Here is a 126,414-nt window from a genome sequence, read left to right as displayed (position 1 = left end):
TCTGCCCTCCCTTTTCAGGACTCCAGCCTGCAGAGATCTGTGAGGCACAGGAATTTGTGGTGGCGTGTTTCCCATCTCCCAAGAAAGAGGAAGTGGTACTTGAGGCTCCTCTCAATGGGCAAGGGAACAATGGAAGGACACTTTCTCTGGGGCTGTCCCTCTGGCTCTTGCTGCTTCAGGCCACTGACCTCTTCTAGGCTTCAGGGACCTGGGGCTATATCATGCCTCAGCCTGGAAAACATTTCATGTAGAAAGCAGGGACCCAGCAGGACAGTTTCACAGGCAAGAATTGCTAGAGACTCCACTGTCCCTTGGCTCCTTCCTCCACCCTGCTCAGTTTGGGCCACAGACACCATCAGAGAAGAGAGTAACACCCTACACCCTTGTCCCAGCAAATTTTGCCCCTGGTGCATTCAAGTTCAATCATGACCAAAGTCTGGTTGAGTACAGGTGCAGGGGACACAGCTGGCCATAGCAGAGCCTGGGCCTCAGTTTGCAGAGGGGTGAGAAGTGGCCCTGCATCACTCCACTTCCATCTGTCCCCTCTGTTCCAAGAGCCCACATTTCTGTGTTAGCCAGTCAGAATCAGCAGAACTATCTGGGGACAGTAGGCTTGCTTAGCTTCCCTAGGAGAGGTTAACTGACTCTATACATATTCAATCCTTTATTCTTTCATTTGTGCATCTATCCATCCAGCCATCCAGCCATTCATCCACCCATCTATTCTTTCTTTTACTCAGAAGACACTGAAATACTCCAGCAGGAAAGGCCCTACAGTAAAGATAGAGGTTCATTTTTTGACCTATTCAAAAATACTTAGGAATTGCCATCTGTGTAGCAGGGACAGTTCTAGATGGATCAAATCAAGTTCTGGCTCTCAGAGAGCTAGTGGGGGAAGTGAAACATTTATACAAACGTTGATAATGCAATGAGGGACCGTGCCAGGAGTGGGGGATGAGGGAAGGAGTGGGGAGCACAGGCAAAGTAGGGACTCATGAGAGCAGATGGCTTCCAGCTGGGGAGAGGGTGGTCAGAGAAAGCCCGGGTGAAGCACTTGGGCTGAACCCGAGGAGCCATCTGGGCTGCACCTCTTGTGCCAATCACCTTCCCTCCCGAATTCAAGAAAGATAAGCAGGGCTTTTATTCAAAAGTAAACATGCAGCATTCCCAGCCCACAAAGTCATGACAGACTGAGAACCACAGATGTATCTGAGGAAAAGCATGATGAGAATTATGCCTCTGGGGACTGTGCCGGGTTTTTCACAGGCCATTTTCAAGTAAAAATTGTATCCGTATCTTTAAAGCTGAACTTTTCAGTGCCTGCGGGAAAATGGTAATGGGGGAATGTTAAGTGGCCCCAGCTGGAGTACAGGGAACCAGGACAGTGTAGGGGGCACGGCTGTCCCCTCTGCCTCCCACCAGAGTTGATAAGTTCCATTAACGATACTTGGTTCTTCAGGGCGGGGAAGATTGCCAGTCTACCCCTTGACATTTGCTGAGCCATGTGACTTGCTTTGGCTAGTGAAGTCGGAGGGTCAACATGTCCATTCCTCGCAGAAACAAGTGTGTAGTTTGCCATATTCTGCTTTTCCTGCCTCACCAGGAATGCATTTAAGGGGAAGTGTGAAGATGGACCCGTGGTCGGCCCAAAGCCCTGGGGCACTCTGAGGTCCCTGACCAGTCTACACTGGACAGGTGGCATGAACAAGGTGGTAGCCCTGGCCACGTTAATGCTAAGCCACTGATGGTCATGGACTGTTTATCCCGTAGCCTAACCTAGACTATCATGACCAAAATACCTGGTAAGTTCTTTTAAGATTTTAGTCCACCGAGTGGATGTAAAGGAGAAAAAGTCCAGGATACTGACTTCCTGCCTTCTTTTTTTTTTTTTTAAGATTTTATTTATTTATTCATGAAAGACAGAGAGAGAGAGAGAGAGAGAGAGAGAGAGATTGGCAGAGACACAGGCAGAGGGAGATGTAGGCCCTATGCAGGGAGCCCGATGTGGGACTTGATCCCAGGACTCCAGGATTATGCCCTGGGCCGAAGGCAGGCGCTAAACCGCTGAGCCACCCAGGGATCCCAACTTCCTGCCTTCTTAATGACCAAGGTCACCTGAAGCTGAAGGCATGAGAGATTTGCACAAAGTCCTTCATAGCGTGAGCCACATTCTGCAGCGTCTCAGAGCATCACCGTTGGCCCTTCAACATCGCTTTTAAGGCTGGAAAACTTGTCACTAATGGAGTCAAACACTGATGGGACTTCCCTTTTCTCTGCAATGATATAGATATTGGGGATTGACCGAGCAGGTGTCTGCCTAGAGCTAAACAGAAGGCATACGGGTTGGACAGAGAAAAACTGCAATTCCCAGAATCCCTCGCAACCAGATTCAGGATGTGATTTTAGGTCCTGCTAACCAGATATACTCAGGGGAGAGTTTGCTAAAGTGAACCATGCCATAGGCAGACCCAGCAGCTCACACCACATCTTTCTAGCGTCGTAGCTTCCTTTCTATGCTCAAGAAGCTACAAGTCTTGTGAGGTCAGATGAAGCAGTGGCCTGCACCAGTAAACAGCATGGCCAATGGCCATGTGTCACCCTGTGTTTTATACCTAACCACGGTGCCTGAGTGCTGCTGTGATGTGCAGAGGGGACCCAGGCCACAGCAGGGGAGGACTCCTGGCATGTGCGTGTGTGTTTGTGTGTGTGTGTGTGTGTATGTGTGTGCTGGGAGGATGCTCTGAAATGGGTCTTGCTGGATCAGTGAGGAAGAGAGGGTATGGCAGGGATCTCCAGAGGGAATTATGGCTGGGGAACTTTCAAAATAATAATCCTTTTCTAAGCATCCAGAGTGTGCACACTTAGAACACATGAGACTATAGAATAAGGAAACATTAAAAACACCAGTTCTATCAGGGCACCTGGGTGGCTCAATGGTTGAGTGTGTCTGCCTTTGGCTCAAGTCGTGACCCCAGGGTCCTGGGATGGAGTCCAATAACAGGATCCCCGCAGGGAACCTGCTTCTCCCTCTGCCTATGTCTCTGCCTCTCTGTGTGTATCTCTCATGAATAAATAAATAAAACCTTTTAAGAAAGAAACAGCAGTTCTATCTCCTGACTCAGAGTTTTACAAGGGGCAGTTCCACACTGAAATCTGATGCTGGAACCATGGCCTGAGGCTAGGAGTCAGCATGTAGCTGACCAGGGATGCACACAGCCTGAATTTTGGCTCAGGACAAGCCATGTGGCCTCTGGGCCTCCATTTACTTTGCTCCTAAGTGGGGGTCATCTCAATGTTTTGGAGATATTGTGAGGGTGCTAACAGAGGGGAAAGTTCACCCAGAACATAAAACTGTACATGTGAGTTCTGTTGATGTAGCTAGAAGAGGCTTGGTTCTGGGAAGAGGTGAGAATTCCATCTACAGGAAGGAAAGTCCTGGAAAGGCACAAAGGAAGGAGAGTGTGGAGGATCCAGGAAGAACCAGCGTGCTTGGACACCCCAGCCCAGGGTCCAAAGACAATCTGTGGACACCTGCACAGCCCTGAATCCCTGCCTGGCCTCCCAACCACCATGAGCTCATGCTGACAGTGGGCTCTGAACCCTCAAGAAGCACCCATGGGGGTGGGCTTGGGGGGAGGGTGGCGACTTGACAACCTGGCTTCAATGCAGACCACCCAAGACTTTCATAGGTAATAGCAGATCCTCAGACATCCTGAACACATGACCCAAATGGCAAATGTTTCTCTTCATCCACAAAGTTTCAGAATCACATTGTTGTATAAAGTGAAGGCTCCAGCCAGTGTCTTGTCATAGCATCTCTCACTCCCTGTTTGAGTAGCAAAAGTCAGCTCAGTGTAGAGAGAAGACCCTCACTGCACCCCAATCCTATCTTGCGGTGGGACTGGGACTGGTTCACCTTTGAGAGAATCTCAAATATATTGGCACAATGACACTGGTGAAATCGGGTCTCCTTTTTCCTAGGCCACTGCCTCTTTCATCCCTGTTCTTCCTGCTTTCCTCCTCACTTTCATCCCAGGAGGTCAGAGGATCTCCTTTCCCCTGACCAGGCCTTCTGTCCCCCATAGGCCAGCGATGCACACATGCACACAAGCATACAGGCATGTGCACGCACACGTGCACACACATATCATTCTTGTCACTCGTGTGTCCCACCCCACGGAGCTGGAGTCTCCCTATGCTGATCTGAGGAACCAACAGTTTGCTTGTGCAATCATGGGATCAGATATCACTGCTGCGACTCTGGTCACAGGTACGTCACAGCTAAGAATGAAGCAGAAGTCCAGTGGGAGAGGGTCCTGGCAACCCGACAGATAAGAAGGTGGGAGGTTCAGGGTCAGGCAGGTGTTTTGTTGGGACAGGCCACCATGCCTGCACCTGCTCATATGCCTTCCCCTCTGGATCTTAGCGGCTTCCTAAATTCCTGTACAGCTTTCTCAGCAGGACAAAGTAATTCCCCTCATTCCAGAAAATCCTACTCCTCAGGAACATGCCAAGGAATGAAAAGCTAGATTTCACTGCAGGAAAGTCCTTGTGGGTGCTCCTTGGCCTGAGCGGAGTCACTGTCCAGGCCTTAGAACAGATGTAGCTTGTCCTTTCGATACCCCGGCATGGCCAGTGGCCGCAGGAAGTGAGGCCGGAGATAACAGGAGCCCTGAACCCCCAGCCACACTTCCTGGAACTTCTTGAGATAAAGAGAAAACAAGCCTCTGAACGGCAGCACTTGACCAGATGGCACTCGTCAGCCCCAGGGACCGAATTTCGGTGCGCAATTCAGGCCCAGTAGTCTGCAAAGAGGTAGCCCACTAGGTGCACCCCACATTTCAACCAGGCTCCCTTGGCTGGATGATGACAAACCTTCTCAAGGCAGTATTTTCCAAGACCCAATGCAAATACCTTCCCCAAGCAAATGTGACACCTCTACCTCCACCATCAACCCTCCACCCACAGATCCCTAGGGCTTGGGGATCTCCATCTGCCTGCTGCCACCTTACAGCTTTCGTTATTTGCATTCTAGCTTAATTCCACCATCCTGACCGTTGGCTCCTTAAGGGCACCCGATCATGGAGCGGGCTTAATGCCACTCGTGGACACAGCCGTGGCCTGGCTGCACCACCGCCAAAAGTGCCTTGAGTGTTTATTGCCTCGCTGCAGGCAGTACGGCCAGCTGGCAGCCCTCAAGCTCAAGCTGACTCTGGAAATCGCCCTCTGCTGCAGGAATCTGCCTTGGCCAGTGCCACACCCTCGTCCCAAGGCAGCTGCGTCCTCCAGTGGTCCTTGAGGAAACAGAGGGCCTGGTCCCCTTGTCCCAACCTGGGACAGCTCCGATGGGCCATCCCGGCTTCAGAACTCCTCGGCCTTAGCTGAGCCCTCCTGACTACGTGGAGCCCGACCACCCCCTCCGCCCACTCTGCCTCCTTCCCTTCCCCTTCAGAGCATCGAACCCAAGAACACTGTCTAGCCTGCCTCCTGCACGCCAAACTCCCGGGCACCCAACCTTCTGCAGAGGGCCTGGCAAAGAGGGGCTCGATGTGTACCGGTTGGCATGATCAAACAGCCGACAGCTCCATGATAAACCCGATCAGAGGACGGCCTCCTGGACACTGGGGAGTCGACCATACAAGGAGCAGCAGTGGCCCTGCCAGGGAAAAAGTGCCGTGTGGCACCAGACCCTACTTGGCAGGCCACTTGGAATAGTGTGCGAAGCTGGAGTCACGGAACCATGGGAAAAGCTGAAAATGTTTCCAGAGTTACACCTCAGGCAGCTCCAGCCAGAAGGTTGTTTAATAGTGAAGGATAAGAAGGACCACAAGACCCTCATTCTGTGCAGAATGAGACTATTTTGCAAATCATTCTCAATCTATAATTTCTGCTATTCTTGCCAAAAGAAAATCCCTTGCATTCTGGAACATGCTCGGAGAGAGACAGAGATCAAGAGTCGAGGGAGAGAGCGTTCTTTCCTGGGCTGCAGCTCCAGCCAGGGCTTCTCAAGAAGGAAGCACTAGAGGGGCGCCTGGGTGGCTCAGTGGGTTAAGTGTCCAATTCTTGATTTCTGCTCAGGTCATGATCTCAGGGTCGTGAGATCGAGCCCTGCATTGGGCTCTGCGCCGGGCATGGAGTCTGATTGGGATTCTCTCTCTTCCTCTCCCTCTGCCTCTCCCCTTTCCCTCTCTAAAAAAAGAAAGAAGTAAGCATTAGAGGGAAGGATGCTTTCTGAGGAATGAAACTGTTAAAGACCTGTCCTTAAGCAGCAGGCCATACAATTGCACATAGAGACCCAAATGTCTCCTCATTTGGTATAAAAGCCCTAGTGATGAGTTGGGGATTTTTTTTCTTTAACTGCAGATTTGTAGGCTGTAAAGATCAGTGGATGACAAAGAACTGGTACAACAAAAGAAGATCTGATGGGAATCAGAACACCCTTAGCTTCTTTCCACATCCAGTGGCCATGGATTGGTGGCAGCTCTGGGGACACCAGTGGGAAGACCTGAGTCCCAGTGTGGCTTCCAGAACCACTAGCAATGTCTTCGCTGACACAGATCGGCGGATCTGCGGCACATTCGTCCTAGACTAAAGTGCCTCCAGGTCCTCAGTGAAGAGGAATCATATTTAATACCAGAGCCATACTGTATATTATATGTGGTTTGTTATATAAATAATTGTATGTTATGCATAGTTAATTAAGTATAATAAATGATGCAGATCTTATTCCATGTCCTCAATTTATCATCTTTGAAAAGTGTGGGGACAAATAATCCTCTACAGACACTATCAAACAAATAGAAGCCTAGACACCATGAATCCCGACTGATCGTTATGATAAAAGCCCTGTGGGCCAGAGTGGGCAAAATGGGGGCATAGCACCCCCATGGATATGGCTTCATAGATGTGTCCCTGAGAACGGATGGCCAGATTATAGAAGCGCAGGTCTATAAATGGGCCCTGGGAAACCCTCATGTCCACCCAACTTCAGGCACCTACCAGTGGAGTTCTATCTCCCTGGCCCCCCACATGTCCAGACAGATTTCTTCTAGATTTGGTATCTTCCCATACTCACTATCTAGTTATTATAATATTTTGCCTTATAAACATGCACATAGAACCACATCGGAAAAGAAAAGAAAGTAGGGTCAACACACACAAGTCAAAACCCAGAGTATATAACACTGAGAGGGAACCCAAATGTAAACTGTGGGCTTTGCATGATAATGATGCATCAGCTGGGCTCCTGCACAGTAACAATGGACCCCTGCTGTGTGGGGTGCTGACAGTGGGGAGCCTGTATGACCCTGTGGCGATGGGCGGTATATGGGAACACTCAGCACTTCTGCTCCGTTTTGCTGTGAACCTAAAACTCTTCTGAAAATAAAGTTTATTAACTTAAAAAAAAAAAAAAAGGGAAAAAGCAATCAAGCCCTCCATGTACATGTGGAGCTCAACATCTATACCCAGTGATGATGGAAGCACCGTGGGCATGAGCTCCAGCAACAGCCGGTTGGGTTCCCTGGCTCTTCTTTCCCATCTCACTTAGGCAACACAAAATCCATGATTGGTGGGTATTGTGAGGGATGGAGTTTTGAGTTGGAGGAATTTGGGTCTAGAAAAGAAAGATTTAAATAGATACTCATGTACTTAATTATGTACAATGTCCTCATCTTTATAAGAGCAGCTCATCTGGGTCACATGGGGCTCCCCTTGTCCCCAGATCCCTTTCTTGGCACCCCACTTCAGTTCTTAGAGGACCTGCTTTCTACTGTGGCTACCCTTTGAGATCAACTTGTCCCATCACTTCCCTTTGTTGTTGGTTTCATTTGATCTAGATATGGAAAAAAAATAACCCAATATATGACTTATTGTTGAAAGAAAAGGAGATAAGTTGCAAGAAGGGAAAGAATTTTTTTTTCTTTACAGCTCAGGAAACGCGACTCTCTAGATAAGTTTGAAAAAAAAAACCCTCTAAATTTCTTCTAATGCAAAAATAAAATTTCTTTTGAAAACCAAATTCATGTGTCTCAAACCACAGTCTTTTTTTTTTTTTAATAAAAAAAGCAGATTTGGGATGGGAGAGTTGATCAGTTTCAGTCTGCTCCCTTTCTCTGTGAACATTAAATAAGCATGAAGAGTAAGATAATCCTTCTCATGCCCTTCCTCTGGCTCTTCCCACTGCCCCCAAGGGTTTCTTTTCAAAGTTATTTCAGTTATTGTAGTTTCTGGCCCTAATCCAACATTTTTTTGCAAAGTATGTAGTGGGAGCACTGCAGTGTCTACAGAGCTTTAGCATCCGTGTGTGTGTGTGTGTGAGAGAGAGAGAGAGAGAGAGAGTCTATGCATTTATGTGAGTCCCTTGTGTGTGTGTGAGTTTGTGTGAGTCTCTATGTGTGTCTTGTATGTGTGTGAGAGAGAGTTTGTGTGCATCTGTGTGTGCCTTGTATGTGTGTATATTTGTGTGTGTGTGAAAGAGAGTGTGTGCATCTTTGTGCCATGTGTATGTATGTATGTGAAAGTCTATGCATTTATGTGAGTGCCTTGTGTGTGTGTGTGTGAAAGAGTTTGTGTGCATCTGTGAGTGTGTCTTGTGTGTGTGTGAGAGAGAGAAAGAGAGCCTGTATGCATCCGTATATGTGCCTTGTATATTGTGTATTTGTGTGTGTGAGAGTCTATGTGCATCCATGTGTGTGCTGTGTGTGTGTGAGTATGTGTGTGTTTTGTTAACTGTTTTGATCCTGCTTCTCTAGTGGTGAAACAGTTTTGGAGAGTTCTCGGGAACAACTTTGCAAAACACCGTATCAGAGCCTTCCTATCCTGTTTCCATTAAGCAATTCCAGCCTTGGAAAGACAACATTGAAAAGTGCCTCCAGCTGAGCAATCTGAAGATTCAGAACAATGTTTACATGTGATTAAACAGTCACCTCTCAAGGCCACCAAGCCCATCAGCAGTGCCTCCGCAGCATATCATCTGGGCAGGTAATTGAACCCGCCTTTGAACCACCTCTGTAAACTACAGATAATTAAACCCACTGTCCCAGGGTTGTCATGAGAATAAAACTGGGCCATGTCTGCAATGGAGCCAGCACAGAGAAAGTACTTGATAAATAGCAATCGCCTTCCCCCGCCCCCCAAAAGTGTCTCTGGAGCAAAGGCATGGCCCTAGACCCTGTCCTCCCCCACGCTGCCTGCCAACGTGCTTCCACAGAAAGTGGCCAGCAGATGAGCCCACTCTGGCTATCTCCACTTTTCCTTCTTCTCAGCCCCGGTTGATGACAAGTCCACTGTGACTCTCCCTTCCCTGAACCCATAAAGTCAGCATCTCATCACAAAAGACTGAGCTGCTTGTTAAGGGTCTCAAGTGCCTTTGCTTGGTCTGCCAAACAGACTGTAAGGTACCAGAAGATAGGCTTGGGTTTCCTATTCCTGTGGTTTTCTCCCAAACTGCCTGCACTACCCAGGGTGATCTGCTGGACAAATTGGCACAAGCCCAGTGAATGGAGTCCCTGGAGGGCCACAGTCAGAGAAGAATCTAGCCTGGTGTGGCTGTGTGAGTCACACGGCAGTGTGGGGAGCCTGAGGTTTGGGCCACTAGGGGAGAGATCGCCAGCTGTCCCATACCCAAAGCTTGTGCCTCATCCGTCCTTTGAAATTGAGGCAGACAAATGGTGACAAGGACAAATCTTGGAAGGTGAGCATGTGCCTGATGCCAGCCATTCCCCTGGAGACTCCCCTATGCCCACCAGACACCCAGAGACCTACATAATCTCAACCTCTATAACTATCACTCATTTTCAGACCAGCTGCACCCTAAAGCCTTCTATTTTACTTTCCTGAAGCTCTTGGTGTTGTTGGGGCACTATTACCCTGCATGAGGGAGGTAGACTCATCCAAGCCATGTGTAAATGCTGATTCTAGGAAGTCAGGACCCCAAGCTGGAAGCCCAAATCCACCAAGTATTAGCCTTGAACAAATATCAGTGCTCTTCATCTGTAAAATAGAGGTAATAATCTTTCTATTGCCAGAACTTTTATAAGAATTAAGTTATTAGTGATCGCTAACATTTGTTAATACCTACTGTGTACAGGCTAGGCTGCTTACATGCATTTAATCTGGATCCCAGAACAACCCTGTAACGTGAGCACTGTTATGACAAGTGAGACACTTAAAGAGTAAGTTTCCGATGCGACATCAGAGTTACTTGGCCAAGGTTGACATCCATTAAGTGGCAGGGCTAGGAGAAGCAACAAGAAGTCTTTTCAAGAGTTTTTATCCCTATGTGTATACTTTGTCTTCCCACCTGTAATGGGAGACTTTTCAAGGGTACAAAATATACCTTCTACCTCTTTTATATCCAGCCATATAGTTTTTAAAAACACACAAAAAATGCTTAATAGACGATTGAAGGAGGGGATTTTTGGGGGGTGGAGGGTTGTATTTTTTTTAAGGAGCAAAGGGCACAAACTCTCCAGAGAAATAAGAAGACTTGGAATATAGAAAATTAGAGATTATTTACATACAGCTCCACTACAGACAAGAAGAATAGACTAATTATTCTTCAAAGTCCTTTCTAGACTTGTAACACTGGTACTAAAAATAGGTTGACCAGTCAAGCTGTTGACCTTGTTCATGTCTGCAATTTCTTGTGACCTATCTACTCATTAGTTTCTGAACATCATCACTCACTAGAGGGCCATGCTCTGCCCCTGAATTCCAATGGAAAAATGAATGAGCCCATGATGAGTGAAAAGGCCTTTATCAGCTACGAGAATCACTTTCCCCATGAACAGAGCTCTCAGGATTCGACTAGCTGGTTCTCACCTGTCCCGATCAGGGTCCTGACTACATTGTGAGAGCCTGGCAACTGGGGACTTGTTTACCTTCCAGGGAGAATGGGGAGAGGGTTACAAAGGCAGATGAAGAGAGAGCCTTCTTAGGCCACCGTAAGGAGGACAATTCATCTCCCAAGCCAATGATAGGATATTTCCAAACACTCTCAGAATTCTTGCCAGAGATATATCCAGATTTCCTTCTCTATGCTTTTGGGTGGAAGTATTCCATTCCCAGGTTGGATGATAAGGCCTCCTCCTCCTTACTTCATGTAGCAGCTGAACTTCAAAAGTTGTGCGCTCAAGCCAAGCAGGGCCAACTCTCATGAAAACCTGCTAAAGTAAAAACCTCTCGGCCTGCCCGAAGGATTGACCTGAGACAGAGAAGCAGCAGCTTCAAAGCTGGAAGGAGAAAATGGGATCCCAACACCCAGTGGTTATCAAGAATGAGGGCTGGGGAAGTTTGATAGGGAAGATCCAGGAGTTGTCTGGAAGGTAAAGGGACATCGTGAGATGGACTCCATGTGGATGAAGTCTAGTGATCCATAGATGAAAGACAGTGGAATAGGAGCTCAAGGGTAAGTGGAATTGTTTAATGAAGAGGAGTCATGGGCCTGTTCACAGGCCAGGAAGGAGTCAGTAGAGGGAAAGATCTTTAGGGTGACCTACCATCTCAGTTTGCCCAGAACTGAGGAGTTAACGAGGATGTGGCGCTTTCAGTGCTAAAACAAGGAAGATCCCAGGTAAAGCTGAACAAATTGATCAGGATCCTGGAAGAGGTAGAAAGGCTGACTTGAAAAGAAGAATGAATTCTCTCTGTAGACCAATTTTTAGGCCACCGAGAAGTATCTTGATGCACAAAGAACACCTGGATTTATGAATTATGGAAACACATTCTCAGCTGTTCAGTGAGTTTGGTGCAAGCCTAACATCTCGGTCTCCATGCTAGTCCTCATTTCATGCTCTTGCTTAGCTCCCACCATTATCTAGAGCCTTCTGGTCACTTGACCTTCCAGCTCTCTGCTCTCCAACTCAGAGTCAAGATTTCACTGTTAAATCCTCAGCTCCTTAAAAAAAAAAAAAAAAAAAAAAAAAATCCTCAGCTCCTGACAAATACAGATCCTAAGAGCCAAGGCCCCAGGCCAGGCCTCTCCTAAATGCTGCGTGGGTGGGAAGCACTCAGGCCTGCAGCATGTGCTCGGGCTTGCTCGAATATTCCCCAGGTTTCTTCCCCTCCCACTTGGCCACATCTCTATGGAACCCACAACCACAGATTCCCCCTTTGACACTGCATCATACCCAGCCTCCCCCATCCTAGGCCCACTTGTTTCAATAGCAGCTTCACAGGAGCTTAGGCCCACAATTCTTCTTTAGTGTGTCTTCTCTTAGAGTTTAGGAACTCCAAAGCCAACAAAGCTCTCCCCCTTCCATCTGGCAGGAGTTAGAAGCAAACAGGTTTCTTGAAAAGATGGAGCCAGAAGATCGGGGAATAGCTGTGGCTCTGCTGCTATTAGTCACGTGACTGGGCAAGTAATTCAAGGTCTGTAAGCCTCCATTCCCACATCTGTAAAATGGGTATATAATGCCCTCCCAGGGTCTGCCTCAGTGAATTAAAGGGATAAATAAAATTCTTAGACACTTTATAAAGAATTATAAATTCTGGGATGCCTGAGTGGCTCAGTGGTTGAGTACCTGCCTTTGATTCAAGACCTGATCCCGGGGTCCTGGGATCAAGTCCCACATCGAGCTCCCTATGGGGAGCTTGCTTTTCCCTCTGCCTATGTCTCTGCCTCTCTGTCTCTCATGAATAAATAAAATCTTAAAGAAAAAAGAATTGTATATTCTTAGACATGCCATAAATAAGCTAGCAGCACAGAAGGTAATAGTGAAAAAGGCATACTGGAAAGCCAGCAATAAATATTTGTTGAATGGATGAATAAATGATTGGATCAATATGGAATAGCTAAGGTCAGTCAGACCTGTGGAAAACCTACAAACCTGTCAATGCTGGCCAAGGTATAAAAACAAGGGTGAGTAGTCCCAAGTTCATAAAGGTGGAAATTTCAAGTACATCAGAGATGTGAAAACCTACAAACCAGTCAATGCTGGCCAAGGTATAAAAACAAGAGTGAGTAGTCCCAAGTTCATAAAGGTGGAAATTTCAAGTACATCAGAGATGTGAAAACAGACAAGGTGGCAGGACACCAGGTACGAAGCACTGGCCACGAAGGAGACCTCACAGTGGCAGGCCCTGCACTGGCTGTGAGAAACCTCCTGGATAGGAGGCCAAGCACAGGGAAAGCTGCCTGCTAAACCATCCTAGAATCCCATAACAAGGCTGTTGGAGCCAGAAGCGGTTCAGACTCGAATGTAGGCGAGTAAAGCAGACAGTTACAAGACAATAGGCACACTGCCTAATAATGTGACCTGGAAAATGTATGCCCTTTATTTTTTTTTATTTTTATTTTTTTAGAGGTATGTATGCCCTTTAAAAGGGAGACATTTAAAAGTCAGTTAAAAACAAAACCTTTGCCAGCCAAACAATTATGGATGAAGAAATCGACTAAGAGAGTAGAGCCTGCCGGTTTATAACAGCCCTACTACTGGGATGTAGATCTTCTGACCATAAGCAACACATTGTCCAGACAATGGGGGGGGGGGAGGGGGTGTGGAGGGTCTATGAAGAAGGCAGGTGGATGGACATAAGGCCCAGTAGGTAATGAGACACAGAGAGAGACCAACTGGATGAGTTTGCTGGGGGTAACTGGGTGACCAAAACAACAGAAATTCTATCCTCAGAGTCCTAGAGCTACAAGTCCAAGATCCAGGGAGAATTGTTTATTCTAAGACCTTTCTCCTTGGCTTACCTTCTCCATGTATCTCCATGGGGTCTTTCCTCTATGTCTCTCCATCCTGATCGCTTCTTTTTTTTTTTTAAAAGATTTTATTTATTTATTCATAGAGTCAGAGAGGAGAGAGGCAGAGACACAGGCAGAGGGAGAAGCAGGCATCATACAGAGAGCCTGATGTGGGACTCAATCCAGGGTCTCCAGGATCATGCCCTGGGCTGCAGGCGGCGCTAAACCGCTGCGCCACCGTGGCTGCCCCTGATTGCTTCTTTTTATCAGAACAGCAGTCACATTGAATTAGGACTAATGATCTCATTTATCCTTAATTGCCTCCTCAAAACCATTTCTCCAAATACAGTCCTATTCTGAGGTACTGGGGGTTACACTTCAATATGTGAATTTTGGAAGGGACCCAGTTCTGCCCATAACACCAGCCCTCAGTAAAAACCAATGATCCTTCAAAATTTTAATGAGATGTGTTCTCTTTGGTGCTATGTATACTAAAAATAATCAAAAGACCTTATGGGTACAGAACAAGGTTGCCTAGGCATAGGATATCACAACAAAACCCAGATAATCAGCATCCCCATGTCCCTCACGCCTTAATTCTTTCATTCAAAAACTACTTTTGGGGATGCCTGGGTTGCTCAACAGTTGGGCATCTGCCTTCTGCTCAGGGCATGATCTCAGTGTCCCAGGATCAAATCCCACATCAGGCTCCCTGCATGGAGCCTGTTTTTCCCTCTGCCTGTGTCTCTACCTCTCTCTCTCTCTCTCTGTCTCTGTGTGTGTGTGTGTGTGTGTGTCTCATGAATAAATAAATAAAAATCTTTTTTAAAAATTACTTTTAGGGGTTGAAGCTGCTATATTCCAGGTGCTGTGAACACAGTGGTGTCCTGCCAGATGCTGTGAACACAGTGGTGTCCTGGCCACCATGGCTGACCTGGCCCAGGCCTTCAGGTATTTCAGAGTCTACTGAAAACTTTGCTCTTCTCATTCCAAGCTTTCCTACTTATGTGACTTACACCAGATTACTTAACCTCGGTGAACCTCAGTTTTTACATCTGTGAGGTGGGGGAGCAATTAGAGAAGGTAACATGACATGTGTAAAGGGTCTGTCGCAGTATGTGGAACTCATGTGTCCTCAATAAATGTAAGCCGTCTCCCCTAAGTCATATTATCTTGGATTCCTCATAAATTAATACATACTAAGGAATTAAACTGTTCAAATTTGAAATGGAACATCCTTATTTTGCCTGAATTTGACACATCCCATTCCAGAGGCAAGACAAAAACAGGACCATAACTTATTAGTGGAGACAATGAACATGTTATCAACAGAAATGCACATTCCGAGATAATGCAGGCCTTGCTTCCCAGGGTCCAGCTTATCCCTCCCTTGTCTACAGCGGTGGGTTGAGGAAGGACTGGCGCCATCTTGAACCATAAATCATTTCCAAACAGTTCCTGGAGGGCACAGACCCCCAGAGCAGCACCTTCCACGCAGCTAAAGAATTTCCTGCCAAAACGGATAAGAATTTCCTGTTTTGCTTTTCATTATTACTTTAAATAATCATAGAGTCTCGGATGATCATGAGCAGCAGGGGTTGGGAGGGTGTGTCAACATCTTTTCTAGATTAGCTCAGGATGATTGCTTGAGAAGCAGCAAGTTGAGATCTGGACAAAATGCACAAAATGATGAGTCAGGAATGAGACAGGACATCTGATACCTGGGCTTCCCCTTTGTTTGGCACTGAATTTCGCTCATGCCTTTGACCATGACTCTAGACCAGGCAGGAGTATCCTCCCTGTCACTCTGCCCAATTCTTACTTTAGAGTTCAAGAGGGAGCCCCCGTAAGCCCTTGGGGTTACTCCTGTTCCCTCTCAGGAAAGCCCTGGGTACCCTTCGGGCCATCTGCACATCCACCACAGGCTGGATGGCCAGAGGATCCTCTCTGGGGGTTCTGGGGATACTGGCTTGAAATTTCAACCCAGGAGGAGGGCTTCAGCCCACTAGCACACTAGACAACCATCTAGGGCTCTCTCTCTCTCCATGTGTTCCCTTGCTTTCTGCCTTCTCGGGAGAAGAGAACAGAGATCCCCTGGTTTATCTCTAGAACTGAGCACACCTCCCCACCTCCCTCACCTAGACGTGCTCCCCATCCTGACTTCCTCCTTTCTGCAGATGCCACCTTTCTTCCATTTGTATGACTCAAAACCTCCCGCTTATCTTTATTCCTCCCTCTACACCATCGACTGTCACCCCCTTATCACCTCCAGCCCCACGGATAGCAGTGGCCTCCTACCTGGTATCCACCCCCTGCCCTGCCTGGGGCTGCTAGTGTCATCCCCACACTGCTTCATAAGTTCACAGACCTGCTCAGAACCTCCAGGGCCTAGCAAATAAGGCACACACCCCTCCTCCTGGCATTCCAAGCCCTGAGTGATCCTAGGTAAATCCCTCCTGCCCACAGGCCTCAGTTTCTCCTCTTCTAGAATGACAATATAGAGCAAAAATCCCTCTGAGGCTTTCTTGCTCTATGTTGCTCTGTGTGCCTGACCTTCCGCACAGGGTTCATTATGGTGACCCCCACAGAGGAGGCACTTAGGATGTGCTGATGATCCACGGTGGCGTCAGGCGTATCCTAGCTTTCCCATAGGAATGACCAACACTGCTTTCTTCAGGTGGGGCAAAGGCCAGGCAGATGTGCTGACCCATTCTCGAATCTCTCTTCCCATCTCCTAGGTCCTCATACAGTTGCCCACAGGTAGGAGTTCATGTTTGAGTCTCCTCTACCAGACCCTGCCTTTACCTGCCCCTTCATTGAACTAACACTCACAAGACTTTAACTGATGCCACAGAAGTATTGGGCTCTTGGCAATAGGTGTCCTACAATGAGAGGCGTGGCCTTGCTTTGTCCTGGGTGTGCTTCTTTTGTTTTTTTCTGATCACACCCCAATTCTTGAGTATTCTAAGAGCTTTTAGCCTTTTTTCACGTGGTCATTGAGTTTCTGTCTAGGACTAGCACTTAATTCCTTTCTTTTGTCTTTTGTTCTTTCTCTAGGCTGCCTCTGCATGAAAAGAACTAGATTTTTATTTTTTTAAGACTGTATTCATTTATTTGAGAGAGAGAGAGAGAGTGAGCAAGCATGGCAGGGAGGGGGGTGGTGGTGGCAGGGGGAGAGGGAGAAGTAGACACCCAGATAATCAGGCACCCAATGTGCATCTCAATCCCAGGACCCCAGGATTATGACCAAAGCTGAAGGCAGATACTTAACCGACTGAGCCAAGCATCCCAGGAACCAATTCTTTAGAAGTTAAGACACTTATCAAGGTTCTAAAATGTGGCAGACTCGCTCTTACTCTTGGACACAGTGGCAGAAGTTGAGGCTACCCCTCAGCCATTAGCCACATGCCTAGCACTTCTTAAGGGGTACTCAACCCTTGAGCAGGAAGGATCTCAGGGTATATGGGTGACCTCTTCTTATTGGGGCAGAGAGGACAGGCCATGACCTGGTGCAGTGTCTGTCAGGGCAAACATTTTGCCACAGACACCAGTTTGCAAGGACACTGGTAGCTGTGGGCTTGCCCTTTCCACTGTGGGCCAGCTCTGTGGAGGACATGAGAGCGACAGCAGAGGAGCAGCCAGAGGAAGGGGTCCCTGCAGCCTCCACAGCCTCTGTTGAGCCTCCCCGTCACCTAACCCTGTACAAGTAACCACCACATCACAAATGGAAAGGACCCCAGAAGGTCTAGTTCAACCTGTCCGTGAGAAACATGGTCCCGATCACATATCCATGTCTATGTTCTAATAGCCACCTTAGCAAAAAGAAGCAGGCAGGTGAAATTCATTACACCCAAACTACTGTCATCTCAACAGGTAATCAATAAAATTATTATTAATGAAATAGTTTACATTCTTTCTAGGGGCGATCTTCAAAATCCAGTGTGTATTTTAGATTTGCAGCACATCGCAGTTTAGAAGAGTCACATTTGGGGTGCTACCTTGTGATTAGTAGCCTCTGGATTGAGAACACAGGTCCTAGTCAAGCCCCTCATTACTACAGATGAGGAGACTTAGGCCCCAAGATGAGAAGTGAATTCCATCCAGATCCCAGCTTCAGAGGCAGGGCTAAAGCCTAGGTGCTACGTAACATTCTTTTGAGTTTGTACCACTAAAAAACAAACCAAACCAGAACAAACCAAAAATGCTACTCAGCAAGTAAATAAGATGTTGGTTTATACAAATCCCAGACAAAAGGCTAAGGGTACATTAGCAGGGTTACAAGAAAGAGCCACGTGACTTTCAAGTTCAAGCAAGCTGCATGCTGAGGGAATTCCTCACCGCCCTCTGCATGAGGTAGTTATTTGTGCTCCAGCAAAGGCCAAACAAAGGCAGCCACCCTGCAAAACAGACCGATGCTCCTTCCAGGAGAAATAAGGCCTGCAAGTGCTGCCATTCATCCAGCTGGCAGTGCTCACACTAGTGGCCACTAGGTCCACTGGCTTTGCTTCTGACCTGCAGCAAGATATTGAACGCAGTATAGAGGGTCAAGAGAGAAGACTGTAGATTCTGGAATCAAGCTGAGCCAGGTTCCAATCCCCGAGAACCTCTCTGAGTGTCTGCTCTTTCTCCTGTAAAACAGGAAAGGTGCCGATGCTGCTACCTTCCCTTGATGCCTGCTGGACACATCGGATGGCCTGGCCCTGCCAGAACCCACTAGTACGTCCTTGGCATACAATCAGGCCTCCATAAAATTTGGCTTTCCTTCCCTGATTTTCTGGAGGCTGGCTTCTCACAGCAAATCAATGCCATTCTCCAAACTGTTTGGGGGAAATGGGCCCACGGACTGCAGGGCCACTCTTGGCCAGGACTGCTCAGGTGGCTCTGGAATGCTGGAGCTATCTCAGCATGTTTGCGAGTGTCTCTGGAATAGGTCCCCCAGCTGGATCATGACCTGAATGGAGCACAGCCTTCCTCCAGTCCTGGTGACCCTCGTGGCAACATTGCTGCCTGGGATCAGAGAGCAAACCAAGTCAGAATGTCACAGCGTCTTGTCTCATTACACTGTCGGGGCTAGTCTCAGAGGGAGCAAACCCAGGAATGAGCGCTGGGAACAACAATTTTGGAGGGGAGCACCTCAGTGGGAGGATAAATTTAGTGCCCTGCTTGAATATGAGAGTGTCCCTCTCTCCCTGTGGTATTTTTAATTCTAACATCAATAAAAATAGAATTTCCTGTTGATCTGATGAGAAATTCCTGTTTTCCCAGGAAGCAGGGCACCCTATCCTGGGGAACATGGGCAGTGGGGGTTACCAACCACTTCCGACATGGATGATTAAAGAAAGGAGGGGCCGGGTGGGCCTCAGTTCACATTTATTTATTTTTAAAGTGTAAAGACAACTCATACCAAGGAGAATCACAGGGTGTGATTAATCGTTTCCTACATATATCGAGGACCTTGGCTGGCTTTGGAAGGCCTCCTTCTGCTGATTCCCTGGAGCCAGGATATTTTTAGTTACCAGATGTCATTTGGTCCAGGCCTCTCAGGCAGAGCTGTTGGACCTCACACATGGAATGTGGCACAGAAGGGCAGCACCTCCCAGGGGTTGTGCAGGTGCCAGGCCACAACCTTCACCCCAAATCCCTGGTCACCCCAACTTGAACTCTGCTTTGAGGGTAACCCCAGAGCCTTTGGTGCCAGGGCCCCAGGTATGCTTGCTTCTGCACAAAAAGTGCAAAGAGTTTGTCTCTGGTGGACGTTTGTGGTTCTGGGGCCTCCCAGTGCCCACTTCCTCTTCCTTCTGTTAACTGCTCCCTTGTTTGCATTTGGTGAGCCACCTCCACCTCCCACACCAGTGTGCAGGCCTGATGGAGCTGCCAGTCAGGGAGTCTTGTCCTCCCCTAGTCTGGTGACCCATCATCCAGACCTTCTCCTAGGATCAGGAACCTTGACTGGAGCCACCCAAGGCAGAAAAATGACCATTGCTTCTTTGTCCCAGCAGTCCATCCCCTTCCCTGGCACCCCAGCCCTTATGTGGTCCCTGACTTTGGAGGCTGATTATTGATTTCTCTAATTCTGTGGGCTACCCAGTAGCCTTCTGAAGATTTTCATTTTCTAATACTTGCAGATAACGTCCTGTGACTCACACAAGAGCATACTAAGAGTGACTCAAGAGTCAGCTTGCTTGTCTTCTAACAGGGAAACAACAGTCACTGCACAAATGTGTGATCCTTGACTGCTTGAGTAGCTCCCGCAGGAGACAGGCCCCGCAGCCTTTTAACAGCATTGCGATAAGGCCAGCAGGGGTGACAGCACATTTGAGAAAGGAGGAGGTTGAGCTTCGGAGACCTACTCAACTACTACCCAACCTGGGAATGGCAGAGCCATCCTAAAACACCGCCCTGCCTTCTGACTCCACCCTAGGGTGCTCTCCACCAGAGCACACTGTCTCTCCCAGGCCTCTTGAGCTGAATTGGAGCCGTTTCCCTAGGATGGAGCTATCTAACATTTAGCTTCTTCTGCCTAGTGGTGCCTGTGTCCTGGTTCACCGGTGATTGAAACTGGTACCTGACCTCTGAAATACATTTCCCAAAGTCTGACTTGTCACAGCCTCCAAGCAAAGTATGCTTAAAGACACAGCAGCAGAGTCATCTTCAGAATATCATCAGGATGGTACACCTAGGTTTCTACTGACTATTCACAATGGTCAAATTGTGGAACGGCCTAAATGTCCATTAACAGATGGATGCGTAAACAAATGTGGTCCATCCACACATAAAAGGAATGAAAGACTGATGCATGCGACAATGTGGATGAAACTCAAAGCCATGCTGAGGGAAAGATGCCAAATATCAAAGGTCACATATCATTCCACTTACCTACAATATTTCAGAGAAAGGGTACTCCATAAAGATGGAAGACAGCTGGTTACCAGGTACGGGAGGGAGGAGGAAATGGGGAGAAATTGCTTAGTGGGTACAGGGTCTTATTTGGGAGCAATGAGAAAGTTTGGAATTTGATAAAGGTAGTGATTCCATAACATTATGAATATTCTAAGAGCCACTGAATTGTTCATTCCAAGATGGTCAATCTTATGTGAACTTCACCACAATAAATCCCATAAAAAACTTAAGTTGATAAAATAATAATAAAACTCATTTGAACAAAATTACAAAAATATCAGCAGGACCCATCCCTTCCCTTTTATTCCTGTTCGTCTCCATGTCTACTTTCCCTTCCTTGCTGAAACATTCACACTCACCTGCCATCACAGAGTACCCTTTACCCCATTTTTAATCACCATGTTGGTTCTCTCAACAATGCCCAGGCACCCAGTAGCTGCAGATGAAGGCTCAGTCTGGTGTTCAAAATCCCCCAGTCTCTGCATCTAAACTGCCAAGCATCCCGTCTGCTTTAGGCAGGCTGCTCTCCCTGCTGTCACTGGTCCCTGAGGCCCTTGGGCTCCTCCAGACCAGCCCCCACAGGAGAAAGGATCCTCATGGACCTTTCTTCCTCCATACAGGTGGAATGAGGGCAGTACTACCGAACCACTGATGCCGTACCACTAAGAGTTTCATTCAACCATAGCCCTCTTTGTACTAGCTCTACCCGATGTCAATATTGGGGTGCAGACACATCCCCTCAGAACTGAGACAGTCTTCCTGAGCCCCCTGCTTCTGTGTGGTGGGCTCTGGTGTCAACTCTGCTCTGGCAACTATTTCTTCCCCTTTCCTTCTGCATTAGATCTGGTGCAGCCTTCTCTCCCCCTGCATTTTGACCATGAACCTCTACTCTCCTTTGTTTTTACATTTCCTTTGACCTCTCCCCTAGTTGATAGGTACGATTTATATGGTTTGGGTATTTTTATGACTTACTGAAACTGGACAATGACACTGGAGTCAAGATATGAGGGCAATCGCCACCTATTGGGAACTTTCTCATGGGGTGGTGCTGTGCGTTAACAGGCCAAGAGGTCCTAAGAAGATAAAATGAGATCTCCTGAGAACAAACATCTCTGACTTGAGGGCAAAGTTCCATGGACCGGCAGGCTTTCAAAGGCCACTGCTGGACAGAGGATGCGGTGTGACTACAGTGATTGGAGGGGCTGCACAGGAGAGAGTTGTCAAATGCTGCAGTGGGGGTAGGGGGACATTTGTTTGAGGTCTTGACTGAACGGCTTGGTTGGTTGCTTGGGTACTCCTGGTTTATATGCCTTTATCAAACATAGGCAATCATGGAGCAAATGAGAGCTAAGATTCTGAGAGCCAAATTGCAGGGAAGAGCCACCAAAAGAAGAAGGGGTGTTCTGGTAACACTTTACATACAGTATTTTATCTAATATTTATAGTATTTGTAGCTGGAGAGAGATAGAACCCGCTCCACATTAGAGGGGAGGAAACAAAGACTGAGAACGTTTAGCCAAATTGCTGAAGCCACATAGCGGCTACCTGTGGAGTGTCGACTTGAGTTCCAAAGCCCCTGCTTTCCCTTCCACTCCTCTCCTTTCCTACCCCTTCCTTGGGCTTTTCTCTCTAAGAATTAACTTACCCTTAATTAGCTCCCACACCTTGGAGCCCCTTTTCCTGAAGTCCTACAGTACATACTATCTCTGTTATTCACTTAAGCATTGATCTCTTCATCTTTTAATATATTCTGATCTACTTTAACCTTCTAACGTACTACTCCCTGTTTCAAGAGCACGTATTTTTTAACCTCAGTGAAAGCATAGATTCCTTGAGAGGACACAACTGGTCTGCTCTCCTTTCCCCAGGCCTCCCTAGCAGGATGCTGAACAAACAAGAAGCAACCATGACACCCTGGGATCTGGGAACTGAAATGGTCTTAAAAGATAATTCCTCATCTAGGACCATCTCCCTACAGAAGCTCTCTAATGATCACAAGAGCAAAGAAGCAAGAAATATATTGTTTCATCTGACTTCGTGACTTCTCGTGCTTTCTGTTCTTAAATATCAATCTCTAATTCCTTCTAGGAGAAAAGAGTTATTTCCATTCCTTTCAGGATTTTGGCTCTCAGAGTTCCAGAGCTGACAGTCACTGCTATTGAAAGTCAGAGGACATACTGACTCTGCACTTATAAGTAATCCAGGTTCACAATCCCTTATCCTAAACCCTGGGAACCAGGTGTGTTTCAGGATTCAGAGTGTTTCAGACTTTAGATGGGCAATGTGACGCGTGTACAATGCATCATGTAACAGCCCCAGCGGCTCCACAGCAATACCTCATTAGCGTTTCTAAATATAGCTATGCATCACTTCAGGAGAGGCTTCGCTTCCAAATGAGTTTTGACACCACATATACAATTTTCAGAGCTTTTCTGACTTCAGAATCAGATAACAGACCACGGACCTGTTATAGATAGTAATTACTGAGTGCTTATACTATGTCAGCTCCGCTAACTGCCTACTGCAAGGTACCTCATATAATCCAGCAATAGTGCCATAAGGCAGGTTCTTGTTTTACTTCCATTTCACAGATGAGGAAACTGAGGCTTTAAGAACTTACCTAAAGATCATACAGAGAATGGGCATTGGAGCAGGACTTCATGTGTAGCTTTGGCATCATCCCCCTTCTGTGGGTGGACCCCTCTAGGGCCATCTACAACGGTGGACCTAGAAAAGACAAGTGACTCTCATGGGACCTGTGGGCTATAGACCTGGGCAGGTTTCACCTAAGGGCATAGAGATGTAGAGCCTCAAGTCTTATAAGCAAGAAATGAGACAATATCAGCCACTTTCTTGAATTAATTGAATGACAGGTTCAGGGACAAACCTTCACCTTAACAATGAATGAGACACACATGACACAGGCATCATCTGTCCTGGAGGGTCTGCATAGTACAGTGATTAGGGCAGGAGATCGGAGGTCAGACCATAGGGATCAAATCCTGTAAGTAGGTGGGGGATACTGGCCACACTAGGTTCCTTACACAACTTCACTTCTCTCTTCCAGAAACTAAGGTTTCATGATGTTTCTTCACAAGACTGTTTTGAAGATTCCAGGAAACGATGCATATAAATACAGCGCCCAACATGAAGCAGGCCCTCGATATTAGCTTCAAATAAAAGTATGTGAGGGACACTTGGGTGGCTCAGCAGTTGAGCATCTGCCTTCGGGTCAGAGCATGATCCCAGGGTCCTGGGATCAAGTCCCATAGAAGGCTCCCCATGGGAGCCTGCTTCTCCCACTGCCTTCGTCTCTGTCTCCCTGTGTCTCTCATGAATAAATAAATAAAATCTTTTAAGGACAGCCCAGGTGGCCCAGCAGTTTAGCGCTGCCTTCGGCCCAGGGGATGATCCTGGAGACCTGGGATTGAGTCCCATGTCGGGCTCCCTGCATGAAGCCTGCTTCTCCCTCTGCCTGTGTCTCTACCCCCCGCCCCTTTGTGTATCTCTCATGAATAAATAAATAAAATCTTTAAAAAAATAAATAATAAATAATAAATAAAAAAATAAAAGCATGTGAGAGAAGGAAATGGGAGAGTACATTGAGAAAACCAGAGAGGAAGGGAATCGGTTGTCCAATTGTGTTCAGGTGTCCAGTCTTTATCCTCTAGATGCTAAAATCACCCCATTGTGCAGTTCTTTACTGCTCGATCATAGCAGACTGACGATTTGAGGGCCAAGAGCAATACCCTCACAGCTGAAGGAAGGCAAGCGTGTCCAGGATGGTACGGGGGAGATGATATGGCTGCATCTCGCTGACTTGGGTGGAAGATGGGGTGGAGGGGTGGCTCAGGCTGGAGTCTGACAGCCCCAGAGCCATGACAAGGCCTCATGTGTGATCCCCTAGTCTCTGAACTCAGATGCAAATGGATGGGTCATGACTTCTATAGTTCATTCTACACAAACATCCTGCAAAATATTTTAGTTGCCCATGATTTTCCTCCCATATATCCCTGAGAATATCTGAAATAATAGCCAGTCCTTACAGATAAGTGTTTGCCCGTCCCCCACAATACACATATGTGTGTTTGGCCATCTGGGCCAAGAAGAAAAAAATTATAACTATGTGTGGTGGCAGATGTTAAATAGACATATTGTGGTGATCATTTCTCTCTCTCTGTATATGTATGTGTGTCTATATTTAGAGAGAATCATCACGTTGTGCGCCTGAAACTAACATAATGTTCTAGGTCAACTATATCTCAATTAAAATATTTAAAAATAAAGTTACACTAGGGGTGCCTGAGTGACTCAGTCAGTTAAGCATCCAACTCTTGGTTTTGGCTCAGGTCATGATCTCAAGGTCATGATATGGAGCCCCATGTCAGGCTCCGAGGTTGGTGCAGAGTCTGCTTGAGATTCTCTCTCTCCCTCTGCCTCTCCCCTTCCCCACAACCTGTCTCTGTTTCTCTTTAAAATAAATGAATAAAATCTTCAAAAAAATAAAGTTAAACTAGCATGATAAAAAGAAAGAAAGCAAGGCCTTGGACTTAATCAAGAAAAAGAAAATAATCTCAGTTTAGGAAAAAAAAACCCACAGGTGGAATAAATAAGGCCCTGCCCTCTAGCTTGAACGCAGATGAAATTATCCAACTGCACACATGCACATGCACACACATGGGGTGTGACTGGCCCCCGAGGCCATCTGGGATGGCCATAATTTGCCTGAGAGGCTGCAAAAACAGGACCATCCTCCTTCACTGGGGTTTTCCAGAGCCAACACTGGAGCTTCCTCAGAGCTGGGGCTGAATTCCATACGATGCTCCAGGAGACTGCGGCTGGAGAGCCTTCCTTTGCACCGTCAGCCCAGCCAGGTGCAAGCAGCTGCTGAAATGCACTGGAGAATATAAAGTCTCACAGAGACAGGGTATCTGACCCTTCACCACTGAGAGGCACCGTTCACTCTTGGGTCCCTGGCAAAGGACAGCGTCTGGCAAACAATAGGTGCATGATAAATATTTGTTGAGTGGATAAATGAAAAGGACACACACACGTTGGACATCACAATGCTGGCTCAGTGTCCCCTGGGGGGCTGGCTCACTGCACCCACCCATTCTGGCTGCCGGCTCCTCCTGGCAGGTGCTGGAGCTCCTCTAAGCACCGTGCCTGCTGCCTGAAGCAAGAAAGAAAGGGAGCAGAAGCCCAAGGAGTCGGCCCTGACTGGCTGGTCTCACATTACTGTCAGCAGTGGCCTGTCAACCGTTTATTTAAAGCTCACAATGTCTGCTCTTGTTGCACAGACAGACCTGCCATTAGGAGCTTTCCAGACCAAACCTCGGCTACTCTGGAGAACAGTAATTAAATCAGCAGACCACGATGTCTGCTTTCTGTTCTTTTCACACCTGTCTGCCAACAGCTGGCTTACTGGGTACAAGGAAGATCTTGGCAGGGCCCAGACTGGTAAGCGCCCTACAAAAATATCCAAAGGCCTGAGGCTGGTGGGGAGGGAGGTGGTGGTCAGTTTGTGCTGGGCCAGCGTCTGCGACCAAGAGCAACTGGCTGGCATTTCCTGGGGGACTTGCCACATGGCCTGGGGGAGCTGTAGCTGGGGCGGGGATGAAAGAAGCTCACATACAGAGTCAGCAATAGACCATTGGGAGCAGCCAGGAATAATCGCCCACTTCCTGAGGATCTGTTGGGTGCTCCCATGCACCAGAGGCCATGCTGGCATCTCCGTCTTTTAGGTTGCTCCTTAAGTGGCCCAGAGTTGAGCTGTTTCCCCAGGCAGAGGAAAGCACAGCCTGCTACCAAGAGGTGTTCTGGAAATGCCTGGCAGACAGGGCAGGGGAAGAGGTGGGTGATGGCTCAGCTCCAAAGCCAGCCCATGACAGACTCTGCAGCCAGCTTCTCCCCCTTTCTTGCAGCAGCTGGGGAACCCCTGGACAGTGTATCCTGGGTTTAGAGCACCAGGAGTGGAAAGGAGAAGCCTCCAGGCTGCCAGGGGCTCATCTGAATGGAGGTCAGCATGTCACTTTCCTCTCTAAGGATCCCTGGGGCCTTCTCTAAATACACACAGCCTGGAATTTCTGCTCTGCTGATTGTCCAAAAATAAGAAAAATACCCAGAGAGCCCCCACTGAGCCCTGCCCCACTCCAGGTCACAGAAACACAAGATGATTGAAAATACCCAGAGCCCTTAAAGGGGCACCTTCCTCAGCAGAGCCTGGCACATGGTGGGAGGTGGGGTGGGGAGGGCCCAAAGGCTGAGCCGTCCCAAGGAGAGGAAGTGAGGTCCCTGCTGGCCATCTCCAGCTGGGACCTCTGCTCTGAGGGGCTTTGGGGAGGAGAGCCATACACAGAACCGTCCCTGAGGTCTGGAAGGCCCTAGAAGAAATGATATAAGAGGTCTGTTGATTCCTACTTAAAAAGAAACCCAACTAAGGTCTGTGTATTTCCCTCGTAGCTGAAAAGTTCAAGAAAAGAAAAAAACAGAAAAGCCTGTGTTAGCACCAAGTGGGGAAGTTGGTGCATTTTATTCCCCGATGCCTCCTGCACAACTCTAATTGCTAGGACCTTCCTTGTCTTTTCAGTGTGAGGACAGGCTTGGGTCTATGTTGGGGGTGCAGGGGGCCTGGGGGGGAATGGGGGTAGGGGTAGAGCCGGCTCTGGAGAGGCTGGGGTGAAGGAAAGTTTCTCCCCTGGGGAGCAGGCTGTGGTCCAAGCCCACACCCCACAGTTGGAATGTGTGTGTATATGGGGGGGTCAAAATCTACACCCCACCACTAGGGTATGTATCTGGGGGAGGGGGTCCAAGTCTACACTCTACTGCTGATGTGTGTGAATGCATAAGAATGTAAGAGAAAGTGTGTGTGTGTGTGTGTGTGTGTGTGTGTGTGTGTGTGTGTGTGAAGGGGGAGACAGGGAGAGAGAGAATATGAATGTGACAATAGAGGGGGCATGGGGGCTCCATAGACACCAGGAAGGCAACCATGGACTCAGCAGTGGGGTCACCAGGGAGGGTGCTAGCACAGCACTGAAACGCCCCATTAGAGGTGCACCCCCAACCCTTCTGGGGGGCAAGCTTGAGCCAGTCAGCCCACTCCTCCGCACACCCCCACCTTGGCCATGTCTATAAAACAGCTTCTCTGGGAACCACCGCCTCCTCCCTGAGCTGTGGAGATCAAGTGAGCTCTTCAATATTATATTTAGAAGTGCATTTGAAACTGCAAGGGGCTATGCAAAACTGGGAGAATGTCATTCAGCAAATGGCTGATGCACTGTGCTCCCTAACGGTACTCCTGCTGGACGCTCACATCCCTGTGTTGGATAAAATGGACATCTGGGGGCACCTGGGTGTCTCAGTCAATTAGCATCTGACTCTTGATTTCAGCTCAGGTCATGATCTCAGGAACCTGAGGTTGAGCACCGCCTCACACTCCATTCTCAGCAGAAAGTCCGCTTGAGACTCTCCCTCTCCCTCTGCCCCTCCCCCTCCTTGCACACACACTGGCTTTCTCACACACACACTCTCTCTCTCTCAAAATAAATAAATAAAATATTTAAATGCAATACCATTCCTCCCGGCAAAAAACAATGGACATCTGTTTGGCCACCTTAAATGCACCCACCATCCCCCTCCTCTGGTTCACTTGAGACTCACAGAAGATAATAAATGAACATATGAGTGCTGAGAACATTGAGCTGTTGACTGCAGGCCTGAGGCACCCTGTGTGGGACGGGCTGTGCTGGAGCCACAAGAGAAGACCAGTTTCTATCCTTTCTCTACCACTTACCACTCATTGTCCTTGGGCAGACCACTTAACTTTTCCTCTGTTAAACAGGAATGGTGACCTACGGCTTTGTTCTCCTTACAGAGATTTTCCCTTTTGTGTGTGTGTGAGGGCCAAGGAAAACATGTATTTGGAAGCATTTTGAGGTGGGTACATTGAGGCTAAGAGACTTACAAAGTTCTTATCTCTTAAAAGTGGAGAAGTCAGGTTGGATTGAACTTGGGGTCATGACTCCCAAGTTCAGCCCCTTTCCATGCCATGCCAGCTAGTATTTAGGAATAAAAACAACAGTAATGCAGATTATGAACAGTGATCACCATTGCTCTCGAAAATATCTCAGGCCACCTGGCACTTCCGTGCTCCATAGAGATGTCCCCCTGGGCTAAAGGGGCACGGCTTGATCAGGACAGCAAAGTCTCTATCTCAGACCCCATTCACCACTCACCCCCTCTACCAAACACCCATGGACAGTATACAACCTGCCCAACTCCACATGGGCAGCCTTGATTGTTATCAGCTTAAGTTTTAAGCTCCTTTTCTACAGCAGGACATTGAACATTTGGTTGTTTTCCAGGCTTTCCCCACACACAGAGCAGTGAAATCAGTGGGCTAGAAGGTAGATTTTTGCCTGGAAAGAAAGGTACCAACCTGCCAGCCAGACAGACATGGCCAGTGCCCTCCACCTTTCCTGAGAGAACAAGGAAGGGGTGTGGCCTAGAAGCAAAAGGAAGAAAGACTAGAAGGAGAGGAAGACCAATGTAGTCAGGATTTAAATCAGGTACATCCTCAACCCACAGAGGAAGAGAGGGCATTGTCAAACTTCCCTCTAAAGAGAGGACATAGAGAGGAGTCTTTTAAATTTTTTTAAGATTTTATTTATTTGAGAGTGAGTGAGCAAGTGAGAGAGAGGGAGCATGCACACAAGCCGGGGGGAGGGGCAGAGGGAGAGGGAGAAGCAGACTCCCCACTGAGCAGGGAGTCCCACGTGGGGCTTGATCTCCAAACTCTGGGATCATGACCTGAGCCAAAGGCAGATGCTTAAACAACTGAGCCACCCAGGTGCCCCGCGAGAAGGGAGTCTTGAATGTTCCCAGGGTTTCTAAAGAACCTCTCCATCCCTGTTGCAAGCTTTCCCCCAAAACCAGGAGGTCTGGCCAGCCCAGAATCCCATATCCTCAAGGGAAGAAGAGTTGAGCCTTCTCTGGTGAAAGTGAGGGAAGCCCAGTTACCTCCCTTGCCCTTCTCTCCATTTATCACACCCCTTTGTTCAAGGCGTGGACCAATGACAAAGCTCTTTTTTGTGCATTTTGCCTTGGGGGAGATATGACCCAAATCCTGGGGTTCATGGGGCTCCATCCAGTCTGAGCAGCTGGTGGAAGAACTCAACAGGGAGCAAAAGTCTTGTAGTACCTGCTAGGTGGAGGCAATCAGCCAAGACCCCACTCTCTGTGTGTTTCGAGGCCAAATGAGTTTCCAGGTCAGAGTCAATGTGTTACCTGATAAGAACACAGAGCTTTGAACCAGCTAACCTAGATTCAAGTTCCTGCTCAGCTCCTCACCCACCCAGTTGGTGACTCAAGTGAGTTAGCTAATCTCTCTGAGCCTACTTCCTTATCTGGAAAATAGAATGAATGGGCACATCATGGAATCACTGTCAATTAAAGTATGAAAGACTACAGTGGGGCAGGATAGCAGGAAAGTGAAGAACAGGATATTTTGACTTAGCCCTGCATTTGGGTCCTGGGTCCATAGTTCACTAGCACTGGGACCTTGGACAGGTAGGGACACACATATATATATATATATATTTAATATAGACTCTATTTCTTAGAGCGGTCTTAGGTTCACAGCAAAGTTGAGTGGAAATTTCAGCATTCCATTTACCATAACCCTCCTGCCCCTGAACAGCCTCCCCCATCAGAACAGCACATTTGTTATAATCAATGAACCTACATGGACACATCATCACCCAGAGCCCATAGTTTACATCTGAGTTCACTCTTGGTGTTGTACATTCTATGGGTCTTAATAAATGAATCACTGCCCTAAAAATTCTCTGTGCTCCAATTCATCCAACCCTCCCCTGAAGCCCTGGCAACCATTGAACTTTTATTTTCTCCATTGTTTTGCCTTTTCTACAAAATTATATAGTTGGAATCATATGATATGCAGCCTTACCAGATTGGCTTTTTTCACTTAGTAATGTGTATTTAAGATTTCACCATGTCTTTTCATGACTTGATAACTCATTTCTTGTTAGCACTGAATAATATTCCACTGTTTAGATATACCATAGTTTATTTATCCTTCCACCTACTGAAGGACATCTTGGTTGCTTCCAAGTTTTGGCAATTATGAATAAAGCTGCTATAAACATCCATGTGCAAGTTTTTGTGTGGACAGAAGTTTTCAACTCGTTTGAGTAAATATTGAAGAGCACCATTGCTGGATCATATGGTTACTCTCACTTCTCTGAGCTTCATTTTTTTCACTGGTAAAGTGGAGAGAACATAGTCCTACAGGGTATTACAAGGTTTAATGTGAGCTAATGCACGAGAAGCTTTCACCACAGTGCCCAGCACGTAGGCCGCACTCAACACATGGCTGTCCTGTTCAAGTACTGACGGTAATGCTAACATGAAAGACGTGAGTCCAAGTGCTGATGGAAGGAGATGACATTCATGTGTCATAGTCATAGGTCATCTGTCCATAGTCCAAAAAGATACAGGGCAACAGGAAACACTGACAGGCCATCAGAATGCCACTGCCTCCATCAAGGGTAAATATGGTGGCCCTGAGTGCTGTAGGCCAGAGCAGCCTAAGCTGGGAAGGAAGGTGGAGACAAACCCATGTCACTGTCCACAGGGAAGCAGTCTCAGGTTCAGTAAGTCAGGGCCCCGGGGGGATCACAGAGTCTTAGACACCTGCTGACCTCCAGCAGGTCTTCCTTGGCTTCCCAAGCCTGCACCCAGGCAGCCTCCCCATCCCCTCCTTCCACTTGACCCATCTGAAGCTAAGCCCTGCCCATCACTAGAGGCTCAGAGGTGACAAAAACAGGGCTTTTTTTTTTTTTTTTTTTTGTCTTTTAACCTACTTCCTGTGTACTCACTTCATTGTTCCCAGAATTACCAAGTCACCAGGAAGCTTTGCTAGCTCAGGCTTTTTCTTGTTGTTTTTCTCTTTGCTTCTCTGGAGACAAGACCCACTTGGGGTCTAGACTCATACATAAAGTGTGAGCCAGTGGTAGTTCTTTGGAACCCACTTCTTTGGGATGTCTTTGGAGATATCGAGTGAGCACATGGGGCTGAATGACAAAATCAGTCCCGCTGTGCAGTGTGTGGTTTCAGAGGGTCATGCATTCTTTTCCGCAGAGGGGACTAGAACCCTATTCCCTGGGTCTCCAGAGCTGGGCAGTGCTAGCTGGAAATAATGATTGTGTTTTATTGTTTATATGTCACTCTTCCTTCTCCAGGCTGCCATGGAACCATTAAATGGTCTGAGTCAGAATTAGGCCTGAGCCTTCCAGGAAGCTTTGCTTACTCAGCCCCTGCCCGCAGCAACTTACTTCACCTTTTGTCCAGCAGGGTCATCAGGTCATTCGTGCACCCTTCTGGCCTGCCCCTGTACCTCTTCTCATCAACAAACATTAAGGAGAAGCGAGAGCTGCTCTGCCCTTGTTCTTGAAGCAAGCCCTTTTGCTTAGGAAGCAAAGCCAATGTGGTGTTTCTGCCAATGACGCTTACAAAGCAGGTGAGTGGAGGAGGCTTCTGGCTGAGAGCCTGGGGTAGGTACTGCTCTAGCAATGTCAGCTGAGTGTCCTCAGGCTTGTCACCTCTAATATGAGGGTGTTTTACTTGATGAACTCTTTGATCTTTTCTAGATCCTATTTTAAATACTTTTCCAAGTACCTCAGCACTATCCAATAGAAGTTTCTACAATGGTGGGAAAGCTCACTAAAGCTTTGCTGTCTGATAGTGGCAGCCAGTGGCCCCACGTGGCCACTGGGCATGTGAAATGTGCCTAGGGCAGGCAAGCCACATTATTTCATTTATTTTAATGAATTAAACTTTATTATTAAAAACTATTAAAATTATTATTGTTATAATTATTTTAATTAATTTAAATGTAAGCAGCCACATAGCTTTCTAAGCTACCATATTAGAAAACACAGATCTAGGAAGCCAGATTCTATCTTTAAAACCATGGGTTGGGTCAAATTCTGCCTGAAAATTATACCACAAATCCACTCAGTTCTCTCATTTCCATTTTCTACCTTAAGCCGAACCACTAACATTGCTTTCTCCTTGGTTTCTTTTCTCCCACTTTCACCCCCTATAATACTTTTGCCCCAGCCCAGAGCTAACTTCTTAAGACATAAAGAATAGGTAAATAAAATATTTTTTTTAAAAAAAAGACATAAAATTGGCCAAGGTATTCCTCTTCTCAAAAACCTCAACATCCCCACTGCAGTAAACCTGAAAATCCACCTGAGGCCTGCAGGTGCTCGTACTCTGAATGCCACTCCCTTCTGGCCTCACCTGCTCTTCATTCTACCTAACACTTTAGGTTCCTGGAAGCTGCCAAACCCTTATTGAGCTCAGGTGCTTTGCATAAACTTTCCCTTGGTTATAGAGCTGTGCTGTTCAATACAATGGCCACTGGATACACGTGGCTCTCTGCTTATCTTTACTTAAGTTAATAAAAATTAAATAAAATCAGAAATTCAGTTCCTTGGTCACACTAGACACTTTTAAAGTGCTCCATAGTCACAGGTGGCTTGAGGCTACATGTTGGATTGCACAAATATGAAATATTTCCATGCTCATAGAAAGTTCCTTTGGATAGTGCAGTTCTGGAACATTCTTCCCCACACTCCAGCTAGACTAATTCCTACCCATCTTTCCAAGTCTCAGCTCAAATATCACATTCTCACAGAGGCCTTTTCTAGTCCTTCAGTCTAAATGAAGAACTCCTGCTGTCTTTCTTATAAAGCTTGCAATTTTCCTTTCTCATTCTTACAACGAAAAAGAATGCAAAGTCACAATTATGCACATGGTTGCCTATTGTGTGTATTTTCTATCAAAGTCTCAGAAAAGGACACCAGGGTGGCTCAGCGGCTGAGTGTCTGCCTTCAGCTCAGGGCATGATTCCGGGTCCAGGGATCAAGTCCCACATCGAGCTCCCTGTGAGGAGCCTGCTTCTTCCTCTGCCTGTGTCTCTGTCTCTCTGTCTCTCTGTCTCTCTCTCTCTCTCATGAATAAATAAATACAATCTTTTTTTAAAAAAGTCTCAGAAAATGTCCTTTTTGTTTATCAGTCAGTCCCCTACCCTTATCTTAGCTCTTCACACTTAGTAGAAGCTCATTCATGCTGGGTGAATGAATGAAATACTGAATAAATGCTGGATAGAGTGGTTGCCTATCATTTACTTGCCTGACAAAGCACTAAGTAAGGAGAAAAAGGTCAGGAACTATAAGAACCTGGGATGAAATCCTGACTCCATATGTATTTTGGCCAATTGGTTAACCTTTCCAAGCACCGTCTCCCCACTGGTAAAAGGGTATGCTAGTGCCCAGCTCACAGCACAGTAGTGAACAGTGAATGAGGTAGGTAACTGATGCCATGTATTTCCTTTCCTCTACTACTTCCTCTATGTCTTTCCAGCCTTTTCCATGGTCCTCTCCCCCTCTCACTGCCTCTCTGGCCTTGACTTCTAAGTCTCTTGTCCCTCAGCCCCACCCTTACCAGGAGGCCTTTAATTCTCTCCAAGCTGCCACCACTCATTGATCACAACATTCCTCCCACAGAGGGAGCCTACTTTGTTTGGGTCCTTCCTCACTGCCTTCCCCACCTTTGGCTATATGAACCACCCAGAATTCTTGAAAGCACCCACCCATCCTGGAGACGCTCTCAGAATATCAGGTGCATAGAGCACCTGGCCCACAGTGATACCACAATCTTTTCTGGGGCATTTGCAATAAATTCCTATTTTTGGACCACCTACATCAGCATCCCTTTTTAATTTTAAACAAATTAAACAAGTATTTGTTTAAAATGAAGATTCATAGGTCCCAATCCTGACTCATCTGCTCTCTGCAAGGGAGGCCCTGGAAGCTGCATTTTCATTAACTATCTCAGGCAACTCTATTGCCCAAGGCCAAGGCTTGGCAGTGTAGAATATTTAGTCCCCTGGAGTGCTGGGAGGGTTCTTCTACATCACTCAAATGTCCTCCCTTTAATCTGTATAAAATTTCATTTTACATCAGAAGATTACTTAGCAAATACCTACCTGGTAAAGTTATTACTGAATTACTAGTATTTGGGACTTGTTAACTCATGTTAAAATTTACTAAGGTTTACAGTGGATCCCAACTCACTGTTCTCCCAAGGAAGAAGGCAGCCATGCAGTATGAGGTCATCCTGTGGACCGCGTGAGGCACAGGCCCAAAAAACTCACCACAAGTCCCTAGTGAGTCTAGAATGACTTGCTGCAACCAGAGGACTATCTTGAGCTGGTCATGATTTTAAATTACTGCTCTTCTTGGTCTTTGATAATAACTTACGGTTAGCTCCTCTTTGTTGATTAACTTATTATGGGTTGCATGGGGAGCCCTCTAATTTGTAGGGGTGCAGATTGATATCGACGCAAGCATGGCCTACACATACATTCTCAGGAGCTAGACTTTAAAACATGCAACCTGCTGTTCAAATATAAGTAATCTTAAAGCTAAAGCAGATGTGTATTTATATAATCTCTCCAAAATTTACTTTAGATTAATATTTTATTGTTGTAACCAGGTTCATTTTGCACGCAGCAGTATAAAGGGTAGGGCTGGCTGGCTGCAGGCAGAGTCACATGACCAGCACTCTGCTGCACACAGCTACATGGCTCCTTTTTATCTGCTTTGCACCCCAGGCCACCTCCTCTTGTCAGAACCGCCAGGTCCCTGGGCCTCTCCCTCACCCCCCTGCAGTCTACCTTCCCCAGTACCCACCCCCAGAAAAGTACAGCGTGGCAATCCTAGGTGGGAGTTTCTCTGGCTCTCAGAAATAGCAGTTAGAAGCACCCCCAGGCCCTATCTTCTTTCCCCTCTTCATGGGGGGGGGGGCCCTTGACTTCTTCCCCACCCTGCAGAGGAATTACAGAGCACCACAGCAGCCTGATATCCCTGGAAAAGTTTCAGGAATGACTCCCACATGTTGACCCTCTGTCCTTTGTCAGACACCACGCTGGGCTGTTATATACAGGTTCTGAAACCCTTACCACAGCAGCAGCCTGCAAGGCAGGGCTATGTCTCCTTCATGCAGATGAGGGCTGAGGGTCAGAGCCCACTAAACTGAGCTTCTCACCCGAGATCCCCTGGCTCAGATCCTGAGGAGATCAGCCCCTGACAGCGCCCCCGCCCGCCCCGCCCCATGCCTTCCTTCCTGTTTCTACTCTACCTTATCTCATTTATGTTAACCTGCACAAAAATAGCAAGATCCTGCTGGTTTGCAAATGTCAAACACTTAAATTTTTTGTTAAATACTGAGGCTCATTTATATATAGTGAATGCATAGCTGATTTGCAACACTCTCTGAGTTTTGATAGATGCATAACGCATACCCCATTTAACATACAGAATGTCTCCTCACCCCAGAAGGATCCCTGTGCTCTCTCCCAGTCAATCCCTACTCCCCCACCCAGAGGAACTCATTTAGTTTTCAGATCTTCCATTTTGTTCAGGCAGCTGGAAACAAGGGAAGAGAAAACAGAGTAGCAGGAGCTGGACAAAGCCAGGGAAGCACAAATATTGTCACCGTCCTAGCTACAGCCCGCAGCAATGGTATGTCCATCCACCTTCAGCCTAGTGAAACAACATACTTCTGCTGTGTACTTTCCTTTCCTTCCAAAGGAAACAACTGCCAAGAGACATCCTGGGAAGCTCAGGCACGTCTCCCTTGGTCTTCTGCTCACCAGGGCTCAGGGCCAGCCACACCCTTGGGGCTCTTCCATGGTCCTCCCTAGCCCTCAGCTGCTGCCCTGAGGCCCCTCCTCATGCCACAGCTCCAGGGTCCCCAGCAGAGCCCTCTCCGGTGTAGCTGGAGCAAGTTAACAACAAACAGCACTCCTGGGGACAGGCGAGAGGCAGGGATGAAGAAACTGCCGATGCACCCTAACAGCTGGGACTGCACCCAGGCCCCCCTCTGCATTCCTGCTGAGGGTCTGATGACATCCTGTTCAGCATGTCTGTACAAACAAGCCTTGTGTTCATCTCAGAGTTGTTTATGTTAATAGAACAACTTGGGACCCAGCCAAATGTCAACATCGGGGACTCGTTAAATAAACCACGGTGCCACCCATACAATAGAAAACCACCTAGCCATTCAAGATGACATCGAGGGAGACTATGAACAGACCTGGAAAGCTGGGTGCATATATTGCTAACTTTTAAAGGCATCTCACAAAGCAACATAGCATTAACAGTTCTTTTTGAGTGCTCTGGTGACTGGTGCTTATCACATTCTCTTCTGATTTGCCCGCACTTTGTGCAATGGATAGGTAATAATACATAAAAGTTACTTACTGAAGGTGCCTGGCTTTTATGCTGTTAAATCGCGAGGACCAAAGCATATGCAGGAAGCCTAGAAATGCCTAGACAGCAATTTCAGCCGCAGGGCTGAGGGGATGGCCCTGCACTCCCCATGCCCTTGGGGCAGGAGCCTGTGGCTGCCGGGCTCTCATTCAGAAGATCTTACTCTTGCACACACAAATCTCATCATTTGGAAGAAACTGGCCTGTTTACGCCCAAGGAAAGCCAGCTATTCTCACTGCTCCTCGCACGTGAGCTCCTGCCTCCACGGTTTGTCCTTGCCATTCCCTGGGCCTGAGGAGCCCTCTGGCATGGCCCCAACGTAGGTAAACTCTACCCATCGGTGCTAGGTGGGTAACGGCTCTCCCCAGATATCCACCCCCTAACCCCTGGACCCTGTAAGTACGTGACCTCTAGCTTGGCAAAAGGGAGTCTGCAGATGCAGTGCAGGTTACAGACCTGGAAATCGAGAGACTAGACTGGATGCTCCAGGTGGACTCAATATAATCACAGGTGCCCTTAAAAGCAGAGAACTTGCTCCAGCTGGGGTCAGAAGAGATGTGGCAAAGGAAGTCAGAAAAATCCAAAGCATCAGAGGGACTCACCTCCTACTGCTGGATGAGGCCACACATAAAGCATAAAGGGGAGTGTGGTGGCCTCTAGGAGGAAAGACAGGCCCCCTTCTGATGGCCAGCAGGGAAAAGGGACCTCGGTCCTGTCACCATAAGGAACGAAACAATTCGAACAAGCTTGGAGGCAGATTCATCTCCAGAGCTTCTAGAAAGAAATGCAGCCCTGCCAACACCCTGATTTTGACCTTGTGAAACCAAGCAAAGGATCTAGTAGAGCCACGCTGTACTCACACCCCAGGCCTATAGAACTGTGGGACACTAACTCCCAGCAGCTTTCAAATAGGCAATACGGTATTACTGACTCTAGTCCCATGCTACCTTGCAAGGTGTCATTTTAATGTATGAAACTTGTGGTAATTTGTTAGGGCCACATTGGAAAGCTAACACACCATCCTTCAGCACCAGTACAAATGCCACCTTCTCTGATTTCTCCATCCGAGCATTCTGCTCCTAAGTTTCTTCAGCCTTGACTATGGTCCACCTGTATCAGGGGTATTTTTCTCCTGCCAGACTGTGTGCTATGCAGGGCAGTATCTGAGGCCTCCTCACCTTTATTTTCCTTCCAGGGCAGAGCACATTCCTCATATGTAGTCAGTGTTAAGTTTTTGCCGGAAGGATGTCTCATGACCTATATGGGTGGTTACTGTTTAGTAAAATGAGTTGCTATGGCAATGGGCCCTAGAAATATTTGCAAATATACAAGGAGTAGCTGATTGATGATGGCAAGTGACAGCATTAAGAAAAACCAGAATGTGCAGAAGTAGGCTATGCTAATTTTTGGATGCTTGGAATCTGAGCGCTCTGGCAGTTGGCTCTAAGATGCAAATCTGTACACAAAATAAACAGGATTGAAAGTTAGGATCAAAAATGTTTCAGTATATAACCTCTTAAAACATTCGACTTCTGGCAACTTGAGGCTTTAATTAAATGAATGTTCTTCTTCTGCTTCATATGGATACAAATGTTGTAAAAAAAAAAAATGTAAAATAATGTAACACCCAGCTGAGCTCAAAGGAAAGAAAGGGAAACCCCCACTTTCCAGAAAAGAAGAGGGCACTCAAAGTCAGGATGTCAAGAACAAGAGCTCCCAGAAGAGCTCTCATCCCCCCTGATGCAACTACTACCAGTGAGGGAGCCTCTGTTACCCTTGGTCTCTGAGTGACTGAGTAGAGTAGACCCCCACCAACATCCTTTGATGCCAGCATAGGAATGAAAAAGTGAGTGAATCTCCAACATCATGTATTAAAAGTTTCTCCATACCTACACAATGGAATACCTTGAAATAAAATATCTTAACAGCAGAAAGGAATCCAGGGAGACAGAAGATACCCTACCTGCAAGGGAATGGCTGTTGGGCTGTCACCAGAAAGCGATGGTCCTAGGACTGGGAGAAACAGCCGCCACCTACACTTCGATACCCAGAGGAGCCATCACTGGAGGAAGAAGGTAAAATAAATATGTTTTGAAAAAAGACTAAGTTGACCATTCACAAACTCTGAGTGGAATACTGCTAATAGGTGTGTTTCTGAAAGAAGGACATTGAACCCAGAAGGAAGAAGTGGGTTATAAAGGCAGGGAAGAGAAAAACAAAGGTAAACATATGAGCATTACTAAATGCTTAACTGCACAAGAATCACACTGCTAATGACTCACACGAGTGTTAAAACCAGGTGAAATGTTGGTGCTCAGTGATAGAAGTATGGTGGAAGAGAAAGATCGGAATGAATGCATTCCAAGGTTCTTCCACTGTGGTGACAGCACGTAAATATTAAATAAATGCAGGCTTTGCTAAATACAGTGGGCAGGTGAAAAATGTACCAATTACCTTTAAAAGAGTAGAAATAAAATGCAGAACTGCCAAACTAGCAGAGAGAACAGGGAAGGAAGGGAAGAAAATGCTTGAAGCCAATGGAAGACAGTGAGAAAAAAAGAACATGGTCACGAGAGAAACACCAAATGGTGTTGTTTGTAATCATGAAAGCTTGGAAATAGCATGAACATCCCTCAGCAGAGGGATGAAAAAATACATTTTGACAAGTACATTTAAGAAAACATAATGTAACCCATAAATGACTGAACCAGATCAAATGGGCCAAGATGGTTCCATACCCAAAGGGTAATGTTGAGGGGCAACTGGGTGGCTCAGTGAGCTAAGCCAGCCAACTCTCGAGTTCAGCTCAGGCCATAATCTCAGGGTCCTGAGATCGAGCCCCGTGTGGGGTTCTGCAGTGGGTGCAGAGTCTGCTTGGGACTCTCTCTCTCTCTGTCTTGCTCTGCCCCTCCTCCCAACCACATGTGCATGCACACATGCACTCTCTCTCTCTGGAAAAAGTGGGGGAAGGTCTTTGATTTTTCTCTGTATTACTTATGTTTGATATGCACTATAATTAATTTTTTTATTTAAGAAAGAAATTCCTTAAAAATAGACCATAGGAAAGGAAACAAATTCACAGTGTATCTGGTAATAAAATACAACACTTGAAACTCAACTAATAGATCAGACATTGCCTTTCTGGAGTTTCTTGGATGGAAACTCGAGCTGAGGGACTCCTGGGTGGCTCAGCGGCTGAGCATCTGCCTTTGGTTCAGGGCGTGATCCCAGTTCAGGGATCAAGTCCTACATCGGGCTCCCCGTGAGGAGTCTGCTTCTCCCTCTGTCTGTGTCTCTGCCTCTCTCTGTGTGTCTCATGAATAAATAAATAAAATCTTTGAAAAAAAAAAAAAAGAAACTCGAGCTGGGAAAGGTTATCCCCATATGATATCACGGACATAGTTTTTTTCAAAGGAAACTTTTTATTGAAGAAAAATATACATATATAAAAGTGTACAAATCATAATGAACAGTTCGATGAGTTCTCAAAAAGCGGCAGGCCCTTGTAATCAGCACCCAGATTAAGAATTAGCACATTACCAGGCAGCCCAGAAAGACCTCCTCCCTCTCCTCCAGGTACTATGCCTCTCCAGAGATAACTACTACTGCAACCCCAAACCCCGTAGGTTAGTTTTGCCTAGTTTTGAACTTACATACATGGGATCCTACACACAAAAAGTGTGTACTCACTTTGTGCCTGGCCTCTTTCATTCCGTGTTGTGTGTGTGAGATGCATGGTTACTGAAGCATGGAGCTACAGCTTACTCACTCTGGCCTGTGCCCAGGTTCCATTGCTTGAATATGCCACAATTAATTTACATCCCTATTAGTGATCTACCTCTGGGGTTTTTCAGTTTGGGTCTTAACAAGCAGTGCTGCTGTGATGAATCTTGGACTTTTCTTTGGGTGCATATGCACACACACTTCTCTTGGGTATGTGCTCAGCAATCGCTGGGCCAGAGAGTATAAGCATGCCTTCCGCTTTAGCAAAGACTCCCAAATAGTTCTCCAAAGTGTTTTACCAATTTACTTCCCTAACATTATATGAGAGTTCCAGTTACTCTGCATCTTATTTATACTTGAGTTTTTAGTGTTTTAAATGTGAGCTATTCTGGTGGCTTATGGGTATGAATTTTAAAACGCGCTCATGCATGAGTACATACATTGCTCGTGGATATATGTATATATATATATACAGTAAAAATATAAAAACATGAATGGGGAGAGTAGACACAAACCTTAGGACACAGATTACCTCAAGGCAGAGAGGAAAGCCGGAGGGTGGGAGATACACTGGAGGGTTTCAACTCTACTTATAACATTAATATTTAAACATGGGAAACAAATGTGGGCAAGCAAACATTTTTAGAATTGGGTGGGAAGTATATATTTGTCTTTGATTTTTCTCTGTATTACTTATGTTTGATATGCACTATAATTAATTTTTTTATTTAAGAAAGAAATTCCTTAAAAATAGACCATAGGAAAGGAAACAAATTCACAGTGTATCTGGTAATAAAATACAACACTTGAAACTCAACTAATAGATCAGACATTGCCTTTCTGGATACATATGTATAGGTTATATGATATAGATATAAATATGATAGACATATATGATACAGATATCTATATTTTGCAGGGTGGGCAATCCCTCACAGAGTGGATACCTCCATTTAGAAATAAGAACTTCTTGGTATGTTCTTGCACTAGGAGGTTTCTGTTCACCATGCCTCCATTCCATTCGTTCCATTTCACACACTTGCTACACAGAACTGAAGCTATAATGTAGAGAGTCAACAAGGTCAGTAGAAAGAACAAGTTGGGCTTTAATTTCACCACTGCCACGTCCAGAGTCCTCAGTCACCTCTCCGATATACAGATGGTTGGATAGACCAGGGTTTCTCATCTCTAGCAATGTTGACTTATGGGGCTAAATAATTCTTTGCTTCAGGGGGCTGCCCTGTACCTTGCAGGATGTTAGTGGCATCCTTGGACTCTACCCACCAGGTGCCAGGAGTCACCACCCCTTCCCTAGCTGTGACAAACAAAGAGGTCCCCAGACATTGCCAAATGTCCCCTTGAGGGACAAACCACTCCCACGTGAGGACCAGGTCCTTTGGAGTTGTCCCTTCTGGCTCTCAGATGTTTTTGCTTTAGGTATACCATCAGAGCAATGCATGCCACTTTCTCAGAGCCCAGGTAAATGTTAACATATAAGGAATCAACAATGGCAAGGCACACAGCCTCCCACACACAGTCACTTTTGTGTGGCATTCATTTGCTATCTTGGGAAAAGAGGAGAATACAATGGAACAGTAGAGGAAACTGATGATGCTTTGACCAGAGGACATTCTTATGCTAATGGGGCAAGTGGCCCTGGATAATGATTGAGACTCAAGGTACAGTTAAGATCAACCAAGCAACTGTTATGGTTTGGGTCTTTGAGTGGTCTTCTTGAAACCTGCCCCCCTCCAATGGCCTGACTGGGGAGAACTCCCACCCCACTCCCAGCCCACTCCCGCCCCCACCCACATAATACAATCTGTCTCCCTTTCTCTCTCTCTCCCTTGCTCTCTCTGTTTGGCAGGGAGGGTATATAGCTTGCTATATTCAAAGAAGTCCTCTCTCTCCAATTTCTCAAACTCCATTTCAACCCTTTATTTTCTTGAGGTAGATGATGAGCTAAAGGTGGCAGTTTCCAGCCACACCCTCTACAAATCTCGCATAGATGACTTAGCATCTCACTATGGAATGAGGGGATGTGTTCCACTTACTGTTTTGTTCCAATTGGTGGGGCTTAAGAAAGAATCCCATTTTATGAGCCTGCTCCAGAAGCTGAGTCATATGCCCCCTTGCCACAGTGTTTGCCTTGGGCCCGGAGACCTCCATATCTCCTTCTCAACCAGTATAACTAAATGTCTATCAGAGACCCCAGCAACCTGACTCAATTGTATAAGAGCAGGCCCATGTGGCCAGCAGAGGTCTGATTTAGAGTCTGCACCAGGAGTTGGGCACCCCTGTCTTAAGCCTGTCCATCTCACTGAAGGGCTATGGGACCCTGAACAAGTCAGTGACCCTCTCTGGGCTTAGGTTTCTCAGCTCTCAAACAAAGAGCTTGAGCTCGATGGTCCCCATGCTCTAGAATGCTGAGTTGGTCTGGGGGAATGTGCAAGGCCAGGGCTGGGCCAGTGCAAGGGCAAAGCCAGACATTTCTACTCCCATCCGTGGGCTGCTTTGTTCGGGTGACAAGATTGTCCCAAGATTTGTCTCCTGCCTTAGGGACATGAACTCCTGCAGTTCAGGATAAAGATGAAACAAAAGGGCAGGCCCCTGGGCCTAGGGGGCCCCAGGGTGATGTCAAGCCTCAGCCAAGGAAGCTACAGGTTCCAAATAGCCTTATCCCAGGATCTAAAATAGGCAGCAAATGGCTTCCAAGCTCTCCCTCAACTAAAGATAAAAATATCATGGGCTCAGGGATGTTCCCAGTCATAAATCAATAAGCAAGGACTATTTCTGTCCTCATTCTTTGCCTTGGGTTTCTCCTACGCCCTCCATCCATCCTGCCCTCCCCATCCTGGCCTTGCAGTCACCTCAGCTCTGGAGTAGGGTGATGTTCCTCAGCTGCCTTCAGACAACATTTGAGCAGCTTGGCCACGCCAACACTAGAACCCAACACCGCCTACAGGTGAATAGCTAAGCATCCAGGGTGCCTCCCACAACCTCTGGAAGCCTGCTTAGCCTGAGCCCACTTTGTCAGGCTGATCAGCTCCTGGTCTACACCAGGCTTCCTGGCTGCGAGGCCTGGGTGGTTCTCGGGGAGTAAACACCCCCAGCTGACAAAGTCCTCTGTGAGCTACAGGTAGGGCTTCTCCTTCATGGAGCTAAGAGATTAAATCTATACCTCATAGGGCCACTGGGAGGATTAAATGAGACCCTGTAGGTAAAGAACTCCGTGTGGCACCTGGCAAGTTACAGACACTCAGAAAAGAAGACTTGCCTTCCCTCTCCCCCCCACTAGCCATTGATCAAGAGCTCAGGCTGCCATGGCTGATCCACACCCACATCATCTGAGGGTTCTTTCTAGATTTTGTCATTCTGAAACCCTAAGTCAGCTTTAAGTCCAGCTTGTGAAAATACTCTGTCTACACTGAGATCCTCAGTCAGCTCCCTGGTAACTAACCCCGGATGGATGCAGTGCTCTGGGCCGGCTGGGTTTGGTCTCATGTCCAGTCTTCCACCGCCCTCTGCAGGTTGCAGTGGGATACTGCAGGCAGGGTTGGCCGCATCGGTCTGCCGGGCTCAGAAGACCAAGCACCCTCCCAATCAGACACTCCAGTTTACAGGGCAGGGCAAGGCCAGGTGCCTGAGAGAAGGAGACCTCAGCACCACACAGTGGTTTATGGCTCACAAAGCACTTGCTTGTTGGATTTTCATAACCATTCTGCATTTTCTCTGTTCCTAAGCTCAGAAGAGAATTCACGGTCATTCAGCCCTTGCAGGCTTGCGGATGACAGTGGACAGATCTCAGTCTTAGGCTATTGTCCTAATGTCCTAGAACATTCCAGAAAGTCAGTGAAATGGACGTGCAAGGATCTCCATGTAAATATCAGTTCAATTTCTAATGTCCTTTACTCTTAATGTGCTGTAAAACAGCTGGCGTATCTAGAATACTGTAAGGAAGGGAATTTTGTAAGAAAGTGGGGGGGGGGGGCTGGTGGCTCAGTTGGTTAAGCATCAACTCTTGATTTGGGCTCAGGTCATGATCTCAAGGTTGTGAGATCAAGCCCCATTTAGGGCTCTGTGCTGGGTGTGGAGACTGCTTACCATCTTTCTCCCTCTCCCTCTGTCCCTCCCCCACCAAAAGAGTGCGTGTGTGTGTGTGTGTGTGTGTGTGTGTGTGTTTGGTGTATGTGTTCTCTAGAAATGAAGGCTGGCTAAGACATGGCAGATATTAGCATTGGGGGGGGATTATGATGATTAATAAGCATTTCTCATAGGCCAACAAGCTGACCATTTAATTTATTAGTGGCATCAAGCACCAGGCTCAAGTGCATAGCTTCCACCATTCTCCTTCCACGGTCAGAACCACGGCCCCATCTGGCAGAAAGCTGGGTGTTTGAAGCAGTGAAGGCACATGACTGACACATCACCCACCCCACACCACACAGCGATGAAGTCACCGGTTGGAGCAGCTAGAGGGATGTTTGCTCCTCTCCTGTTCTCTTTACCAACCTCAGGAACTTGGGAGAATCTAAGCAGGATTCACTAAGCCCAGATATCACATCACAGTAAGGGAGCCAAGTCTCTGATAGCTGCAGATCCCTTATATAACTGGAGTTTTCAGGTCATATATTTATAGACTTTTAGAGCTGGAGAAGGCCTTAGAGATTATTCCAGTCCAATCCTTTCATCCTGCAGTAAAATAAAGCACAGAAAAGAGAAGTGACAGACCAAGGTCATGCAGATAGAGACACAGCTGAGATGAGAACCCAGGCTCCTTGACTATGATTCCTCTGGCTCATCTTGATTTTTGTAGCATGATTTCTAAATGGAAATTATTGTGGCTTCAAATGAAGATTTTTCAACCTGATTTTTTTTTTAATGTACAAAGGGGAAGAGAAAGAAACCGAGCACGTTGTAGGTGCTCAATAATTGGGTTGGTTGGCTTTTGATGATGTGGAATAATTTACTTTCTGCCACTTAACATGATCAGATTCAATTAACCTTGAATTTGTTTCATTGTTTATTTTCCTCAATGACCCAGTGGTGGGTAGAGGTCTGAATCTCACCCCACTGTCCCGCTGCAAATTTGAGTATGGATTTGAGGTTATATTATGACATTCATTGGTTTGAAGGAAAGGCTTTCTGAAAAAGGCACACGGATTTAGAATTTAAGCTTCCGGAGGTTTGTGGGCATCCTCTTTGAACCTGAGGTTCTACAGCCTGTCCTGTGAGTTGGGACATAGCACAAGAACTTCTTAAACCTATTTCAAAAACATGATTAAAACAGACATAAAAAGATTCTAATTGCCTATTAGCCACATGGGCCTGACAGTTCTGAAATTCCTTATCGTTAAGTTTGCAAATCATATTTGTGATCAAAATCTTCCAACGCATTCAGTATTCTTCCAAACACCAATCTGATGAATCAAGCATCATCATCCCACAACTTGTATAGACTCATGCTCTGCAGGGTGGGTTCCATGCTCCATGGAAGCTCCGATGTAGCATAAGAAGACTCTGCTGGGGGCTTTCTCTTCAGACCCTCACCGACCAGGGCTTACAGTTTTCTGGTATGCCAGTGACACACTAGGAAGGAACAGCAAAAACTCAATGCCAGGGTCTTCCCGCAGCACAGGACATGTTGCCCCCTCTGATGCACATGCCACCTCCCACCAACTGCCAACCACCATTCCAAGATCAAACGCTCCTCTGTAGTCTCGGCTGTTGGGAGCTCCCCCCAGGGCAGGACCCTTTAATTTCATAGTCATTCATTTATTTTTGATCAGCACTTTCCATGTGGTAGACACTCTAGTGGGCTCTGAAGATACAGGGATGGTACTCAGTCCTTAAAAGCATGATTGGTTCATAGAATCAGCTACTTACGCAAACCAACTGCAGGGATTTTAAATCACTGGTGTGTTGTAACAGAGCAAAAGGGCTTGGATGAGAATCTGTGCTTTAGGTCTGGAGACCAAGAAGGTCTCTTTAAATCAGTGAGTTCTGCATTGGACCATTTGCAAGGAGCTAATCTGCAACCTGTGTAAGTTTATGGGGAGCCATGTAGCACCTCACCTCCCAGGGAATGGAGTTTGGGGAACTGTCAGCATTGTGGCCATGTTGGAAGGTTCTGGGCTGTGGGAAAGCTGCTGCAGATCTCGAGCATCCTCACTGCCTGGAAGCTCCACGCATAGTCTGGCGGTTCTTACCCCATAGCTAAAGCTATTGGCAGATGAGGGTAGCTAACTTAGGGACCCATCGGCCTCCCTCAACCTCAGTGCTGAGGCCTGGGATGGCAGATATGCCTGCTCTAGAGGTTCTCCTGTACCCTCCCTGTACATGGGTCCATGAGTACCCATTTCACCTCTAAACCCAAACCCCCAAAGGCCTATCAAATCTCCTATCAAATACCTAAGAGGAGATCCAACTTGGGTTATCAGGAAGAACCCAGTTCTTCTAACTCAACAGAGGCTGCTGCTATTGCAAAGACAGCGGGAGAGTCTATGTGCGCAGTGCCCAGTTCAGCTCAACTCAGAGGCAACAGTGGAGGAAACTGTCCTTCCATGGTCTTCTTTTGCCAGGCATTGTCCACTACAAGCATCTTATAGGGACTTCCCACAATGATACCAAGGACCACGGAATCCCTGCTACATTCTGCTACGTACACTGAGGTAGTAACCAGTTATCCTATAATACGATCATCTGGTTTCCTGAAAGACTTCCAAGTCTTCATGGGACCCACGTGTGCCAGTAGCAGCACGGCACATAGCAATCACAGAACAAATGTGGTTCATCTAATTGATTAATTAACTCTCTTTCGGTTTCTGTCTCCATAGAACTCACACTGTGACTTTCACAAAGACCAGTCTCAAACCTGCCAGTGATGGACACTAAAGATAAAATTCTTGGGGGCTTCTATCCATCATCCTCATCTTCATGGAAAACAATGAAATCTGGGATAATAGCTATGCACCAAAGAGCCAGCTTCCCTCTAAGAAGACCCAGCTATAAGCTGCAGCTTGAAGGGGATTTCTTGCTGTTTTCTAGCAAGTTGGAGGGAGTGCCTCAATGGCAGGAGGAAGGCAGCATGGACCCAAGGCTACACAGTGGAGAGAGCCTGGTATTTCCCTGCCCTCTCTGCCATGCTCAGACCTCTGCCCCGGCCTCCCCCAGATGGAGAGGGTGCTCGAGGGGCCTCATACCAGTGTGGTGAACTCGTCCACGCAGGCATTGCGGATCTTTTCTGGGGTTGCAGGACTGTCTAGCCGGAAAAGCTTCGTTTTACAATCTGAGTTCCTAGCACGAGCTGCACGGATGGCGTCCTTGATGGCAAAGAAGACAGAGGCTGCCAGGAAGAGGGGCGGCTCCCCAACGGCCTGTGTGGACAGAGCACAGGACAGGGAATCAGGCAAAAGGACCCCAGCCCCCACACCTGCAGGGCTGGTGCTGCTGGGAACCCCAGCTGCCACCAGTGGGCTGTACCCAGTAAGGCTGGGAGGGTGCTCAAAGTTCTTCAGGGACTGAGAACATTAACCTACTAAATGGTCGAACCTCATTGGCATATTTCTTTTAACTCTCACTCCGTGATTTTCTGTGATGACACCATGCAAATAAAATGCACCATTACCAGCTGTATTAAATAATTATATTTAATGGACAAAAATGTCTGACATGAATTTTGACCCTTTCCTCACAGTTACAAGGCTAGAGGAGTCATCTTGCTGCCACTCTGACAACAACATTTACGGGTACCATAATAATATTTACAAGCACCATAATTACACTTACAGCATCGTCTAGAATATAGGCATCATGACAAGCAGGAATTAAACATTTTCCAGCAGAGGTGGTTTTGTCCCCCAAAGCACAGATCAGAAACTGCCTGTATCAAAATCACTAGGGACACTTGTTTAAAAAAAATGTGTATTTTATTCCAGACCTACTGGATCCAAATTTCTAGGGATGGGCCCCCCAGAACTGCATTTTTATCATGAGTCCGCGGTGATCCTGAGGCACGCTAAAGCGTGAGAGTTGATGGCAGGGATCACAGAGTGTCTAGACCCAACCACAGTAAAGTAAACCATGAGATGAGTAAATGGGTCTGTTTCACTGGTCACAAGTGGTCGCCTGTCTTCCTTCTTAGATCTAGGACTGTATCAGTCAGCTTACTTGATATTCACCATTTTTTCATACTTGTTGGGGACAGCGAGGAAATAGAGGACGGCTATAATGCTTCAGGCATACAGATCAAGTTTAAGGTCAGGTATCAGCCTCTGAAGAAAGCAAAGGGTTTACCCCGAGATATTGTCTCATCTGCCATGAATGGGGGCTATTCTCGTGGGAACTCAAGGAGGAGGGTGTATCCACGGGATCATCTTTAGGATCAAGCATCAAGATGCCCACCTGAGACCCCGATGTAAGTCAGGATTGGATTAAGGAATTCCTCTGAGTGCCCCCAAGGGGATAGCTTTGACCACACACAGGTGGTGTCATCCCAGTTTTCTTGTTCTCAGGTGGGGACTGCCTACCCCTCTGCCATCCTCACCAAAACCAGTGTCAAGCAAGCCCTACTTGTCCTTCCCCCTGCAGACCCACGGTGGGTGGCTGGAGCCACTCCTTAGCACCTGGAGCCTCCCACAGTGCAGACCAGGCGGCAGCACAGACTAGGGCAGCGGTACCTTGGACGCATAGATGGCCTTCTTGTTGGGGCAGTCGCGGAGCAGGGACACTCTGAACTCAGTGGGGATGTTGCCAAACGCAGGGATCTTATAGGTGCTGGGTCCACGGGTCTGCAGGCTCCCCTCTGGGGAGTAGTGCAGCTCCTCCAGGGTGAAGAGGCCGAGGCCCTGCACAAATGCTCCTTCCACCTGTGGGGCAGACAGAGACCATGGTCACTCTGCTTTCCCCCCTCTCCAAGGACAGACACTGCTTCCCACATCGGGCACCAGGCCTCACCTGGTGTGGACCTGGAAAGAAGCTGAAAACAGCCCTCCCCAGCCTACCTGGCTCCTGCCCAGCCTGGGATCATCTATCTGGGCCTTCACCAGGCATTGGTATAGGCAGAGCAAAGGCATTAACACTGAAGGTTAGATTTAGAACTCGTCAGCAATTCCAGAAGGGTCACACCATGGTAGGCATAATTTTTCATTAAAAGCTGCTGCAGGGCAGCCCAGGTGGCTCAGAGGTTTAGTGCTGTCTTTGGCCCAGGGTGTGATCCGGGAGACCCAGGGTCGAGTCCCACATCGGGCTCCCTGCATGGAGCCCGCTTTTCCCTCTGCCTGTCTGTCTGTCTGTCTGTCTCTCTCTCTCTCTCTCTCATAAATAAATAAAATCTAAAAAAAAAAAAAAAAAAAGTAGCTGCAGCAGGTGGAGATGTTCGCTCCATGTTGCCACTAGAGAAACGGCAGCTCCGAGCTGAGAAGCAGGCTCCCAGGCTAACGGTGGCTGAGTGTCCCTCGGGGGCCCACGCACCTCCTGTGTGCTAACTGGGACCACGCACTCGCAAGCAGCCGCATGAGACAGGAGGGGTTTCTTGGATAGCAGATTCAGGTTTTTAGAACTCCCAGCCCTGCCTGCCCCCTGGGAGTAGGAGCGCCCCCCACACAGGGCACCTGCCACGCTCCACCGGCCCACGCTCCACTGCCATTTCCCCAGCCTCCCTGCTCACCATGGACCCCGGGTGCCCCACTGCCCAACAAGTGTGTTCTCAGGACCAGGTGCCATCATCTCTGTCTGAGGCACCGGCGCAGTGCTTGTCTCTAGGCGGCGCTCCTCCAATGGTTGTTCAGGGAATTGGTAAGGCACACAGTGACTAAGGACTACGTTCTGCATACTCACTAATTGTCCATTTTTGAGAAATACACCTGCTGTTTTCTACCAGAGCTCAGTACTTCAGTTCTTGGTGCCCACCTCTGTCTCCTGTTCCACCAATCCTACCCAACACTCCCATATTTTCCAAAAGTGATTTTCTTCAAGCCACCCCTGTGTTCCTCTTGCTTGAACCCATGTCTTTTGCCCTAGTGACCCCCAGCGTTCCATGCTTGACAACTTTTACTTCCTAGAGGACAAAATGCGTCCTGGTGGAAGAAGAAGGAGGAGGAAGAAAGTCCTTTAGACGCAGATGCCACTGCCTACACACCAATCCCAAACTCAATCTCCATTCCACAGGGTGCCCCTTCTCAATCTGTATGCGCTTTTGGGTGTGTGGGGGTGTGTGTACACCCAGTGTCTTCACCATTCATCAGCTTGTTCTCTGAGGTCATGAGTGTCCTTTCCAGAATCTACGTTAATGTGTCTTCTGCCTTGAGAGTTGGGGATGCTCCCCTCTATCTAACTCCTGCTGAGGGAGACTCACATGGTACCATGTTGTTCAGACCTGCTTTAAGATGACATTGGACAAAATGCATTGGCTGGTGACCCTGGGAAAGAAAGGGACATACTTGTGGCCAAGTCCATCACTACCCTAGTCACCCATGAGCCTTACCTGTCCAATATCAATGGCAGGGTTCAGACTGGAACCAACATCCATGACAATGTCGGTACGGAGGTTCTACAGTAGGTGGGGAAAATAAAAAGCAGTGTGAGAAGAAAGGAATGTGTGGGATGATAGATGGGTGTCGGTGACCCTTATATTATTGTGTCAATGCAAATAGTACTTTCAGAAGCAGAGTGCCCCAGGCATGCTCCAGCAGGGTGTTGAAAGCCCTGCCAGCTGGCACTGGCATCATCAATGCTGAGGCGTGAGGTTGGGGCAGCTAGGCAGGGGATGGCAGAGGCTAGGCCTTCCTGATTATCAGAGGTCACTTCGCACACATCCACGGATGATTGGGAAGGTTGGTTCCCAGGTCCCTGGACTCTGAGCCTGTGTCTGGGTAGATCGTGTAAGAAAGGAGGTAACAAGGTATGTTCCAAGGGCTGATTCCAGCCTGAGCCCCGTTTTTGTAGGACCTATGTGCTAATAATGGTGTTTGCATTTTGAAATGACTGACAAAAATAAAAGGAATGTGGTGACACATGAAAATTATATGAAATTTACAGTCAGTGTGCACAAACCACATCGTAGGGAAACACAGCCGTGCCCATTTATTTGCATACGTCTGTGGCTGTTTTCCTGCTACAGTGATAGGGGCAGAGTAGTTGAGACAGAGTCTTTGGGGCCCTGAAAGCCTCAAATATTTGCTTACTGGTCCTTTATAGGAAGTTTTCCAGCTATGATGTCAGACATTATTTTCCCAGCCAGAAAGTGTCTCTATCGGTTCTTGGCGTTTGCAATTCACTTGTGTCTCCTCTTTCCCCTAACTTGGTACGAAGGCTTCACAAACTTCTTACTTTGTGATCCCCGGTTAAGCAATCGATCTCCACTTCAGAGCAAGCCACCCCATAGGAGAAGTAGTGGAAGGGATTCCCCGAGTTAGTCTCAAAGCTGTAGCCAAGGTTGGGTGTCCTGGGGGAGAGAAAAGAAAACACAGCGGATGTATTAAGATGAGCACCCTCCCCATTCCCAATCTCTCCCTCTCTCTCTCTCTCTCTCTCTGTCTCTCTCACGTGTGCACATGCAGCTTGACCCACAAAATCCTAAGACTCCAAGGGGTTTATTTTTTTCATTCAGCTGTTCTTTATAAAGTCCAGGTGTTTTTAATATTTTGAACCTGTTAATGAAATCCAGGTGTTCTAGAGCATTCTGCTTCACGTCTGCTCAATTTTGCCCATGGACCTTATGTGCGTCATTCTATGCAGCCGAGCGGTATATAGTATCAGTGTGCTGGCCTTGACATGGTAAAAACAGGGGACACGTTTGCCCAAGCTCACAAAGGACACAAAGGACACATTCCAAAGGATCTGCGGAACTAGAATTCAGGGTCTCAGAACCAGAGATCCTGCCCATGTTGCCTCCTGGGCTGCTCACCTTTCTCCAGGTGAGAGCTGAGGTCAGCATCCCATGCCAGCCTGGGTACATCTCTAACCACTGGCCTACATTACTCCTTGGCTAGTGGCCCCTTCCCAGTCTCAAGAAATGATCTGACAAAAGTGTTATCGATAACTGCTCTCTTATACTTTGTTCTTCTTCAATCCTGAGTTTCTTCTACAATTCCAACTTCACATGAGTCATACGTGTGTGTGTGTGTGTGCATATTCTAGCACCTGGAACTTGTAGTCCTCCACACCTATGTTTTTCTATGCATGACACAGAAATAATGTGAGCTGATGGGATCAGAATCTGCATAAACACAAAACCAGCACAGAGCTGAGGGAAAAGTCTCCTTCCAGGAGAACCCGCCACCTTCTTGGATCTCTGATTTTACCATCTTCGCTTGGGTGTTCTTTTATATTACCCAGTTTTATCAACTCTGAAAGTGAAACAAGAACATCTGAGAAAATCTGTACTTGTGTGTGTTGGTGCAGGTTGAGTATCACATAATCCGGGAAGCATTGGCAAAACATTATTTGGCCTAAAATACATATTGAACTATTTCTCCAAACCCACTGATCTGTGAAAGAAAGGATCCTAGGTGAACTTCCCAGAGAAAGCTAGAACATTATGGGTGATCGTAAATATAATCACGTTCTTTTTACAGCCTCTGAATCACATGGGCAAGGTCCCTAGCTCTTCACGCTGCTACTGAATTTCTAAGCAGCAGAAGGGACATGCTCTTTTCCAAATCTCACTTTAAGCAACCCTGAATTCTGCATTTTGTAACAAGACCACGTGCTCTAAATCCTCCTGTCCTCCTTTCAAGGGAAAGCCTCCATGAAGAAATCCAGTGCATAGTACAGAGTAACACACATGGTAACTGCACACCAGACACCCCTGGTTCTAGGAGAACCCCAAGGGAGGGGTGGCTGGTGATGGTCCCACTATGTTATTAATGAGGAAATAGGCCCAGAGAGAATCCCTGATTTCTCCCAAGTAGAATAGTACACTTCAAGACCAGAACTAGAACACAGGCCTTCTGATATGGTGGCTCACGTTTTTGCTTCCTTGGCACACAGACGGCGATGCTGGGTATTTTAGGGCATCTTTAAAGTGAAATTAGCAGAAGTCCATTGAAGAGATAAGAGTTTTGATGGAACTTCTCTCTCCTGACCAAAGGCTGAGAGCATTCGGTGCTGAGAGGACTTCAGAGGTTAGGATGACAACACATGGTGAGGTGGTGAGACCAGCTCTGTACTTACCTGTAAAACCCAGTCGCAGACAAGCTCACTGTGTTCTCGTAGGCGTCTATGACCTGAAGAGAGGAGACAGACAACAGGAAGGGCTTAGCATGGTTTCCAGAATCCCTGATGCAGCACTAAGATTTCATGAATTCACCTTCCTCATCCGGAAGCTGACTGTTTGTACCAGTGGCTCGGCTCCCACTTCCACAGCTTGCCTCACACGATCATTGCATGAGATGACCGCACTGTACTCTCACCTGGGCTAGGTCCCCACACTGGAAGCCTGGGCCCTCGGGCAGCCTCTTAACTGGTCTTCACCCTTCTATTAGCCTCCCCACCCCACCGGGGAGCCCAGCCCACCACAAAGAGCGTCCTAACGTGCCATACTGCCCACATCACTCCCCTACTCTAGAGCTTTTGATGACTCCCCATTGTCTCCAGAGCACATGCCTGACATTCAGGATCCCAGTGTTCTCTCCAGCTTCATGCTGCACACAATCATGGCCACGCCAGCCAAACTCAGCTGTCAACTCCATCCCAGCCCTTCCCTGTCCCCACACCTCTACACTGTCATTCATGCAGTTCCTCCACTGTATCTGCCCAAATCCTTTTCTACCCTCAACCATCAGCTCAAGCTTGCCTCTCTGTGTCCCCATGCTGAAATATAAACTACCAAAATCAACCTAGATTCGTGTGGTATTCACATGTGCAGTATCTGCGAGCGTGGGAAGGAAAGGTCAGTCACACGAGGCACAGTAAGTGAGGAGGTCTGAGAGAACTGGCTTATTTTCTTTAAGTCTATTGAGGGAAACTTGTACTCTCCAACTGGGTCACGTGTGGGCTCACTCTGTATGTTACCACTGTGCCCACATTTCCTACCCTAACTCTGGGAGATGGTAAAACTAGACTGCCACAGAGATATCTGCTTGTTCAAAGAGATGCAGCCTCCCGCCAGAGAGAGACAACCTTGTGGTTTCCCTACAAGGGTTCCTGACACACCGGCCTCCAAACCAGAAACCAGAGAACTGGAATCATTGTTACGAGTGCTTGCCTGTCACTTCTAAAACCACAGGAATGATACAAACTCTGGGTAATGTCTTTCTCTCCACTTCTTCATGGATGGAGCCTCAATGGACCCAGACTCCAGAGCTAGAAGAGGAGGTGCTATTAGGGGCAGCCTTCTGACAGCAGGAGGTTTGAAGAAAACCAGGCTCATCAAGATTGAGGACAAGTGGAGTGAGGAACCAGGCCAGAGGCAGCTCACCTTTTGAAGCTCAGGAACACCAATTCCCCATTTCCCACAAGGCTGTTAAGATCCTGTATCAAAATTTTCTCTCAAGGGTCTTCCCTCAACTATGAAAACCACAGAGAAGGTAGCCCAGCAAGGTAGAGAATTTCCTTGGCCTGTGACAAGACCCCCCAGACCCTACAGACCCCCCACAGCTTCTCTGCCTATGTGACTAGATCATGACCCTATTCCTGCTGCAGCAGGGACAGAGAGCCTGCCTTCAAGGTCTCTCATTTCCAAAAGCAACTTGGATCACCTCAGACTTACCCAATCTTCCCAGGAGCCACTAGGATTCTTTTTCTTGAAGGGCTCCAGTCTTTTCAGGATGGTCTGACAAGCTTCCTAAAAACACATCCACCACATAGTGGACATATTAGTCTTCTGCATTTCTTGGCCCAGGTGAAACCCCAAGGGCCTTGGCAAAGCTACCTCCAAGTAATGCTGTGCCCAAGGTGCCACTCATATAGCCTTGCCACCCTCTCTGGAATGATGGAGAGCCAGGGTGGAAGCCACAGGACCCTGCCAAAGGAACCAGCGTTGGCCCTTGCTGGGAGAGCACCCAATTCTCTGAAATATTTGAGTGATCCCAAAGGAGGTGACTTTTCCCACCAAACTCCTTTGTTAATTACATCCCCCCACTTCAAAAGAGAAGCAGGTCTGACCTGGCCACCTCCCAAGTCGAATTCCAACCTCAGTCCATAGTCTTGTGACCAGTTCTAACACTGAGGAGGATGTCTTTCCAGAATGCCTCTTGTAACCCTCCAAATTTCCTCCCCCTCCTACACTCATCCTTCTTGGCTTCGATGGAAGCCGTTATGGCTCTTAGGCCTCTCTTTCAGCTTGGTGTCAGGAGGAACAGCATTCTCCTGGGTAAGAGAGCCAAAGGCATGGTCACAGTCAAAGAGCCTACAAGGACCCTTCCAGCTCCTGTCCCAGAAGGCCATCTGGGCCCAAAGCCCTGGGCTGGCCGTCAGCTCTGCTGGCTGCCCAGTCTCCTTACATAGACAGCCTGTCCATTGATGTCAGCGCTGACGGAGGCGGCCGTGGGAGAGGTGTTGGGCACAGTGTTCGTGCTTGTCTCACTGATGTAAATCTTAGAGGTAGGGATTTTCAGAGCTCTGCTGGCCACCTGGGAAAAGAGACAACATCACCCTCTCAGGGAGGGGTTAGCATGGGACTTGGCTGCCTTCTACCCCCAGGACAGATTCAGGGCTACTGTTAAAGGCAACAAAATAATTTTATGAACTATAATCCTTTTGAGACTGCGATGTTCACCTGTCTCAATCTGAAGCAGAACTTCATGGAGTGATTTTGTCAGATAAAACAAAAATTCATAAACCTAATGGTGACTAACAGTACTTTTTAAAGGTAACTTTGGCTTTTCGGCCAGTCCGTGAGCCAAGCAGGGACTCTAATCCAGTTCCAGTACCTTAGCTCCACTGAGTGGGGAAAGCTGACTACCTTTACAGACACAACATACCCACTTATACACTGTTGGGGAAGGTCATCAGAAGTGACCACCAGCTGACCCATGAGCTGGACTTGGGGATCAGAGGCTCACCACTTCCCTGTCCTTGAAATGTGGGTTCTGCTTGCTTTTCCTGCTCCCAAAGGCTGCTCCAAGGACACGGCCTCCAAGGATGATGATGTAGGGTTGAGAACACCTGCACAGTACCTTGACTAAACCCAATTAAGGCCTCTCTCAGGATGCCTGGGTGGTGCAGCGGTTTGGCGCCTGCCTTTGGCCCAGGGCGCAATCCTGGAGACCGGGGATCGAATCCCACATCGGGCTCCCGGTGCATGGAGCCTGCTTCTCCCTCTGCCTGTGTCTCTGCCTCTCTCTCTCTCTGTGTGACTATCATAAATAAATAAAAATTTTTTAAAAAGGCCTCTATGTATGCTTTTAAGACTCAGTGGGCAAGGGCAGGGATCCATCCATCTTGTCAGCACTCAAGGCAAGCCTCTTATGTAAGTTCCATTTGCTTATTAAAACTGTGACCTACGGGACACCTGCATGGCTCAGCAGTTGAATATCTGTCTTTGGCTCAGGTCATGATCCCAGGGTTCTGGGATTGAATCCTGCATCAGGCTCCCTCTGCCTGTGTCTCTGCCTCTCTGTCCCTCATGAGTAAATAAATAAAATCTTAAAAAAAAAAATGTGGTCCACCAACCCAGGCTTCTTTTTTCTGTCTCCCCACTGCCCTCTGAGTACAGAGGCCAGTTTCAGATCATACCTGGGAAGCTCCCCAGGAGCTTGCAAACCAACACAATCACAGAGCCCTAGAATGTTGGTAACGGAAGTGACCTCAGTGGCCACCCAGCCAACGCCTTTGCACAGATTAGGAAATAGACACCAAGAGGAAAGAAGACTTGCCAAAGGCCACATGTAAATGGGCAGCAGAGCCAGGACCAGAGCTAAGGCCAGCTTCTGCTTTTGCTTCTTCTCTGTGCTCCTGCTCGGTTTCTCACATCATCCCTGACCCAGACGCCTCGGTCCCAGAGAGGGCTCCCAGCCTCCAGGTTGCTCACCTGGACCATCTTGGTGTGTAGGCCTTGGCCCATCTCAGTGCCCCCATGGGTCAGCAGCACAGAGCCATCTGTGTACACATGAATCAGGGCTCCTGCCTAAGGGAAGAGAAGGATACATAAAATTCAGTAAATCCTAACTCATCTTGAAGCTTGGGACCAACAGTGCCAGGGCCCAGGAGAAAGAGAACCAGCAGCAGTGTTCTGGATAGAAATCTTACACTACAACTGAAGCAGTGTAAATCTCGTGATGTAATGATGTAGCCCCTCAACAGCTGGAGAAATTTTTCCTATTTCTCTTGGTGTGCCTCTCATCCTCAGAGGGAAGGAGGTCAAATGTCTTTGTGTCCACTCTACGGATGAAGCAATAGGATCAGAAAGGCAGAGTAGCATCTGTAGCCCTATAACCCAGAAGGGTAAGAAGTAGAGGTTGATCTGAGACCTCTGAGTCCCATGCTGCCCTTATTAACCTGTGCCATTCTGGACAAACAGGGATATGCAAGTTCAACTTCATTTAAACAGCAGAGAGCCCCTCCATGCAGCTCTGCTACCAGTGACAGTGGCCCTTCCCTTGCAATGCTGCACACAGAGGGGAAATGGGGCCCCAGCCCAGTGGAGAGGGCAAAATTACACAAGGCATTTACCTGATTCAGAAAAGAAAGAGTGAAGCTTATTCCAAACTTGGTAGGAATTATACACAATCCTCTCTTCTTCCAATAATTCTCCCTGGAGAAAAAAGGAAGATTCTCATAGAACCTTCTCCATCACGTTTGTGTCAGCCCACACATAGTTTCAGACAACATCTTTGCAAAATTGGAACAAGGCATCCTCGGAGCTGCCCACACAGTACTTATCATACCTCACGTTGGGTAAGCCAAATGAGAAAGGTGGGATTTGGGTTCTGAGTCCTTCTGCACAGTTGAAGCAGGGCCCACTCCTGGACTTGAAAGTATCATCACTTCCCCCAGTGTGGAGTTTAGATGGGGTCAGGGTTCCCTGGTGATCTTGGACTCTAACTGTCCCAGGGACAAACTGTGGCTCAGTGATGATCATGGTAACACCTTCTCTGCGCTTTCTATTTGGTTTCCTGGGTAACTCAGTGAGGAAACAGAGCGAGTGTAACTATCCTCACTTTGAAGCTGAGGCCCAAGTTGATGGAGTGATGGCAAGATCACATTTAGAGACTCATGTTAGAGGCAGGTGTATACCTGTGGGGCTCTGAGTCCTGGACCCATGTGCCCCTAAGGTGGATGGATGTGTAAACACAAACCATACTGATGAGCTGTGATGCTGAAGGCAGGCTGTAAGCCCATCTGCCCCCAGGCTCAACACCATTTCAGTATCTTAAAGAGACGCTTACGAAAGGGGGAAAAAACTCAGCATCTTCATGAGCTACCCGTTAAATTATTAGCCTGGTATTCTGAGTTCAGCAAAGAGGCTATAGAATAGGAGACCCGAGAGAGCACCAGGACATCGTACTCCTCCCCTCCCGGTGCTTACTCATTGAACTTGTCAACCTCACTCTTCCGGGCGTGATACTGAGAGCTTGCTAGGCATTCCTCCCAGCACCTGGACAAGGTGAACCCCTCAAGCTTCTGGTTGAAGTGTGTCAGGTCCCCTTCCTTATACAGGTTTTTCCTCCGCACCTTTGCAAGGAGAGAAACACTCAAGACTTGCTGGTGACAAGGACAAGGGGGCACAGCCCCAAGTTTAGCTTCCGACCCCCTCAACAGCACCTGCCTCTCCTCTGCCCCCATGGGAGATGTCCAAGACACAAAGCCACGATCCCCTCAAGATAGGTTAACCCACTCTGACCCGCGCCACCAGACTCCCGGCTTACTTCCTCTGCAGGCAGCCCACAGGTCATCGCGACTTCACTCATCCAATACTCAGCAATGAGCATCCCCTGGGGCCCCCCAAAGCCCCGGAAGGCCGTGTTGGAGGGCAGGTTGGTCTTGCAGAGCCTCCCAGTGCCCCGGATATTGGGTATTTTATAGCAGTTGTCCATGTGGAATAGGGCTCGTTCCATTATCTGGAGCAGAAGAAATCAAAATGGGAGACAAAACTGGGCAGATTTCATTGGCGACAAAGGGATTTCAAGGGCTGTACCCTCTGTGTCTTTCCCAGCCTTGTTGGCTCCTCGGGCCCATGTTACTTCTTCCCAGGTGCTGCAGCACAGGACTCCTTACTGGGCTCTCCACCTCTGTCTCTCCACCCTCCAACCTATGCCTCAAACAAAAATATAAGGTCATTTCAGGCCAACCACTTGCTTAAAGATGGCACTTAACTCTCTTTGGAGTAAAGTCCATATATCTTTCAGCATGGAATTCAAGACTCCTTATGACCTTCCCCCCGTATGTTTCTTTATCCTCTTTTTTGACTATATGTTCCTCTTACCTGATATGCCCCTCCTCAGCTTACCCACCTACTAACTATCATCCTCATTCAGCTCCTCCCTGGGGAAACCCTTGCCTCTTAAAAAAATAATAATAATAGGTGATTTTATGGATTAATTTTAAAGTACTTTGTATTCTCAGAGTTTTATAGTAAACAGTTTCAAGAGTCAAATACTTCTGCAAGGGTGTGTTATGCAAAATAGCAGCTCCCACTTTCCTTCCTTCTACTCCACTTAGAGTTCCCATAGCTCATTCTTTATCAGTGCTTTATGTTAACTTTCATATCTCTAAATAAGGTCTTACACTGAAACTTCTCGATGTTTTTAGTTATAGACTCTTATATTGTTACAAAAAAGGGGATTTCATTCCCACCTAACCCCCTTTTCCCCAAAACACATCAACTTCCTGTCCCCCATCCTCCCTGTATAATTATATTTTAATCTGATCAGCAGTCAGTTTGATATCATCCTGTAAACATACTGACAGCTAAACCACATAGTTATACTTGATTGCTTCTCTTTTTTTTTAAGATTTTATTTATTTATTTATTTATTTATTTATTTATTTATTTATTTGAGACAGAGCATGAGCAGGGGGGAGAGGCAGAGGGAGAGGGAGAAGCAGACTCTTCTCTGAGCAGGGAGCCCAATGTGGGGGTTGATCCCAGGACCCTGGGATCATGACTTGAGCTGAAGACAGATGTTTAACTGATTGAGCCACCCAGGCACCCCAACTTCTCTCTTTCTTGATAATATCCCCCCACCACCACACTGGAGCTGATAATTATCTTTACTTTTTCATTTTCTTAGTTTTCTATGCAATTATTACTAAGTCAACTTAAGTTTTCCCTAGTGCTAGAAATCTGCTCTCAATATGTTTGAACACTTTAGACTTCCAGCAGCCTCATCTTTTGAAGAAATTGTTTCTACAGCCTTCTGGACTACTCCAATTTCAACTGGCAGTTCAGCTGTCACTTGGGGATCTTCCCCTCACATTATCCCAGATTCTCTTTGCCTCTCTACATTGAATCTCCCCTTCCTGAAACCCATGTCTTCCCATTTCCTACTCTCATTTTATTGGAGTACATCCTCGAATATCTTCTCAACAAAAAAGAAAAGAGTAGATAGAAAGAATATTTTTGAGACTTGCATGCCCGAAAAGCTTTTCTTGAACTCTCATCCTTGATTAATAATTCAGCTGTATATAGGATTCTAGGTTGGAAATAGGTTTTCCAGTTTCCCTCAGCAAAATCCCTGAAGGCATTTTACTGGCACATCCTAGCTCTCCAGTATTGACAAATCTAATCAATGTCTCTCCAGTTCTTGGAAATAGTTCTGTTTTTCTCCTTCCTGAATATTGTAAAATCTTCTTTATCCCCACATTTCTCAAGTTTGTGGTGATGTAACTTAGCATAGATCTATTTTCTTTGTTGTGCTAGTTATTGGATGGGCTCTTTTAATCTCGAAATGTATGCCCATCCGTTTGGGGGGATTTCCTGAGTCATTTCTTGATAGTTTCCTCCTCTCTCTTGTTTCTATTCTTTCTCTCTGAAACCTTGAGTATTTGGATCTCCTGGACAAGTCCTTGAATTTTGTTGTATTTTCTCTACTATTTTTCTATATTTTTTTTCTTTACTTGGGGAGATTTGCTCAAGTTTCTTCCAACTTTCCTGCTTTCAGAGTTTTAATTCACCAGAGTTCATTGTTATTCTCCTACTGTTCCATTTTTATGGCATCCTCTTCCTTCTTGAAGGTATAATAACTCATCTCTCTGATGAGATCAGTGGCAGCTTTTATTTGTTTGTTTGCTTTTGGGTTTGGTTTACTTCACTGTGTAGTCTCTCTCTCCCACAGGTTGCTTTTTGTCTTTGATTATTTCAGTCTTAGCCTAGATGCTTTTAGTATGTCTCAATTAATTCCATTTTCGCTTTCCCTTAGCACTCTATCAAATTGTACTTCTATTTCATTTTGTCTTTTATTATCTGTCTCCCCCCACCACACCATGAACTTCCTGAGGGCAGAAACAATGCCATATATTCTTTATGTTGCCATCCAAGGCACTCAGTAAATGGTTGCTGCATTGAATTTAAAAGCTTCTAAGATCTTTGGGGACAAGCACTGCGTCTTTTTCAACCTGATTTTTCCTACAACACCAAGAGGCATGTGTTGCAAATGCTGAGAATGCTAAATGTGTTTCTGTTTTTGAGAGATCTAAAGTGTGAAGTTTTCTTTCTTTCTTTTTTATTTAAATACTATAAGTTGACCAATTGAATTTGAAGTGTGAAGTTTTCTAATTGAGCCAGTTAACCCTTAGCAAAGAGGAGTGGCTGGCTTGGTGGGGGGAGGAGAGGAGGTGAGGATATGATTCATAGGAACTTCTGTTTTCCCTGAAATGTTTGACTTATTTTTACAGGAAGAATCTATGTGTGTGTAACTAGTATGGTTATAGAATTTAGATTTTAAAAAATTATAGAAAGCAGTACCACAAAGGTAACTGTTAATTCTTAAAATTAACAAAAATTCATGTCTACATAAGACTCATAGGAGAATGTTCACAGTAGCATTATCCATAAAAGCTGAACACTGAAAACAACTCAGATTTCCATTAGATTTCCATCAAGTGGTGAATGGAAAACAAAATATAGTCTATCCATATGATGAAATATTCTCAAAAGAAAAGAATGAAGGACTAATGCATACCATAACATGGATGAACCTAAAAACATTATTCTGAGGAAAAAATGCCAGACACAAAAGATTACATAGTATATGAGTCTATTTATATGAATCAACTATAAGAGAAGATCTATAAACACAGAAAATAGACTAGTGGGTGTCTGGGCCTGGAGAGGGTACGTAAGAACAGGAGTTGCTATAAGAGATCTCTTTAGGATGATGGAAATGTTTGAAAAATAGATCATGATAATAGTTGCAAGACTCTAAATTTACTAAAAATGATTAAATTATATACTTCAAATGGGTGAATTTCATGGTGTGTAAACTATGCTTCAATGAAACTGTTAACTAAAAAAAGAAGAAATTCAATTCCTTACTTAGGATTCAAACATCACAAAAATGTGTTATATAGGAAATGACAGTGAGTGTGCCCCTTTGTCCTACCCAATCACTGTTTGGTGTATGTTCTTTTGGAATTTTCATATATATATATATATATATATATATTTCATGTATATATATACACACACACATATATATACACACATATATACATATGTATATATTACAGAGGTATATGTTAATTTTACATACACATACATGCACTGTCACCATAGTATGCATAAAGTTTTATAACTAATTTGCTTGCCTGACAAAGTATCTTGAAAAAGCAGGAAGAGTTTCCAATCAAGAAAGTAATTTGATTATCTTTGTGCTTTAGAAGTAAGCCAAGAGTGGAGAACCTAAAAGTGAGGACCAATAGGGAGGCTACCACAATGGTAACAGGCAAGAACAGAGGGTGGCCTGCGCCAGGCTGGCCTCCCAGTTACTCCACCTGCCCCTGGGAGGCAGAGACACACCCTACTTACACTCTGGGAGAGATCCAGGGTATTCCCAGCATTGCTGTAGTGCTCCACCTCCAGAGCCACCACCTTCCCAGTCTTCATGAAGCCAACCTGATGAGAAGGGGAGGGGTTTCTCAACAGTGCCCTTCCTCTGGTAACCCTTAGTCATCCCTGCCCACTTGTGCTACTTGGAGGAAGCAGAAAGAACCAGACATCACACCATGAAAACAAGGTCATTGGGGCTTAACAGGTGAAGCAGAGAGGAGCTAACATCTCTCCAGTGATGTTCCATGGCTCCTCAATCCTGGACACACCTTCTCCCCACACTCCTCCTTCCCTCCTGGTTTCTGGTTCTGTGAGAGGGAGTGAGGAAGCAGAGAGGGGAGGGCAGGCAGAGAAACTGAGAAAGATACTGGAGACCCTCACAGCTTTGGGCCGGCAGACAAGTTACACCCACACAAGCATGAATGTGCTTTCACATTTTTCACATCCCTGACCCTATGCAGCCATCAGAACAAACCTTTAAAGGCCAGGCCATCCCATAAGTGAGGAACTGGGACTCAGAAGACCTAGTTACTTTCTGTGGGCACTCAAGAATTTCAGAATAAGGAAAATATGATCCCTTTGGGAGAGTTCAATCATGAAACAAAATCAGACCAGGTCAAAGGGGAGATGTTAAAGGCCAGCCCATGGAGAGATGGGCTCCCAGACTGGGATCTAGCAGGTTATACTGTGTTTAGAGGGACAGGGACCCAAAAAGGGACCATCCCACGGAGGAACCGGCAGTGAACAGCCATCCGTGGTCTGGCGGAGCAGGTACCCACACTACAGGCCCTGGGTAGCTTTATTTCTCATTGAAAATCACTAAGCAGGGATCCCTGGGTGGCGCAGCGGTTTGGCGCCTGCCTTTAGCCCAGGGCGCGATCCGGGAGACCCTGGATCGAATCCCACGTCGGGCTCCCGCTGCATGGAGCCTGCTTCTTCCTCTGCCTGTGTCTCTGCCTCTCTCTCTCTCTGTGTGACTATCATAAATTAATTAATTAATTAATTTAAAAAAGAAAAGAAAAGAAAATCACTAAGCACTAAGCGGTCATTCTGATTTTTATATCAGGCAGTGAATACATTCACATTAGGCCATTCTGTATTTACCAGGGCAAATTCTGGATTTACCAGGGCTGCTGAAAAGTCACACATCTCTCACAGTTGGATAAAGACCAAGGAGGGACCAGAGCAAATTCTCAAAAGGCATAAATGCCACACTGGGACATCCTTTGGGAGGTGGCCGGCCAGCATCACCCCTCTATGTTGCTGTTGGCTGATTTGAATTTTTCTCGTTACTATTTCTTCCTTGAACTTCTACGGGTAGTCACAAAAAATGTTGAGAGTACATCCCAGGATCCTTAGATCTTCATCCCCAGCTTTCTTGATGAGATGGCACTGTCCCTCCCATCCCCAACATAGTTCCCAACATCTAGAACCTTGTATTTGGCTAAGAAGGGATGTCTGCCACCAGTTATCAGCATGTCCTCATCACGATCCAGCATGCAGCGCACAGGGCGGCCAGTCCTGAGGGAGGCATCAGAGGGTTAGAACACTGGGAGCCTCTGCAACAGCCCAGTCCTGTCAGTCTCAGGGATGAAAACAGCACTGGAGCCTTCTCTTTCCACCTGGCACTGGAGCGGGTCTGCTCCACCTCTAGCTGTCTAGGAACCGTGCTGGGCAAGCCAGGGACTATAAGGCTATGAGATGCGTCCTTGCCCTTGGGGCCCTCACAGCCAGATAAGGGAGACAAGACATGGATCCATGCATGGAACACAAAGAAACAGGTGGTGTTACCCTCAACCCAATGGTCAAGAGTTCTAAAAACAGAAGGCTGTGAAAATGCAAAGCAGGGGGAATCTACTTCTAGAAGGGGGAAATCTGGAAAGTCTTCCTAGTAGCAGCAGCCTTATTCTCCTTCCCCGGAGCTGGCAGGGAGGACTCACTTGTATGCAGCCAGGGCTACTACCGTGGATACCAGGGTGCTCCGGGTCTCTTTCCCTCCAAAGCCTCCTCCCATTCTCTTCACTCGGACCAAAATCCGGTTTATTGGAACCCCCAACATGTTTGCCACGAAGGTCTGTGGACAAAAGAAAAATCACTTGCCCTGAATGCATCACTGGGACTTACTTCAGGCCTGAGCTGTCCCGCCGGACATCTATGAACCTAATTACTGCTGTGGATATTGAGATTGTCCTTGATTTCAGAAGTGCCTCCACCACCTCCCCAGGCAGCCCTTGAGCTGAGGGTTCTGGGAGCCAGCACTCATTAGTCACTGCAGACTGAATTCACTTGTCTTTAACCAGTGAGGGGAGTGGCTGGCCACAGCATACTCTCAGAGCCAAAGTTCATTCCATCTAGCCAGGAACTGTTGAGTTGTGAGGGGAGGATCAGTCACCCAAAACGCTGCCCACCACTGTCGCATTATCAGAAGTACAGAAACAGGAAATATTTGAGCCGCCACAAATAAAGTAGTGGTCTCTGTGGCTACCACTTAAGCCCATACCCTTGTTTTACAGAGGAGGAGCCAGAGATTCGATATGACTTGACCAAGACCATATATCACTGGAATGATAAAAGCCAACACTTACCAGGCCCAATGCAAGTAGTAACACCTAATCAGTACACCCTACCAGGCCCATCTTGCAGATGAGGAAAACCAAGGAAGGCAAGGTAATAACTCAGTGACACCAGCTTGTTGGTTGACAGGGTCTGGTTCCAGGTCCACAACCCTCAAATCCCCTCCTCCCCAGTCCAGATCACCCTCTTCCCATAACCCACACTGCCACACGTGCTCTGCCAGATACTCCCCAAGTGCCCTCCCCCAGCCCTGGAGCTGACCCACGGGACACCTACCTGGGTCTTCATGGTGTTCTGTGTAGATGCAAAGAGCTCCAACTCCCCTTCCTCACCTTTCGGGACGGCGATGGTGCAGTGAGTCTCCAGGTAGAAGTGCTCTTGCCCACCTATGTACACTTCACCTGGGGAGGCAATAAGACACCCACATTGATCCCAAGTTTGCTTAAAGAGAGCACACGCACCGTGTACCAGGACCATGTAGGAAATAATTCCAAAAGGGGTCTAGTTGGCAGTCCTGCACCACATGGGAGCTGTGGGCCTAACTCCACAGTTTGGAGGTAGGGGGAGGAAGAGTGGTGGGAGAGAGTCCTGGCTGCAGATGGGTGAGGACAGCCTACAGGCCTACAGGGGGCGGCCAGGATCTGTGGCCACTACCTTCTCTGATAGTCTTCCAAATTCTACATACTACCAGCTCCTGAGAATCGCTTAGGTCTATCTAGCCTAGAGGCAGGGGGGCAGAGATGAAAATGGCAGATGGTCTTTCCCTGCCGTCTACTGTTTTGTTACAAACATCAGAAGGACTCTTCCAGTAAATATTCACTCCCCTGCTCCAAGACCCAAGGTCCAGCCCTTGAATTTAATTTGTAACCCAGGGCCAGTCCATATCTGGGACTGCACGGTGCTGGCTATACCTGAAACAACGTTGTCTGCTTCTGAAAACCCCTTCGTGAGTTCTCCCTTCTCGATCTTCAGCTCAGACCCATAAAAGGAATTGTTTTTTATAGCATCCTGAGGACCAGAAAGAAGCTTCAGTGACTGGACATTCAGAGGAGAAGGAAGGTTGTTTCCAAACCGGGAAGAGAAACTGCTGGAACTCCCTCTCTCTTCTCACACAGATATCTCTACTAATGCCTTACAGACTTAAAGTAAGCTTGTGTGTGACCCCAGGGATTGTATTCCTCCACTTCCTCAGAGATAGGTGGACAGCCTTGGATCTTGAGGAAAAGTAGAGTCCCTCAAGGAACCAATGGGAGCTGGCACTGGGAAGGAGGAACCTAGTTTGGCTACTAATGAACAGACTCTGATATCATGATGGGGACATACAGTTTCAGAAGACCACCCAAACCTGGGGCTGGAAGAGATGTAAAATTTCATCTATTCATGGAATCCTCCCTAAAGGATCCCAGTAAAGGTGCCTCCAGGGACGGGTGGCTCACCCCTCTTCATGCAGCTCTTTCTCAGTTACCTCAATTGTAATAATGGCTGGAAGTTCTTCATAGGTGATTTTCACCCCCTGAGCAGCTCTCTGTGCATGTTCTGGAGTGTCAGTGACCACAGCACCAATGATGTGCCCAATACAAGTCACCTGGGAACAGACCCAGACAGTTAATGAACATAACATTCTCCTCACAAAACAAATTATTTTTGGATTGTTCAAAAGGCAAAGGAAGTCCAGGCCCCCAGAGTTTTCTTAAGGTACATTTCAGGAATGCCCTGGGGTCTTTTCATGTCTTTGTCCTACTATTTAGGATTATGTGCTTCTTCATGTGTTTAGAATCCGTGGAACTGGAATAGGACTTGGAGATTACTAGTATCAGAATGGCAAACTCACTTCATCTCAGAGACCAATTCTGCTGATTCACTACTGGCAGATTGTGGAGAAGTCGCCCAGGGTGGAATGTGGTGATTGACATGTTAGCCATGTCTGCTGTGAGCAACAGAATGAGAGGCATGGCAGCATGAAGTCTATCTATTGATTTAGATCAACTCCAACACCCTTGTTCTTCAGGTGAAGAGATGTAGACCCAGAAGTAAGATCACAATCTTGCCTTGATGTATTGCTAGACCACAACTAAATCTTAGCCCCCACTTCCAGTTTCATTTCCTTCTACCACTCCCTTTTGCCTTCTGTCTCCAGATTTACACCAAAAGATTCTCGAAGGCAGCAATCATGTCTTATACTCCATCTAGATGCCTAGGAGCAGTAGTTCTCAAAGCCTGGTTCTTAGTCTTGATGACCCATACACCAGTTTTTTGTTGGATTTATAGAATAGAGATTGTCATTATCTCATTACTTAATGATTCAGGTCCTTCACAGGTCATTTTCTTCCAACATCCCCCAAAACATAAACAAAAAAAAAATTGTCCAATTCATCACGTTGGAATACAAGGTTTCGGGCAGCCCGGGTGGCTCAGCAGTTTAGCGCCACCTTCAGCCCAGGGAGTGATCCTGGAGACCCAGGATGGAGTCCCACATCCGGCTCCCTGCATGGAAGCCTGTTTCTCCCTCTGCCTGTGTCTATTCCTCTGTGTGTGTGTGTGTGTGTGTGTGTGTGTGTGTGTGTGTGTGTGTCTCATGAATAAATAAATAAAATCTTCAAAAAATAATTTTAAAAAAGGAATACAAGGTTTCTGAAAAGAAAACTCCACACAGTCTCTGATGGTTATCTCTTGAGGATGCTGTCAAGTTGTTGACTTAATTGAGTAGTGCTATGGCGATTACACCTGCTAGAGCAGCAGTCTTAGAGGCTCTTGAAGTTTTTAAAAGCAATTTGTTCTTCTGTCAAATGGAGTTCTTGTATCTCCATGGTTATAGCTTTGGATTCTCTCCTTCACTTGTACATTAATAATAAAGTGAATCTGCCCTTCAGCAACCCTAGTCTTCTCCAATTTGCATTTGATTTGTATTGGAAATGTAAAATGACTGCCTGAGGACTATCCTATAAGTGTATGGATTTTTGTAGCCACAATCTTGAGTGTTTGGAAAGTTTTGTGTGTGTATGCAGGAGACTTCCATATATGGTTGAAATCGATAGATGAACTTTTGTATAAGTGAATTATCAATACACATAGTGATGATATTGTGATTTCTATTCTAGTTACTTTGTTTGCCATATTTTTATTTTCTTTAAAAAGGATCTTGATATTATACCCTTAAGAACCTAATTGGTAGTTCAAAAACAATCACCTGTCTTGTTTTAATGCCACTCTGGCCAGGCATCATCCTACTATGTGCAATTAGCAACCGTCAGTTAAATAGACAAGTAAACACTAAGTGAAAGTTTAAAGTGCCACCAGACAGACTTTGTCCCTTTACAGATTGTCCTTCACCCTGGCCAATCAGATGATGGCCACAGTATGTGCAAATGTGGAATCCTTTCAAGATCAGGATTTAGACGCATGAGCACAAATTACAACTTGACTGCTCATTCCACTAACTTCATATCTTAAAAAAGCCAAGACGTACCTCATCCTCTGCAAAGATTGTTTCATCCTTAAAAATTCCAGTTTTATTACTCCCAGGAACATCATTAAAAGAGAGAAAGCAAACGAACCCTGGCACCTTCTCAGCTTCTGAAGTATCTATGGACCTGCAAGAATGAGCACAGTGAGGGGTCCAGGCAGGAAACCAAAGCAGAAGACCCATCACCCCACTGGATACCTGTCCTCAGTTGAATTCCTCCCTTCTCCACCTTCTATTCTATTCTATCTTATCCCATATCCTATATTCTATCCTATTCTATCCTGTTCTGCAAACGCTAGTTAAATGCTTACCCTGTGAAGGTCACCATGCTGAGTGCTGCAGGGAGGATGGAAGATGAACAGGACAGCTCCCCCCCCCCACACACACACACGGAGCCTCTACTAGGGAACCAAATCAGAGTGAGTAGCATTTACTCTTGAAAGCTTCTGCTCACCACTGATCAAATGACCCTGAACATCGTCACACAGCCAAATTCTTCTCCCCACATTTGTGGGGCTATCCCAGGGCAGCAGGGCACCCTGGCCATCAGCAGGCCTGAGAGGAAGAACACCTGGAGCCTGTGTCACTGTACTTCTAACTGGCCCAGGCCCCCATGGGGAAATTAGCACAGAGGCACCTCAGAGAATAGTATAGAAACTACTCTGCACACCAATCAACTTCCAAACAGGCAATCCGCATCAGAGCTCCAGAGAGTCATTGTCATTGTTCTCAGTTTACATTTGGGAAACTCAGCTAGAGAAAATTGAGTGGCTTTTCCAAAGTCACCTAGCCAGAGAGCAGCATAGCTGGGGTTAGGCCCGAAGTGAGGTTAGCAAAAGCCCAAGCCAGGTGCACTTCTGCTGTATCTCATTCCCTTCCAAGTGCATGCAGCCAGAAAAGCCCGGATCATTGCATTTACTACAAAGCCCCATACCCATCCTCCTACATCCATTCATACATCCCTCAGATGGAGCAAAGTTTTCTGAATGTAGACAATGGGTATCATGGTCAGCGTGCTCAGTATGGGCTCAAGACAAGGACAAAGACAAATGAATCTACCCTATAGCTGGTAACTGTATTCTCTTAAACTTTTTTCCCCCACAGAACTGTAAGAGTTTACTTATCTGTTAGGTTTTGTCTGTGTCCATGTTACCATTCCCAGAGCCTGTATCCAGGTGGCTAAGAGCAGCAGAGGAAACACCAATGAAGAGGAGACTGGATTCCCTAATGCATGCAGCCCAAGGGAGAGTTTCTCTGCTCAGCAGGCCATGTGTCTAACGCCCACCAGCAAATCACATTCAGCCTCTGGCCTCAACATCCAGAGTCAGTACAGCCCAGTGCTAATGCTGCCTGGCTTCAAACCCCAGCTTTGCTGCAAACTCTGGCTTTGCCAACTCTGTGACCTGGTGCAAGTAACTGACCATGCTTCTGCCTATTTCCTCATCTGGAACATGGAAATAATAGGACCTGCCTATAGGGTTGCTGAGAGGAGTAAATGTGCCAATATATGTAAAATGCTTTAAACCAGGCTGCTGCAGCAAATATTAAGTGCCATATGAATGTTGATTATTATTATTATTATTATTATTATTATTATTATTATTGAGGTGGCAATTCTTGTCATTTGGTTTCTCCAAGTTCAACAAACAAGTATGAGCCACTCTTCTCTCCTAGGTCCTTTGTGGACTCTATCACTGATCCTTATGCAAACATCCTATTATGAACGAGGAAACTGAGAGCTTACATATGCAGGCCAAGGTCCCAGTTGCAAAGCACAGAGGCAGGGACACAATCCCAGGTCCATCAGACTCTCCTCCCCTTAGTACTGACTCAAGTTCTCCTGAAATTTTGCACCAAAGTTTAGCCCAATTATCAAAGTGCAGATCTAACCAACTCCTGTTGAAAGCTCCTCCCTGCTTTTCAGACCAAGCATAATCTCCTGGTTCAGCACTCCAAGGTTTTCCTTATCTGGCCCCTATCAATACCTCCAACGTCACCCCCTCACCATCCCAGGAATCACTGAGCCCCTAACATCCCGGGGTCCTCTCCCATGTGATTTTAAGACAAGTCCTCGTGTTCCTCTATAGACCAGAAGGCCCCAGAGGAGCCTCCCAGAGCCCTCCTTCCTGAGTATATTTACGACACTCACTTGATCTTGGCATGGGCCCGGGTGCTGGTGACCAGTCGGAGGGATAGCTCGTTCTCGTAGCGAGGGATGTCGTCACAGTACACAGCCTCCCCGGAGGCCTGCATGGCCGCAGCCAGGTGGGGCAGGGGCCGGCCCACCATGTCCTCTTCAGACTGACCCTCAGGCACCTCCTGAAACAATGTGGTCACCAGTCAAGCTGAGCTGCAGAGGACACTGTTTCCCTACAGGCCCAAGGAAAATGCAAGAGCTTCAGGCCGAAGCAAACCTGAGGAAGGATGGGGGGGGGGGGGGGGGTGCCAGGAGGGACACAGGGCAAAGTTACAGAAAGGCAGATAAGAAGTCATTGAGAAGGGTGCCATAGTATCATTATACAGAGGAACAAAAAATAAATTACTAAAGAGGAACCTCTATGTCCATTCACTGGGGGTTGAGTAAAAACATTATGCTCTATGCGTACAATGCAATAGCACACAACTGTTAAGACATTCTTTTAGAAGAATTTTAATGAGAAGGAAAGAATACTCGTGTTAAATATAGAAACAGGACATAAAACATTGTGTGTGTCTATGAGCATTTGAATTCTGTATGGAAAACATACATTTTATAAACGTAGTATATACATGTCCATATATGCTTAGGAAAAACTGGAAAGAAATAAAGAAGAATATAATGATTTTTCTCTTGGAGGTGGGATCTTTTTGTTTTCTTCTTCATGTCTTTCTGTACTTTCCAAATGTTCTAAAAAGTATTTTTTTTTTTATGATAGTCACACAGAGAGAGAGAGAGAGAGGCAGAGACACAGGCAGAGGGAGAAGCAGGCTCCATGCACCGGGAGCCCGACGTGGGATTCGATCCCGGGTCTCCAGGGTCGCGCCCTGGGCCAAAGGCAGGCGCTAAACCGCTGTGCCACCCAGGGATCCCCCTAAAAAGTATTTATAATAAAATTATGTTTAAGAGTTGTTCCAAGTAATAATAATAATGGCCAATATTGTATTGAATGCTTAATATATGCCAGGAGCTATCTAGCTATGTACTTGTACGAACACATTTAGTCCTCAGAGCCATCCTATGAAACAGGTGCCATCATTATGCACACTGGCAGATGGGCATAATTAACTTGTCCAAAAGGCACAGAGAGGAAGTGACCTGTCCAAGGTTATAGTTATGACACAGCAGAGCTTGGATTCCAATCCTGGCGGTCAGACCCCAGAGTTCATACTTGGGACCACCATACTCTAGCCAGGGGCCACAGATCGTGGCCTGTGGGTCAAACGTGGCCCAATGGCTGCTTTTATAAATAAAGTTTTATTGGTACACACATTCACTTATGTATTGTCTCTAGCTGTTTTCATGCTACCATGACATTGTTGAGGAGTTGCAACAGAGACTGTATGGCCTACAAAACCCAAAATGTTTATGGGAGAAGCTGAGCCTTGACCTAGTGCTTCCCAAAAAGTTGCCATTGATAGAAAGTTGTTGTTTTGTTTGTTTTGTTTTGTTTACATGGTCAAGAGAACTCCTGGCTTTTCACATAAGCCCCACAGAGGCACCAGAAAAGACAAAATGGAAAAATTTTTTTTTTTCTTTTTCTTTAAGGAGCAGACGAAGATGAGAGTAATCCCAAGAGAGAAATTTGAGTAAAGAAGAGAGAAAATAGCTTCGTTGACATTAATACGATTCCCATTTTCTTCACTGGATATTTATGCAGAGCACTAAGGAGCTTTGAGCACCTATACAGAACTCAAGTTGGTCACTCACCAAAAGGTCAGCATCATCTGATATGACCTACAGGGGCCGGTGATATTAGCCATACATTCTGTATACTCACTTGGAAGAGCTGGACGTTGGCTGGAGGGTCTTTCTGAAAGAGTAAGGTGGCACTGGCATAGGTGGGGTCCAGCTTCCCACACTTCTGTGGAGGCAAGAGAACCGTGGTGATCGTGACTATTTCTACCACTGATCCCACCCTTGATTGTCCCCAAAGGGTAGAAGTTACAACTATTCCCCTCATCTCCTCATTTTACATTCCTTTGAGTTCTGGCTGGCTCTATCTTAACATCAGCATGCAGGCTTGGGAGCTCAGTAGTTAATAACAGCCTCGGCAACTCCCCCAACCCTGCAGCCTGCATGGTGAATGGTTTGTACTTCCTCCAACACACCAAATGGTTTCCCTCCCTCCTGCATTTATGCACACTGCTCTTTCTCCCCCAGCCTTGCTGGAAAAGTCTTCTTCCTCCTCATTTCTGTGGGAAATATGGTATGGGAAACATGCACAATATAATCTCAACAGAATGAAGGGGGACATAAAACACAGCATAAACACAGCATGACCTCGAATCTGTTTAGAATGTGATATGTTCCAGATCAAAAGCTAGGAGGATGACAGGTTTGTAGATAGGTGGATGCAAGGACAGACAGAGATAGAGAAAACAGAATGACAGACAGATGGACAGATAAATGTAGGGAAAAGGTCAGAGAAATAAGAAAAAATAGTAGCAGTAGTTTTCTGGGGGATCTGAGAGAAGAGTAAATTTAATTTCAAAAAAGTTAATTTAAAAAGTTTTTAATTTCTCCATTCAAAAATGTTTCATTTTTTTATTTTCAATTTTAATTTTTATCACATTTCTGTGTTTTTTAAGTTTTCCACAGTAAGTTTATTGCTTTTGTAACCAGAAGAAAATAAGTATTATGAATGTTTTTCAAAGAGGGATTTCAGTCAGCTGTCCCCACATCTGTGGAGCCTTCCCTCCTTTGCGCTACGCATATCATCTTCTCAGTTGTCACTCTAGCCTGGCCTTTATTGACCAGGTTCCCTGCCACACAAGCTTCCCCTTAGTGCCTGGCGCAGTGTTATGTATAAAAGGTACAAAATAAACACTTGGCGAACCAATGTGGGGAGGTGGATTCCCGCTCAGCCGTACCCCCTCCAGAACGTGCACCCTCACAGTGACCACTGGGCTCCCGGCTGTAGCAGCCCCACCTCCCAATGTCGTTTCACATTCTACCTTCCCTTCTCATTCCACATTCCCATTCTAACTACAAAACCACAGTTGCCTCAGCCAGCCTCTGGAAGGGTCATCTGGTCTACCCATGCCCTTGTGCAGATTTTTCCAGCCAAGAGTTCAAGACAGTTGTGACCTTTTCGAGTTCTTAGGTGAAATAATGACTGCCAGGACCAGAATCTATGTCACTGATGCCCAGCCCAGTGCTCTGCCTCATAGCCACCCTGTTGGCTCCCATTTCCATTTGGCTCCCTGGGCCATGAGTCCTTGGTCCTCTCTCTTCTCTACCCTCAGACGTCGGAAGGGAGGAGCAAATTGATCACCTGGTCCACAGGTGAGTCCTCCTCACTCAGACTGGTTCCTTAAATCCCCAAACAAGAGTCCTGCACAGAGTCTGTATCTTGCCACCATCCCCACCCCTATACTCACATCTTCTAAGTTCCCTCTCTCCAATTTCTGAAGCACTGTCAGGTAGAATTTGAAGAAGAAGCTGAGGGTGAGGGTCCGCCGAAAGTCCACCATGCCGCCAGGGGCATCGGGGGACAGCTTCAGCTCCTCTGCTAGGCCTGCACACACGTTCTGCAGCAGATCCTCATTCCAGAAACTGCCAGAGAACAAGTGAGAGAGTGTCCCTATCTGGACCTCAGAATCATTTGCATGGGCTGCTATGTACAAGGTGACAGTTGTCTGAACCTTGGTTCCAGATTTGGCTCAGATTCTTAGAGTTTTGTAATTTTGGGCCAGTTACTTGCCTGAGCCTCAAGCATCCTCATTTTTAAAAAGAGATTCAATAATTTTTTTAAAATACCACCAAAATAATAGTAAAATCTATTGAGTCCTTATCATATATACTAGGCAAAATCCTAAGTGCTTTATATGAAACATTACTTTTCATTTCAATTTAAAAGTGTACCAGGGAAAATTTTTAGACACATTTTACCTATGAGAAAACTGAGGCATGAGAAGGTTAAGTAACTTGACTCATATAACCCAGCAGGTAAGTGTTGGAGCCAGGAATTGGAACCAAGGAGCCAAACTCCAAAGGTAAGCTTTATTTATCCGTATGGTCATGGTAAGGATTACAGAGGATAGTGCCAGTGAAGTGCGTGGTAAAACTGTTGCCCTATCCTAACAGTAGTAATAGTAGCCATAGTAGCCATAGTAGCCATGTAGCACTAGTAGTGGCAGGAGCAGCAACAGCAATAGTAGTAGAGGTAATACTAGCAGGGGCAGGAATGGTAGTAGTGGTAGTAGTAGAAGCAACAGTAATAGTAGTAGCAAATGCAGAAATAAGAGAAGTAGTAGAACAAGGAGAAGTAGCAGTAGTAATAGCAACAGCACCAGTAATATTGTGTTTCATTTCATGGTAGAAGTAGTGGCAGCAGCAGTGATACTATTAGTTTAGCAATAGTAATAGCAATAGTGGCAACCGTAGTAATAGCAATAGTAATGGCATTAACAGTAGCAGCAACAGTAATGCTATTAGTAGTAATATTAGGAGTAGCAGCAGTAAAAGTAGTAGCAGTAATAATAGTATTAGTAGTACAAGAGACTGCAGTAATAGCACCAATAGTGATAGTAGGGTTAGCCACAGTGGTAATATTAGAGTAGTGATGGTAGTAGGAAAAGCAGGAGCGATGGCATCAGGAATGGTAGGAAGAGTACTGGCAGTAACAATAGGAGCAGCGCTAGCTGTACTAATTGTAGTGGAAGCAGCAGCACTAATAGGAATAGTAACCGTAGTTATGGCTGTTGTAGTAGCGGTAACAGCAGTAGTGATAGTAGCAACAGTAGTAGTAATGGTAATGCCAGTGCAGCAACAGCGATGCTATTAGTAGTAACCATGCTACTAGGAGCAGTAGTAAATGGAGCAGGGGTGGTAACAGTGGTCACAGCAGTAGGCATCGCCAGTAGTAGCAGCAACAGTAGGACAACTAGGAGTCATAGCAGCTGTGGTGGTTTTATTTTGCTGGTGGCTCTTACTTTTCCACCTGCTTCCGTGTGGTCTTGAGAGCTGAGATGGTTCTGTCATCCATTCCGCCATAGCAAAGGGCCAGCTCCTTTACCTGTGTGGTTCCTGGGTGGAACAGGACTCTCATGCCACTGGTCACCTTGGCTATGTCATCTTCCCTCCGAGAGGCCTGCTTGAATGCTGAGAAAAACTCACCCTAAAAAATAATCAAGGGGTTCTTGTTTCCCATCTTGTTTGGCAAGGACTGCAGATGGCAACGCTGCAGCATTGGGGACACAAGGAGGGATAAAGGGACAAGGCCATCGCAAACCCGGAAGGGGCCGGAGTGAGGAATCAAAGATCCAAGCAGAACCAAGACATTCTCAGGAGGAGTTCCACATAACATTCCCAGAAGCTGGGAAGGGTTGGGATTTCTCCCTGGTAGTCAGGAAAATTGAAAGTCTGGGACAAAGGAGAATGGGGTGCTCTCAACCAACAGGTAGGAAGAGGAAAGACGTTTTCTCAAAGGCTCCTCAGAGACCCCCAGGCTCCCCATCTTCCCATCCCAATGCCCAGCCTCTGAACCACACAGCATCTGAGCCTCCCAGCCTCTGTGGGGCTGTGCCAAAACCTCCACTTTTGGCACAGCCCCAAAGCGGCCTGACTGCCTCTCACGCAGATACAACGAGATGCCAGAGGGTGTCTGAAGCACACCTTCAGCTGGCCACCTGCGCACATGCTCTCTCTAACTTGTCCCTCCCACTGGCCTATTGGCTACAGTTAGGAACCTTGCTTCCTGAAAGACTGAGTCACCCTAAGAAACAATAGCTATGTTGGTGCTTTGCACATCCATTCCCCCTGGGGTTAAGCCAGGCCCTCTCAATAGGAGGGGAGCATGAGTTGCTTTCCAGGTGAGAACCATCTGATAGCAAGCCCATTCTGTGCCAAGTTCTGCTCGAGGTCTGAACTCACCACAAATTCTAATTAACATCAAAGGCAGAAGTTTAAGGGAAAATTTAATGGAGAAAGCATAATGAGGCCCATTGTGGAAGTCTAGCATGGGCACAGGCTTCTGTTCCAAGAAGCCACAGAGACTTCTCTCAACCATAAAGCTAGTCTAGATCCCTGATATCAAACACTGTCCTGGGACAGTGAGCCCAGAGTTTGAACTTGGTTCTGGAACAGAGGTTCCAGCTGCTCACCTCCAGGACCGTGCCAGTCCACGGTGACATTTCTGCTGGGGTACCGTGAAATGTCAGTGTCAGATTGGCAGCTGTTCTTTTTCAAGAAATGCTTCCTAATTCTGGGTATAAAAATCTCCTTTCTTTTATGAAATGTTTTTGTGAATGTCTCTATCTGGCAAAATAAAAACTGGACGGTGCTGTCTGTTTTCTCATCCTTCCCCAACTCATAATTAAATAAAAGAAAAAGATACTGATCCGTGAAATACAAAAACTCTGGGAATCACTGCTCAAAATGGTCTATGAGTACAAGCTAGGAAGTCATGAAGAAACCACCTTGGGGACAAAATGGCCTTACTTTCATTAGCATTCTCATTAAGGAGGCCAAAATTAGCAAGGGCAAACATGCCTTGTAACACTCACTCGAGCACTAGCTAGGGTGAGACCCATAACACTCTCTATTCAGGCTGGTTTCACGGCCTTGCACAGATCACTTTTCTATGAGGCCCATTACAGAATGTGTGGCTGCCGAGGGAGGAGAGAATCACACAGATGAAGACACCACAGTCCCCAAGGAACAACAGCAAGGCAGCCAGAAGTGCCCAGACCTGCCTCAACAGGGCAGAAAAACTGCCCATGAAGCAGAAATTCAACTAAGCCAACCCAGAGCAAGGTCAGTAAATAAACACCTCATCAGCATGAGAGGGCCTGAATCAGCTTCTTCACTCAGCAGTCAAACCCCTGTCTCCTCTGACCTGGGGCAGGAATGCTCCACGGCTGGACGTGTTTCTGAAATCGTGTTCTAGCTGCCAGCTGGAGCTCCCCACTGGCTCCTAGACATCTCCTGGGAATCTGATGAATTCTCGATTTCGATCTCCACAATAACCTCCACAGTGGGTCACATTGTGCCCATTTTATAGAAGAGGAAATTGAGGTTCAGAAAGTGGAACCGACATGCCCAAGATCACATGTCTAGCTGTCGGTTTCACAGTCCAAGCCATGCCCTATGTCCCCTACCCTGAAACTCCTCACTGTTCAAAGAGAAATATGGTTGGTTAAAGGCAATGTTCAGAGACAACGTTAAAGTTGAGAGATGCTTTAAAGGTTGGTCCCCAGGGCAGACTCTGGTCTCTTCATCTGGCACCTAGCCCCGGTAAGAGTGATTCGGGATACAACTGAACATCTCACCTCCCTGCTGTAGGGGATCTCGATGGAAAGCAGGATCTCCTCCGGAGCTAGTAGGGTCTTCCTGTAGCCAGGGAAGAAGGTGTGGTCCATCCGAACTGTTCTCTTGATGCCTTACAAAGCCAGATGCAGAGAGGCCAGTGTGAGAAAGCAGAGAACAATCTACCAGTGAATTCCCCACCCTGGTCTCTGGTGCCCACAAACAGAGGGAGTTGCTGGCACATTGGGGCCAAGGTCTTCTATCCAAAATCCTTACTCAGTGGTGTGCTGGTACATGTTTAATAACTGATTATGTGTGGGCAGGGGGAAGCCCTGAGTTGTGGTATTTGCTAGCTTCTACAGTATCAACATTCTTACTATAGCCGATTTCAAGCTACCAAGTGACATCAGTGAACATGAAGTTGGAAAGGTAGCAAAGAGTTGACACAGCAGGCCTACCATCTCCTGAAAAGCCTGCTTATCAGTTGGCTGTGGGCTGTCCTCTGAGAATGTGGATTTCAGCAGAGTTCCCACCATTCCCCAGTAGGAATGACTCACTGTGTCTAAACTGTTCATATAAACAGCAGGGTTTATGCTGAACACTTGCCTTCCTTTTGAATTTCTGGGCTTTTGGCTCGTGCCAGGCAGAGCTATGTGACCACCCCCAATAAAAGCCCTAAGTGCTCAGTCTCTAAAGAGTTTCCCTGGAAGACTGTACTTCACATGCCTGATTATGATGTAACTTGTTTTTGAGGGAATTAAGGGTGTCCTGTGTGACTCCATCGGAAAAAGGCTCTGGAAGCTTATGCCTGGCTTCCTCCAGCCTATGCCCTATGTCCCTCTTCACTTGGCTGATTTTGCTTTGTATCCTCCCACTTATGAGTCATAGCCATGAGTACAATGATATGTTGAGTCCTCTGAGTCCTCCCTGACCTCCCATGAGTCATCAAACCTGGAGGTGGTCTCGGGGACCCTCAGACAAGGAAGATGCACAGCAGCATACTGTGATATAGCATTTCCACTCTACAGCTATAATGGATGGGAATAACCTTAAGAGCATGGACAATAGTAAAATAGACTAAAATAATAGACAAAGTGATGAATTTTTACTATTTATTACCTTTCTTTTTAATGTCATTTATTCTACTGTAATTTTATATAATTCAATTGTTAATTATGGCCATGTTTAACAAACACTCAGACTCCCTAAAAATCCAGGCTGTGGCGAGCCTGTGCATTCCATCTCTAGCACACCAGTGGGTAAGGCATCTGCACAACAGAGGCTGTTGTGAATTCTTTTTTGTTTGTTTGTTTGTTTGTTTGTTTGTTTGTTTATTCATGAGAGACACAGAGAGAGAGGCAGAGACCCAGGCAGAGAGAGAAGCAGGCTCCAGACAGGGAGCCTGACGTGGGACTCGATCCTGGGACCCAGGATCACATCCTGGGCCGAAGGCAGGAGCTTAACTGCTAAGCCACTTAGGCATCCCCTGTTGTGAATTCTTAATAAAGACATGGCCCAACTCTCCTGGCCTCCAACCTGGGTATATCTCCCTTGCAGTTTCCAGGGATCCAAACCTTAGGACAGCCAGGTTATTGAACTTTGGGCTCTGTCTCTCTGGAAAGTGACCTATCTTATGATACTTCCCCACACAGTCCTCCTTCTCGACTTCTGCATGATGTAGCTCTCACCTCTGGACACGATGGTCAGCTTGGCCTCACTGGCCATGAACACAGGATTGAGGTCAGAGATGGGGCTGGCGTTGATGATGTTCCCTCCAATGGACTAGAACAAACAGAAAGTGTGTGAGAGCCCAGCCCACCCAGGAAAACCTTGCTCTCACAGCTGGCTCCTGACCATGGGCATGTGGGTGACATCTGCTGAAGGCACAAGACTAGCACCACTCAGGCATCTACGACAATGTTTGAGACCCAAACACTTAGGATTGGATTTCAGGTCTGAAATGTACCAGTTGATGACCTGGGTCAGCTCCTTTAATTTGTTCAATTTCGCCCCAACTTTTCCTGAAAGAGTTGAGGTGGTTTTTTCCGCGATGCACGCAAGTGTTTCCTGAAAGTAGATTCCAGCCAAGCTGGGGAACTCAGTGGAGCTTTCTGAGCTTCTGCCTCCTCGTCCACAATAAGAGGTGACAGGGGCTTAGGCTAGGGTGAAGGAATGGGATTGGGCTTTTAGCTTTGGGTTTTGTTCTTATGGAAAACAACAACAAAATAGAAGAGAAGGGGTGGCTTTCCCCTCAACGCCATCAGCTGCCTTGAGCCTCCAATGGCCCCCGGTGTGAGAACATCCTTAGCAAACAGGGAGCCTGGGAACTAGTCTGAAGTTTGGTTGTGAACGGTCAATGGCTGGACCCCTCTTTCCTCTCGGACAGGGGCAGTCTCCCTCTGGTTCTCCTCTCAACCCTGAAAGGCAGTCCCCCCTCCCAATTTGGCTTCTCCCTAACTAAAATCTCATCCACTTGCTGATAGCCAGCCAGAGTGACCCACAGGCCACCTTCATCAGAAGCACCTTCGGGGCTCCAGCCCAGCCCTACGGAGTCAGAATCTCTGAGAGTGGGGCCCAAGAATCAGCATTTTCACAAGCACCCCAGGCAGTTCTAAGCACCAAAGTTCAAGGCCCGCTGGGTCTTTGTCAGAGACCAGACCAGCCCCCACCGCACCCCCACCTTGTGACAAAGGCCTCATATCTTGAGCTTTGGGGACCCCTGAACAGGGACTCACCGCCACAGACTTGACCTGCTTCCCAGCAAACCAGCGCAACTGCTCCAGGACACCTTTGAACACCTCTGTTTTGTAGGCATGAAGTTTGTTAACGGCATCGTGCAGTGTCTTTTCCACAGTGCTCAAGGGGCAAGCAGCTCCAAAGGAGATACCTGGAAACACAAGCTCAGAGTAACAGTGGATCTCTTCCCAGCTCAGAAGACACTTCATACACAGCTCCCAGGACACTCTACTGGTCTCTGTGTGAGGCTGAACCAGATTTCACGTCTTTACACGGATGAGGAAATGAAGGCCCAGAGAGTTAAATGACTTGCCCAATGCCACAAGGCTAATTATAAGAGCCAAGACTCAACCACAGGTCTCTTGATGCTACAACCAGAATGCATTTCTCTCTAAACCAGTGGTTCTCAACTCAATAAAATCAGATATCTGAGGGTGAAGTCGTAGCTTTTTTTAAGAAGCACCCAAGACCTCTGAGCACTGACCCCTGCCCCATGAGTGATTCTAATGTGTAGCCAGGACTGAGAATGACTATTGAAAATCCCACAGCCCCCTTGCCCACTGGCACCCTACCATGGATGCTCAGGGGAGGAAGGCAATGAAGGGTGCCCCTTCTCTCCATACAGGGTGACTCCAGAAGAAGCAGGGAGCAGTGAGAGTCAAAGGAGTGGCTTTCCTGGCACCTCCTATGCCCCCATGTGACACATTCCTGGCATCCCAGCCCCTCCCTCCCTGGGCTCAGGGCAAACTTCTCCTTACCCTCCAGTCCGTGCTCCACTGCATTCAGCTCAGGGATCCAGGCTGGGCAGACAATCATAGGAAACAGCCTGTTCTTGAACTTCATCTCAATGCCTCAAGAGAAACGAGAAACCTGAAGTCAGAGGCTCCTACCAAAACAGGCCTCAGCACTCTTCCCACCACTCACACAGGATGTAGGACATATTCGCAATGGCATCATGCTCTGTGAGGGTCTCGGCATTGGCAGGTGCAGGAGACAAGATGCGGGGGTTCAGTACGGTTTGCACACTATTGGCCTGAAAACTGTGTCTTCCTCTGCCTCCTGAGAAAAAACCCTATGGGAATTCAAATGAGATAAACTTTTTTTTTTTTTTGCTCACAAAAGCTTCATTTTCTTCATCTAGCTTCCTAACTCTGTGTTTGTGCTCTGACACCTTTACTACGATTTCTGCGCTTCAATAAGCAAAGCACACTTGATTGTGTCAAAAACACACTCAGTGCACGTGGAATCACATTAGGCTCCACTAATGTGTTTTTTTTCGTTTCAAATGAGATGAACCTGAATTAACATGTGTGTGTGGGGAGGGGGCAGGCGTGGAGGGGATCACATATGAAGGCACAGCATACTAAAATATGTCAGGAACCCATCTAAATACTTTACATATTTTAACTTATTCTAGCCTTACAATAGCCTTGTGAGATACTGTGACTTTCCATTGATAGATGAAGAAGCTAAGGCTTAGGAAGATTAGGCTCTTGCCCAAATTACACAGTTAAGAATAGGCATGTTTCAGTTCATGAGCAATTCTTAGAGTCGGAGTATAATAGTAATAAAACAGGAAAGTCCAACACTCAGACAAAAAGGAAAATTGTCTAAGGAAGAAATCATCAAACTTGCCTCCTTGGTCCCCAACATCTGCCTGAGGCCTTCAAGAGCGTGGCTTGCGGGACCACACATCTGTACCTGATTTCTATTCTGAGCCAGTCAAGTTAGAAAGCTCTGCGAACAGACTCACCTCTGTTCCTCAGACCCGGTTAGCTCTGCACCCTCCGAACCCTTCCCACAGAGCTCCAGATGGGAAGGTTCAAAAAGAAAAGTCTGTGCCTCCTCTCCACCCTCTTGTGTGCTGACTAGAGTCTCTGATGGGTGGTCCAGGTTTTTAGGAGTCTGGCCTGTTTGAATATTGGCTCCCAGGACAAAGAATGCAGGTAGAAGGCATATGGGGCCCATCCTGACAAGTCTCTCTACGTCTAGCTTCCCCCAACCCCCTGCCCTGGCTGTCAGTGCTTATCCTGTTGAGTGTACTTGTATAAGGAAGAAGGGGTGAGGCAGATGCAGTGGTCTCAAGGAATTATTTCTAACTTGAAGCTTATACATTTGTTGTGGATTCCCTTGTATTAGAATCTGATTGGGTCCAGGATGTTAGGCAACCCCATGGCAAGGAACATGTCTTAGGTCAAAGGAGCTCAAAAATTCTTCCAGCTAGTCATTGTCTGCTTTAACTCATGCTTCCCTGGACCCTAGGGCCATAACTACACAGGCCATCAGGGTCACATCACTTGAGGCACATCTCATAGGCCACCCTGCCAGCCCCTCTGTGTCACATTACTACCGTTGGGGTCTCTGTCCTGCATCTATGTTCACAAGGGCAGGGCCTACTCTGTACTTCTGCCAGCTTGAAGCCAAGGCAGGGCCTCTCTTCTGTGTCTACAGATCCAATAATAATTCAGGGCCCAGAGGGTTTCTTCCAGAACAGGAGCCAGGAGACTCCCACAGGACTGCTTGTGGATGCTTAAAAGCATGTCCAGCCCCCTCACCCCCAAACCAGAGGTCTTCTAAGGCAGACCTTGGCTATGCCATAATTCTTTCCTCAGAGCCTCCCTGGGCTTAGGACCCAGCAAAGTGGATATGGGACAGGACAGCTCCAGAAGTGGATGGAGATTAGCAGGGACCCAAGGATCTCTGCTTCTGTCCCTCTGAGGAGTGGGGCGGAGAGCTACACAACCTGAGTCACCCTGACCTATTTGCATATTGTGAGCCTCATGTCCCAGGAGGTGGCACCAACAGGAAGGTGGCCACAGTTATGGGCAACACAGACACAATCACATTTGGACACCTCTCCTTGGCCTTTACCACATCACCCCAGAAAAAGGGAGGGGCAAGAGAATGATATTTGTGGAACCCCTAACATCGGTCAGGCATCAGCCTAACATGTGACCCACATCACTCCATCTTCACTCAGACTGGGAGATGCTCAGGGGAAGGAACAGTGACAATTGATCCCATAGTCCCTGGCACATCGCTGGCCCTCTACGTGTTTATGCAGAGCAGTCAGCAAGGATGTCATCTAGTCCTGAGAACGACCCCTTAAGGAGGTATTATCACCCCCATATAGGAAATGGGGAAGGAGAAGCAAGTGTTTTGAGGACATGGGGCCAGGGAGGGGTTGCTCCAGGCAGACTGGCCCCAGGCAGGAGGCACGGCTTCCCTGGCTCTTACCAATCTCCGTGTTCCCCACCACCAGCTTGGCCTCGGGGTGCTGGGCTTTGAGGTCCAGCAGCTCCTTCAGGGTGGAGGCCTGGATCCAGGTCACTCGCTCGCCTTTAAAACACAGCTGCTTCTGAGGAACATCTTTCAGCCTCTGGAAAATATAGTTTCTTACCGCACTGTCCCCTTCTCACTGCCATTCCCTGATATATTTAAGTCTGCAGTGGGATCAACTCTTCTACCGATTTGTTTGATACTGAATTAAGAATGATGATATAGGTCCAGGGAGAAGGAAGGGGAATGTCCTGTATTGAGGCAGGGAGTGTGTTGCAGCTCTTACATAGGTTATCTCACTTTGTCTTTAGGGGACCAGGAGATTATGGGAGCTTCACCTGCCACAAGGCGACCAGAACCATCCTGACCAAAAGCCTGGGTTCTGTGCAGTGTCCCTCACTGTCTCCCGGAGGTGTAGTGGACGGGGTGTGGGAGGAGGCAGAGGTGTGACAAAGGGGTATCAGGAGGGAATTCAACAGAGGGCCGGTTCTAGTGTGTGAGGGGTGCTGTGGGGCTGGGAGAAAAACAAAAACAAACAAACAAACAAACAAAAAAAAACAGATCAAACTGATAGTTTTTGCAAGGTGCACAATCCAGAGAAAGATATACCGGTGGCCAGCTGCAAAGCCCTTCTTTCTGGCCCATTGGACTCACTAGGTGTCTTCGTGTGCACAACACCCCCTGGCATCTGCCCTTGAGAACCCGCAGAGGGGCTCGATTCTTTCCCTGCCACAAATGTTGGAGCAAAGAAGCAGAATCGCCACAGTGAGAGGGTGAGTGTGAGAGTGTTCCTAAAACAGAGCAGCAAGCCATGGATTGAACCCTTTGAGTACAGCTTTGTTTGTTAAATAAGTGGACTGCTTGCAGAGAAGAGGATGGGTTGCTTGGGGGTTTATGCATTCGATTTAGCCAAGAGGTCGGCAGATGTTTCTGGAGCACCTGCTACTCTACGAGATGTGTCGGACGCTCTCTGTGCTCAGGGCACCATGTGTGGGAGAAGTGTGAGTCTCTTTGGGAGTGTGTGACAGAGGGACCTTTCCTCTGGGTGTCAGAGGAAGGAAGGAAGACCTAACAGACCAGGACACAAAGGTCCCCGTTGGTATGAAATAAAGTGGGTCTCCAGAGGCTCATGGCGCAGAGACTTCGTTGGGCCTCTCTCTGGGCACCACCTACCAGCAGCTCTGGAGGGAAGATGGGCTCCTGGGTGGGGTCCAGCGGCATGAACTCTTCTGGGTTGAACAAAGATGGCGAGAGAATGACCCGCTGGAAAAGGGAACATGAGGGTGATATCCTATCTCCTCCTTTAAAATGTCCTGTGGGACCTACCCAGCCCCTTGTCCAAGCAAGCTTGGTTGCAGCCCTCAGCCACTTGGTGGAGGGCCCAGAAGTTCCTGGAAAGGCAGGAACAGAGAGTTCTTGCCAGAAGACCCAGGGCTAACGTGCATATTCACCGCCCCCCCTCCCCCAATTCCAGGCATAACTATTTCCTCTTCCAGCCACACTGTTCAGAGTTTGAAGAGAATCCATCGCTTCCTTTGATCTGAGACCAGTCCCCAGGCTTCCAGGGAGAGGAGGACCCACTTACTGAGCAGTCTTTCTTCTGGTTCAGGCAGCAGTTGGGGTTGTCCCTGCTCCCTCCACAGCACCCACCATCCTAGAGAGATGACAAATATTCACACAAAAAATACTTGAAAAGAGTTTTCACAGAAGCTAAAAAGAACCTGGATCACTAATATCCAATGGCATCTGGCTCTGCCACTATCTCGGCATCCAAAGGAACAGCAGATGGCTGCTCCCCATCCCACCCACCTCTGCGGGGACTGAAGTCCTCCCTCTGCTTTAACCACTTTCTCTTTCTTGGTTCATGGAAACTAAGCAACTCATGAATAAACAGATAGGATCTCTCCTGGAAGTAGCAGGAAAATTTAATTTGACAAAATTTCTCTCTAAGGGCATCTAGGTGACTTAGTTGGTTAAGCCATGGACTCTTGGTTTCAGCTTGGGTCAGGGTCTAAGGTTCTGGACTGTGCACTGGATGTGGAGCCTGCTTAGGATTCTCTCTCTCTCTCTACCCCTCCCAACCCCATTCATGCTCACACTCTCGCTCTCTCTCTCTCTCTCTCTCTAAAAAAAAAGAAAGAAAGAAAGAAAATCTCTCTATAAAGCTAAGTCCTATTTTATCAAAACATATCTTTATGCCCATTTTCCCCCTTTAAGGCTTCCTCCTTAGGAAACCTCTGTGAGAGAAATCCCCATTGGTGCTTTTGGCCCTCTGCTCCTGCATCATCAAGTTCTGTGCGGCCTGGCTGGGCGCCTTCGAGGCTCTGGTCTGTGTGCGGCTCCTTCCAAGCAGGTCCAAACCAGTGCTAGCTTCAGAGATGTGTCCAGGCAGCGTGCCAGATAACCTCACCATTAGGCATTAGGCCCTTCTTGCCAAAAAGCTAAACGCTCCTGCCTCCTCACTGTGACCCTGTCTGTGCTAAAGGTACAGGTCCAATGACCCATTACCCCTGGGGAATGAACTTGCTCAGGACCCCTCAGGGTGCCCGGGGGCACAGTATGGAGTGGAGTTCAGATCACCGCCTCCCAGAACCGAGGCATTGAAGGTGGGAATGGGATGTGTTCACCTAAGTGATCTGTCCAAAGAAGGCAGGAGTCCCAGCTTAGCAGCTGGAAGACATTCCAGAATCGTGGAGTGATGCTGAGAGGCAAAGGTGGGAGAAACTCCCAGGCACGGCTCCAAGCACAAGTCCAAGCAGCCTGTTCCTACAAAGCAGGTCTGGGGCAGCCCCTCCGCACATGAATCACAGGAGACACATTTCCCAAAGGATGAGTCACACCTTGACTAGGGTGCCCAGGAAAGCCTTCGAAGGGCCTGGAGGCTGAACGTGCGGCCTTTGAGAATCTGAAAGCACCGTCAGCCGTGTCACCAGGAGAGAAGCCTCCCCGCCTCAGCCCCCTGCACGCGCTGTCCTGTGTGCAGACCCCAGGCCCTCCTGCGCTCACAGCCTTGCCACTGGCTCTCAGAGCTCTCCCTTTTGGACCTTCCCACCACTTCTCCTCTGTGTTTAGACAAAAAGGGAGAAAGAAATAAAGTTCTTCTAGTGTCTCTTATCTTTCTTCCTGGAGACGGGTGATGCAATGCAGGAGGAATCACCAGACCCCACCTGAAATGAGGGAACCTGTGTACAGGAAGCCATCAGCCTCACTCACCCAGTCCTTGTGGGGAGGGACATATTTCACAGATGTACATTTTCCAGATAAAGTGTCAGCACAGTCTTCCTTAGGTCTTTTTTCTTGAGAATTCATTGACACGGCCATGACATAAATTACTGTGATGTACAATAATGTGGTACTGCCCTCAGTGTCTAGTGAGGTTGAATAAGGCTGGTGTTTTCCACGGACGGATTTCTCCTTTCCTCAGCGGGCTGGACTATAGGCTTGCGATAATTTTTTTAAAATATTTTATTTATTAATTTGACAAAAAGAGCATGCACACAAGCAGGAGAAGCAGGAGACAGAGAGAGGGAGAGGGAGAGGCAGGCTCCCCACGGAGCCTCCCCATGGAGACCAACGCGAGGCTCGATCCCATGACCCTGAGATCATGACCTGAGCAGAAGGCAGATGCTAAACTGACTGAGCCACCCAGGTGAACCGGCCTGTGCTAATTTTTACCGTACCTCCATGTCTTTTTTGCTGCTAGATGGACATCATCATTTCTTGCTGTGAACGGTGTGTCTCCTTCTAGCAAACCGTCCTCACTTTCCTAATGTATGTTCTGGGCATGCAAATGAACTAAGCAGGTTCGTCAGAATTGTGTGCAAAGTCAGAGTTCAGAGGCTCTAAAAAAGGCCTTGGTGGGAGGGGTCTCCAATGAGTGACGTGCATGAGCTTCTAAGCACACTCTGTGTGCCAGTCATTTTGGAAGCTCTGCTCTGCTTACACTGCCTGGCAGCTAGATCAAGGGAATCAGGACCATTTCAATGATGATAAAACTTCAACCCTGGGAAGAAACACACCATGGACTACACTCGAAAGCCCTTCTCTTTCCAGAAAAAAGGAAGGCCAGTAAAATTGTATCTCTTTGAGAAGCCTCTTCAGAAATAAATACATGGACAAGATTAATCCTTGGTTCTTGGGGAAGCCTGAGCAATTTATGAAGATCAAATAGTGAGTAATGGAAGAAACATACCAGCATCATAATTTATAGTTGCCATGTATTTAGTACTTAAGACATGCCAGACATTGTTCTAAGGGCTTTTACAAGAAGTACTTTCCACAAATGCTGTAAGAATTATTATAGGTATTATTATAATTTTATGATATTATTATAATAACATGTTTTCTTATAATTATATATGTATTATTATAACATTATAATATTGTAGGTATTCTAATAATCCCCATTTTAGAAACAAGGAAATCTGCCCAAGGTCATGCATCAGCTAAGTGAAAAGATGGGATTTGAACCCAGGTCTGCAGACTCCAAGTCGGTGCTTTCAGTCATTTTCACTGAAATCCACACTTCATTCCTCATCCTTTGTCATCAAACCACATTCAGCAGAGTGTGCTGCTTTCCCTCCCTGGAGACCCCACCCCCTTCTTCACCCTTTGTGCTCATCGGGATACAATACCCCTTTTCATAATATAGCAGCCCTAAAGGTCAGTGAAAGGCACAGGGTCTGTGACTCCCCCGCTCAACCCAGCATCAAACTACAAAGAGATGGTTTGATTGGAGTCAGGAGTAGCTTGACCCAGCTGGGGAAATCAGGTAAAATCTGAGGAGATAAGCCAAGAAGGGAAAGGCCAGCACTCTGTCCTCCCTGCCAGTTGGCAGGTGTGTGTCTGGGGTTCTGGAATCAGTACCCGCACAGCCCGACTGTGGCTTCTCCCTCAGAGGTATACAAACACTGCCGAGATGCACAAACTGTCTGGACATCAAATTAGCAGTTTCATGAGCCCCACGGAGCACCAACCGCAGACAGCAGCTGGGAGAGGATGGGAGGAGAGGCTCAGGTGCTGGGGGGCTAGGTTGTTCTTTAACACCAGGCTCGGCACCTGGGCCTGAAGAGCGCTGTCAGACCCGAATGCCCTGGAGGAAGTGAGCTGTTGGACAGCATGCTTCTTCCTGGAGCCAGCCTTCTGGAAGGAGAGTCCTGGGGCTATTAACGACAACCTTCTGAATGAGAATGGCAGAGTGCCGTGCCCGTGCCAGGTATCCACAGCGGGACGAGCTGCCAGCTGGCCACCCTGTCTTTTTCCTCTCTCTTCCAGAAGCCCTTGGCATCCCTCCCAACTGTGATTCCTGAGTGTTGCTGCTTTAGGAGCAAGTCCACTGCTGTCCCCGGGCCCCCTCTTACCTTGGCGAAGGTCCGGAAGCCCTGGAGGATGGGTCTGTAGCCCGTGCAGCGGCACAGGTTTCCTGTGGGCCAAGGGGGGGAAAGCTGCATTGTGAGCGCCAGGGCGGGGGGTGGGGGGGTGACTTAGCTCCCGGCTCAGTGAGATGCTCAGTTTACTTAATCTGTTTCCTCTGCCTGGAACACCCTGTCCTCTTCCTTGTATTCCTGACCTCAAACCATCAATCACTTCTCCCAGAAAGCCTTCCTAGACGGCCCAGACTGAACCAGGTGCCTTTTCTGAGCACCCACATGGTGCCTAGTCATTGCCTTATCAGTAACCTTATCAAACTACATTATTAACTCTCTTCCCAGAATGCAAACTCCTTGGGGGTAGAGACTGTCTTTCATCCCCTGGGGCATCCCTGTGTCCCCTGTACCTTGTATAGCACTTCACATGATAGGACTCGATACACTGATTGAATAAATGATGAATTGAAATGGTGAATGGATGGGGAGTCTTCTCTGTTTAATTCAGAGGAACAGACACTTTGTCCAGGCTCCCAGGCCCACTCACAGAAGGCAAAGTGGGAAGCCAGTTCCTGCCCAAGGTTCAGAATCATGATGTGGCCTTTGCAGAATCCTGCTCTAGTACAAGCTGAGAAGCTCTGTGGATTTCCCAAATGATCTCCTCCTGTACCAGCCACCCAGTGCCACCCCATCCCAGCGCAGGAGGACACCCTCAGGAAGAAAAACACTACTGCAGGAGACCCCAAAGGTCTCCAAACCACGCAAATGTTCTTCAAACCCAGAGAGTGCTCAACTCCAGCAGACCTGAGCCAGCACGTTGGGGCCTGAGCCTTTCCTCCAAAGGGCAATTCCTCAACCTCCTAACCCATCCTTGGCTTCCACTCTGGCCCTCCCCTAACCTCCACAAAGCCCATTTGCTATTCCCCATCCTAGGCTGTGGCCTAAGGCCCCTACCTTGGAAGGCATTCTCGATCTCCTCAATGGTGGGCTCAGGCTGATTCCGGAGCAGCGTGTACATGCTCATGACAATGCCAGGGGTGCAGAACCCACACTGGGAGCCATGGCTTTTGGCAATTCTCTCCTAAAAGGGACAGACAACACAGAGGTACATGTTGGCAGAGCCTCTCTCAGGCTCCCTAGACGACCCAGCAGAAGCCGGTCCATGTCAACAGACCATATGGGGGAGCAGTCAGTGCACAAAATCAGTCCTAGTCCCAGCTGTGGCCTTGGTCAGGTCACCAAGCTCTCCAGAGCCAGAGGTTCCTCACCTGTGTGATGACGACCACTCTAGCTAGCACTTATCTCTGGAGCTGTGGTGAGGATTTAATAAGATAATTTACATAAAACTCTTAACATTATTACACCCAGCACATAGTAGATGATCAACCAATGTTAGTTATTCATAGGATAGTCTCTTCAAAGAATAGTGACCATTAGAACCAGAAGGGCTTCTCACTCTCCATTCTCTGCACTGAAAACAGGAGGAAGCAAGCCCAGAGATTTGAGAGATTTAGCCAAGAACACACATGGTGAATGCAAGAGCCGTGTCATGTTCTTTTAATACACTAGCCTGTAATCCAGCTCAACTAGCTTACTAAGAACCAAATGAATGCATTTTTTTCCAAACTAGAACATTGCTACATACTTAAGGGAAGGAAAAGCATGGAGTCCATAAGAGTTTGGAAATGTGCCATATAGAATTTTCTATATGCATTGAATGTCACAGAATTTTCACTCGAACTCTGCAAGATTTTTAGTGTAAGGAGATTCTTCTTGTCCATATTATTATTATTATTATGTCTCTTGGGAGTTTCTCCTGGTACTTAAGTAAAATTGCTAAAGTACTGTATTTCCAGTGCCAAGCATATACATTCATCCATTTATATATATTTACGGAGAATTTGTTATGTGCCAAGCATAGTAAGCGCACTGTAGATAGAGCGATGAAGAAGAGAGACGAGGCCCCCAGTCTTGTGAAGTTGTAGGGAAAATACTGACAAAAGAAACAGGTAAAGGTCAATGCTATGTAGAGATTTAATACAGGCTGGCAGTGGCTGAGTGACCAGGGGCTACTTGCAGTGCTCAGAAACAGCCACTCTGAAGAAGTGACTTTTAGGTTGAATTTAATAACATGACTTAGATCAGGGAAGAGTGTATATGACCTCATTACATTTGTTAAGAATCACTCTGGGGGCACCTGGATGGCATCTGATTCTTGATTTCTACTCAGGTCATGATCTCAGGGTCATGGGATTGAGCCCTGCACTGGGCTCTGTGCTGAGCATTGAGCCTGCCTAAGATTCTCTCTCTCTCTCTCCATCTTCCTCTGCTCCTGTCCTGCTCTCTCTCTCTCTCTTTGTCCCTGATTTTCTCTCTACCTCTCTCTCTCTCTGCCTCTGTCCTGTTCTTTCTCTGTCTCTCTAAAAAAGGAAAGAAAAGAAAACAATTACTCTAGCTGTGGGTAGGGAATGAATAGGTTACAGGGGACAAGAGTAGAAACAGGGACCAGGACACAGTGGTCCTGGCCAGACAGTATGGTGGCTCAGACCAAACAGTAACAGGGGAAGGAGAATGAAAATTTTATAGGGTTTGGAAGTAAAGTGGATGCCACTTCTGGATGGATTGGGTGTGGGGCAGGATCCATCAAGAATCAAAGGTGACTGACTCCTGGGTTTTTATCTTGAGCAATTGGGTGGATGCTTTTGCCATTGACTCAGATGGAAGAAGACTGGGAAAGAAAGGGCAAAAATAGGGTCTGTGAAGTTTGGAGATTATACATCTATACAGGGATGTCAAGTAGGCAATTGGAAATATGAATATAACCTCTAAGGAGAGGTCAAAGCTGAGGATACAAAGAGGAGTGCCGTTGGCCCTAGATGGTACTGAACCTGCCTGGGTAGAGAGTGCAGATGGAGCGGGGAAGGAGCCAGGCCCCAGCCCGCAGGGCACTGCAGCAATTAGGCAAGCCTAAAGCCAGCAGCCGGCACCAGCTTGGAGGTGGGAGGAACATGAGCAAAGCCTAGTGTCATAGGAACCACAAGAAAACAACAACAACAACAACAATGCACAAGGAGAAGTGGAATCTGGTTCCACAACTCACCTGGAGCCAAAATAAGTGCATGGGAAATGAGAATCTGTACCACTGGAAAGGGAGAGTTTTAGTGAATTATTCACATGTGATCCCTGTGCTTAAACTGTTCTTTCATCTGCTTGTTTCAAAGAAAATTACAAGCCCGAATTAACCCTCTCACATCCCCGGCAGGTTGGGCAAGTTTAGCAATTTCCCCTTTTGCTGCCTAAAAGAAGCCCTAGGGGTGAAGCATCAAGCCCTCTGACGTCACGGGGCTCGCTGAAGCCGCCCCTCCACCCCCAGGAGTACAACCAGCTTGCTCAGCCCAAGGCGCCGCCGGCATCCACATAAGGTGCCCCAGGAAGGCATGATCTGAGCAACAGGTCTCCTCGTGTGGCCAACGGGCCGGCCTCTGGCACCTTCTGTGACTGCAACGTCCGGAAGAAGGCGTCCTGCCTCAATTTCCCCATACGAAGAGCGTTGGAAACCATGGCCCTTCCTTCCCACAGTACTCTGATCCTGTTTGCTGCCATGCTCCTAAGCATCCTGAGCATCCTGATCCTCTCCACAAAACCTCGCAGACTACTGTAAACTCCGTTCCTATACCGTCAGAATAAAAGCTTTGGTCAGACCCTCCTACCCCTCTCTATTCTCTTGTTAAGCCCTCGGGGTTAATGAGGTTAGAGACCTAGCTGCCCTCACCTGTGTCACCTGCAGGTGGCGCCAGAGAAGAGCAATGGAATTACCATTGGAGGGAGCAGGGAGTAGGTGGGCTTTTTAATCCAGAGCACAGAGGATTTGGAATCTTGAATCTGCCACCTCGGAGGTTTCCAAGGCACACACGGGGTGTGTGGGGTGGGGATGCTGCTGGGTGAGGCGGCCCCTGGTCCCCACTCTTTCCAGGTCCAGCAGAGCCGGACTGCTCTGGCCACCAGAGCTGGAGGCCTCCTGGCTCCCCGCAGGATCGCAGGATCCTGCCTTGTCTCACCCACCCCCACAGGAGGGAGCTTCAGGCTTGGGGCCTCGTCTTTCTGCCCCACAGTCCCCAGAGGAGAGGAGAAGGAGGTGAGGGACATGGCTGGGCCACACTGCGTCCTGCCCAGACAGTATACTCAGTCTCACAGCCCAAAAAAGTAAGTCTGCCGCCCTGGCATGAGCCTCCCTGGCCTCCAATTACCTGCACAGGATGCAGCCTGGATTTGGTGCTTCCTATTCCTTCCACGGTAGTCACGGCAACATGATGCAAAGAGCAGATGGGGGCCAGGCAGGCATTGGCAGAAAAGTGGCTGGAGCCCTGGATTAAGGTCATTCCATTGTCCACTCAGGCCCTCGGAGACTTTGAGATGCATTGTGTCATTACCCCTCCGTGTTACATTCTGGTCTCTTCCATGGGTGTCCTCGCCTCTCTACCCAGGACTCTGGGCTAGTCACAAAGGAAACTCCCCCACCCCCACCCCATTGAGGCACAAGCCCCTACAGAGTCTCTGAGCTGGAACACGAGGGCCAAGGTCACCACCAGCCACCTCATACTCAGCCCAATCCTGGAGGCTGAGTCAAGAGGAAATCTCTGGCAGGTTCCAGGCCCAGTTCTTGCTCATCTCTCTGCAGGGCCCTTCCTTAGCCTCTTCAGTTTCAGAACCTCCAGTCACTTTTGTTTCTCTTTGTTTCTCTGCTCTCACCTCCTTGCCTTCCATCCTCTGTGGGGGAAAGAGGAGGGAATATGAGACACCAGCCCCCTTAAACAGAGCTTCCTGATGTCCATTCACCATTCATCCATTTATACAAGCAATATCAGTTCCTGAGGGCCAATCATATGCCAGGCACTCTGCTAAGGGCTGAGGAAATAAAGGTAAGATGTTCTTCAATAGCCCATGATCAACCCAGGAAAATGTGTGAAGCAAGGGTGAAGATGCGATTTAAACCGCTTATGGTGTTTCAGGAGAGCTGAGGACTGGTACTATGGGACCAGCACAGATGAGGAGTACCTCCCCCATTCTTGGGAGGTCAAGGAAGGCTTCCCGGAGGAGGTGATATTTTGTGCAGTCCTAAAAGGCTATCACAAGTTAGCCAGGTAGAGAAGTCCTAGAAGAAAGGACATTCAAGACTTGGGCAACAGCTTATACGAGACCAGGAAATGAGTAAGTAGAGAGTGTCAGTAGTTCATAATTGTTCCCGCAAGGATGGAGTGCTGAGCCCATGGAGAGAGACAACTGGAAAGGAAAGATGAGCCATACCATGAAGGGCCCCAAGCACTAAGCACTTTAACCCACAGGCAGTGGAGATTGGTTGAAGGATTTCATGGGATTGGAAATGACTCTAGATCTTAGAAAGTTCACATGTGCATGTACACACACACACACACACACACAACCTGACCCCTGCATCACAGTCCTTGTATGGACAATCAGCCAGTAGGCAAAGGATACACGATCTTGTTCTGGAAACGATCGTACTTGGAAAGCATCACGGTACAAGCCCCACAGCCCCCTTCTCCACAGCCCAGCTTGGTCCCACTCAGCCGCACTGGATGGTCAAGAGTTAAGGAATATGAACTCACAGAAGAGTCTTTGCTGGGCTGCTGGGAAGTTTGTGAGCAGAGCTCTAAGTATAGAGACATCTATTTTTTAAAAGATTTTATTTATTCACAAGAGACATAGGCAGAGGGAGAAGCAGACCCCTGTGGGGAGCCTGATGTGGGACTCGATCCCAGGACCCCAGGACCATGCCCTGAGCTGAAAGCAGACGCTCAACCACTGAGCCACCCAGGCATCCCTATAGAGCCATCTATGGCCAGTCACAGGCTCAAGCCCCTCAACCTGGGGAGGCAGCAGACCCACACGCCCCCCTCATCCAGAAAGTCTGCACTGTACCCCTGAAGGCAAAGAATGGAACCATCTCCCCTGCACAGTTGAGGAAAGGCATCAGGGTCCCATCAGACAGCACCCAAGTATTCCCCAGGACTGGAGCCCTATTGCTCTCCAATCCTGGAGATTTTTCTTAGCATCAAGGTCTTCTTGGCAGGGTCTTATAGGCTCCCCACCCTGTGGTCACACTGGGCAGGTGAACCAGGCTGAGCATGTGGGGCAGCCCTCACCTCAACCCAGCTGGGTGTCCAATGAAGCCACTTAGGCCAGACAGAGACATTGATACGTTCTGGGACTACTGAGTCCTGATTTGTCACCTTGGACCTTTTGGATTGATGATGCCCAGGAACCAAAATCAGGGTTGGACCATGAGCTTCTGAACATCCACCCATAGGATATGTGAGCAAAAATTAAAATGAAGATAATCTTGAAGGTCGGGGACAAGTATTGGAGCCATCGCTTACATATACTTGCAGAAACAGTCTGATAACTTTAAGTCTGTGAATGTGCCTATCAGTAATAGGCTTATTCTAGAGAACAGCACTGACGGTGGTCCCTTTCCATGAGATACATGGTCTCCCTTGCTGCGTTTCCCACAGGCTGCAGGCCTCTGAGCCATCTAGCTATCTACCAAAGTTGGAGGTCATTATCGCTGGTCACTTCCCTCATCTGCAAAATGAAATTAAAATTCATCACAAATTCTAGGTAATTCAATGGTTTGATTATTCAGTCATTTGAGAAATATTTATGTTTTACCTTTAATATGCTGGAATTAGCCTCTTTAAACAATGATAATAGCATCTTATACTTGAAAAATACTTATACCCATGTGCCCATTTGATCTTCACAATAATTTCATAAGCAGGTGTGGTAGGAGCTCCTATTTCCCCTACAGATTAAAACTAAACAAAGCAAACTGAGGCCCAGGGGTTAACATGAGCCCTGCAAGGCAACAGTCACTCAGGTCACCTGGTGTTAGGGCCCAAGCACAGTCATCTGACTCCAGATGTGGGGGCTCCTCTTCACCATGTGGCTGTATCTTTTAAAATACATCTGGGAAGAGCTCTCCATATCCTAAGTTATTCTTCTCGCTCATCCAAATATCTGCTGTTAGCAGCAGGTCAGACAACCTGGAGGCACATGGAGACAAAGGATAGTAGCCCAAAGTCTAGCAAAAGCTTCTAGCCTGAGGATCTTTTTGGAAGCCAGTGTAGAAGTCAAGACTGGGGTTTTGTTTTGCTTTCCGACAACTCTCAGAAATGAACTCTTGGCACGAACAGCAAAAAGCCACTTAATCTTCATTTACGTGAAAACTTTCAGTTTCAGATTTCATTTGAAACTTGACCTTTAAACTAGCAATTGCTACAATCACAAACATGTGAGGCTCTCAGGCCTTCAAAACTTCATTAGAAAACGAATGTTGGTGCCAACCAATCTCTGAGAATGTGCCTCTTTTCTCAGACCCCTCAGGTAGAGGGGCTGGAAGTGGAGTCCTGTGTATTCTCCTGATCCTACTGAGTGATTCCACTTCTGCAATAGAGCCACCAGGTTCATGTGTCATGAAACTCCAGACCTGCCCTCTCTATATAGAAAACCCAAGACAAAATACACCAGAGCCAGATACCATCTGATAAGAGGTGAGTGAACCAAAGGTAAGGCTGTGGATTTCAGGCTTGTTTCTATGGGTACTGATACAATCGTCTGCTGTCCTAAAATATGTCACTTGAATGAGCCACTGGATATCCCTGTCTCTGGGAGTGAGACGAGTTTGTTGACAGAGGTCAGGATGAGCATCATCCCAACAACCGACCCTGAAGAGTTTCCAGTGTGTGTGGAAGGTTAAGAGCATGGCTCTAGGCTTTAGTCTGGGCTTTGCCAGCATTTGCCGGGAATACATGAGCAAGAAGCAGGTCCCTCCTCATGTGTCAGCTTCACTTCCTCCTCTGTCAAAGGAATTGCTGTGGGGGTCAATAAGATTACCCATGAAAATCACCTTGAACTCCACCTACACGTAGTAAATGCTCAGGTGTCCCCAGTCCCTTGTCTCCCAGTGCCTGCCATCTCCACAACGGATGATACCTCTGCACAGTTCCCCAGCTCAGGCATCCTTTCCCCAACAACGCTCCTTCCTCTAACATTCCTTCCATCTTCGCAGAACTGGAAAGATTCCCCAGGAATCCCCAGTGATTCCCCACTGTGGATCATCATAGATCTGCTGAGGAAGGCCCACTCCTCCTGAGGGGAACAGCCACAGAGTTTAGCAGGGCTGATGAAGGCCTTTCACAGCCACTCATTTTACAGGTCCAGGATTAAACCTTGGTGTTACTAGAGTCCTACCCGGAAGAGATCTTAAGAAACATCAAAAATAATCCTCTCATTCGATGGTTGATAATTTTATACCTGGAGAGCTCAAATGGCTTCCCAGGGTCACACAGCTGCTGAGTGCCAGAGCTACAACTACAACACAGGTGTCCAAGCCCTACTGCAAGGCTGTCCTCCACACTTCACAGCATCCAACCAGTCACTAGCCAACGACAAAGGGTCTGGAGAATGAATCCCCCCTGACCCTTCCAAACCCTCATCTAAAGTCAGGATACATTTTCTTCTCAGGTAGGCCAAAAGGGTTGTTTCTGGATCTGCATTTTTCTCCACCACCTATAAGAACAAAAACAAAAGAAAAATATATCATAAGTATGCTTAGCCATCGTCTCACCCCAAAATCTGTGAAGTTAATAGGGATGTGCTCAATAGATCATGAAAATGAAAATGTTATTCTTGATGATTCCATACGAACGAACATCATAACTACAAGCCAAACTGTGAGCATGCTGATATTTCCCAATCCTAAAATTCTACATGAATGCTTAGCTCTGGATCCATCTCAGAGGGCTCTGGTGTTGCACCTGGCGTGTTGGCTGACCAAGGTTGAGCGCCCTTCAAATCAAACATGTCAGCTCACTTCCAGGTGCTGGATCACACCACAGAGAGCTAAACATGGCAGTAGGCAGATCTCTGGCTGTGCCTCCTGCATGTACATTCTCAGTGATTAGAGGGCCAGTCTGTTAGCCTGGGCTTACAGCAGAGGATTATATGTGTTGGGCTATCAGAGCCAACAACATAACACATGCCTCCTCTATGTCAGGCATAGAGGAGAAATCTCAACCCACAAATGGTATATTCAAGAAGATGGAAAGGTTGTTTACAAAGTGAGGTGCCAGTTTCCGATGCAAATAGTCAAAGGAAATCCACGGAAAACTCTTTCGCTACTCAGACTCATCATACATTATCAAGGGTAATAGGGTTAGGGTGACTGGAATGGTTAAGGAGAGAGAATATATTACAAGAGTTTCTTTGGAGCAAACAGCACTATGAGTATTACGTCTTCCTAAGGTTGAGGAGAGGTATGTGCCTCACACCTCAAACTCGATGAGGGGGCTTCCATAGCCCTATAGGTGAAGCTAACATACATCCTCTGTAGGACAGGAGATATGGTGGTCTGGCTAGAGAAAGGCTTACCAGAGAAGCCGAAGAAGAAATGGTACTGTTGGGATTGGTGTGTACTCCCAAAGTCCACACTATGAAGTGTTGGCTCTAGACCTGGTGTAGGCAATGTGAGAGAGCAAACTGGCATGGAGGTGTTTAAATCTCCCCCAGACACTGACTGTGGAAAGTTTGGCACCTCCAACAGAGTCTGTGTGGAGTGGACTTCCCAACACTAGAGGATGAGAAAGAGCAGTCTGCCAGAGAAAAGCATTCCCCCTGTCATGAGACTTGCAATTGAATGTTCCCAGTGGTGGGAAGCCATCTTACACCGGCACTGATTAAATGAGAACTTTCTTGCTAACTCCACCTCTGTATCCTGAATTGAGACTGTGTATGAAAACTTAGATGTGACCACAGGATTTTTTGTTCATTAAAAGCAATCTAGAAAGTCGTGAAACCACCAGAATTTGCCCTTTGAAGAAAGTTTACAGGAAAGTAGAAAATCAAATGGAGTTTCCTTTCATGATTACACTCCACAAGTCCAGTTTGTTCCAAGTCCCGGTTACAGAGCTCACACAGGAAGTTACTTCTTTTCTCTTGGAGAAGTCATAAATTGCACAAATAAAGATCCCTATCACTTTGCTTGCAAATGACAGGAAGAGGCTCTTAACTTACTACCTTCCCCCTAAGCTATTGCTTCTTCTTTCTTCCAGCTCAGCTTTCATCACATCAGTCCCTTGCTCTGTGCCTTCGGTGACTTCCCACATATTCCAGGTAACATCCAAGTTCCTTAGGCTGTCTTCATTTTCAGCCTTTTCTCCTAGATCTCTGCGAACCTGGTCTTCACACTCCAGAGAAAATACAACATGTGCCTCTAACTCTGTGCCTTTGGCCATTCCGTTCCTCTTCCACCTGCATCTTGACTTAGAAGACCCCAAACGCTTCCCTGGCAAAGGTTTTTTATATCACCCCAGCCAGGAGTGGTCTAACCTTCCTTGCATTCGTAGAGAGAATGGCTGTGCCATTCTCACAGCACAGCTGCAGGGTTGCCCTGGCCAACTCCATGGTACCCTCTCTGAACAGGACACCACAATGGATATTCCAAAGGACAGATGCTTTGTGGGTATATGAGCTGAGGAAATACTGGGTTCAGCAGATTGTTCTGATAAAACTTAAAGATCAAAATAAATACTAGCTCTAATAGATTTTAACCCACTAAATAAGATTAAGACTTATGAGTCCAAAGTGATAACTAATAAATAAACAAATTGGAAGAAGGGAAAGTTCTTCTAGGAATGACAACTAATGAATACAGTTAACCATCTTGCAATCAGTATAATAATTGATCCAGTCAAGAATCATCAATGGGTGCTAAAACTAGCAGGTGAAAGTTTAATGATCAAGACACATAGACTCAAAGTACCTTCTCACAGATTATTTATTAACTATAAAAGTTAAAAAAGTAATCTTACAGTGGAGAAAACTGATGGACACCACTTTAACCAAGTGATCCAAGTTCACATTGGGGAAATAATGTGAATAATGGGGAAAATAATTTCCCCTCTAAATAATGGGGAAACTGACATCTTGTGTCTCCCAATGTAATGCACGGAGGAACATTTATCACTTCTCTGGCATTCCTGCCCCAAATGCAGACTCTGAATCCAATTATAAGGAAGCATGACACAAACTCAAAATGAGAGATATTCTAAGAAATAATGGCCCATTCTCCTCATAAACATCAATGGCACAAAAGACAAGGAAAGTTAAAGAGCCGTTCCAGCTTTCAGGAAATTTAAGAAATATGGCAATTGACTGTATGACCCTGGGTCCTGTGGACTGACTTAGGGGAAAAGTTATAAATGATATTATTGGGGAAATTGGAATATGTTGCAGAAGGGCTATAGATTAGATAATAGTATTATATCAACACTGGATTTCCTGATTTTTATAGGGACTGGTTCTATAAGAATACTCTCACTCTTCATTTAAGGCGTAAGAGGGCATGACATTGGAAATTTACCCTCAAATGGTTGGGAAAGAAAATTTTATATTTTATGTATCTATTTCTATTAACTATATACGTAAATAAATATAAAAAATTATTTAGGTACTTATATACATCTGTGTATCTACATATATATATATATATCTGTAAACATATCCATATATATCAAATACATGTGTGTATCACATAAACACCTGTGTGTGTGTGTGTGTGTGTGTGTGTGTACAAGGAGAGAAAATGAGAGAGATAATGATAAAGCAAATGTGGCAAAATGGGAACAGTTGGTAAATGTGAGTAGTCTTTTGAGTATTTTTTTGTATTCTTCTTGCAACTTTTTTGTACATTTAAAATAATTTCAAAATGTAAAAACGTTTAAAAAATAAATTTCTTCAGTAGAGGATTTCTAAGGGCTTTTAATACTCGTGCCTTCATTCTATCCTCATTAAATTGGGCACCTGCTATGTGCCTACATTGTGCTAAGTAGTTTAAGAATATCTGAAAAGAGGGGGTGCCTGGGTGACTCAGTTGGTTAAGACTCATGATTCCAGTTAAGGTCATGATCTCATGGGTCATGGGATGGAGCCCTGTGTCACGTTTCATGCTCTGCAGGAAGTCTGCTGGAGATTCTCTCCTCTGCCCCTCCCCCCACTTGCAAGTGTGCACATTTTCTCCCTCCTCTCCCTCTCTCTCTAAAACAAATAAATCTTCTTTAGAAAGAGAGAGAGAGGAGTATCTGAAAAGAGCATTTCATGAGATTAGCTTTCTGTGAAATACATTTTGCAATTTATTACTTTGCCTAATTATAATCTATCTCTTTAACTGGTCCATAAGGTCTCGAATGGTAGATGCCTGGCCTCTTCTTTAGAGATCATATTAATCCAATGCATACGACCCCACAGGCACAGGCCTGGGAGGAGCTCATAAATGTGAGTGAGCCCAAGCCACTGTGAGGCTCTCTGTAGCTGCCACCTGCTTCTGTGAGGATCACCCCTGGACACCTTTAGCTGTACTTCGCACATCAAGTCTGCCAGACTCCTCCAGGTGCTGCGATCTCCACTAAACAGAGAGTGACTGCTGAGAAACTCTAGACTGCTGCCCACCAAAATGACTGTCACTACAATAATACCAAAATCCTGGGCAGCTCTTCCTTTCCCTCCAACTTTGACTCTAAAACAGAAAACATGGAAACGATGATCATCAAGGCCCATCACCACCACAGAAGGCCCCTGAGGTATTTGATCGGTGGCATCTTATACCCTCTCCAGGACCCCAGTTGGTGGAGACAGAGTCCTAGACTGCCTGAAATTGGAAGAATAATAGGCTTACATTGCAGAATGAGTCACCAACAGCTTCTTTGGTAACTTATCCGCACAATGTCCAGTAACAAAAGATCTACGTCTAGTAAGATCTTAGAAATAGAAATGGAAACAAACTTACTCACAGCTGCCTTGATCTGGGAATTCCTGCTTGGTCTTGTTTGCAAAGCATAGCTTTTACCTTATCACTCCTTGACTGCCTCTCCACCTTTCTAGTAGTTTCTCAAGAGGCCACAGGTTTATAAATTACAAACATGAGTATGCATCACAGAAATTGACAATAGTAAAAGCTTCCAGAGATAGTAGGGTCTGATATGACGATACCATCTAAAAATTTTAAATTGCTTTCCCTAAAGTGGAACTAAAATTCAGGGAGAAACAGCTTTGCCAAGCCAGATTTACCTTGAAATATTCCCATTCAGGTCCAGTGCATCACAGCACGTCATCCCTAAGGAAGAGCAGAACCTTGTCCTGTCACACACGAATTGATGGCATGATAAATAATAGAATCTTAGAGTAAAATGTGGCCTTCAAAGTCATTGAATCCAGCTTCCCACTCAATGTAAAAATTGCTTAGAAAAATTCCACAGAAGATGCTTTGTATGAGTAACACTTCTAGAAAGTCAACTCAACTGTTTCTTGAATCCCTCCAATGCAATCACTGGATGCACAACAAAGTTGTTGGCAAAGCTGGATGCAAATGTCTCACGACCGTCAGTCAACAGAGAAACTTTGCCTTACCTCTTGGTTTGCTACCAGATGCCAATCCTGAAAAGACGTTGACATGGAGAAACACACCGAATCTGGAAGAACATGGCTGACCTTATCCTCAGTGCCTCCCAGTGGCACCACTCACACTGAATCCAATGATCTTCAGAGCACTGATGTGCCATGGCTCATGGAATTCCCTTTGCCAGTCACCCAGACACATCCTGACAATTTAAGCCCTGGATGCCCCATGAAACACATTTTAGCCCTTGAAAATTACCTCAAACATTGCCCAATTTCTCAACTCAAAGGTGCCAATAGAGCAAAACAAAACTACCCTTCTTTGGGGGCCCTTTGTCACATTCATCGCTCACACTGTTCACATGGCCATTTATAAGGTGCAACTATGGCTATCCTTTTACTGTCCCTCTCATTCCCTACTGGGGAACTGGAGCAGACAGGAGCACCCCAGCAACCGTGTAGGGAAGGGGCTGGGGATGATGCAATGTGTTTGCACGCTCCCTCCCTGAACCTGCTGTGAAATTTGCAAAGATTCACACCCTTGCGGTGCCCACAGGACTGGTACCCAAGTCTGAAGTCCCTCTCTGCTCCACCCACCTCCCCACCCCCGTTTCCCCTCATACTGATAAAGTTCATCCAAGTAGGCAGTTTTTATCACAGTAAGAAACTTGAAATATTTATATGCAGTACCAAGTGCAGGGAGGGGGAGGAACGTGTCCCTTATGGAAAAAAAAATGTGGCTTGCCACAACATGCCAGTAAATGTCCTCACACAAGTTAGCTGTCACATTTACCATGAAGTACCAAAATCAAAGGCTATGTCCATCTTATATTTTCTTGCTGGTAAGAAAACAAGTTCCTGTTCCTTCTCTCAGGAAAGAGGGTGATGAAAGCCTGGATTAAACACACAGAAATAGAGGTGTGGGGGGTGACTTCCAATCTCATGGAGGAACCTATGCCCCATCTCAGCTTTGAGCTAGTGTCTCTGCTGCTGAAGATGGTGTGGACTTGAATCCCTCTGCTTGCCTGCCTCCCCACGCTCCTCTGCCCCCTTTGCGTCTTGACTGTGTTCCAGCTCTAAGCAGGTTTTCTTTCCTCAGTGTTACCCAAAAGGCACCCACACTTTGAAGGGAGAGAGAGAGAGGAGAGGGGAAGGAGTGAGAGAGGATCTGAAAGAGAGAGAATAGGACACACCTCTCTCCCAGGGAGCAGAGAAGCCGGACCAAAGCCCAGCTCTTTCTCACCTTTTTGCCATTCACGAAGAAAACCAATTCGTCAGCTGTCATTGTTGCCGGTCAGGTCCCTGAATCCAGGTGTCTCACTCCCCAAGAGGCACTAACACGTATTGCTGCTCAGCAACTTGAAAAATACACTTCCCAATGAAGTGAAACTTGGCCGGCCAATGGAAAGAGAGCAGCCTAGAGCTTCAGGGCACAGAGAGTTCTTGGCAAAAGCCACCAGTTTACATAATCAAGGAAAATGCAAACAATCATACATAGGAAGGCACACTCCCAACATCTGTCACAAAGAACACAGACGAAAGGCCCAGACAGATACCAGCCAGGGGATGACCTGTGTGGTCTTCAGCACCACCTTCAGGGAACCTGCTTCGTCGCCCCCCTGCCCAAGGCAGAGAAGGAGGAAGGGCTGTGGGCAGAGCCACAGCAAGAGAAATGATTCACACCTTTGCCCTCTCCACTTGTCATTTTGCCATTCAGGCTTACAGCAACCCACCCCTTACACAGATGCCTCATTCACACACAGCTGGGACGAATACAGAGGTCCCCAGCCCTGGAGCCCAGTGACCCAGAACCAAAACCTGGCCATTTGACCTCAGCATTGTTGTTTTCAGGACGCAGTGGCTTTCATCCTGTAAATGGGCGTATGAATGGCCCCAAGAGCAGAAGCTGGACAGACAAACAATGTATTTTCATAGTGTTTTGTAAGTTTGCCAAGAACCAAAGTCTTTATTACTATTGCAAATGTATTATTGATGACACAACAAAAATTATCCTGTTAACAAACCAATTTTTGATATTTTTCTTTTGCTTGTTTCTCTCAGGAAAAGTCCCTTAATGAGTTATCAGAGTAACTCATGAGAATATTTCTAATTGTCAAATAAATTAAAACACCCACCCACACCTTACGGGCCCAGGCCAAGTCACCCGGAGCTGCAAACCTTCCCCCTCCCAGTATCCTTTCCCTCCTGGTGTAAACACACACGCACACTGCCCACCTGGGCAGCTCCGTGAGCTTTGTGTGCCCAGCTGTGCCTCCCCACTTGCACATACATGCACACACACACACACATTCCCTCTTGTCCTCTTTAGTCTTAGAACAACCCATGTGGCTACTCAGCCAGCCTCTCTGCAGTGGGTCACTTCCTCCAGGCCCCTCGCAGTCTACTTGGCGAAAGAAGGAGTCTTAGGCAGATGTACTTGGATAGCACCAGCTTAGCAAAACCGCAGACTGCCCGGACATTGTCAACACCATGCCCCCCTCCCTCCATACACTTTTATTTAAGCAGGAGATGAGATCTCACTTGTAGGATCACCAAGCGTCCCTGACTGGTCCCAACTCTCCTGGTTGAAGCATGGAAATTGTGACAAATCTCTCAGTCTAGGGCAATGGAGGATGGTTGGTCACCATAAAAAATGGTTCTTAACTGGGGGATTGGGTAGAGTAGATATTCCCATGTCTATAGGTTTCATGGTCATGACTAAGAGCTGCTACTGGCATCTAGTAGATAAGAGGCCAGGGATGCTACTAAACCCCCCACAAAGGACAGGACAGCGCCCCACAACAAAGAATCATCTGGTCTTAAAATGTCAATAGACCCAAGATTGAGAAACCCCGCTCTAAAAGGAAGAGGGAAGAAGGAGGCAGAGAGAGGAAGAGAGGGGTTGGATCTGGGCAATGTTTCGTAATAGGTCAGTACTCCCTAACCGCACTCACTCCTCTGTGGTGGAGAGGCTTTTCCTCTATCCACTGATCCACCCAGTTTTGCAAGCCCTATACTGCCACACCTCCTCCCCCCCACAACTAGACTCTGGCCAAAGTCCCAGGAAACATTCGATGTCCAGGTGGAGGGCTGAGGAAAGAGCTTGGGACGTGGGGGGTTAGATAGTCTGGCTTAAATCATAGCTCTGGTACTACTGTGAGACCTTTGACAAAAATCACTCTCTTGGCTTCCATCTTATCTATGAAATGAAGTTGAATGCCTACTTTGTAAGAGTCCTATCTGGTAAGAATGAAAGGAGACATAGTTTAGGCAGCTGAACTTCAGCCTCTTTCTCTTATCTGGAGGTGAAATTCCTCTCTGTTATTGTGAAGCATTAAAAAAAAAGTGAAATATTTAATAAGGGTTTATATATTGTTCAGATTTTATATCTGTGATAACTGTAGTAACCAGTTTATTTCTATAATATTGAGATTTGGCTAAACATTGACTTTGTATGATTACTCATTATTTGACAAAATATTGGTGAACTTTTCCTTCTCTGTACTTTTTCAAAATGTTACAAATTAGAAGAAAACAGTCTAAAATAAGCATTTTCCCCCAAGCTAAAGACCTCCTGTAGATGCTTTCAATATTGAGATGAATTCACAAATTTGGGTTGAATTAATGGGATTTCGTGGTTTGGGGAATAGGGCAAGTCTAACCCTACATTATATTAACTTACTCTGTTTTTCCTAAGCAATGTCTTGGTTATAATAGGCACTGTATTGGTGTGTGAGGTCTTAAATCCGAAGAAAAGCCAAATAGGCCCGGAGGACTCCTGGACAGAAGCTTCTTCCCTCCTGGAACAATGCTTGCAGAAAATTCCTGGGATAACACTCACAGGAAATTCCTGGAACACTTGCAGGAAATTGCTAGAGCTAAGAATGAAAAGATAGCAGAGAACAGAGTCTTTATTTCTGGAACAGTGAACTCCCTTGGGGTCAAGCACTCCCTGGAGGAAAAACAATTCAGGAGAACTTTTGGAATGTTCTCCAGAGGCCTGGTCAGGGCCCGGTGACAGCTGTCGAGCCTTTCCTGCTTTGGAGCTGATGTTTTGGTGAGCAGCACACATCCTGGCAGCTTCTGGTACGTCCTGGCAGTTCCTGACATATCCTGCAGAAGACTCCTGCCAGCTCTGAACCGGCTTTGGCTGCAGTGCTCTTGGGGGCTCCTTCCCTTCCTTGCTTTACATCTGAATTTGCATTTTTACCTGTACCCCACAGCATTTTCTGTTCATTTTCTTCACTCGCAAAAAAGTTTCACTTAAAAAGGAAAAAAATCACTTTTCTTTCAGAATATTCCATTACTCATTTTTTGGTGTTTTTTGTTTTTTTGTTTTGTTTTGTTTTGTTTTCTGCTAAGTTTGTTATTGTTTTTTTTTTGTCTTTTTTTCCTAGGCTTAGTTTCTCTCCTACAAAGGTCCATGCTGGATAAAAGATTTTGCTGTGTTCTCAGAGCATCACTGCGTGGCACCTCTCTTCCCTTGTTCTCCCAGACATCTAGATTATTAACCAGCCCTAATCATAGTTCTTGACACCTGAGTAGCATAATATGATTTCATTTGATCTTTTAACAGCCCTGCAAGATGGGCAGGGAAGTAATTATTATCTTCCCTTTCTAGACAAAGAAAATGGGGGTCAAAGAGGTTGACTTGCCAACAGTGTCACAGCACATTAGCCTCCTTCCTACCCACTCCCTAGCAGAGAAATCATCTCTTTGATGGTTCTTCACTAACTGTGGAGCATAAACCCAGGATTGTCAGCATAGCATTCATGGCCCTTCTCAGTTTATCCCTGGTGCCTAGCATAGTGCCAGGTCTGCAAGAAGGATTAATAAATGCTTACTGGATTGAGCCCACAGTGCAAGGAAAGAGTTGAATTTTCAGAAATCTCTAAGCTCCTTTTTCTTGACTCATCAGATTTTTTTTCATATAGTTAACATGATATTACATTGGTTTCAGGTGTACAATATAGTGATTCAACAACTCCAAATATTACGCTGTGCTTTCACAAGTGTTGCTACCATCTGTCACTGTGCAACACTATTACAATATCTTCAGCTGTGGTCCCTGTGCTGTGCCTTCCATCCCTGTTGTGCCCAAGATTGCGAATCCAAGAAACCACCAAGGAGCCGACAGGATGCAAACACCTGAGGGTTTATTTACAAACTCAAGCTTGGGTCCAAGTATACCCAACACAGTGGAGCAGGGACTTGGACCCCGAGGTGGGTTTCAGCTTAGTTTTATGGGCTGGTCTAGGGGACCTCCAGAAGGGGTGGAGGAATTTCTCAAATTCTGTTTACATTCTGATATGGGGCTTTCAAGGGCATTGAGCTCTGCTCTCATTCTGATATGGAACTTTCTGCCACGGGCATTGAGCTCTGTTCTCATTCTAATATGGGGCTTTCTAGGGCGTTAAAAAACAGCTGTAAACTGTTTTTTCCCTGTAACTGAAGGAATGTAAATTTCAGCTCTTATTCACAGGGGCCTGGGATGGCTGTACTTGTGCTAACGCTGAACTTAAAGTGGAATGGCCTTAATTTTCTCGGCCTCCACAATCCCCCTAACTTACTCATTCCATAACTAGAAGCCTGTATCTCCCACTCCCCTTCACTCATTCTGCTGTCCCCCTACCACCCTCCCCTCTGGCAACCATCAGTGCTCTGTATCTGTAGATCTGATTCTTGCTTATTTTTTAATAAGCAAGAATCAGTTTGTTTTTTAGATTCCACACGTAAGTGAAATCATATATTTGTACTTCCCAATCTGACTTATTTCACTTAGCATAATAGCTCCTGACTTTTTTTTTTTTTAAGATTTTATTTATAAGAGAGAGAGTGAGCAAGCATGAAAGCATGAGTGGGAAAGAAGGGCAGACAGAGAGGGAGGAGTAGGATTCCTGATGAGCAGGGAGCCCAATGAGGGACTCGATCCCAGGACCCTCATATCAAAAACAGAACTTTTTCCCATCATTCCATGTATTATTAGCAACATTTAATTCCTTCATCAGCTCCTTTCCAACTAACCTTCTTTCACTGATATTAGGTAACCAGCATGAGGAACCAGGTTCCTCAGCAACAAGTAATCATTTATTACTATGGAAGAAATCAACACTTGATATTCTATACACATCTAGGAAGTAGATCCTTCTAGAATTAAGAAGCTGATATTATTGAAAAAGAGACACAGAATCAAAACTAAAAGCATCTGAATTTCAGCCTGGGTCAGTTACTACATGCATACAAGAGCTCAAGGAATAGAAAGAGCCCAGGAGCAGTTTAAACCCACTTTATCTGTCTGCATCTATTATGCTTTTGACAATGTCTTTTGTACTCAATAAACTCCATAACCCTGGAGACCTTTGTGGTGATGACAATGTGTGCCCCTCAGAACACAAAGTAAGTTCTCTCTTTCTAATTCAAGGTGCTCCAGCACAATTCAGGAAAGAGAGTCCTTACTTCTGGCTCATGCAAAGGGTCAACTCACATTTACTCTGTAGACAGTAGGCCTAACAAGTAGCCACTGAGGAAGATTATTTTCACAATTTGTTTGCACCCTCTATGCCTCTCACCTGACTTTTTTTCATATTATCATCTGAAATACTATCTAACATAGTCCACTTAACATGTTTATTACTGCACCCATTCTCTCCGTACCCAACAGAATGTAAGTATGGCACACATGTCTACCGTTTCACAAAATATTGATACCCTCCTCCTCTAATGAAGAGTTTCTGCTGGGAGGTCACTGCCCAGCCAAGAGCACCGTTTCCTATCCTCTTAGAGGTGAGGAAGCCCTATGACTGAGTTCTGATAATATAATGTAGGTGAATGTGATGTTCACAATATCCAGGCTCCCATTCTCTCTGTCCCACTGTCTGATCATTAATGTCAATGCCCAGGGTAACCTTGGAAGCCACACATTGAAGATGGCACAGCCTCCCGTCAGCCCAAGTACTTAAAAAAGCACAATGATCTGAGTGCTCCCTTCTCCCACCCTCATAGCTGTTGGGAAGGAAGATTTTTTCCCTCTATCCTTCAAAGTGCTTCTAAATGGTCCAAGAATTAAATTGATAAGAGACAGATAAATAGGAGAAAAAAACAAACAAAAAAACCCCCAATGTCTCTTTGCCTCCGGGTACATACAGGGAGGGTACCTTTAACGGGGATGAATTATTTTCTGCTTTCTGGAGACAAAGGATGGGATCAAGAGTGCAGTCAGGTTCTTCTTGAACTGGTTGTTTCTTAAATAACTTCAATTTAAAATAATCAGTATGCCAAAGTGGTTCATTTTAGGGCAGACTGCCCTTGGCCCCCACATTGTCTATGTGACCTTACAGGAACAAGAAATAAATTTGTATTGTGCTTACCCACTGCGATTTCTGGGTTTGTCTGTTACAGCACCCGTTATTACATGTGCTAATACAGTAAGTTCCCCAAGGGCAGAGATGTCTATCTGTTTTTTTTTTTTTTCAGTGCAAAACATTACATGGACATGATAGACACAGTATTTACTAAAAAAAAATACTTGTTGAATAATGAATGAAGAACAAACGCATAAATGTCAGCAATGCCAGAACCTAGTTTTAATTAAAGGCAAGAAAGCATGGCTTAAATGTCTGATTTGGTCCGCTTGCAAAGCTGCATGTACAAATGATGCCACCGAGAACTATGGGTTCCTGAATAAAAGATCTGTCATGCCCGAGTCCTGTTTAAGTGGACTTAAGTGTCCTCATCCTCAGAACCTGTTTTAAAGATGAGCTTCAGAGCAACTTCTACACCGGGCAATAGTCACATATCCATTCATATGTCACTTTTAACAGGACTCTGCCATCTACTAGGCACTGTACTGAGCATTGATACTAACTACAGGGTCAGAGAGGCCTAAAAGGTACTTTATTGTACCTTTTGGAGAATCCAGGATTTCTGAGCCAGCGCTGCAGTCCCAGAACTCACTCTCCTTCCTAAATCAGCACTCCCCAGAGCAGAGATGCCGAAATCAGACTTATATATTGATATTTTCAAAGTTGTTATCATTGAAAACTTGAGAGCTTCCTTCAGCCCTCCCAGGGCCCTCACAGTTGTCTCTGGGAAGTCATCTCAGGGTACAGGCTCTACGGGGGAGATCACCTGCTGTTCCCATTCTAAATTTGTCCTTGAACCAGAATGCTCTACAGGAACATAGTGTTGCTAATCCTGTTATTTGCTTTTTCTTTTAAAAAGGAAGGAATTCCTTCTCTTCTGGGGGAAAAATAAAAGATCCCATTAAACCGCTGTTAATACCCTGAAGCATACATACAACCCCAAAATGAAACATCATCTCCAGAGTATTCAGGGCCAGAAGGCAAGCTAGCCACCTCAGACTTGTTCTCTAGAAGTTCAGGTTCCTGATGCTCAGGGAGAGGATGTGGAAACCCGAATGGCCTTCCACATAGAGGCATCCATCCCTCACTATGGTCTGGTCCCTGCCTGGACAAGGCTGTCTGCTGCTGATGGCACCTACCTTTCTTGCATCGTAATTCTGGAAGTGGCCTACCCTTCTCTCCAGAGCCACGAAGATCAGTTGATCTGAGGTTTAATATTTGAGATCTTAGCCATCCACGAGTAATGCCCAAGTTTCAGGACCTAACATTTGCCATTTTTCTGAAGCCATGGGTTCAAATCTCATGAGCTCACAGCCCGCCCCCCCCCCCCGAGCCCCCGCCCCTAGCGCTTCTCACTTAGTGATCTCAGGGGCTGCTTATCTTGTTAGCTTTGCTTTTGTGTATTTTACAGCAATGGGGGAAATTAAAACATCACATCTCCTTACTGATTTAACAACTCAAAGGTCATTTAAGAGAATATATGGCTCTTGCTATAAATGCTGCCATGGGAGGCCTCCAGTTCTGAGGCTATTCTACTAGCCAAGGCTAAATCATTTCCACAGTGAGAGACATTTTGAAGAGGGCAAAGATTTATGAGGACGCAAATATGTGTCAGGTCCTGGGCTCTCATTCTATATGGATCTCATTTACTTTCTACAATACCCCCATGACATAGATATAATTTCTTGTTTTCTATATGAGGAAGCTTTCTGGGCTCAGAGGGGTTAAGTAACTCACATGTCTGGTAAGGGGGAACCAGGATTTGAACCAAGTCCCTCTGAGTCTACAATCTTCTGATGGCAATAGAGAACAGAGCCTAGGCTTTCCTAGCTTGACACCTCCCCCAAAATGGCTCTTTTACCCTTTACAGGGTTTGGAGGTAGGGGAGAAACTGCTTCCTTAATAAAGCACTCACTTCACACTGAGGAAGAACCAGCAGTGAGCAATAATCTTAAGAGAATTAGGGCAGCAGAGGATAAAGCAGCAGGAGTCCGGCATCCCTGGGGCTGAGGCGAGTGGCCTTTCTACTGAAAAAACACACAGAGATGCTTTAGAGCTGTTTTCGCTCTTACAGTCCATATAAAGTGCTCCAAGGACCAAGAACAGCCAGTAAACAGAAATCAGGCATCTGACTACAACAGCACTGGGACATTCTGGATTCCCAAATAAAATGTAGTCGGCAACAAAGTATAGGGAGAGAGAAGAACCAGAGTGTGGGAAGTGAATCTGATCTCAGCTGTCATCCATCTAACACTTTGACCCAGAAAAGGGCCCAGGTCCCAGCCCCATCTGCCAGGAGGAGCAAGATGAGATGGAACCCGTGCACTTCTGCCACGGGTCCCCACAGACTCCCAGGCCCGGGGTGTGCAGAGACAGGTGAAGGCAGGAACGCTGGTGCAGGCTGCACCCCAGCAGGTGGGTTTGGCTCCTTTTCTCTCTGGAGAACCAGAGGGATTGCTAGACTCAAGAACCTATGGGCCTGAGGGGTCATATATAGGGACTAAAATGTTTCCCTCCGTATTCCAGGAAGTTACCGAGCCTATCATCATAGACTCAAGACATAAGTGGATGAGGAGGAGGACAGAGGACCCAAAAGGAGGGAGAGTAGGAAAGGATTACAAGGATAGGGGGCAGACAATCGTAAGCATGGTTGCCTCGGGGACACTCTGTGGCCTCTTGGCAGATGTCCAATTCCTGTGATTCTTGGCTGCCTCCTCTTACCAGTTGAGTGGCCAGAGAAGAATAGGTCACAGTCCTTAGAGACCTGGAATGGGCAATTGTTGGGACTCAATCACTCAGTGTTTTCCCTATACTAAATGTTCTCTAGTCTTCACTTCTATCTTCTTATCACCATTATTCTGAGAATCTCATGTGGAAGTAAGAACTGGCGTGACAAGAATCTCGTGAATTCTACAGCCCCAACAGCCCCAACAGCCCCATCGATGATGCCAGTGAAGCAGCAGCTTCAGGAAATTCATGAAATACCTTGCTGGGAGCTAAATATGAGAGCTTTCCTGCTGGGTCTGTGAGCAGAGCTTGGGAACTTGTCCTCCCACCACTACACACACACAACACACACACACATATACATAAATATATAAAATGTATGAATATAAAAATCTTTGTATATATAAATATAAAATTATATATACACATACATATTAAAATCTTTTTCCTAGACAAAATTTTGCAAGCCTCCTCATGCCTTTGTTATGAACAGACAGAAGTCCCACTCCACTGGTCTAGAGATTTTTGGCAACCATGCATTGAATTGAGATGAGGCCACTGAAAGTCCAGTAGGAGACAAGAGGCTCAGGTGACAGCCTCAGGATCTTCTCCTCTCTCTGACATTTTTTCACAAGACCCTTCCCATCTGTAAAATTCCACAGACCCTCCCAGTTCTGAGAATGCTTGGGATAATGATGCTGGGACTTTTTTTGTGGCTGGGGGGGAGGACCTTGTTTCCAAAGACAAAGCTTGCCCAAGTGTGCCATGACTCTTTTTATTCCAGTCCTCTGAGCCTCGCCCATCTCTGAGCAAGTTGTCCCTTGCTGCAAGACACTCCCATTTCTTGCCTAAGATCAGTGCAGTCCAGGAAAAGAAATTATTATCAGGTGATGGAAGCACTCTCATTTGTTATGCTTTTTATTTGCATACATAACTGTTCAGGCCAGTATTTCCTCCTGTGGATGATCCTTGCATTGTCATCCTCTCTTTAGCATTTCACATTGTGAAATGTTCACAATTTTTTTGTAGCATTACAAAATATGTTGTCAGCCTGAGACTCTCTTAAAAGATCTGTTGGTGGATGGAGATACCAGGATGTTTCTTGTTGGCAAGGTCTGGTGCTCCCACAAACTCTACCTGGTAACTGATGGCAGGACTCACCGAGGATAGAAGATGACTCATCTTGGCCCCACCTCGAGGCCAGGTGAGAGATGGCCCTGTCCTAGAGCTGCCCCAGAGAGCTCTGCTCTGGCCTCCTGGTGTTTCTATTCCTCCACACTGGGTGAGAAGTCCTTTGGGCCTAAGGAAAGTAAGCACTCATAGCCTGCATCACTCCCCTCTACAGCATGCCCCAAATATCCAGGTTCCCATCCAACTGGCTCCCAATTCACATCCAAGACTCAACCTCACCATTTCCCTTGGCCTAGCCCTCCAAAGGAAAGCCGTGCTCCTGGTAGACTTGCCCCTTGGCTCCTAGGATGTGCCAGCAAGACTCACCTAGGCCCAGCTTACCTAACAGCCTCATTTCCAGCCACCTGACCCATACAATTCATTTGTGGCCACAACAGGCTACTCTCTGCTCCCTGAACTCATCACCAAACTTCAATGCCTTTGCCCACATCATTCTCTCAGCCTAGGCCTTCCTTTCCCCACCCTTTCCCCTACTGAATCCTTTAAAGTTCAGCTCAGATGCAACCAGTTCCTCCAGGCCCAGAGCCTCAGACTCACAGCCACATCTGGGACAATTCACTGTTCCCTCATCTGTTTCCATTGTGTTGGATGCCTACCTCTGTCATGGCATATAACACAGAAATCAAATCTTGCTTATTTTGTATCCCCAGGGACACATGGTAGGGATCCATAAATATTTGCTCAGTGACCTCTGCATGGCTGGGGGAAGCAGAAGGAAAGGGACTCATTCTACCCACATGGTTTGCCAGAGTCTGTTTCCTACCCACCCAGAAGAGAAAGTCATTCTGATCTCATGTTTATTTATATCATTACTCTTCTCCTCTTTTCTTCCTTTTCATTGTGATTGTCACCGTCCACTATGGTTTGTACAGCATTTTGCTTCTTTTATATACATCACTTTATGGTATCCTCAGAAATACATGACATCATAAGGCCCATTTTCAACTGAAGAAATTTCATTTCCAAATGAAACACAACTTTTGTTTTCACCTGAGATTGAGCAAGCAGCAGTTTGAACTTGAAACCCAGCTTCTAATTCCAGAATCAGTGCACCTTCTACTCTCCTGGATCCTTGAGATGATGACTTGAGTGCCCATGATGTCCTCATTACCGAGAAGATCGGTAGATCTTGGGAACTGACCAGGTCAGAGATCTAGTCAACACTGGATTTGGACAAAAAAGGAAGAGTTAGGGCAGAAACCCTTCACATCCATAAAACCCACCACCAACAACAACCACCAACAATGAAAATTTAGATACTGGGATTAAGTAAACCCCAATTACCAGAAATGCTGGTTTAAGTGAAGTAATATTTTCCAGAAAACTATAGGTAATATGGGAATCACTCATGGTTTAGAGCTCTGCCATTGCTGAGTGCTCTCTCATGAGCAACATTTCAAAAGGTTTTGGAAAGAACTTTTATTAAAGGGACGGAAGTAGTCCAGAAATGGGTGACTAAACACTATAAGGGTGAGAAAGGAACAAATGGGAGAACTGGTCTGGCAGAGGACAAGGAAGGAATCCAGGAAGTAACTCAAAGAAAGCCAACTCTGGGCAGAGGGAGGGTGAGCTGGGCACAGCCACCCACTCCTGTGGTTTCCAGCAGCACAATGGCAACCTAACTACACCAAGCCAGGTAGGTCAGTTCTGGCAGAAAGGGGTAACATCATGGGCTTATCTGTTCCCACTCCAGAAAAAGTCCTGGAAAGCAGAGACAATCTCCTCTCATCTTTCTTCTGGAAAGGAGTAGGTGCTCTCCTGGCTGCTAGAGCATGACCTCCTTTTCCCTCCAGAAGATTTTCCAGGCTCCCATGTGCTCCCTCAGGAAGCAAATGCTCCCACACTCAAGTCCCTTTCTGCTTGGACATGGGTGGGGAAGCTCTTCCTCACTCTCACAATGCGTAGGAAGTGGCATGATGCTGTACTGGCCTTTGTAGAATGAGATAAGGAATACGATAATGCCCAGCTTCTGTCAGTAAGGCCAGCTTTCCAGGGTATAAGAATAGGGTATAAGAAGCAGATATCAACTCAGAGAAGCAGTAATTGGCATGACCTGAATTAAAGAGTCCAACTTTGCACCTGTTTTCACACGCCTCCTACCTGCCTTGTCCCTCAGCAAGGACTTGGAGATTCAGCCCTTTCCTACCAAGCATCCATAGAAAGGAAGGGAATCATCAGGGAAATACAAATCAAAACCACAATGAGGTACCACCTCACACCAGTGAGGATGGGGAAAATTAACAAAGCAGGAAACCACAAATCTTGGAGAGGATGCGGAGAAAGGGGAACCGTCCTCCACTGTTGGTGGGAATGTGAACTGGTGCAGCCACTCTGGAAAACTGTGTGGAGGTTCCTCAAAGAGTTAAAAATAGATCTGCCCTACAACCCAGCAATTGCACTGCTCAGGATTTACCCCAAAGATACAGATGCAATGAAACGCCGGGACACCTGCACCCCGATGTTTCTAGCAACAATGTCCACAATAGCCAAACTGTGGAAGGAGCCTCAGTGTCCATCAAAAGATGAATGGATAAAGAAGATGTGGTCTATGTATACAATGGAATATTACTCAGCCATTAGAAATGACAAATATCCACCATTAGCTTCAACGTGAATGGAACTGGAGGGTATTATGCTGAGTGAAATAAGTCAATTGGAGAAGGACAGACATTATATGGTCTCATTCATTTGGGGAATATAAAAAATAGTGAGAGGGAATGAATGGGAAAGGAGAAAAAATGAGTGGGAAATATCAGAAAGGGAGACAGAACATGAGAGACTCCTAACTCTGGGAAACAAACTAGGGGTGGTGGAAGGGGAGGTGGGCAGGGGGTGGGGGTGACTGGGTGACGGGCACTGAGGGGGGCACTTGATGGGATGAGCACTGGGTGTTATTCTATATGTTGGCAAATTGAACACCAATAAAAAGTAAATTTATAAATTTAAAAAAAAAGGAAAGGAAGGGAATCATGGAGGAGGAGGACTGGAAGCTTTGTTGCTGAACAAAGCTTAACACAGCACAGACAGGTTATTCAAATTCCCACCAAGAACTTTCCGGAAGCCTGAGTGACTGCAGGCCCTGAAACACCTGGCAGAGCCACCACATAGCAATTAGTCACCCCTAAGAGCTGCAGATCAACTTCAGAACAGACGTGGAAGCAGCAAGTGGAGCAATGGGTGTCTCTGTCTGAGCTGCAGGTGCCTGAGGATGCCCCAGCATATCCCCCTAGTTATGATGTGTCCTCCAACAAAAGAAGTCCACAATTAGTTCTGGGAAGCATTCTGGGGAGAGATCTCACAGCTGGCCTTCTCCTCTGGAGCACCCTACTGTGCTCACATGGCCACTAGGCAATGCCTCAGACATCTGAAGCATCCCTGAAAGGACTGTCCTGGGCTGGGAGTTCTGAATTCCCAGTGTCCCATGTAAGCCCATCACTGCTCATGCTAGAATCAACCAACAGAAGTAGAGGAAGGTTTTGCTATTTTGATTCTCAAAGCTTGACCCCTGGTTTTTTCTATTACACTTCTAGGAACTAATTTTTATCACATAGTAACTCCTTCCAGGAGATTGAAAAATATCCTTTAACACCAGGCCAGTAAGAAGAGCTTCAAAGGGAAGAGATTCTAGGGATGAGATTTAGAGAAGGAAACATTAAGAGCATAGTAGTGGTATATGCAGCATCTCTAACATACAGTGAGGGAGAGACAGAGAGACTGAGAGACAGAGCAGAATTCAAATATTTGTGTTCAAATAGCAGGTTCTCCATGCACACTCTCCACTCAAGGGCAAGATCCCTATACTCTCTGAGCCAGAGTCACCATCTGCCTAATTGAGATCATATCTTCCTTACCTGGTGGTTATAAGGAAATAATCTCATTTCTCAGGAAATGTCTCTTCAACCAGAAGTTGGAGCTTGGCACTATTTCATAGGGTATTTTTTTAAGATTTTATTTATTTATTCATGAGAGACACGGAGAGAGAGTCAGAGACATAGGCAGAGGGAGAAGCAGGCTCCATGGAGGAAGCCCAAGGTGGGACTCAATCCCAGGACTCAGGGATCATGCCCTGAGCCAAAGGCAGATGCTCAACTGCTGAGCCACCCAGGCGTCCTTCATAGGGTATTTTAGCCACTTTCCCAAGAACCTCCTGGTCACAGGCAACTATCAATAAGCCAGTGACATCAGGTAAGTAATTCCTAGGAGAAAGGCCCTGAGTCCCACACTGAGGCACACCATTGACCCCCAGCAGACAGGGACAGAGCAGGGACTCCTCCTGGAGGAGGAGGAGGCCATACTCATGGCCTTGGGCCATACTACCTTAGTAAGTACACAAAGATCCTTCACCTAGCTGGTGGGAAACCAAACAGAAATGATACTAAGGGGTCTCTGACATCTAGGACTTCCTTGTAGCCAGGTCCTAGCCCAAAAAATGCAAAGGCAGCAGTAAGGATTTGGATGAGAGTCAAGGCACCTTTATATCAGGCACAGATATTCTTCCAGGAAATTTCAGTTTCTCTCTCTTCACCAAGTCATACATAATCTAACCTTTACATTTTGTTCCTGATTCATTCCTGCTCCACTCCATTTGGACCTGAAGGCATGACTTCTGAAGCCTAGAGAAACATGACCAAGCTAAACTCTCTCAGAAGTGATGCATGTCACCTCTGTTCATACTCAGTCAGCTGAAGCTGTCACACTAGCCACATCTAACTTCAGGGAAGTGAGTCTCCCAAGCAGCTGAGATTGGGTTAAACTGTGGCCACAATCAATTCCCCAAATCTCAGTGGTTTACAGGCAATTTATTTCTTGCTCATGTGACATGCTCCCTGAATATCACCTAAGTCCCTGGGGCCTATGCTAAAGGAGCAGCCCTTACATCAGACATTGCCATTCTCATGAGATAATGAAAAGAAAGTTTGTGGATTGATGCCGTGGCTCTAATGCTTCTCAGAAGTGGCACACCGCCCTTCCACTCAGGCCAAAGTGAATCCCATGGCCTATATCTGATATCAGAGAAATATAATCCTTCAAAGAGAGAGGCAACACAGATCAGATGAGGAAACCAGATGAGGAAGCCAAAGGGTCGGGAGGTATAATCATCTCATCACACAGAGGCGCACAAGACATCAGGAGCCGTAACCTAATCTAACATAGTAGGGAAAATACAATCTTACCTATAACTCAACAGTGGAGGAGAATGGAATATTACTGAATATCAGAAATATCCATCATTAGTGGCATGGTAAATATAAATACAGAGGGCTGTAAACTAGCACTTTGTAGGAGGGAATGATATATCTTGCCTGTATTAGGGATTAGGGGACAAGGAATAATTACAGAAAAACAAACAATTGAAACCAGTCCAGGGATGGAAACATTATCATTATTTATATTATAAACAATAAATTCATTCAACAAATATTTATGGAGTGTCTGCTATGGGTCAGGAACTGTAATTACTGATACACAGTGGCGAACAAAACAAGTGTGGTCTCTACCGTCATGAATATTAAACATCTTTGGAGAAAACTGGCATTAAGTGAACACACACACAAATAAACACATATTTACAAGTTGGGCTGTTACAGTAGAAAATACCGGGCTGTCAAGAGACAAAAAAACAGACAGAAGGTGATATTGGAACTAAATGTACTGACTTGGAGGTAGCTGGGCAAAGAATGGTGGAGAGAATGTCCCATGCTGAGTGAACAGGTTGTACAAACTCCCTGAAATAGGAGAGACTGGTTACTCTAGGTACTAGATGTGAAGTGGGAAATCAGTATAGTGAATAAGTGGAAACACATTTCAGGAGGAGTTTGTCAAGGAAAGCTACATTATGTGGGGCTTTGAGGCCACACAAGGGGTTTAGGTTGTGGGATTTTTTAAAATGATTTTTAATTATTTATTTGAGAGAGAGAGAGCACAAGCAGGAGCAGAGGGAGAGGGAAAAGCAGACCCTGGGCTGAGCAGGGACCACCCCCCTTGATGTGGGGCTCTATCCCAGGACCCTGAGACCGTGACCTGAGCTGAAGGCATATACTTAACTGACTGAGCCACTCAGGCATCCCTTAGGTTTTAAGTGAAATACACCATGGAGGTGGTAGTTTATGGGTAAGTGGGGGACATTATCCTATACTCATTTATCTAATCATTCTGGCTGCTACATGGGGAATGGATTAAAGGACGGCAAAAAATGAAGCAGGAAGACCAATTGGTAGTTAGGCAGGAGTCAGACAAGAGGTGATGGTGGCCTGGGTTAGATCTATGAAGAAGGATATAGACATGTCAGTAATAATTTCAAGACATGTTTTAAGGACAAAATCCATAGGAGTTTGTGATGAATTAGAATATGTGTTGGGGGAGGGGGGCAAAAGGAGAAGGTAGCAGGAAATATGGAGCTAGAGTTCTGCTTCGGTGCAGTTTACCCAAATGTGGAAAACTGATGGAGAGGTGGAAATGGGGAAATTAGTTGTTTACTTAAGGCATATTCATGCGGAGCCTTCTGTGAGCCATCCAAGTCAGAAACACCAAATAAGTCATTGAATACAAGAGTCTGGGGACCAGAAGAAAGAGCGAGGTTACAGATAATCATTTAAGGGTCATAATATGTAAAATATGAATACACGGGATGAGGATTTAAGGGGAGAAGAAGAGGGCCGTGGACTGCTCCCTGAGGAACTCAAGTGTCAGAATTCAGACAGGGGAGGAAATATGGGGGTGTTGGCAAAGGTGTCTGAGAAGACCAGTCAAAGGAGTGTGTGTCATTGAAGCCAAGAGAAGAAGCTTAGCATTTCAGGGAAAAAGGTGGTGGTTGATAGCCATAGAAAGTTCCAGTAAAAAAAGGAAGGAGAAATCACCACTGGCTTTGGCAGCATGAAGGTCAGTTTCTAAGGAGTGGAGAGGGCAGAAGCAAAACTGAATACACTGAAGAAATAATAAAACATGAGGATGTGATGCAGACAACTCTTAGAAGGGCAGCTACATAGGGAAGCATGAGTCATGCCAATAGCTGGAGGAGAGCAGAACAACAAGAGTAGGTATACAAATGTTTGAATTTTTATTGGATGGATCCAGCAGAGAATGAAGGGTTAAAAAGAGCAAGGGCAGAAACCCTAATAAAAAAGCAAATCATAGGGTAGGATCTGAGGGTGCCAATAGGGAGCCTGGCTTTTAAAAAGACTGGGAGAAGTGGACACTTCCTCCCAGACACAGGAGAGAAGGAAAGTGGTGTGGTAATGCCACCAGGTGTTTGGGTTTGGTAGTGGGAAGACTTGGATTACGTGCTATTTGGGTTTTCTTAAAAAAATACTATGAGCAAAGTGTTTAGCAAGGAGGAACACAGTATGGAATGAGTGCAGCTAGAAACCAGAGAATAGTCCTTGAGGAGAGCGAAATAAGCTTATGTCAGCAGTGAGGCTGGAAGTCACAAGCTTAGAATAAGATTGGTCATCACAGAACTAGAGTCACATCAGTCTACTCGACTGTGGGATTTTGGCCCAGAGACGCTCAGCTGCATGCAGGTAGGCACAGAACAAGCAGTGGCCTGCTTTATGCGGGGTGGAGCTGCAACGGGCAAAGGGAATAGAAGGAAAAGAGGCAAAAGAGCTGAGGTTGTCTACAAGGAAGCAATAATAATATTGCAGACTTTATCCTGGATAGAGGGAAGTGAAGAAATAGGAGCTGATTGATACAGAAGAAATGGTGAGGCCGTCGAAGTGGAGAGCTTGACAAGGTCAAGGAGAACATAATCCCAGAGTAGGATGTTTGAATTTGTGATTTAGGAATTGGTGCAATTTCTGGTGGTTACCAGAAATAGAGTCCTTTCTTTCTTTTTATTTTTAAAAAAATTTTTTTTTTAAGAGAGAGAGAGCATGCGGGAGGGGGTTGGTGGGCAGAGGGCAGAGAGAGAGAGAGAATCTTAAGCAGGCTCCACATCCAGCCACTGGGCTCAATCTCATGACCCTGAGACCACGACTTGAGCTGAAATCAAGAGCCAGATGCTTAACCGACTGACCCACCCAGGCGACCCTGATAAATTTTTAAATTTTGTTTCAGTGTAATTTATTGATTTTTTTGTTGTCGTTGTTAATGAATTTTGTCCCATTTACAAAAACTCTGCCCACTCCAAGGTCACAAAACTATTGTTTTCTTATAGAAGCTTTCTGATTTTAGCTTTTGTGTTTCTGTATATGATGTATATTAAATTAATTTGGGGGCCTGCTATGAGCTAGGGCTGGGGTTCATTTTTTCCATATAGTAATCTGGTTGTTTCAGCACCTTTTGTAAAATAACTCATATCCCATTGAATTCCTTTGGCAACTTGTTAAAAATCAATTAACCTTACATGCGTGGGCCTATTTCTGGATTTTCTATTCTTTCCATTTATCTCTTTGTCTGTTCTTATGCCCATGCCATTTTATCTTAATTATGTTAGTTTTATAATATCTTAAAGTTAGGAAGCAAAAACTGTTCCTTTTCTAGATTGCTTTGGCTATTCTAAGTGCTTTTTCTATTTTTATGTAAGTGTTCAAACCAGCTTATCAATTTCTACAAAAAAAATCTACTGAGATTTTGTTTGGGGTTATATTTCTATAGAACAATTTGGAGAGGATTCACATCTTTTTTTTTTTAATTTTTTTTTTTTTTGTATTTATTTATGATAGTCACACAAAGAGAGAGAGAGAGGCAGAGACACAGGCAGAGGGAGAAGCAGGCTCCATGCACCGGGAGCCCGACGTGGGATTCAATCCCGGGTCTCCAGGATCGCGCCCTGGGCCAAAGGCAGGCGCTAAACCGCTGCACCACCCAGGGATCCCGAGGATTCACATCTTAACGATGTTGAGGCTTTGGACCATGAACATGGCATATCTCCCCATTTACTTAGATTTTTAATTTCTCCTCACAATACTGTATGTCAAGGTAGAGGACTTGAATGTCTTTCGTTAAATTTATTCCTAAGTATTTTATATTTTTGATGTTACTGTGATTGGTAACGCTCTTAAAATTTCATTTTCCAATGTCTCATTACTGATACATAGAGACAATTTTGTATTATGACCTTATATCCTATGACATTGGTAAATTCACTTGTTCTAGTATCTTTTGTTTGTCTGAGGATAGAGCGTTTTAATTATTCACCTCAATATTTATGCCTTTCATTTCTCTAATTTTTGCCTTATTACATTGATTCTTATCTCTAGAACAATGTTGAATAGCAAGGGCAAGAGTAGACATCCCGCCTTGCTCCCATTCTTAGGGAGATAAGAGCCAGTTTTTATATCTGTCTTACTTCTCCTACGTAACAGTAAGATCATCCAGAGTAGTAATCATGACTTATCCATAGTCGTGTCTCCACCATGCTTGACATAGAAAAGTTTCTGGCATGTAAGAAGAATTTAATAAACATTTATTGATATATTACCTGAATGACGGATGGTGGAAATGCCTCAGGACCTCTGTTTTGAATCCGGCCACATTTGGTGCTGATCTCTTAAAATGAAGTGGCAGCTTATAGACAGCCACTGATAAAAAAATTTTTTTAAAGACTTAATAGCTTCATATGTTGGACCCTGGCTCACGGGTGCCAACGTGTCCCGATGGACGCCCCAGAGACTCAGACCCCAGACAGGCAGATGCAATTAGCGAGAGGGTTTATTGAACGTTTGCGTAAACGGGCTCTCTGCCTCCGAGGAGGAAGAGAGCCCCGATTAGCAATTACAGGTATCTTTTAAAGGTAAAAGAAAAAAAACCCGCTTAAAGACAAAAGAACCGCGGGAGTCGCATAGCATTCAGGTTACCGATTTCTCAGAAGGTCAACATGAACCTATTCAGGGACATTCCAATCAGGGTGTGGGGGGAAATGGTTCTTATCACAAACAGAATGCTTTTTGTTGCTAAAACTTCAGGAAGGCACCTGGATGGGCTGCCTCTGGATTAGGGCTGATCCTACTTACAGGGGGGGTTTCTTCATTCCCTCCTCTTTGTTTGGGCTGATTTTAACCTTAAAATCTTAGGGAACATTTATTTTTTCAGTTTGGAGGGCCTGACATTGTTGAGTTAATACCAGAGCTTGGGTAATAGACAATCTTTCTCAGATGATCTCGAGCAGCCGGTTGAGGATGCAGGGGCCGAAAGTTAGCAGCAGGAGCAGGATAACTAGAGGGCCCATAATGGTAGAGATTAGGGTGGTCATCCAGGGAGACTGGTTAAACCAGCTTTCAAACCAGCCCTGCTGGGCCTCCTGGTCCCTTTGTCTTTTATTTAGCCTATCCCTGAGTTTGGCCATGGAGTCCCTGATGACTCCAGAATGGCCTGCATAGAAACAGCATTCCTCTCCCAGGGCCGCACACAGTCCTCCCTCTTTCAGGAATAGTAAATCCAAGCCTCTCCTGTTTTGAAGTACTACTTCTGAGAGTGAGGTGAGGGACTGTTCTAACTTAGAAACGGACTGCTCTAGTGCCCGTAGATCCTCATCTACAGCTGCCTGGAGTTCTAGATAACGTCGTGAGCCCTGGATCAGAGCAGCTGCGCCAGTACCCACCCCAGTAGCGACCCCTAGTCCCAACATAATGGCTAGGGTTAGGGAGACAGGTTCGCGCCAAAAACGGGTGGGATGTTCATTATACTGATTTTCTAGAGTTTCAGCAGGGTGATAGAACATGATCTGCACCATGACACAGAAGTCGTTTGAGCTATTTAGAACCTTAGCTGACACACAGGGGGTGAGGCCTTTGTTGCATGCCCACCAAGTTCCCGGCTGGGGCTCCAGGTAAGAGTCAGTCCCTAAAATCGGGGCGGTAGTATTGCAGAGTTCCTGGTAACCCCGGGTGAGTATAGTTAGCCTTGACAGTGATGTAATCCCAGGAGGAGGAGGGCCTCCCATCCTGTGTCTCCCGTAGTCTCGCACCCCCAATTTTTACAATAGAAGTGTTCCCCCCCTCCACAGGTGGGATTTAGCCTGAGATCTCTGTGGTACTCAGGACAGACATAAAAGGAAAGAGTGCTTAGCATGGCCCTTCTGTCAGGCGTGCCACATTCTCCCCATGGGTCTAATCCCAGTCGCCCTGGCTTTCTCGGTTGGGGGCCCTAGAGGTGTCGAAGTATCCCTCTAGGTCCCATGGGCTGGGGGCCCCTATGGTTAGCTTACATAAGTCAGGATATAGGTTAGGCCACCAGGTTCCCACGGGAGCAGT

General features: G+C 46.5%; 1 protein-coding gene and 1 long non-coding RNA gene across 2 annotated transcripts in view; both read right to left on the bottom strand.

The window, feature by feature from the left end:
- Positions 1-44,944: 44,944 nt before the first annotated feature.
- On the bottom strand, positions 44,945-105,719 carry XDH (xanthine dehydrogenase). Its single transcript, XM_026016033.2, has 36 exons — positions 105,187-105,719; positions 99,005-99,062; positions 95,970-96,066; positions 94,721-94,829; positions 91,428-91,554; positions 90,468-90,529; positions 86,693-86,761; positions 86,281-86,370; positions 85,066-85,207; positions 82,587-82,679; positions 81,828-81,979; positions 80,781-80,874; positions 79,116-79,225; positions 76,779-76,963; positions 75,225-75,399; positions 73,622-73,705; positions 71,794-71,963; positions 69,648-69,771; positions 67,647-67,766; positions 67,093-67,189; positions 66,458-66,582; positions 65,548-65,681; positions 65,041-65,128; positions 63,587-63,673; positions 59,487-59,678; positions 59,147-59,292; positions 58,291-58,372; positions 57,650-57,745; positions 56,121-56,249; positions 55,388-55,462; positions 53,851-53,903; positions 52,006-52,120; positions 51,161-51,226; positions 49,356-49,544; positions 47,880-48,053; positions 44,945-46,266 (listed from the first exon to the last, which is right to left on the bottom strand). Exons 1-36 carry the CDS (start codon positions 105,226-105,228, stop codon positions 46,216-46,218), a joined length of 4,002 nt encoding a protein of 1,333 aa, XP_025871818.2. The 5' UTR covers positions 105,229-105,719; the 3' UTR covers positions 44,945-46,215.
- Positions 105,720-124,855: 19,136 nt separating this feature from the next.
- The window catches only part of LOC140600011 (uncharacterized), a 3,646-nt gene continuing 2,087 nt past the window's right edge, over positions 124,856-126,414 (bottom strand). Inside the window, exon 2 of the long non-coding RNA XR_012003185.1 lies at positions 124,856-126,414. This exon is cut by the window's right edge and continues 478 nt beyond it. This is a non-coding gene — a long non-coding RNA (uncharacterized lncRNA).

Source organism: Vulpes vulpes, chromosome 8, assembly GCF_048418805.1.
Source record: "Vulpes vulpes isolate BD-2025 chromosome 8, VulVul3, whole genome shotgun sequence".
Lineage (NCBI taxonomy): Eukaryota > Metazoa > Chordata > Mammalia > Carnivora > Canidae > Vulpes > Vulpes vulpes.
Note: the sequence above shows the minus strand (reverse complement) of the source record. Positions and strands in the feature narration are given on the sequence as shown.

Coding starts and splice junctions, on each gene's coding strand:
- XDH (XM_026016033.2), bottom strand. CDS start 105,228: ATGACAGCTGACGAATTGGTTTTCTTCGTGAATGGCAAAAAG. Junction 94,830..95,969: donor CGTTTCCAGAACAAGATCGT/GTATCCTTTGCC, acceptor CCAGGGCTCCAG/CCACTTTTCTGCCAATGCCT. Junction 79,226..80,780: donor GCTGACCATCGTGTCCAGAG/GTGAGAGCTACA, acceptor TGGCTTTGTAAG/GCATCAAGAGAACAGTTCGG.